At 41.2% G+C, this 109,500-nt stretch overlaps 8 protein-coding genes across 12 annotated transcripts; 5 read left to right on the forward strand and 3 right to left on the reverse strand.

Moving 5' to 3' along the window:
* Positions 1-4,178: 4,178 nt before the first annotated feature.
* On the forward strand, positions 4,179-13,777 carry rap1aa (RAP1A, member of RAS oncogene family a). Its single transcript, XM_080030521.1, has 9 exons — positions 4,179-4,205; positions 5,793-5,940; positions 8,344-8,431; positions 8,951-9,019; positions 9,127-9,183; positions 9,274-9,414; positions 10,207-10,350; positions 11,032-11,151; positions 13,046-13,777. The coding sequence occupies exons 3-8, from the start codon at positions 8,375-8,377 to the stop codon at positions 11,119-11,121; spliced, it is 558 nt and encodes a 185-aa protein (XP_079886647.1). The 5' UTR covers positions 4,179-4,205; positions 5,793-5,940; positions 8,344-8,374; the 3' UTR covers positions 11,122-11,151; positions 13,046-13,777.
* A 1,613-nt stretch (positions 13,778-15,390) lies between these two features.
* xkr7a (XK related 7a) lies at positions 15,391-19,966 on the forward strand (the record flags this gene model as incomplete). The annotated part of the gene is made up of 3 exons (XM_080030963.1): positions 15,391-15,978; positions 18,306-18,505; positions 19,014-19,966. Exons 1-3 carry the CDS (start codon positions 15,443-15,445, stop codon positions 19,964-19,966), a joined length of 1,689 nt encoding a protein of 562 aa, XP_079887089.1. The 5' UTR covers positions 15,391-15,442.
* Positions 19,967-23,400: 3,434 nt separating this feature from the next.
* Positions 23,401-40,680, forward strand: cables2a (Cdk5 and Abl enzyme substrate 2a; the record flags this gene model as incomplete). Of its 2 annotated transcripts, XM_080030839.1 has the most annotated exons (9): positions 23,401-23,939; positions 24,395-24,487; positions 35,086-35,163; positions 35,330-35,429; positions 35,610-35,784; positions 35,943-36,043; positions 36,971-37,077; positions 37,563-37,767; positions 39,052-40,680. In XM_080030839.1, the coding sequence occupies 9 exons, from the start codon at positions 23,401-23,403 to the stop codon at positions 39,190-39,192; spliced, it is 1,539 nt and encodes a 512-aa protein (XP_079886965.1). In that variant the 3' UTR covers positions 39,193-40,680. The 2 variants fall into 2 exon arrangements, with proteins under 2 accessions (XP_079886965.1, XP_079886966.1); XM_080030840.1 differs by lacking the exon at positions 35,086-35,163.
* Positions 40,681-40,880: 200 nt separating this feature from the next.
* LOC307253394 (proteasomal ubiquitin receptor ADRM1-B-like) lies at positions 40,881-46,183 on the reverse strand. Its single transcript, XM_080031420.1, has 10 exons — positions 46,156-46,183; positions 44,981-45,230; positions 44,507-44,623; positions 44,193-44,316; positions 43,964-44,050; positions 43,614-43,713; positions 43,104-43,345; positions 42,315-42,472; positions 41,790-41,892; positions 40,881-41,194 (listed from the first exon to the last, which is right to left on the reverse strand). The coding sequence occupies exons 2-10, from the start codon at positions 45,188-45,190 to the stop codon at positions 41,091-41,093; spliced, it is 1,245 nt and encodes a 414-aa protein (XP_079887546.1). The 5' UTR covers positions 45,191-45,230; positions 46,156-46,183; the 3' UTR covers positions 40,881-41,090.
* Positions 46,184-46,770: 587 nt separating this feature from the next.
* Positions 46,771-56,196, reverse strand: LOC307252998 (oxysterol-binding protein-related protein 2-like). Of its 4 annotated transcripts, XM_080030829.1 has the most exons (15): positions 56,119-56,196; positions 55,669-55,811; positions 54,454-54,565; positions 54,079-54,154; positions 52,153-52,287; positions 51,558-51,655; positions 51,289-51,471; positions 50,953-51,060; positions 50,768-50,857; positions 50,546-50,660; positions 49,953-50,072; positions 49,388-49,511; positions 49,177-49,267; positions 48,854-48,909; positions 46,771-47,310 (listed from the first exon to the last, which is right to left on the reverse strand). In XM_080030829.1, the coding sequence occupies exons 2-15, from the start codon at positions 55,712-55,714 to the stop codon at positions 47,288-47,290; spliced, it is 1,377 nt and encodes a 458-aa protein (XP_079886955.1). In that variant the 5' UTR covers positions 55,715-55,811; positions 56,119-56,196; the 3' UTR covers positions 46,771-47,287. The 4 variants fall into 4 exon arrangements, with proteins under 4 accessions (XP_079886955.1, XP_079886954.1, XP_079886952.1 ...); XM_080030828.1 differs by having other exon boundaries at positions 46,771-48,909; positions 55,678-55,811; XM_080030826.1 differs by having other exon boundaries at positions 46,771-48,909.
* Positions 56,197-57,576: 1,380 nt separating this feature from the next.
* LOC307253581 (uncharacterized protein) lies at positions 57,577-67,340 on the forward strand (the record flags this gene model as incomplete). Its single annotated transcript, XM_080031691.1, has 10 exons — positions 57,577-58,200; positions 58,970-59,194; positions 60,508-60,666; positions 62,800-62,871; positions 62,994-64,118; positions 64,381-64,500; positions 65,409-65,458; positions 65,569-66,082; positions 66,184-66,876; positions 67,160-67,340. 10 exons carry the CDS (start codon positions 57,577-57,579, stop codon positions 67,304-67,306), a joined length of 3,729 nt encoding a protein of 1,242 aa, XP_079887817.1. The 3' UTR covers positions 67,307-67,340.
* Positions 67,341-68,841: 1,501 nt separating this feature from the next.
* On the forward strand, positions 68,842-69,833 carry LOC307253424 (uncharacterized protein). The gene is made up of 2 exons (XM_080031458.1): positions 68,842-69,031; positions 69,472-69,833. Exons 1-2 carry the CDS (start codon positions 68,895-68,897, stop codon positions 69,791-69,793), a joined length of 459 nt encoding a protein of 152 aa, XP_079887584.1. The 5' UTR covers positions 68,842-68,894; the 3' UTR covers positions 69,794-69,833.
* A 5,638-nt stretch (positions 69,834-75,471) lies between these two features.
* On the reverse strand, positions 75,472-90,692 carry dnmt3ba (DNA (cytosine-5-)-methyltransferase 3 beta, duplicate a; the record flags this gene model as incomplete). Its single annotated transcript, XM_080031692.1, has 24 exons — positions 75,472-75,613; positions 75,845-75,963; positions 76,145-76,214; positions 76,323-76,408; positions 76,520-76,668; positions 76,834-76,924; positions 77,153-77,298; positions 77,986-78,070; positions 78,487-78,670; positions 82,974-83,086; positions 83,220-83,299; positions 83,391-83,435; positions 83,880-83,996; positions 84,145-84,298; positions 84,660-84,767; positions 84,857-85,006; positions 85,129-85,191; positions 85,597-85,746; positions 86,029-86,069; positions 86,350-86,470; positions 86,620-88,334; positions 88,455-88,620; positions 90,071-90,216; positions 90,569-90,692. 24 exons carry the CDS (start codon positions 90,690-90,692, stop codon positions 75,472-75,474), a joined length of 4,365 nt encoding a protein of 1,454 aa, XP_079887818.1.
* Positions 90,693-109,500: the final 18,808 nt, after the last annotated feature.

The following is a 109,500-nucleotide window of genomic DNA, read 5'->3' on the forward strand; positions in this document are numbered from 1 at the left end:
AATCATCAGTTTTACATGCTGTTACAGGCATTAAAATCAACAAAACCACAAGGGTACCCATATTTTTGCACAGCCAGTTTTTCACATTTTATTTTATTTCATACAACCAAATACTGCTTTTCAAAAAATCTTTGTTTGGAAAACATCCCAGTACTTAGCTGTTCCTGGTAAATTAAAGACATACCACTTTTATATTTTTTTTGTGAAAGCAGAGTCAATTATAATGCCGGCTGAGAGGGGTTCCCAAACTTTTTCATATGATTGTATTTTGTGTTGCCTGTTCATTTGTGTCACAAGCCAAATGTAATTTTAAAGGATCCTATAAAATGTCAACCAAACATTGAAATAATTCTCCATTATTTGCAATTATATATAACAGTAGAAACAATTAAAAAATCATAAAAAAATGTGTAGGCCCAAAAATGATACGATATATTGCTTATTTTCAAAACTGAATCAGTCTATGAGTCTTTGTCATTGACTTTCGGAGAGAGTAGCTGCATAAAAATAGTATTTTAGATATTCCGCAAAACCTTGTGGAGTATCCTCTTGTCTCTTACTGTATGTTACTGTTGACATCTCTTGATGTTTTACTGAAGCTCAGTCACCAGTCTAGCATTGAACTGATGAATAAGAACAAACAGGTGTGTGTGATTGTGTGTGTGTGTGTGTGTGTGCGTGCGTGCGTGCGTGCGTGCGTGCGTGCGTGCGTGCGTTTGTGTCTGTTTATGGTCTGATATCGTTTGTATAATGAGTGCAAATGGCAAAGTGTCGGCCTACAAAGGGTCTATTTGCATATGAGGATACTGTGTATATATTTACTCTGCTCCCAATTCTGTTTCAAGGCTGTCATTTATTAGGTCTCCAGCTCATGGCCGTGTGGTTATAACTCTTCAATTAGTTTGTTTTAAACAAGGGCGGAGTCATTTTTGTTTTAGTAACATGGCAACACTGTCCCTGGTACACAGAGCATCAAATGATATTTGCAATAGTCATATGATGGACTGGAGCACGGCCTCTTGTCTGTCATGAACTCCATATTTAGCCAAAGCAATGAGGAAGAAATGGGGCTTCAGTCACCAGGCCGTCACTAGCACGGTGTCGTTCATTTGTGTTTTTTGTGCCAAATGTCCCAGAGACAATGACATAGGAAATATAAAAATATGAACGGGATGATGAACGGAGACACTGTCAATAATGTGACACACCTATGTCAATTACATGGGTCCTAGGAACAAAATTACTGTTTACCAACCAAGTTCTTGTGCAAACTCACTGTAATATGTTAATTTCCCAAATTGTTGAACTGTTAGTTTGATTAAATGTAAAGGCATTTCTTAAACCAGGATTAATTAAGTCGAATCACTTTAGCTCAGGGTTACATTTTAATATCAATCCATCCAAACATGGTTCTGTTTATAAGCTTAAAGGTGGAGTCAGCAAATCTGGAGAACTCTAGTTGTCAAAATCCCTATTTATAAAAATCAGTCAATATATCATCGCAATCCGCCACTTGCCCATGCCGTGTGTTAAAAAAATCCAGTGTTACAGCCTAGGCCCTGTAAACTGGTATGTGAACAAAGGGTGTATAAACAATGGGGGCCCACTGTAGCTTGCAACATGCCAGGCGCTAAAGAAGATGTCTTGTGATCACCAAAATATCCCTTATGCCAATCCATCCAATACATGATGACAAATTGTATGTTTTTAACTTGGCAAATACAAAACTTAATCTGCAGATGGCACTGGAGGAAACACCAGTGGTGAACCTGAATGGTGTCAGCTATTCAGGACAGCGCTTGTTGTCAAAATCAGTGAATATCTCCTCATGATCCGCTACCTGTCCTTACCGTGTGTGCACTGTAAATAAATCTGGTGCTAATACACAGCCTAGGCTCTGTAAATGGGTATGTAAACAAAGTGTGTAAATAAACGGGGCCCACCTTAGCCAGCAATATAACCGTTTACAGAGCCTAGGCTGCGTTTTAACAGTACATTTTATGTCAGCACACACAAAGTTGGTATAGGTAGTAGATTATGAGGAGATATTCACCGATTTTGACAAAAAGTGATTTCGAAAACAAGGATTCTCTAGAATCACTGACTAAACCTTTAAATGCATTTACAGACCTTCAAGGTGATCCACTCAGTTTTTTCTTGTCTACATTCAAACATCAACCCCCCCCCCCCTTTTGTCTCTGTGTGCCCTTCAATGACTGAATTATATATAGATTATTGTTCTTCAAGGTCTGAGCTGTTTACACTTTAACCTCTCTCTGGAGTGCACTGGAAGAGAAAGGTAATATGGAAAGTGACTCAACTCTTCCTCTGCAGTTTGTTGCTTATCAGACACGCGATCACCAAAACACTGGCCAGACGGATGTGTCATGACTCACATGTGCTGCTGCTGGATTACCACATCACCTCTGTGTCCACTGACTACTGCAACAAGCTCAAAGGACAATAGCACATTATTGCACCTTGTTTAGTGGGCACATTCCCTATAAGGTGCAGCTGTGATCTTTCACAGTGTGTATTTGTGCATTTTGTCTTTCATATCCACAAATCCACAGACAAAACATTAAATTTCTTTAATTTTAAAGCTTCTAAGCCACAGTTTACAAGTTAAAAATACAATGAAAAGGGAACAGAACAAGCTAAAACGAGTGTATGGATGCCAGAAAACATCCTTGCAGTTTGTGTGTTGTAGTATAGACAGAACAAAAAATGCCAAACGTGAAGTCACACGGGATGCATCAAAGCAATTTTTTTGGAATCAACTTCAAACTTCAGCTCGAAAACTCACCTGCCAAACAGCAGCTCTCAGGGCAGCTGTGTTACTTTTCATAATCCATGCACCTCCTCCCTGCAGTGTATTCTACTGCTTCTTGCACAAAATGTAAATCTTGAGAAGTTTTGAGAGACAAACAGGGAATTCAAATAGTGTGTGAATCCTAAATATTCCTAAAAATGTACAATCTTTAGATCTTTGAAAGGATAATATTTTATAGGAAAAGATGAAATAATGTATCACTCAGTAGGATTACGATTTTCATATTTCTTCTTCGTGGTGCTATGACTTTGACTCGATGTTGGTTTGTGTATGTCTTCAGAACTGGAACCTTATCAAGCAAATTAAGCTTGGAGCAGATCGGAGATTACAGTCAAATTACAACAGCTTCCTGTTTCAGGGCTTAACAAGCAAATTCACTCTTACATCCAAAAATAACACTTGGCTGCACTAACAATGACAGAATGAATGTAAAAGAACCTAAACCAGTTAATATTAAAATCAATGTCTTGGAGAACACCCAGTTTTGTCTTTATATCCCAATTTACTGAGAAATATGGCTTCGTAAATTTGCCATTTATGTTAAAATACCACCATCAATTCCAAACTGGCATCTAGAGTTGCAACGATTAATCGACGAATCGATTATTAATCGATTATTAAAATAATCGCCAAATATTTTGATAATCGTTTCGAGTAATTTTTTATTAAATTCTCTGATTTCAGCTTCTCAAATGTGCATATTTTCTGGTTTCTTTAATCCTATTATGACAATAAACTGAAATATCTGTGTGTTTTGGACATAACAATACATTTTAGGATGTCAACATGGGCTTTGGAAAATTGATCAACATTTTTCACCATTTTCTGACATTTTACGGCCCAAAACACTAATCGATTAATAATCGGTTAACCGAGAAAATAATCGACAGATTAATCAATTATCAAAATAATCTTTAGTTGCAGCCCTACTGGCATCCACCATGCAGCAGCACATAAGTACATAACACATGGCTGCTGAAATATGAAAAAACAATTAGAGCACTTTCTTAAAGCCACCTTCAAATGTCATTTATTTAAAGTGCAGTGCTGCCAAGTCCATAAGAATAGCTTGTGAAAATACTTCCTTCTTGGCCTTCCTCATATATACAAATAAATAAAATAGGTATTATACAATGGTATATGGAAATGTGGAAGTAACTATTCTTTGTATTGGCGTTGTATAATTATGCAAGAGTGGTCAGAATGAAATGAAAATACAAAGTGTTTCTGAAGTAAAGAGGTTTAAATTGTGCCTCGGCCTGGAAGGCTGTGATTGGCTGACCCTCCTCCAATCAGCAGTCTCTGTCCCTCCCAACGCTTCCGCACGTTCGCTCACTGCTCAGTGATTTAGTGCACGCACCGCGGACACACGGTGAGTCTGAAGCTTAACATCTGGGTAAAAAAAACAAAAAAACAAAAACAATTTAAGGCATGTTTATCCAGCGGTGGGCTTCGTTGTTTGAATTATTAGTCATTTAATAGTTAGTTGACTTCGTTAGGAAACTAAAATTACTTCTGGTTCTCTTCTTGTGGGCAAAAATAGCGTAGCTCGCGAGCTATTGATGAGCTAACTTCAGCTAATGACAAAATAACAAGTTGTCGATTATTATCAAGTAATTTAAGGTCAAACTCTTTCCCATTCGTGTTGGAATATACAATTGTTTTGTCAACACATTAATGGAAACCTAACTTAGCGTCTTGGAGCTATAACGTAAAATGAAACTTTTAAGATATTTGATAGTTCAGCCTGAAGCTAAGTGGCTAACTAACTTATTAGCCCGTCTAGCTAAAACAGTTTTACTTAAAATGGAGTTTAATGTTTGTCAGACAATAAGTTACGTTAGACTGTGAGCTCGGCTTTTGTTTTTAGTTAGTTACTATAGTGTTTGTCCCGCAAAGCTCGCCGTATCTTCTACAGGCTAACACCCAATAACGTTAGCTGGCGTTTAGCTAAATGCTAACACTAACTCGTAATTGAGCTACTTTTTATGCTATCCGCTACGTCCATTCACACTAAATGTTTATTCCATCTTCAAGTGATGTTTACCTGTAAATACCGCCGACTTTGTATTAGCCATTTTTAAACGTTCTACCATTCACAGTCTGCTGCATTGGGAAACTCATAGCCACACCCTTCCTCTCGAAACCAGCTACGCTACAAGTTGTCGTGTTAATAAGTTTATTTTAGCTTAACTTCGTGTTCATTTTCTACTTGTTTAACTCCTAAACTGACAGACAAAAATAGACCCTTTAGAAGTTGTATTAAAGGACGTCAACCAGATGTTTGTTTCTGCTTTTCTGCTAAGTTAAAGTGCTTTTACCCTTTTGGCTTTGGCAGACATTACTTTCTATATGTTGACTTTAACTGAAGAGAAGCTTGACAATAAAATAGCTTTATGATGCATGTCTTTCTTTACTTTTCGTGTGCAACAGGTGTTCAAGGTGTAAGTTAGTTTTGTTGTATAACTTTAAACCTCTTGCCTCCATAAAGTACAGGGTTAAAGGGCATTGAATTAAAATTATTTTGTATTCTAACGTTGCAAAATGTGTAGCATCTATCTTTTTATATTTACCATTGCCACTTGCTTAATTATTACACAGGTCGTCAGCATGTTACATATGGTCGTGTTAATTTTGCTTTCTAGTTTCAGTTTTAGTTTTGCTTTTAAAGTTTTGAAGTGGATCTTCTTACTTTTTCACTGGACCAAAGAAACAATGTTTTATGCAGAGATGTCTAGATATGTCAAAGTTATTGATGTTTTTTTTCATTATAGTATTTGTTATTGTAAAATGGGGTTTAAATTTCATTCTGATTGGCATTTAAAAAAAAGTCTTAACTCTATCCTGCAATATGATGTTGGAACCCTGTTCTAAACGGATTCAAAACATTGAGTTTTGTAGAGAGTTAATGCAGTTTTATCAACCTCCTGTAAACACCTCAATATCTTGTTTAATTCAGGACCATCCTCCTGCCTGAACAGTGTGGTGTAGCCTTGCTCTCCGGCTCCCATCACCTGCCCGCTGACATCAGTGCACCTGAGGATCCGCCGCCCCACCCTCCTCCCCAGATGTAGAGGGAGTTGTCATCTGTAGCTGCCGTTTACACAGTAGGTTAAAAGTGCCAGATACACTTGTGTGTTTGTTAGTGAGGCTGGATGTTTACTTTCTCCTTTTGATCATCAATGTGGGGATTAAGTGTTCGTCAGCTGTTAACATTGCGGCCTATATCAACTAGGGCTGCACGACATCAGGAAAACTTGCCATATACAGTAACATTGTTCAATATTGTGAAGACAATGTTACTTGCGGTAGATAAACATGGAATAGGCTATCGTGTATTGCAGTTCAAGCAGTCTTTGCAATACATATGTCTCTATCAACATTCGTGAAAACGATACATTTTCGATATATTGTTGTGCCGCCCTAGTCCCAACAAGGAGGCCCTCGTCGTCAGTAAAGCCAGTGGAAATTCATGAGTAGGATTGGTGAAGGTTGTTGGCTCAAGTGTTTGATACTTGTGTATGTTTTGGTTCTTATCTAATCACGGAACGGCTTAGTTTTTTAAAATCTGATGTAAAAAATACGGAACAGGTTCTGTTAGATCCACATACATTTAAAACGGAGTGGTTTGCCTTGATGTACATTTTTAGGCTAACAAATGCATCAGGCCCATGTTGGCGTTGGCCTTAGTTTCACCCCCTCGCCCTGGCAATGATTTCAGAGCAGCAGTGGTCATGCATGCACCCTCTGAACTCCATTTCTGTTTGTATGGCGTACTTGAGTAGAGGAGGGTCATTACAATGGCTCTTTGTAGACGGCCTCGTGTGCCTGTCTCTCACTGTGGGTTTCTGGTGCTGCTTCATACGTTGTATTTAGAATTGCAAATGCGGCTCGAGTGTGACAGAGTGTTTTTTGTATTGTCCGTCGCAGCATTTGACAAATGTCCCACAGACCTGATTAGTAGCTCAGTAGAATCAAAGAGCTTTTTAAATTAGATTTTCCTGTGCATCACTCCCTCTTTGACATTTATACAACAAATGAAGATGACATTTGCATTTTATAATAGCATTTAAAACATCGAGCGAACACACTTTTCAACATGTGTGCCTCTGAACATGGTTGTTTGAGGTTTGTAATATCATTGACAGCCCTCGGATATGTATTTTTGTTCCTCCACTAATTGTTTTTGAATTCCAACCTTTTTAACATCAGAATTCATTTGCTAAGTGCTTATCAAGATTTAAGGACACTGCAAAAAAAATGCACACCTATTAAAATTCTCTGAGATTTTGCTTACGAAACGTCCAACAAATGACCATTTTTGATAATCTATTTGAGGAAGTGATTTTCCCAGTTTTTAAGAGGAAATGTCTTCACCCTAAACATTTTTCTTACCCGAGAAGACTCCTCTTGACTGCCAGTAGTTTCTAGGCCATATACGCTGTCTAAACTGTGTCAGGCTGATGGAGTTGATGATAGGTCATTCTCCGTGGCCTTTCTCCTCCATATCATAATGAGATAAAGTTATTCGTGGCACGGGAACTGTCATTTTTAGGATCTATTGCACTTTTTCCTCAGCTCAGCGCGGCATCGTATGGGTCTGATTTAGCTAGTTTTTACTATAAAGGAACTTCAATAATCTCCATCTAGGCTAAACGCTGATTTTCTGTAGTTAGGACATCTATGGTTTCCTTCAGTTCTACTTAAATTAGTTTTTGTTGTATTCTTTTTTTTTAAGGCGACGCCCCTATTGTCATGACAGCTGAAGTCCCATGGTAGTGGGTGGGAACGAGAGCTCATTTTTTTGGCAGAGGAACGGCGTTTCAATCTGCTGATGTCGGCAGTGAATTTTCATTGTTGTAGATACTGTACTGACTGGGTGTTCACACTGACATCAGCTTAGTCGATAGCTTTACTGCTTTAGTTTCTGTGCTTTGTGAGTGACAAAGTCTGCTGTTGTAAATAGACCACGCTTCCAGTAAGCGGCTATTTGTGTCGATACGTCTAGAAGCACTGTAAGGGGGATTTTACAGTAAGAGTTTTGCATAACATTTTAATTTAAAGGTGGAGTCTGGAGAAGGCTTGTTGTCAGGCGAGTTGCTAGCGACGCTGGGTCTCTTTGTTGACATACCCTTTGTAATCATAGCGGTTCACGGAGCCTAGGCTGTGCATTAACACATTTTTTTTCCAGCTCACATACATTGCGTAAAGGTAGTGGATTTTGAGGAGGTACTGATTTTAACAAAGTGATTTTGACAACAAACGTTCTCCAGATCGCTTACTCCACTTTTAAACAAGTGATCATTGAAATAGTTTGACTAAAGGTGTGGTGTTAAATTGATTCCAGCCAAGTTATTGAAATTATCCTTTGATATTTTACTCAGTACGGTAACTCAGTAGGGTCATTTAGATAAAGTCCAAGCTTGCTTAAATGTATCTAGTGCCTTTTTCCACAGCTGAAACACACACACAAAGATCCTCTGTCTCATTCCTCCTCTGTCCTTTCACAGACCCTTGCGCTGTCCAGTGAAGTTGCCCACCATGCGTGAGTACAAGCTAGTGGTGCTGGGATCAGGAGGCGTGGGAAAATCTGCACTGGTGAGTGAGGGTGGCACTCTGCAGCACCGACAACTGAGTCAATCTTAATTACCGTTTTGTAGTCATATAGAGTGTAGGATTACACTACAATTAAAATAAATTGGGAGAGATTCATATTAGCAAATTATTAAAAAAAACTTTATATGGATTCTGTAAAATTGTGTTGCAAAAACTTCATTGCGACAGTGCTTTGTTCTACCGATGAAATATTTAGGGATGTAATCTTTCAAGAGGCCACAATAAATAAAAGCGAGTAGGAGGCAAAAATAAATCTGAGTCATGAGCTGGGCAGCCTCGGGAATATAAATGATCCTTTTTAGGCAATTAAACTGGCATCTAGTCAGATGAATGTTGATGTTGAATCATAGTTTTTGAATCTATTTAAGTGCATTTATTTTGGGACATAGATTTAAGATAAAGTTCAAACTACTTCATAACTGGCAACTTTGCCAGTTTTGTGATCATGTTTTTTTTTTATATATGTGTAATGTTTTCCATATGCTTCATTTTCCATTTCAGACAGTCCAATTTGTGCAAGGCATTTTTGTGGAGAAGTATGACCCCACAATAGAAGACTCCTACAGAAAGGTCAGACCAGAAACACCTTTTGACATCCTGAACTTTGCCAGAGCAGCTTAATGACGGGCTGTTTAAAGTTCTCCACTTTGTCCTCATTTTTTTTTTGTCTCTTACAGCAAGTCGAGGTGGATGGGCAGCAATGTATGCTTGAAATCCTCGACACGGCCGGAACAGTAAGTAGATTCAAACACTGTTATCAGATCTTATAATGTGGATGAAACGGTCTACTGATGGCTGCTCTCCTCTGTGTAATGGTTCTATAGGAACAGTTCACGGCTATGAGGGACCTGTACATGAAGAACGGCCAAGGCTTTGCTTTGGTTTACTCCATTACCGCACAGTCGACGTTTAACGACTTGCAGGACCTCCGGGAACAGATCCTGCGAGTAAAGGACACAGAGGATGTAAGTGCTGTACTCCTTCCACATTTTATATGTATATGTTGATTGTCTAGGACACAAACATGCACATACATCAATTAAAGATGTATAACCGCCAACACAATTTCATCAAAAAAATATGATGCAAGTTTTAATTATTGATAATCGACATGGAATGTAAACGAGATTATTTAGAAGAAAAAATAAAGAACAGTTTATCATTGACTTGATGTAATCCAATACGGACTTCATGGTTGTCATCAGACAGCTCGTACTGCATGTATGAATATTACAATGTTTCATTGCTTATTGTATCACACCCTCTTGTACTTGTATTAGACGCCACCTCAGTGTGTGTGGAGTCTTTCTGCAGCGGTAACCTTTGGTGTGTCTGTGTATAATCTGTGTGTGTCGCCTCCTGGTCTCATCCCTCCCTCATTAGATTGGTCTCTGTGGGGGGGGACCACAGCGGAGGGGGGGGGGCAGGAACTTTGTGACACGGTGCAAATGTCAGAGCTGTGTTAGAAGCTATCTGCCACGTTCGGTCCTGGCCTCTTCATGTCTTAATTTAGAGAGAGGATGTACAGCATGCTGAGAGCACCCTTTATTTATTCATAGCAGGTCGGTCTGGGTTTCTTGGTTAAGGTCTCACTTCGCTGAAACATTTAGCTGTTGAGTGTGTGTGCATCTGCTGGTCAGATCATGATGAAAACACATGTTGTGTTCGGGGCGATGTAAACACAAGAGAATCATTGATATCCGGCTTTGTGAAAATTAAAATGTAGTTCATGTGGTACATTTCTGTTAATCCGTCAGGTTCCAATGATTCTGGTGGGGAACAAATGTGACCTGGAGGACGAGCGTGTGGTTGGAAAGGAGCAGGGTCAAAACCTGGCTCGTCAGTGGAGCAACTGTGCCTTTTTAGAGACGTCAGCTAAATCAAAGATCAACGTAAATGAGGTAAGTACAACGACTACAATACAAACGGCATGTACAGACTGAAAATATGGGCTATTAAGATAATTTAAAGAAGAAAAACCATGTTGGCTCTAAGTAACACATTTAAAAAAAAATCCCAAATAATTTGCCATATGATCTTTTGATCAATTGATTGATTATTCAACCATTTGTGCAGCTCTGGCTCTCATACATTCCTGCTTTAATAGTGACAATAAACAAAGCATAATTACATAACATAACCTCAATATTTCCCTTATATACCCTACTTCCTATTTATGTGGAAATAGCTGAAATAAAAATAGTGAAATTGCTCATCATCATTTCCCAAATGTTGTCTTTTTTTTCAACTAACAGTCCAAACTCCAAATATATTCAGTTCTTTGCCATAGAAAACCAGGAACTCTTAAAATAATCACATGCGTGAAGCAAGCAACATATTTTCAACCATTTGTGCAGCTCTATGTCTTTCTCATACATTTCTGCTTTGGCAGTGACAAGAAAAAAGCATAATTACATAACATAACCTCAGTATTTCCCATAAGATACTTCCTATTTATGTGGAAATAGCTGAAATGGCATCAGGGACTTCACTTTTCACCCCAAGATGTTATTTCTGTGTTCTCTACCGAGGCAAAATGCTGAGCCTCTTTCTTTTTTCTTTTCTTTTTTCCCCCGCTGTAGATTTTCTATGATCTGGTGCGACAGATCAACAGAAAAACGCCGATGGAAAAGAAGAAGACAAAAAAGAAGTCGAGTTGCACGCTGCTCTAAAAACGGCCTCCCACAGAAGCTCCGGGCCAGGTGAGTGGGAGCTGAAGCTGAAGCTGAAATATATTCCAGACATATCCATGTTCCAGGCTCCCACTGCTCTCCACAGCTCTGAATTGTCACTTAACATTTAGAGGCTTATTGTTGTAAAGTAATAAGTTCATTAATGTTTGATGGCAGGTGAGCACATATTGTGTTGCAGTAACAGTATACACTCACTGCCTGATGAATCATCACTCATGTCCTTCAAACAACCACGAACTCAGGATGTACCTTTTCTAGTTTTCACCTTTTGGGAAGGACATTTATATAAATTTGATCTATTTTTATATTTTCATTTGTCACGTTGTTATCCTGGCATGAATGTTGTGGCGCCACCTGCTGTTGGAGCATTGTAACTGTAGTTGAAATTTGGTCTAGCACTCTGATTGATTGACCTGGCACCAAAGGTCTCTTTAGAAACCTGTAAAAATCGCTCACATACAGCTCAGAAAGTTTCAACACAGGTGGAGAGATTTAGTTTTACGACTTCCCGTCTCCTCTGCAAAAAGTAAATAGTAGCTTTCTAAGGTAGCTTTATAATAATCACTTTATAAACTGAAGAGCAGTGGGACCGGTACAAGAGAGGGAGGAAGGGACTGTTGCTCAGTTTCCATTAGGGCTGCTCGATTATGGCAAAAATGATAATCACGATTATTTTGATTGATATTGTAATCACGGTTATTAAAGACGATTATTCATTGTAGGGATGCACCAAAATGAAAATTCAGACAATTATTTCAACATTACATAAACAAAACTCCCAATTGTGCTCCTCAAACATAGCCTACAACTAAAAAGCCACACAAAATAAATAATCAGTAAAACCTTCGAATCTAAGAGTAAAATTAATATTTTACTAGGGATGTGATTGTGAACCATTCATTGATTTGTACTTCGACTTATAAGAGGAGGTAGGCTATGAATCTACAAACAGATCGACTTATTGCCTTCTTTTTTTTTTGCAGTGCACGTTGAGTTGCTGTAAAAAAAACTACACCACAGCTGACACCGTAATGTTCAGACTTCAGAATTTGCATCAGAGCGCTGATCATAAGAATTAGACGCTTTATTTAAACGAAGTCCATGCTTAGGTGCTGGTTGTAACTTTTCGTCTGTAGACTGAAACTAACGGAGGGGGTGCGTCTCACTGTATATTTGCTCTTTAGTATAGTATAGTAATATAGTATAGTTTGCCGACATGGCACAATATATTCAGGCTCGAGAAATGCAATCGGAAGCCTTTCCCCTCAACAACGTTAACGTGCAGGAATCCCCGACTATCATTTTACCCGTAAAGCCACAGAGCTTTTCTGCGCGGCGGCTCACACCGGCAAGTTCTCACAGTGAATGACACTGTTACCCACCGCCATCACAGTGTCTCACTCGCACCATGTTTCACCCAGTGAAACGCTGCTTCAATCGCGCAAGGCTTTTGTGTTTTCGGTGTAACATCCTGGACGAGCGTTTTAACTTTATGCTGAATAAACAATTGCACTGGAATCGCTGAAAGCGACAGTGTTCGGGCGGGGCGGAGCGCAGGTGGAGACAGAAGGGTGCGCTGCATTTACTACACATGACCCTGCGTGCCGCACAATAACCGTTTTATTACGATTATCTTGTTTTCATGATCAATGGAAGCCAAAATTGTAACCGAAATCGAAATTCAATTAATCACCCAGCCCTAGTTTCCATGTGTTCATAGTCAATGTATATTGATGGAATTGGATTTAGATTTTTATATGGATTTGTTCCAATGGCACCCGTGGGAGAGACCGACCCAGCCACTGGCTCCGAGGTCATTTGAGCTTGAGGCCTCTGCTCTCTCTGCTCTGCAAACACAATATTTAACATGTAATGACGTTGTTGTTGTTTTTCTTGCTTGCAGAAACTTGTAATGAATAACTGTTTCCCAGTGGATGGTGCCAGCATTCCTAGTCCTCTCCAGAGCATTTTAAAAGGCCACAGAGAACTTCACCACTCGCAAAATGGCAGGAGACGGCACATACTTTCAAGATACTCTTCTCTTCTTTTTAATGGCAAAGAAAATCCACCTCTTTTTGTATTGTCAGCCTGATGTCTGATTTTATTTTATTTTTAAAGTTTTTATTTTTCTTCTTCAAGGTGTCTTTCTTATGGAAACTTATCTGTGTAAAGGAAGAGACCGTGAGTTTTAATCCATATATGGGAACTAAAATGTTTTATTATAAGTAACATCGTTTTTTTGGCATATTGTGACAATAAGTTTGCAAAAGAAAACATGTGAAATGTTTGCCTTCTCATACATTTCTGCACTAACATTGCCAACCAAGATGCATCATTGTCCATAAGTTACTCTCTCCTACTTAACAAGGATGTGTGTTGATGATATAACATCTTTCCTAAGTGACTTTGTTTTATATTGAAAGCTGCAAGCCTTCCATATTTCCCATAATATATTCTACTTCCATTTTTGCATAATAAAGCTAAGGAAATTAGTATTTTATAGACTGACGGGGGGAATGGTTCTGATTTCGCGTCTTGAGGCTGAAAATATATTGTACTAAACCAACTCTAATATTGCTGTCTCAGATGATTTTCCAGCTTTTATGAATGATTAAATTTTAGTAAATTTTCATTACTTTGGGTCTTGTTTCTTTTTGTTCCTAATTGAAAGTGTTTTGAAATGCATTATGAAATGTAATTCTAGATATTTTATTTTGTGTTTGTTTATTGTTTGTTGGATCCCCATTAGTTGTCACCATTGTGACAACTATTCTTCCTGGGGTCCCTAAAAAGCAAAACAATTCCTATACAGTTTTCCCAAAATAGGAATCACATACACAAAAAAAATCTGAAACAAGCAATTACATTTTTCTCATAAAAAAGAAGAAACTCAAATCATAGCCTACATCATACCGTGTGCATACACACACCCGCTTACCCACATTAGATGCCTAAAGGTTCATATTGTAAGCATACAGAATACATTTGCATGCACCATACATACACACTACAAGTATACATTCAGAGATCATTTCATTAAGAGCTGTCCCTATATATAAGTTTAAACTAAGAATTCAAAATAAGGCACTCTGCAGCTTTACAAACACTGGTTGACTGAATTTAACCTGATTTCTTTGCTCAAAACAGCTTTTTTCAATTCCCTTCTAAATCCTATTTTTTTACTCTTAAGAATGAGGCAGTACGGAAGTCCGTTCCAATATGCGATAGCTGTGTGAGCTACAGGGTGTGAACAAACCTCATTTCGATGTGTTTCCCCCCACAAGAGACAGGAGCTGAAGTTGATCTAATATATTGCTCAGTCAGGAGTCAGGACACACAGTAGTGGGAGGATCAATACTTCGGAGACAGCTTTGACAAGCTAAAAGTGTAACTACAGTGTCTCCTTTTGGCAGCCTGAGAGCTTTATCAGAGGCGTTGACTCTGCAGCTGACCTGCAGTGTGAGAGATGGAGCAGGGAGAGAGGAGAACACTTTCCTACGGGCAAAAGATAAAATAATAATGATATGTTATTACGTGGTCGACTTCAGCACCTGAAGGCAGCAGAGATTCATCTGCTCCACCTCAGTGTGACTGTCACAAACATTCTTTTGGCTGTTACAACATCTGAATGCAGATATAACACGATAAAATATCTGGCAGTATTAAATGAATTGATGGAAAGTTAGTGTTGTACTTAATAGTGAGGTACTAGCATTGAAACAAGTTAATTTAATAGGAATAGATATAATTTATTTTATGAAGTATTAAAACTGTCTCAACCCCCACCTTCTGCAACAGCAAAATTATCCTTACATCTTTCACATATTCATCTAATTTATAATAATAGGCTTCATCAGTGGCGGAGGCCATCTATGCCAAATGTCTAGTCTAATTTCTTTTACGTTTTACACTTCAATTACTTGGAATGCATTACTTTTTAACTGTATTTCTTGGATTGTTGATCCTAAAGGATCTGAGTGCTTCAGGACCCCTGTTGGACTCGTCCCTTTACCTGTGTTGTGTATGAGTATGATCGATGATCACCAGCTGGCAGCTGTAATCAAACACTTTGATGCAAATAAATCCTCTTCGTGAAATCATTTATAATAGACCTGCTGCAGCCTTTATGTCGCCGCTATTAAAATCTTATTTCTCTATATAATCAGCGCTGATTGATGAGCAGCGGCGGTTCCTCCCCATCTGGCCCTCCTCCTTTCCCCTCCCTCTCTCCTACACGCGACCCCCCTCCCCCCTTCCATCATTTTACCATCTCTTACTCACTCTCTCCCCTACAACAAACATGGCCGCGAAATCTGACGGTGCGGCCGTCTCTCTACGAAACGAAATCCATCCACCCGAGTGTCCCTCCAGGTCGGACCCCCGGCCCGTCCAGCAGCGGCCCGCCGAGCACCGCTACTCGCTGCCGGACTGCTGCTGGACGCTGTGCGCCCTCTTGGTCTTCTTCTCGGACGGGGCCTCAGACCTGTGGCTGACGGCGGACTACTACCTACGGAGGGAGTACTGGTTCTTTGCGCTCACGCTGGTCTTTGTCATAGTCCCGTCCGTGGTCGTGCAGGTGTTGAGCTTCCGATGGTTCGCTTACGATTTCTCGGAGACCGTCGAGAGCGACACGGCAGCGGCTGCGGTGGTGGCAGCGTCGGGAGTGGAGGAGAGCGACTTCAGCACCAAGGACAGCGGCGGCGGCGAGCGGGGCGCTGGCCGCACTGGGGCGCTGCCTGGGCCGGGGACCGGGGGAGGAGCCCGGGGCTGCTGCAGAGCCTTCATCTGGGTCTTACAGGCCATCATTCACATCTTTCAGCTGGCTCAGGTCTGGAGGTAAGTCTGAGTATCATAACGTGATACTACTACACATTCTGCCGCTGCCTTTGTGTGTGTGTGTGTGTGTGTGTGTGTGTGTGTGTGTGTGTGTGTGTGTGTGTGTGTGTAGGGCATCTGTGTGCACATGCAGTCTCCAAAGCCCACCATCCCTCACTGGAGCTGAACGTGTATGAAGAGCGTTATCATTCAGGGAAGACTGTCTGTTCCCCTAATAAATGCCAGAATGTATTTTTGTATTGTTTAACGTTCTCCCCCAGCTTTGAAAAGGGAGAGTTAGACTCCACCCACTTCTCCGTCTCCCCCCTCTCTGCCCCCACCCCTTGACGCGCTTTTAGGTCAATCATCTCCCGGGAAAAATCATCAACTCATCCACACCAATCGCCTTATATAGAAAAAAAAATCCCTTTGTCTTTTTGGTGGTTTGGGCGAGACAGAAAATGAATAGTCATAAATGTCATGAGAGTTGCTTCCTATATTTACAGTGTGCACCCCCGCCTCCACATCACTGTGTATTTTCAGTTTCTTAGCTCGAGGCTGTCTCTCTTATGTTTGTAAAATCCATAGTCTCAAATCTCACAGCAGCTCTCTGTCTGCTCCTCTGAGCTGAGAGCACAAACATGTTTAATTATATCAGGCGCGACCTGAGACCAAAAACAAACCAGTGTCCACTTTGACATTACTCTCACTTGGATGGCAGTAGGCCTTGTAGGTCTGTGGGTCAGTCAGTGGCGGTAAGGCGCTGCTCAAGCCTCTGCTGCTCTGATGGGTTTTGACAGTCCTTGAACTGGTGCCAGGCCTTAAGCTGAATGGTGGTGGGTGGGTGGGAGGAAAGGTTAGACTAAAAGAAGTGAATGATGATGATAATGTTCAAAGACATTTTATAGACACACAGAAAGACAAATGAGGTGTAATGAATGATGAAATCAAATGCAAATCAATTGTTTGATTCATCCGTAGGACTCCATCTGTGTCTATCTTTGTGGTCTCTCTCTCTCCCTTACTTCCTGCCTCTTTAGACAGCCCTATGGGTAATACGTATTGATTCCTTATTTCCTCCTGGAGACTTGTGTGTGTGTGTGTGTGTGTGTGTGTGTGTGTGTGTGTGTGTGTGTGTGTGTGTGTGTGTGTGTGTGTGTGTGTGTGTGTGTGTGTGTGTGTGTGTGTGTGTGTGTGTGTGTGTGTGTGTGTGAGCGTGTCCAGGAGAGGAGAGCACATTAAAACATTGTGGCGGGCGGCTCAGAATTACCGGTAATGCCATTAAAGGCGTCTGTATGCGCTCCATTCATCGCCTCTGTTCTCAGTCCATCCTGTTTGCACATTAAGAGGATTACCGCTGTGTGTTTTACCCTCAGCTGTTAACTCAGGAATGATCCGTCACTGATACACACACAGCTAGTACTCAGGTGAACCGGGGATCAATTTGTGCCTTGGCTGGCTTTACCAGAATGAAATGGCAGCGTGCAAGAGATTGGATGTGGGGTTGTGTTACTGAAATAGTGTACGGCATGGAGCTGTAACTGTATGTGTGTGTGTGTGTGTGTGTGTGTGTGTGTGTGACTTTGACCCTCATTACTGCACGTATGCTCTATTTGTTCAGTGTGTTACATCCCAAGGCACACGCTTTGTGCAGCAGGAAACAGAACAAAAAGAGGGTAACACTAACTCCCTCTTGGTTCAGTGGGCTTGTTGACATAGGATCTCCTCTGACCCGTCTCCCCGAGGCAATTACCGAGACATTTATAGCTCCAGCCCTCTGTGGCAACCACTAGTCCCCCTTTTTCAAACAGCCAGGTGCTCTGTGATGATAAAGGTAATGCTTTGCACGTTGTGTATTTGCATAGCACAAATAGATAAAAGCGTGTCAACACATTTGTGCAGAAATGTGTTTGCACAGTGAGCTTGTGTGTCTACAAAAATGATGTGAGTTAGTCATTATTACAAGGTCATAATATAATAAGAAGCTGAGACGGAGTGGGACTACAGAACAACCCCCTCTCCTCTTTTCTCTACGCAGACATTCATATTCAGCCCTTTCTGCATTTTTTTCTGACTGGTTCTATGTGAAGACAGGCTCCACATTTAGTGCTAAAATTAAAACTACAGAGCTCCTTAGTTCAGTTTCAGTGGAATCCTAAAGGAGCAAGAAACCAGCTTTTTGGCAAGAACTACTGACGGCTCTCAAAGTTTGGAATAATGAGCTGTGACTTCTGGGAGTCTGTTTGATGTTCAAGTGTTTTTGAAGCAAAATATTCCGACCTAAAATTATTTTTTCAACAAAATGTATAAAAAACGTGCTGAAGAACGTGTCTGCCTCTGATACACAGGTATGTCCATGCCCTGTATTTGGGCGTGCAGAGCCGCTGGCATGTAGACCCCAAGCGCCGCCACTACTACTGGCGCATGATGTTCGAGAGCGCCGATATCAGCATGCTGCGTCTGCTGGAGTCCTTCCTGAAGAGCGCCCCTCAGCTGGTGCTGCAGCTCAGCATCATGATCCAGACCCGGCAGGTGCTGCCCCTACAGGGTGAGTGGACACCAAATGACCAATCACAATATCAATCCAAACCAATCAAGTGTCTTGCAGCCCACACTGTGTGTTTCATGAGTCACAAAATCTCATATCCCAATATAGTTCATTTCATATTGTGATACAACGATACACATCACAATATTGCACATGTTCTACATTTTGAATGATATACTCGACAAATAAAAAGTGATTACTCATATTTAACAATTTTCTCCTTTTATTCAAAGTATTTTCAAGCATGTAACAAAATAGAAAACAGTAATATAATATAATTGATAAGGAAGCATTTTTCAACTGTATGAGTCTGTAAAGGGGACCATTCTGCGGCACAATTAACATAATACAGTTTTCTTTCTTTATTGAGTTCACTGCCAACATAGACCCCAGACAGAAAGAAAACAAATGCATCATTTCACTTCCAACAACATTTCTTTGTTTGGTTTTGTTATCTATTATTTATTGATCACAGAACACCCCTGTCTTTCCCTCCGTCCCCTCTCAGGCCTCTCAGCTTCTGCCTCTCTGATCTCCCTGGCCTGGATGGTTGCCTCCTATCAGAAGGTCCTGAGGGATTCCCGTGACGATAAGCTCCCTATGTCCTACAAGGCCGTCATAGTCCAGATCCTTTGGCACCTGTTCACCATCGGGGCCCGCACTCTGGCCTTCGCGCTGTTCGCCTCCGTGTTCCAGCTTTATTTTGGTATCTTCATCGTGGCCCACTGGTGCATCATGACCTTCTGGATCATCCAAGGCGAGACAGACTTCTGCATGTCCAAATGGGAGGAGATCATCTACAACATGATGGTGGGCATTGTGTATGTGTTCTGCTGGTTCAGCGTGAGAGAGGGGCGCACTCGCTGCCGGATGCTCATCTACAGCGTGACTGTGTTGGTGGAGAACGTGGCGCTCACCACTGCCTGGTACCTATACGGCACTCGCACCGCAGACTTCTACGCCGTCGTCATGGTGTGCATCGTGGCCAGCAGCTACGCTCTGGGCACCTTCTTCATGGTTGTGTATTATTGTCTGCTGCACCCGGATGGCCCGGTCTCGGGGTGGGGTTATATTGTGGAGAAGGAGGTGCCTGTTGAGTCGCTGGCCTCACCGGCTTGCAGCCTCCCTCCTGACGTGGTGAGCAGCCCCCCCAGGACCCTCCAGAGAACTAAAGGCTTAGATAGAGAGCAGGGGCTTGGGGTAGACGCTGACGTGTTTCAGGTACGTACGCTGCGGAGAGCTCAGGCCGTGGTGCCCAACCTCACACCCAGAACAGAGGGGCCTGTCATCCGAATAGACCTGCCCAGGAAGAAGTACCCTGCCTGGGATGCTCACTTTATCGACCGCCGGCTACGTAAGACCATCCTGGTGCTCGAATGCACCGCACCAGTCACGCCAAGGATTCAGTACCGCTGCCTGGGAACCCCCAAAGAAGTGATGGAGTATGAGACCACCGTGTGATGTGATGAAGGTGCTGTGACTGTCAGCTCGCGGCTGTGTGATGGACGCCCTGCCTTAAACTAAAACGGGCAGGTAGACAACTCTAAACGAGGGGTCTGATTACGCTCCACGACTTCTTGATTGCCTTCTGTGCGTTCAGGCAGTGGAGACAAACAGGGGCAAAGAAATGGGATGGAATGGGGTGTCTTTACTTTTTACAAAGGCAAAGTGCTGTTGTGTTGTTCAATGACGATGGTGCATATTTCAGTTTCTGTATCATTTCTCAGGTTAGGGTTTGGTACAGCAAGAGGGACGACGTATAGCAGCAAACCTCGCCTTCCAGGGAATTTAAAGAGAAGCACATGTGAGCCGAGGGAGGAGTGGATCTGCGCGATTATCAATCAGAGGCAGACAGTGAAGTGAAGGCGCTTCAGCACAACCTCTCAAGACGGTCGAGTCGGAGAGACAAGCCTTCAACATGCATGATTATTTATGGCAGCTAGAATTCATACACACATCCCCAAAAAAGACGTTGAAGAGCGCAAGAAGGCATTTAAAGATGGCGATCTCCCACTGTCATTGTTCAACACAATCTACAATAAATACGGCACAGGCATTGATATTCATAACCATCACTTTCCATAGCTATTCACTCATGTTGAAGGTGTCTCTGATAATGCTGCTGCAAATCTGAAGGACGGTTCAAAAGCAACATTTGAGTTGAATGTAAAAACTGTTGAAAATGTGATTATTTGTGAAAAGGCTTTGAGAATTTTAATTCCGTTAGTGGGATTTACAACATTCCTGTGGTACTATGTTTGTTTATCTGAGGTAAATTAGAAGAAGAAAAAAAGCAATTTGTGTGTGTTTGCAAGCAATTTGTTGTTTTTGGGCCATCACTATTATTCTAATGCGATGCACCTTCTTTCAGAAAGTGTATGTACTGAACAATAACTTCATACTGATTTCCATTTTCAGGGTGTATTCTACTCTCAACTGCTGTATTTTCATACAGCATCCATCCTACAACGCAACAGGGAACAGGACAGACATTATTTCTATGTAAATTAAGCCGTACATTGAAGAGGAAGCCATGGAGGGACAGCAGCACTGTCTGTAATTGTGCTGTATCCATAATTTGTCTGAAAAATGTTTAAAAAAATAAGAAAAAACAAAAAGTAAGGGAAAAAAGATTTAAAAAAAGTAAACCGCGGACTCTTAAGAGAATAGCTTTGATATTATTGGTGGTGCAGGCATGTGGTACTTTTGGTAAATCTTTATTTTACAGGTCCCATTGTTCCTATTATTTTCCTTTGATCTTTATTTGATTCAAGCTTGTGGATTTCCAGAAAAAAATCCTTTAAAATAAATATTCACCACTCTTTATTTTTCACATAGGCCTATGTTGAATTGCATTCTTGCCTATGGACAAATTACATATTTCTACAGTGCACAGATGACCTCCCACTGGCTGAAAGATGCAAGGTCACGCTAGCTTAGCATCTAATTGGATTTGGTTATTTGGTAGTTCACCAATTCTCTGTGTTTGAACTATAATTAGTGTGAAATTGCAAAGTTCAAAGGAAATTATTAAGAAAGTATGGGCCTGTAAATAAAAGCGTTATCATAGTTTCTTTTATCAGGGTTGTTTTTCTATAGAAATAGTCACAAGAGAGATGTGTGTGTTTTGCGTGTATGTGTGTGTCAGCTCAGATACCACCATGTCGACGGGTGTATGTGGGGGAGGAAAGGAAAGGGCGGAGTCCTGCCATGTGCATTTCAGTTAATTTGATATTGTGTCCCTGAGATATGACAGTTTTGTTGTAAACACTGTCCAGTCAGCTCGTTTTTTGTCCCCAAGATGACACTGAAATAAATGAATAGCCCGCAGAGCACCTTTACCACCGCTGTTGGAGTAACAAAGCCAGAGAGGCTTTTAATAAATGGTGCTAACTGTTCAAAATCCATCACGTAACAACCACACGGTGTACCAAGAAATGGGCTTGTTGTGGCAGGAGTCGGAATGGGGCTGTACCTCAAACACAAAGCTAGAATCAAAAAGCCTTAACCTGGTCGTGCCAGACTATTGCTGTTCATAGCAAAGAAAGAAAAAAAAGATTAACAAGAGGTGAAGACAATTTCATTATGTTGTTGTTGCTAAAATAAAGAGCAATGTGTTTACCTGACGTCTGCTGTATGAGCCTTTTTACGCAGAAACAAGACAGATAGATAGATAGATAGATAGATAGATAGATAGATAGATAGATAGATAGATAGATAGATAGATAGATAGATAGATAGATAGATAGATAGATAGATAGATAGATAGATAGATAGATAGATAGATAGATAGATAGATAGATAGATAGATAGATAGATAGATAGATGTGTATACAGTATATCCAAGGTGGCAGATTTTTCTGATAAAGTGAATCAGTGGATTACCGTAACTGAATTTGTCCCCAATACTTTTTACATATCCACAAAGGTCAGTGATCTCTCAACAGATGACCCTATTTTCGAAAACAATCATTTGCATTGTAGTTCCTTTAAACTGTGATAAATGCCATCAGTCTATTATATTGATCACTCCCACTCAGGAGATAGAAAAGCTTTCTACTTCAGCTTCAAAGAAAAAGACTCTAGAGTCATCTTTTGCAAGTCAATAAGGAGTTAAACCAATATCCAAATCCTGAGCTAACTCTCCCATTGACTCCTTTTGATGCAGTGAAATGAGAGCAAAAGCAGCTGTGCTGTTTGCCGGAGGCTTGTCTTTGATCTCACTATCACAGCTTCACATTCAACTGACTCTTTGACAAATGCTTAATAGATAGCTGGTGCCATTATTGGAAAAGACAACTTGTTTCGATACCACTGACCTGCCTGGGAAGACGCTTTAAAGGTACTATTAGACCACTTGTTGGGTAATAGTACAGCAAACTGGATGGATTGCTTTAAAAAAAATACTGAACTACATAAATTATCCATGTAACTATGACACAGGCTTGATGGTTGAATATAACAGTTATCAATAGATTAACAAAATGTTGAATTGCATTATTACCAATATGAGGGACTTTCTGCTTTTAGACCTTGATTTCAATTATGAAAAATGTACAGAGATTTTTTTTGTGTAGGCCTACATATTTTGTATTGTTATTTTTTTTTTCAATCTATTATAGATAAATAGATAGAAATCAATTAAGCCTAATTGACATGCCATTTAATTGATTTGGTGAATTAATTCCCATTTTCTTTGTCTCGTGCGTACCTCCCCCACTGTTATACTACATCCAATCTACTACGAGCAACGTGCATAGGTCTCTCATCCAATCACCTACGAGTAACACTTCGCGTAATTACCCTACAGCCAATCAGCATGAAGAGGGGCGGGGCCGTCGCTCCAGTACCACTCACTCGTTGCCTTTTCGACCAACGCCACATTTCAAACTAGAATGGCGACCGCTGTCTGCGGTTTGCAGACCACCGGTAGCAAACCAGCGAAGACCCTCCGAGAGCAACGGAGGAAAGTGAAGGATTCTAGAAGAAGACAGGCGGCTCTGTTGTTTCTTAATAACATCTCACTCGACGGACGGCCCCAGGGTCAGCTAAACAATGGAAATACCGGCCAAAAACCCTCCGCGGAGCACCGTCTCTCGGTCCGAGACGTGCCACCGCCGTCTGATCGCCCCGGTCCGGTCTCCCAGGTGACAGAACCAACCGCTAGCGCCAACAGCTCGTCGTCCAGTTTTCCGTTGGTTGTCAGCCCAGCCCGACCTTCTTTAGTCACGTATTTTTCGGTACCTGCCGCCGATAGTGCTGTGTGGTCCAACGAGGTATTTTTAGAGGGTGGCGGCGCGGCCGAGACGCTAACCCCTGATACCCCTCTGTCTCCATTGCCCAACGGACACCAGCCCTGCTCCAGAGCCAGGTCCACGCCCGCCGCCTTGAGCCCGGGCCCAGCAGCCGGGAATCCCCTGGATTCACGACAAAGGTGAGCGTTGTAGTGGTCGGTGTCTCACGAGGGGCCTTTAAAATGCATACCAACTTCCGCATAAAACAACCCCGACCAGAATTGACTTTCATTATCATTTAACTGTCGTAGTAGCCTATTTTTAACTACAAACTATGTTTCTATATAGTATAAAGATGTGGAATGTGCAATTACAATAGGGAAGTCTCACTGTATCATATGCTTGGTGTCCTGTATTATTTGTATAGTGTCAACTGTCTGCTTTAAAACGACACATAACTCCTAGTATCAGGTTTGTGATATCGGTTGTTGCTTTGACAAATAGACCACCTTATAAATTGTGTTGGGTTGGATTTTACCTCCCCATCTGTGTTGTAAAGCGATTAAATCTTCAAAAGACGGAGTCGTGGGTAACGGTTGGTGTTGTACCAGCATTAACAAAGTGGTCTTTTGTGTCTTTGCTGATCTGTTCCCAGGTTGAGGAATGTGTCTGGTTCTCCGGGACCCAAGGCGCCAAAGAAAGTCCACTTTATCAAGAGTATGAGGCAGTATGATACCAGAGGCTGCAGGTGAGTAACCACAAACAGTCATATATACACATAGGCCACATTAACATACAATAGGGTAGCTCACAAGCAATTCTTCTCTACACTATTGCCTCGTTTCCACCGAGTAGAGCGGGTCAGATCGGGTAGTTTGGCTTTTCATTTGCCAAAAGTTGGGTAGGGTACGGTTTAAGCGCACCTAACCGCTCTGAGCTGCTCCTAATCTCAGTACTTCTCCGTTGGGGTACTAGCCAGCCTCGTTTCCACCGAGTAGAGCGGGTCGGATCGGAGCGGCTCAGAGCGGGACAGCTCACTTTTAAGAATCTCGGTGTTGTTTCCACCGCCGACCCTACCCTTACTGGTAGGGCGGGGTTTAGGCTGGACTACGATAGCCGCCGCCAGAATGTGGATCAAACTATCGGGCTGTGGAACAACTGTGGTCAAGCCAGCGGTCTCTTGTTTTTGCTTGGTCAAACCAGCCGCTTCTTTATTTATTCCCCCCGTGTTGTGAGCACAGAGACGGCTCGGTGCAACTGATAGAGACAGTGAGCGAACAGCGCTGGCTGCGGCAGCTACGTGATATCGTAGCAGTGGGACACAGTGTAGCCAACTGATTCATTTAATGACGAGGAAAAACACCACACAATAAACAGTGCCGCGCTCACATTTTCGGCAAACCGGTGCTGTATGACGGCAGCTCGGGAATAGAAGACGTGGGGAGAGTAAACCAGGAGAATGGACTTCCTGGTTAATTCAGTGAATATGTGCGGCTGTGCTTTAGCCGATAAAACAAGTTAGCGCCGTATAGCATTAGTTAACTCACCCGGTTGTGTGTGGGCGGCTAGCGCCTCATATTATGAACCCAAACATGACGACTATGTCCGGGGGACTTTCACAACAAGTACCTACAGCGAAGCACCGGTGTTGATCTACGCCAGCCACGGTGGCGTGGTGAAATTGGTTTCATATTCGACATTCGTCTATTTTCCGGGGTTGTAACTGTAATAGCGTCACGAAAACAACACAAATTTCCTCCAGAATGGTATTATTATGTACAGAAGACTAAGACTGACATTTCACAGGCTCGACCAACTCACCAAAATCAGCGAGTCTCGCGAAAGATCAAAGAAACCGCGCCGAATATAGTGTTTAGTGCCACACGGCAGCGGACTGCTTAGGGACCGTCGCAAAAGTGCAACGTCTTTTTTCTATTCTTAATAACTCACTGGAAATTCATCCTATCAACACCAAACCACTTCTGTTGTGTTTATGAACTCATTTTGTAGTTACCACAACCCTTTGTTTTAAAGAAAAGCCTTTGATTTTTTTTTTAAAAGGGAAAATTATTCAGTGCGTACATATTGCATGGATATTTAAGGCAATTTTTTCAATTGCTCACAGTTTTTTATAGCTATCAACACCAAACCAACTCTGATGTGTTCAAGAACTCACTGTGGAGTTCCCACAGCCCTTAATTTTCAAGAAAAAACTTTTAATTTTTTTTTGAAAGGCAAAATAAGTCACATCATATATTTAATCCATATTTAAGGCTCTTTTTTTCAATAGCTCACTGGTCTTTATAGCTATCAACACCAAACCAACTCTGGTGTGTTCATGGACTCACTGTGGAGTTCCCACAGCCCTTAATTTTCAAGAAAAAACTTTTAATTTTTTTTTGAAAGGCAAAATAAGTCACATCATATATTTAATCCATATTTAAGGCTCTTTTTTCAATAGCTCACTGGTTGTTATAGCTATCAACACCAAACCAACTCTGGTGTGTTTATGGACTCACTGTGGAGTTCCCACAGCCCTTAATTTTCAAGAAAAAACTTTAAAAATGTTTTGAAAGGCAAAAGAAGTCAGATCATATATTTAATCCATATTTAAGGCTCTTTTTTTCAATAGCTCACTGGTTGTTATAGCTATCAACACCAAACCAACTCTGGTGTATTCATGGACTCACTGTGGAGTTCCCACAGCCCTTAATTTTCAAGAAAAAACTTTTAATTTTTTTTTGAAAGGCAAAATAAGTCACATCATATATTTAATCCATATTTAAGGCTCTTTTTTCAATAGCTCACTGGTTGTTATAGCTATCAACACCAAACCAACTCTGGTGTGTTTATGGACTCACTGTGGAGTTCCCACAGCCCTTAATTTTCAAGAAAAAACTTTAAAAATGTTTTGAAAGGCAAAAGAAGTCAGATCATATATTTAATCCATATTTAAGGCTCTTTTTTTCAATAGCTCACTGGTCTTTATAGCTATCAACACCAAACCAACTCTGGTGTGTTCATGGACTCACTGTGGAGTTCCCACAGCCCTTAATTTTCAAGAAAAAACTTTAAAAATGTTTTGAAAGGCAAAAGAAGTCAGATCATATATTTAATCCATATTTAAGGCTCTTTTTTTCAATAGCTCACTGGTCTTTATAGCTATCAACACCAAACCAACTCTGGTGTATTCATGGACTCACTGTGGAGTTCCCACAGCCCGTAATTTTCAAGAAAAAACTTTTAATTTGTTTTTGAAAGGCAAAATAAGTCACATCATATATTTAATCCATATTTAAGGCTCTTTTTTTCAATAGCTCACTGGTCTTTATAGCTATCAACACCAAACCAACTCTGGTGTGTTCATGGACTCACTGTGGAGTTCCCACAGCCCTTAATTTTCAAGAAAAAACTTTAAAAATGTTTTGAAAGGCAAAAGAAGTCAGATCATATATTTAATCCATATTTAAGGCTCTTTTTTTCAATAGCTCACTGGTTGTTATAGCTATCAACACCAAACCAACTCTGGTGTATTCATGGACTCACTGTGGAGTTCCCACAGCCCTTAATTTTCAAGAAAAAACTTTAAATTTTTTTTTGAAAGGCAAAATAAGTCACATCATATATTTAATCCATATTTAAGGCTCTTTTTTCAATAGCTCACTGGTTGTTATAGCTATCAACACCAAACCAACTCTGGTGTGTTTATGGACTCACTGTGGAGTTCCCACAGCCCTTAATTTTCAAGAAAAAACTTTAAAAATGTTTTGAAAGGCAAAAGAAGTCAGATCATATATTTAATCCATATTTAAGGCTCTTTTTTTCAATAGCTCACTGGTCTTTATAGCTATCAACACCAAACCAACTCTGGTGTGTTCATGGACTCACTGTGGAGTTTCCACAGCCCTTAATTTTCAAGAAAAAACTTTTAATTTTTTTTTGAAAGGCAAAAGAAGTCAGATCATATATTTAATCCATATTTAAGGCTCTTTTTTTCAATAGCTCACTGGTCTTTATAGCTATCAACACCAAACCAACTCTGGTGTGTTCATGGACTCACTGTGGAGTTCCCACAGCCCTTAATTTTCAAGAAAAAACTTTAAAAATGTTTTGAAAGGCAAAAGAAGTCAGATCATATATTTAATCCATATTTAAGGCTCTTTTTTTCAATAGCTCACTGGTCTTTATAGCTATCAACACCAAACCAACTCTGGTGTGTTCATGGACTCACTGTGGAGTTTCCACAGCCCTTAATTTTCAAGAAAAAACTTTCAATTTTTTTTTGAAAGGCAAAATAAGTCACATCATATATTTAATCCATATTTAAGGCTCTTTTTTCAATAGCTCACTGGTTGTTATAGCTAGCAACACCAAACCAACTCTGGTGTGTTTATGGACTCACTGTGGAGTTCCCACAGCCCTTAATTTTCAAGAAAAAACTTTATTTTTTTTTGAAAGGCAAAAGAAGTATTTAATCCATATTTAAGGCTCTTTTTTCAATAGCTCACTGGTTTTTATAGTTATCGACACCAAACCAACTCTGATGTGTTCATGAACTCACTGTGGAGTTCCCACCCTTTATTTTCAAGAAAAACCTTTTCAATTTTTTTTAAAGGTAAAAGTAGTCAGTGCGTATATTGGGTTCATATATAGGCTTTTATTTTTGTAATAGCTCCCTTGTTTTAGTAGATATCAACACCAAACTGCTTCTGATGTGTTCACAAAGTCATTGTAGAGTTCCCACAACCTTTTATTTAAAATAAAACATTTCAATTATTTTAAATGCATAAGTAGTCAGTGCATACTGTATATTGCATTCATCTTTAAGGCCTTTATTTTGTAATAGCTCACTGGTAATTATAGATATCAACACCAAACCACATTTGATGTGTTCATTAACTCATTGTGGAGTTCCCACAGCCCTTTATTTTCAAGAAAAACCTTTAAAAAAATGTAAGGCATCAGTAGTCAGTGCATATTTTGCATTCATATGTAAGGCTTTTATTTTTGAACAGCTCAATTGCTCAGTTTCCACACCTGTTTGGTGTTCAGAAAAACCTTTACAAGAGTTTTAAACGGAATAAGTAATCAGTTTGTAAATTTGATTCTTACTTAAGGTGTTTATTTTTTAATGACTCACTTGTATTTCAACATTTCAGCACCAAACCACTTATTGTGTGTTAATTGACTTTATTTCATTTGCACACATTCATTAAAATATACAACAATACATCATAAAATGTTATGGTTTGTCCTGTTGCGTGTTGGTGAGTCTCGTCTTCTGTGTTACCCATGTTACCTGTCTTTTGCCTTTTTGCCCTTTGCCTTTTGGCCGTCCTGAGTTTTTTTTGTATTTTTTGTGGAGCAATAAATTACCTTTTTTCTTTTTAACGTCTGCGTTTGGGTCCTACTTGCCTGCCTGCCTACCTCACCATAACAGAATGCACAGACCAAAATTGGACCCAGCAGACACTCTTTTTTGCCGTGAGTTGGAGGACATGCTATTTTTTATTATCAGTGCCATGGACGGCTGGGAGAACATTCTGTAATGAGAAAGTTAAGCAATAGTGATACGTTAATAGTAGCATTAGATTTTATTTAATCATACAGCAAGGATCTCCGCGGAGAGGCCACTAATCCAAAACACAGGGAATGTGTTTGCAAGAGTGAACCCCGTTTCGTAGGAGAGAGGGATATTTAAGCACATTGCTTCAGGCAGGCAGACAGACTAATTGTACATAACTTAACCATAGGAGGAGTTTAGCATAGGACAATAGAACAGACAGAGTAATTGTGCATAAATTAACCATAGGCGTGGCTGTCCATGCGATACTCTCAACCACACCCATAAGTCCATACAAACAATGGCCAAGTAAGCATTCTAACATCTGAGTCCAGAGATATATATATCATATGCAATATTTCCCACTACAATTCCCAGTAGGAAGGAGCAGGGGCATGTGCTGGGGCGTACATACAAGACTGTCGCTGCTAAGCCCGAGTTGGAGGACGCCTTACCCGAGTGGGCAGTCGAGCTTCTCAACCCCACCGTTTTTTGGCCTGAGAGCTACATGCCACTGCCACCGGACTTTTGCGACCGTCCCAAGCCTCCACGCTCCAGCCTCCAGCCACTGCCTCCGGTTTCCTGCTTCCAGCCACAGCCCCCGGGCCCCAGCTACCAGCCTCCTCCTGCCTTAAGGACTATCAGAGTGGGGGTGGTGAGTTTGGATTACCAGCAGTTTCCACAATGCTCTCCAGCTCCCGAGTTGTCTCCGGCCTCCAGCAGCAAGCTTCAGCCTCCGGCCTCCAGCAACAAGCTCCAGCAGCAAGCTCCAGCCCCAGGCTTCCAGCAGAAAGCTCCAGCCCCAGGCTTCCAGCAACAAGCTCCAGCCCCAGGCTTCCAGCAACAAGCTTCAGGTCCCGGGCCCCAGCAACCAGCACGCTAGACACCTGCCCCAGCACGCTAGCCACTAGCACGCTAGCACTGTCTAGTTCCTGAGCCCACTCCACGTTATCGTGAGGGGGCCCACCCTCCGGGCCTGCCAGGGGAGGCTTGCTGTCTTCGCCTTCCAGAGGGGGACCGGCCGCTTCGCCTTCCTGAGGGGGATCGCCCCCTGCTCCTGCCCGAGGGGGACCATCCTTCGCTCCTGCCCGAGGGGGACCGCCCTTCGCTCCTGCCCGAGGGGCCCAGCCCCCTGTTCCTGCCTGAGGGGTCTCGCCCCCTGCTCAAGGGGCCCAGCCCCCTGTTCCTGCCTGAGAGGTCTTACCCCCTGCTCGAGGGATCTTGCCCCCTGTTCCTGTCTGAGGGGGACCGCCCGTCGCTCCTGTCTGAGGGGGACCGCCCTTCGCTCCTGCCTGAGGGGGACCGCCCTCTGCCCTGCCTTCCTCCGGGGGCCTGCCTTCACCGTGGCCGGCCGCCTTAGTGGTTCTGCCTTCGCCGGTCTCCTGCGGAGGTCCGTCCTCGTCAATGCCGGCTACCTGTGGGCCTTCGCCGATGCCGGCTACCTGTGGGTCGTCGCCGCCGGCCTCCAGAAGGGGTTTGTTGCCTTCGCCTCTGCCGGCCTCCAGGAGGGTTCCATCGTCCTCTTCCTGGCCGAGGCCGGCCTCCAGAAATTAAATATATGATCGGACTCCTTTTGCCTTTAACTTTTTTTTAAAAGTTTTTTCTTGAAAATTAAGGGCTGTGGGAACTCCACAGTGAGTCCATGAATACACCAGAGTTGGTTTGGTGTTGATAGCTATAACAACCAGTGAGCTATTGAAAAAAAAGAGCCTTAAATATGGATTAAATATATGATCTGACTTCTTTTGCCTTTCAAAACATTTTTAAAGTTTTTTCTTGAAAATTAAGGGCTGTGGGAACTCCACAGTGAGTCCATAAACACACCAGAGTTGGTTTGGTGTTGATAGCTATAACAACCAGTGAGCTATTGAAAAAAGAGCCTTAAATATGGATTAAATATATGATGTGACTTATTTTGCCTTTCAAAAAAAAATTTAAAGTTTTTTCTTGAAAATTAAGGGCTGTGGGAACTCCACAGTGAGTTCTTGAACACATCAGAGTTGGTTTGGTGTTGATAGCTATAAAAAACTGTGAGCAATTGAAAAAATTGCCTTAAATATCCATGCAATATGTACGCACTGAATAATTTTCCCTTTTAAAAAAAAAATCAAAGGCTTTTCTTTAAAACAAAGGGTTGTGGTAACTACAAAATGAGTTCATAAACACAACAGAAGTGGTTTGGTGTTGATAGGATGAATTTCCAGTGAGTTATTAAGAATAGAAAAAAGACGTTGCACTTTTGCGACGGTCCCTAAGCAGTCCGCTGCCGTGTGGCACTAAACACTATATTCGGCGCGGTTTCTTTGATCTTTCGCGAGACTCGCTGATTTTGGTGAGTTGGTCGAGCCTGTGAAATGTCAGTCTTAGTCTTCTGTACATAATAATACCATTCTGGAGGAAATTTGTGTTGTTTTCGTGACGCTATTACAGTTACAACCCCGGAAAATAGACGAATGTCGAATATGAAACCAATCTCACCCCGGTAGCCACGGTCCCCTGTCACAGCCAGGTAGGGTAATGTTGCTACTTGCCTTTATGTTGTGCCGCCGTGCACCGATGCTGCTGTAACTGTGTTTGTTATGTAGCTGCCGTGAATATGCAATGCTGTTTTAATGCTAGGCTATTTGTGCTGTTCAGTTTGTCTTTTGGCACAGTTGTTGGCCGTGTTGTTGTTGTTTTTGTGCGGACATGCACGCTGTTGTGTCGGGTCGGGTCTGATCGCAGCCATGGTTGATTAGGGGAAATACAGTATCGGGAGGGAGACTAGGCACGTTACGCGCGTAGAACCATTTTTGACACAAAATGATCAAGCAACATTTTAGCTGCGTTACGCACGTAAATCCTACGCGGCTGACGCGTTTGGTGTGTTCGCACCTTAAAAGGCGGAGCTACACACTGCCGTCATTTGATTGGTCGAAAGAATCATTTCCGCCATGTGTAGTCTCGGCAAGAGTGTGTGGTGTTTTTCCTCGTCAATAAATTAATCAGTTGGTTACACTGTGTCCCACTGCTAGTCACGTAGCTGCCGCAGCCAGCACTGTTCGCTCACTGTCTCTGAGTTGCACCGAGCCGTCTCTGTGTGTTTACGCCATAGATAGTAGTAAATACACGCTCACAACAACACGGGGGGAATAAATAAAGAAGCGGCTGGTTTGACCAAGAAAAAACGAGAGACCGCTGGCTTGACCACAGTTGGTCGAAAGAATAATTTCCGCCGTGTGTAGCCACCTCGGCTAGAGTGAAGAGAGTCTTGTGTTTTGGCGAAAATGTGAGCGCAGCACTGTTTATTGTGTGGTGTTTTTCCTCGTCATTAAATGAATCAGTTGGCTACACTGTGTCCCACTGCTACGATGTCACGTAGCTGCCGCAGCTAGCGCTGTTCGCTCACTGTCTCTATCAGTTGCACCGAGCCGTCTCTGTGCTCACAACAACACGGGGGAATAAATAAAGAAGCGGCTGGTTTGACCAAGTAAAAACGAGAGACCGCTGGCTTGACCACAGTTGTTCCACAGACCGATAGTTTGACCCACATTCTGGCGGCGGCTATCGCAGGCCAGCCTAAACCCCGCCCTACCAGTAAGGGTAGGGTCGGCGGTCGAAACACCACCGAGATTCTTAAAAGTGAGCTGTCCCGCTCTGAGCCGCTCCGACCCGACCCGCTCTACTCGGTGGAAACAAGGCATATGTCTCCCGTTTTGGAGGCCAGTTTCTGTCGGTAAAAGTAAAAAATAAGATGAACTGCCTTGAGGATAAAAATCTCCATTAATTCATAATGAGAAAATTGTGAGATAAAAGCCGTAATTATGAATTTATTTCATAATTTCATTTTCAATGTTTTCAGCTATATTTTTTTAAATTATACTGACGGAAACAGCCTTCCATACCCATCAGAGAAATATAAAAATACATACTTTGAATTAGTAGATGAACTCACATCAGTGGTGTCCTTCTCCCACTAGTACCGTATTGTAATAAGCTGCTTAACTCTTGCACAAAGACTTAGTATTGTCTGCAGAGGAATAACATAAATAAATACATTCAGCTGCAGAGTGGTGATTGCTACAGTACATTTAATCAGGCTGAAGAGCTTTGCAGAATCCAAAAAAGGCTCGGTGTGGAAACGTAAAACCTTGTTGCAGCAACAGTTAGGTAACCTCCAGGACTTAACAGGACTGAAATATCACACTGTTGCTCGACTATTAAGCTGGTTGATTTATATTCATACTCTGTTTGCCCTGAAACAACATGTCATATAGTTTTATTTTATTTTTCCAGTAGTCAAAACCATTGTGTACTTTTAAACATTTCACTGCCAACATTTCATGCTGATTTAAACATGATAATATGCCATGGGTTTTCTGCTTGTGTGTGCAAAACAGTGTTGTTTTCTGTTTCATTTTGAGGCTGTAACACAGTGCATGTCACTCACTGAGCAGACGCAGCATTTCATATCATTAAATTAAGCTTATTAACACTTATTAAAAGTAGATTTTTGTGTTGTGATATTGTCCCTGCGCCTCAAGAAATGTGATAACTCCCCTTGAGACCCAGGGGCTGCTGACTGCATGTTATTCATTGGTGTAACTGTTTTGAGCTCTGGCCCCTGGTGTGTGTGCTTGGACAGATTTCTTATAGTTGTCAAAACAAAAGCGTTGTTGTTGCCTTCATTCACTGTTTGTGGTTTGTCGAGACATCGAGTGTTTTCTCCACTTTTTTAGAGTCCTAGTTGATGTTGAGTTGATAATGAAAAGAATTGTTAGTCTTGGTAGCTGGATATTACACATCTCCTTGCTCAGTTCATACAATTTCATTACAACGAAAATTTGAATTCTAGTGTAATATTTTAATATATTATGTACACCTTTTTTTTTCATAATACTTTTTATTTTCGTACAAAATATGAATTCATACTTTGCTAGTGGTTGGTGTAATTAGCAGAAATAGCAAGGGTAAATGTAAGTTCTGGTTACCTGGATAAGGAAATACAGTAACAATTGGAAATTATTTTATTATTGTGCATCCAGATTTTGAGGAGAGTCTTTGAGGAGCCAGTAAATACTCAGCAGTAGGTGTTGTTAACTGACCTCCTGGGTTGATTTGATTGATTTTCTTTAAGAAAAGCAGTTGCTTGTCTCGAGGGCTGCAGTCAATCATTGTTCTCTCATTATCGACCAAGCTGATGGTTGTTTTTCTCAGTTATTCAATTAAATTTTTAGGTCTTTCTGGTCAGAAAAAATGTAATAATGCCCATCCATTTCTCGACTCGTAGCCTGTGAATTTCTGCTTCAAAATCATCTTTACCATTAAAGGTCAGTGATTCTGGAGAATGCTGTCCGAACTCTGTGTGCGCTGAAAAAAGATCCTGTGTTAAAACCCAGCCTGGGCTCTGTAAATGAGATTTTGACAAGCAATCTCCAGAATCACTGACTCCACCTGTAATGGATTATCAGTATGGTTGTTGATTTACAATTTTCTGTCCACAGACCAATCGATGTATTGACTTATTGTATCGGCCTTACTTATCTCTATGGTGTGAGTGTAATATTGAAGCAGTAGAGGTTCAAACGCGGGTCTTTCCAACTCTCTGGTTCCCCTCCTCCTGTGTGGAGCTTTAGTTTCTTGGTGATAGCGTTTTGGCTTCCGTGGCGACGCAGATCAAGTGAAGAAGTGGCTCAGTGACGGGTTTCTATGTGTAGAGCAGCTGTTGAGTGAGCGCTAGCAGCCAGTTACTGTAGACTGACACACCATCTGTTTTGTCTGCCTGTGCTTGCTGTACCCTGCAGGATCGTGCTGATTTGCGCCAAGCGGTCGCTATACGCTGCTTTCTCAGTGCTGCCCTATGGAGAGAGTGCTCACCTCAGGTACTAAAGAAAGCACCATCCCAAAGCAGACAGCATGCCATCCATCGCTTTTATGTTTTCATCATCATCCTCCTCCTGCAGTTTGATCAATGTCATTCTCCGGGGTAGGGCGGTGTGCATATGTTTATAATGTGGTGATAACCCATATGTGACTCTTTCTGAACAGTGATTCTAAGCTGGAGGTCCAGAGACAAAGGCTTTCCTCGGTGGTGGCTGTCGACCTGCTTCCGTCGCTGGAAGGCGTGGAGCTGAGCCCCTATGGAAAGGTAAACGTGTGTCTGATATTGTCTTGAAATTGTGGATACTGTTTTCTATAATAGTCAGGCCAATAAAGCTCTCTTGTATTGTATTGATATACAGTATATCACGTTGTTATGAGAAAACAGGAAAAACACTACTGTTACTCTAATAAATCCTCTTCATCTGTTGGCTTGTTCCCTCCTCAGTCAGTGTCTTACGCTCAGCTGCTCTACCCGACCAACGCCTTGGTGAGACTGAAGAGCGGCAGCGCGCCAGAAACATGCACAGCTCCGACCCCTCAGTCCCGTTTCCGTGGCAACGGGCAGAAGAACTTCACCCCTGCTCGCCTGAACAACAGCATGGCAGTGGCACCGGACCAAAGTATGGCTGTAGTTCAACACACACACACACACACACACACACACACACACACACACACACACACACACACACACACACACACACACACACACATCAGCTTCTTTAATGTTCAACTGAGCTCATAAATTATAACGCACTGTGTTTTATGTGTCTTCAAGGTGCTGAGGAGGTGGTGGTGGAGTACGATCCCAACCTGCTCAGTGACCCGCAGTGGCCCTGTGGGAGGCACAAGAGGGTCCTGATATTTGCCTCATATGTGGTGAGTGATTGTTCTTTTAGTTCAGTGCTTTTATGTGCAGTTACAGTCCAAAACATCATGTTAACAAGGAAAAGGAGATTATAGCATATTGGTTTTTATCTTCAGGTAAACTACAGGTTTTCTAAAGGGCCTTTTACAAGTTCATGTGTGCATGACAAAGACTGCAGACATGGAAAATTACACAAAGCAGGTGGATGAAAGGAGATACAACTACTTGAAGCAATGCATCTTTTGATTTTAGATTATTTCATCCAAGTTCAACGAAAACTGAACCTCGAGGTAATATGTAGATCTAAAAAGTCTTAAATGCCTTTCCCAAAAAGTAATAGTTGGTTTTAAAATGTTTTTCTTTCACACACAACTGTATATTGTGCGTGCTCAGTCACCGCCATGTGACGTGTAGCAAACACTGTCATTACAATTACAGTAGTTGTGTAGCTGCTATTTGTGATATTGGGCTATACAAATAACACTGATTTGATTAAGCTTGAAGTCCATCAAGTCAAAATGGGCAAGGCGCGGTTTAAGCAAAGATGTGGCTGCTACACAGTTAAAATAAGATCATCATGCTGGTTTATTCAGTGCATGTCAGCGCACTGAATGTCTCGCATGAACTGAAATCAGGACAGTCGTTTAATATGACCTCTTTATTGCTCTAATATAGGCTGTAAAATGGAACCAGTCTCCACTTTTGAACCAGCCCGAGGCCCCATAAAAGGCTGAATACACACATTATGTCATGTTCATGTGATTTTATTGCTTCTTAGTGGATCATGTCACAAGACTGTAACCTCCAGTATGAGTGTGTGGAACGATCCATACAGAGACGCTTCATAAGCTAAACCATAACGCTTTTATCGTAGCTAATAATTCACACCGACACAAATCTTCCATACTGAAACACCACTTTGTTTTCCACCTCTGCAGACGACTGTTGTTGAATACGTGAAACCATCCGACCTGAAGAAGGACATGAATGAGACCTTCAAGGAGAAGTTTCCTCACATCAAGCTGACTCTGAGCAAGATAAGAAGGTACAGAGAGATTACATTGCCCCTTGGATTTTTAAATTCTCCTCTTAAGAAGCTTTTGAAAGTTAAAGTTGGAGTCAGCCATTCTGGAGAACGCTCGATGACAAAAGCTTTTTTTTTTGTCAAAATCGGTGAGTATCTCCTCACGATCCCCTACCTGTCCATACTGTTTGTGTGCTGAAAAAACGGCTTGCTAGCTAGGGTTGGCCCTAGCTCTGTTTACATACCAGTCTACTGAGCCTAGGCTGTGTATTATCACTGGATTTTTTTCAGCGTGCACACACAGTATGGACATTTAGCGGGTCGTGAAGAGAAATTCACTGATTTTGACAGTGATTTTGACAAACATTCTCCAGAATCGCAGACCCCACCTTCTTTAAACCTTGTTGTGTCCCCTCACATTTCCTTTTTTAAATTTGATTCTAACAACTCACAGTGCACCTTTTCTCAGAAACTAGTCGGTAACCACGTCTTCTCCTCTCCTCTAGCTTAAAGAGAGATATGCGTGCTGTGAGCGAGGAGTTTGGTCTGCAGCCAGTCACCACGGCGATGTCGTTTGTTTACTTTGAGAAGCTGGTGCTGCAGGGTCGACTCAACAAGCAGAACAGGAAGCTGGTGGCCGCAGCCTGCGTTCTACTGGCTGCTAAGATCAGCAGCGATCTGCGCAAGCCAGAAGTCAAACAGCTCATTGATGTGAGTTAAAGTTTAGTTTACACAGAAACAGGTTTCAGAGTGGAAACATGAAACAAAGCAGGAACTGTGCCAACAAGAGAAGGGTAAACAAAGCGCCTAGCTCAGTGTTGTTTACCAAACATTGTTAATTCAACGCCCCATTTAGTTCAAGTAACGGAACGTGCCCTTCACCATACAATAAAACACAAAGCTCTTTAGATAAATGCTCTGTTATTTAAACTGGTCAAACTGGTTAATTATTTTTAATACCAGACTAAGCTAAACTGAGCTGAGCAACTCAGCTGCTGCATTTCAAGTCAAGTCTATTGTCAACGTATCTATATGTGCCAGAAATACAGAGAAATTGAAAATAGGTTTCTCTGCGAACCGTGATTCAATGATTACAAAAGATTAAATGAATAAATCCATATTTACTGGTGCAAAAAGTAAGGCCAAACCAAGCAAAATAGACATTGAAAATGTGCAGTAAATACGACATAATAAAATATACAGTGTACATTGTTTACAATAAACATTGGTCACAGTTTTACACCGTACTTAAAGTCACCAGTCATAAGACAAAGGAACGGGAAGCTTTCAAATGATTGGAATTCAGCATCAAAAGCCTTGCAGATTAAAACGGGTTCCTCTTTCAGTGTCTGGTGTACAGTCATCTCTAGAACAATCTGGAACTAACAGCTGTGTTGCTTTATCAAATCTATTTTTAAGTTTATGATTGTTGACGTTATTGGAACTGACGGACATTTTCCTATTTCCTGTGATTCACTTCACAATAAAACACCCCAGCATTTTGCCAGCTAAATGCTTTTAATGTGAAATAGTTGATGTTAATGAGATGGAATTACAAATCTAAAGGTGTGTGTGTGTGTGTGTGTGTGTGTGTGTGTGTGTGTGTGTGTGTGTGTGTGTGTGTGTGTGTGTGTGTGTGTGTGTGTGTGTGTGTGTGTGTGTGTGTGTGTGTGTGTGTGTGTGTGTGTGTGTGTGTGTGAAGGCAATTTGAATTCCATGGGGGAATGGTGGACAGAGGGGGATATAACAGAATTAACAGCTCATCTCCAGTTTTGACAATTTTAACTTTGACACAATGCGATTCATAACTGTCTATTTATCACAAACCGTCATGGTCACTATCGACAAACTAAACATTTCTATTGTATGTATGAACACCATGAAACACAACCCACCTCAATACGTAAGCCTATATGCCTCTGTGCACTCTAATATCATAACGTTTTCCTTTTAACCATAAACCCTCTTGTTTTTCTTTTCTTTGCGTACGAGCAGCAACTGGAGGATTGTTTCCGTATAAACAGACGAGAGCTGATTCCTCTGGAGTTCCCGGTGCTGGTAGCCTTGGAGATGGGACTCTACCTCCCCGAGAGCAAGGTCATGCCGCACTATCGCAGACTGGTGCAGCAGGGTTAGACTGACAATACAGTTATGACATCAGCAAACGTGTGTGTAAGTGTGTCTGTGCGCGCGTTTGGTTAAGTTAAAAGGACTTGAGTGTGTGTGTGTGTGTGTCTGTTGGTGGATCAACCAGTTCATAAGCTGCGGTGTTTGAAAACGAATAATTGTGCTATGTATTCTCTGTCAGTCGTGGCTTGTCACTCACTGTCTATAAAGAAGAAAAACTAGTTCAAACTAGTTTACACTTGTTGATGAATATTCTAGACTTGATGGCATGTGCGTCTATATGAATGTGTCTTTAACCGTCTGTAAACGTGTGATGTTCTGATCTTGATCTGGTCATGGGCTCTATGTTAGAGATGTTCAATCAGCACATTAATTGTGCTTTTATTTTGTTTTTGGTACGTCCTGGTGTTTTAAACCTATTTAAACTAAATGTACGCTGTGATGTTTTGTATTTGTGGAAAACTCTTCTCCTGCACCTTTTTTCATTGCTATACACAGCCTGTATAGTATTTATTATAAATCACAAAGAACCATACTGTTGATTTCTTTTGACAATGCCTTTGAACCCACTGTGACACAGAAGCGTTATTAGCCATTAGACTGAAACATGACACTGTAGATCATGAGTGGAAAAACTAGATTTAAGTTTGAATCTGTTATTGGAGAAGGAAGTGGCCTTTCAGTTTTGTTGATATTATGTTTGTACTGAATGTCCCACAATACTCCAGCCACTTGTGTATTTATCTTGTTCTTGAATAGAAAGACAATAATACAATGATTCACACTTGTGTTATACTGTAAGGAAACAGCATCATGAAGGATTTTATTTATAGTAAATGTTTTATTTTAAATGTTATGCCGTTACCCAGGGATATGTTTTTGGAAAATGCACTGAAGCTTTTTTCTCAATAGTTTCACTAGTTGTCGTATATTTAAGTTCTCAGGAATCTTACTTTTGAATGGCTCATCGTCCACTCTATCCCAAAGAGACTTTTTTATTGTGGCCATATCACAGAATCACCTGGGTTCCACTGTAAATCACTGGCGAAGAAGGTAACGTTTTTTTTTTGCTTTGAAAGAACAGTAAAACCCGACTGCTGTGACAATATTAGTGTGTGAGTAGATGTAAGAGTTTCTTATACAAATTGCCAGACCGTGTTAACCTGACCACAGTACTCCTAGAGTGGAGAAACTCTTCAGAATTGGATGCCATTAGGATAAAAGTATGAAAAAAAAAGTGCCTGAAACTACAGTGGCTGAGAAATGGTTAACCCATCTTATAAGTGATATTTAACGTTGACATTTCTTTATGTTGCTGCTGTGGAGACCTTTAAATGTTAACTCTGTTCTCGTCTGGAAATGAATATTATTTATAACGTGTTAAAGCTGTGGACCCGGTGGTGAGTCAGTTCTTATGTCTGTCTCTCTGCAGTGGAGAAAAATGTATCACAATAAACGTCCAAATAGATGTGTATGTGTGTAAATGCAGAACTTTTATGGTTGGTGTCAAATGGGTAAAATATTCTTTGTTTTCATACTGTCAAATGAATGTTTTTGAAATATATTTTCAGAAAAATCATTGGTGTTTGTTTTTTTTGCCCCCAAGTAAACGGTCAATAATTCATATTGCATATGAGGCTGTTTTTTATGTCTTTGGGAACAAAACCATTTTGAACATAAACACACAGCAGACAACGTGTTTCTCAGCACTTTACTGTTCCCTTGTGTTTGCACAGATCAGTCACTGACATGCAGGTAGATAGTTTCACTCGGTTAAAGCAGAATATATTAACTCAACACACTGTCAGAGGATGAACACAGCATCATCACACTATATTAATTTACCATAACTTTCATCCTCAAAGTAGCAGCTTAATAAATAAATTAAATAATAGTGTTAAGAGTTCTTAGTCCAAACTCATGTCTTCATCGTCGTCCTTCTTGTCTTTAGACTCTCCTTCCTCGTCAGACTTTGTCTCTGTTTCCATGGCTTTGGCAAAAGCCTCCACGTCTGCAGTGGAAGAAATGTCAGGAAATTAGGGCTGAAAATAATTGTTTTCATAATCTACGAGAACCCCCCTTCATGATCTATTTCTAAATTAATTTATTGATTGATTCATTGTTTAGTATAATACCAGTACAATATAGACAGGATTTGTTTATATAAACACAAATTCAATAAATAGGGCTAAATGCCCATTGAAATTTCCAAGAATGTAAGTTGACTTATTGAACAAACTGTTCAAAACTGTAAAAACATACAGTTTACAAACATATAAGCACAGAAAATGTTTAGGTTTGAACTTTTTTTCTAATTTTTGCTTGAAAAATTATTACACTTAGCAGACTTTCAAACTTGCTAAATATTATAAAAGACCTCAGGTAAAAGTATGTATGTAAGTATTAGCAGCTGAATGGAGTGTCATAAAGAGAGACTAAGTCAAAATTGTACTTGAGTAAATGTACAGTTATTTCAAAAATAACGTTTAATCAATCAATTCAAATCTCTGCGAACATGAACATTTGAATGAGTTTCCTAGCGATGAAACCATAGACTGTATTTGAAACGCACAGTAACGCTTCTGGCTGTGGGCGAAAACACTGACCTCCTTTGTTGGCCGCATCGACCGCCTCTGCAGGCAAACCGAACTGGTTCATTAAAGGCCCCAACTGCCCTGACGCCAAGGCACTGCTGAACATGCTCATAGCCTGGAGAGACACGATAAATACAAAGAGTAAAAGGACAGATAAGAAGCTAAATACCAACAATAGATAGACTCATTAAGACCAGACTACAGCATCTCTCTGCAAATGCTACTTATCCGCCCTTGGGACAGAAACATGTTGAAAGTCAAACTAAACCCAAAGATGGAAATAAGAGCCAAGAGCCACATGTACATTCTGAATCTGCTTCCACACAGGCCACACATGAAAAGATAATGATTGTTTTGAATTTAAACCACAAAAACAGTCTGTATCTAAACACAATAGAAGGCTGGTGTTAAAACGCAAATGATGAAAACGGAAGAACTTTAATATCAACTTTCCCAGAACGTAGGAATAAATATCCTGTTATCCCATTTTTTCCACATGATGTCAACGTAGCACTAATATACAATATAACACTGTACCTGCTGGAACTGTGGCGAGCTGAGTGTGGTCTGCAGCTCCTCTGCGCTCTGAGGCAGAGACTCTCCAGACGGGAGGTACGGCATCAGCCTCTCCTGCACCTCGGGGTTCACCAGGATGGGAGCCATCACCTCAGGGGTCAGGACGCTGGCAAGGTCCACTGTGAGTAAACAACAAACAAAAAACACCACAAATTAAAGGCTTGGTCTTAAAAACATATCATTTACGGTTTCTCACCCACAGCTGTTCCAGCACCTTTGGTCTGCCTGGCCTGCCGTCAATCTATTTATCTAAATTCGTGGGGAATCATACCCAGGCAAAGGCATAAATCAAAACTATATAAAATAGTGTTGTTACAGCTGATCGTTTCATTTCCTGTCATAGGAAAAATGATACAGTTTCCTAAAAATGTAAAGGTTCCTTGTAGGAGTTTGTTTTTGTTGCCCCTTTTCCGCTCTGAATACTACATTATTCTGTACATGTCTATGTGAGTCTTAGGGCCAGGTAGGGGTGATAAATAGTGTCCATGAGTTGTGTTCAATATAGTCTAGCAAAGTTTAAAAAATATCGAAACTGCGACAGATTGCAGTATGTACTGTATAGGAGCTCTCTGCTTCTGCAACCGACCGAAATTCATTAACTGAAAATGACACACTATTACCGCAACTGTTATGCTAATCAGTTGCCGCATACTTAGCTGAAATTACACTAATTAAGCTTGATTATATATATTTTTTCCTTGTGGGGATTATTTAAGTGTTTTCTTTTCAGTGTAAGCCAGGTTCCCTCACCTCCCTGTCCGCTGGCCGGTACGTTCATGGTTGCCAGGATGCTCTGCAAGTCTCTGAGCTGGATGGGCTGCGTGGGGTTGGCCGCGCCCGCCGTCACCGAGGGGACAGTGGGGGTGGAGGGGCTGGTGGCCGTGGGAGAGGCGGCGGAGGTGGCAGAGGGAGTGATGGGCGTGGTGGGAACCTGGGAGGAGCCCAGCCGCGGGGCCGCAGAGCTGGAGGTGGGGGTCACCGCTGTGGAAGGACTGAGAGGAGAGAGAGCGGGACTTTATAAGGTTATGTAAATATAAGGTTATAGACAACTAATCAAACAACGAGAGAACAAGTTACTCCAATCAGTCTCTTGGAACTACTGTGTACTTAAGTATGTTTCTCATCTTACAGATATATATATATATGATAATAAACTTAATATCTTTGAGTTTTGGACGGAAAAAAATCAGAACACAGGCCCCATAAATGCAGGGTAAACAAAACAAAAGGTTTTTTTGAGATGTTTGTTGGATGAGATACCTTGTGGAGGAGTTACTGGCTGCAGGAACGCTGCTGCTACTGCTGCTGCTGCTGCCCAGGAGGTTGGCCAACCCTGGACCGGCCAAAGCCCCCAGACCACCTGACATCCACAACAAAACAACCATGTTATTCTCCTGGAGTCATGAAACTGCATCGCCCAAGATGTCATCCTCTCTTTTCTTAAACAATTCTTCCTATTCTTTTTCGAATGTGCCTAGTATGGGCTATTTTGAAATTGGCTTTTTTGTTATTATTTTTGTCAAATTGTTCATAATAAAGATTGATTCATTCAAAGAGGTCTCAGGCCGTCAGCTCTGCAGCTTGAAGACTTTAGTGAAGACGGTACGTACCGATCCCGCCCAGTCCGGTCGGTCCAATGAGCTGCATGAGCTGGTTGTGGCTCATATTACCCAGAAGGCTTTGCAGTCCGCCCTCACCTTTACATGAAAAAAAAAGTAATAAGAGAGATCCAGAATCAGACATATGTAATTCTGTTTTGAGACGTTTACTAGCAGCATTTTTCAAGTCCTTCTACATAAGAGGAAAGAAATCAGTGTGATGTGAGCATGTGTGTGTTACCTCCCAGAGCCGACAGATCGTGTCCTCCGCTGCCGCCGCTACCGAGGGCTCCGGGCATCGGAGGGTTGTTCAGATACTCATTCACTTTACGACAGTTCTCCTCGTCCTTGTCGGTCTTTGGCTCCTGAGATCAGAAAAATAAAATTGTGTTTTTACTTTCATAATAAAGTTTTATCTCTCGTAAAAGTTACTTTATAATAATTGTATCTTTTATTAAGCAAATAACCAAAGCTTAATGACCACAGAGGTGTGTGTGTGTGTGTGTGTGTGTGTGTGTGTTGAGCAGAGCAGAGCAGTCCAGATGCATTAGATACCTGCATCCAGAAGAAAAGTCTCTTGGATCCGGCTTTGAACTTCAACACAAAAACCCGTCCGGTGGTGCATTGGTTCACCCGTTTGAACTCACAGTCATCGGGGAAGATGATCAGATCCTGTGTCGAGATAGGAAATGGAATAAAAAAAAAAAAACTTTAACCAGGTTATGACCCACTGAGATTAAGAATCTCTTCAAGAGAGACCAGGCCACGATAGGCAGCAGCAACTGTCAAACACTTCCAGACAACAAAAAGGAGAAAAAACATTACAGTAATCACACAAGCACATACAAAAAGATGTAGTAACAATAAAATCTACTAGAAAAAGTTTGAGTCAGTATCATTCGAAGACAGACATGTCATTTAACATTCGTTATTATTTGTAACATCAGAAATAATTTGGCAAATCTCTTTCCCACAATAGTCATGCCAATAAAGCTTTTTTAAATTGAATTGACAGACAGTGTCACCCACATCATCCACGTTGCCGGTGGTGCGATCCTTCCAGCAGAAGTGGATGAGAGAGTCGTCGGTCTGCTGGATGTAGACTTGGCCTTTGCGCTTGTCTGGCGTCACCGTGCTTCCCTTCATGGTCATCTTCCCGGCCCGGAACTCCACCAGGTATTTACTGGAGGAGCCGCGAGACCCTGACACCATGCTGGGGAACAACGCTCCAGACGCCATGATGAGGAGAGAGAGAGTGAGAGAGAGAGAGAGAGGGATGCTGCAGGGAAAGAGAGGAGGGTTAAAGAGACACACATGGATTTGTTTGTGTTTTTTTAATATTGAGGGAGGAAGGAGAGCAGATTTGGTCCCAGACGTTAGATGGCTGGAGACATGACATTGTCTTTTATATTTGAAACGGTATTTCATGTATTCATATTCCTTAGCAAGTTATTTACAGGATTCCCACAGCAAGTTAGATTTGAGACTTTTTGCTAATGCCACAACACAGATCATAATTTTTAAATGTTAATGATCTATCTACAGTATATCCATCTAGCCTTCTATCTATCTATCTATCTATCTATCTATCTATCTATCTATCTATCTATCTATCTATCTATCTATTCTACTTAGCAAACACATTCTTAAACATTTGAGATACATTTAAAAAAAAATTATTTGATGTGTCATCGTCGATGTGAGGCATGTTTTATTTAATTTTGAGGTTTTAAATAATTATTTATTTCGTATATCATTTCGTAGCATTTTTTTAGGCATTTGAAATATTAATTTAAGACATTTTGATTACAACAAAGGGCTTATTTAACCTATTAAGGATCAGTAGGAATCCTGTATTTTAATGAAAAGGTAAGATCATGTTATTGCCTCAGAGATAATAAAATAATATCTTTATTTTAAAGCTCTCCTACACTGACAGTAAAATGACAAACCGAACAGATGAAATGATAAACGCAGGACCTGAAATAACACTCATCAGTGCCATGGACCTGTTATGATCAGTGGTGCCACAGAGAAACATCTCCATGAGATGACTGTGCATCCTGCAGCTAAGCCGCTAAACGAGCCAACGACTGGGCCACAGATTTACATTTTTCCACACACGAGGACTCAATACACAGCTGGTTTATATGATACGAATTAAAAACGTATACAAATATATAAATGAAAACATAAATACTCACCGAATTATCTATCAGCCGGAGAACAGGCACACTGACAAAGATATACAGTGAAGATGATCGTGATTGGCAGATGGGCGACGGTGCCTCGCAGTGATTGGTCGAACCGTGCGTCAGTCACGGGGCTTTAAACGCCCAGCGCATGTTCGGTAGAGATAACACAACACAGCATGTTTATTAAAGCTGCAGGTTCACTTCCTTTTTAAAAAAAAAAATGTGTTTTATCTAAAAACGCACTAGGAATATTTGGTGCTACTTTTTAATAAATTGTAAATATCTTTATAAATGGTTAATTAACCTAGTATGTTATACATAAATCAATAATAAAAACAACTTTTGAAAAATCCCTTTAACTGATTGGACTGAATGAAAACTTATAGTATACTGTATGTATGGTTTATTCATTATTGTTTTGTTGTACTTCAACTACCATATTTATTTACAGGTCTGAAGAGGTCAAAGGTTTCCAGTATTATCTCAATAATCCTCCTGTGGTCCTTTAGCTGGGAGCCGCTGGTATAAATAACACACAACAAATAACAAATCTAATTGTTGAAACAATCACAGGACTAGTAGTTCCAATAGTTCATCATTTATTTCTCAAATATACGGTTGTGTTTGGATAAGAGTATGAGGAGGACAAAACACAGATAAACTAACATACGACGGATGTAAACATTTCTTTTAAAATAGAAGCAGAGACTAAACATGAGGTTAAAGAGTATGAGATCAGAAGGACCATCAGTCTGCACCTGCAGCGCTGAGTGTCTGCAAGCCTCACAAAGTGCTTTGAAGTTGGAGTAAAGTTTTAGAGCAACTGGAGGAAAAAACATTATGTGACATTTCATGACACAATATGTGCAATGGACACAATGGACTGTTAACGCTAAAATGTGCAGCTTATGCAAAGGTTAGTGCTTGGAAACAAAAAAAGTAACATATCTGTACTGTGTAACAACCACACAAGGCCTACTGTATGTATTTATGAATGTAACTATTATATTCTCAGCACACAACATTCATTATCCGCCACTGTAGTGTCTGAAGCACACAAGAGGAGTCAAGTGTTTTTTTTATATTTCACATTTCAGGAGGGCAGACTGGGGTGGGATCAGTTTGCATAGGTTAAGGATGGCTACAATGTCCCGTAGTATTCGCCTGTGAGAGGGAAAAAAACACAACTACGATCGATGGAAATAGGGCGTCAAAGAGGAAATTCTGTTGCTTGTGCATGTGGTAACCTGGTTAAATAAAAGTTATAATGTGTAAATACAAATGTTTAGTCAGCCTTTAAACCAGAGATTATTCTGACTATGAGGAGACAACTTTAGCCCTATCATACCTGCTCCTCCTGTGGAGTCGTAGCTCAGTTGTAAATATTTTAAACATTTTGTTCAGATTGATCAGGACTTGAACTTTGCGGGGATAACCTTATCTTGCAAATAAACACCTAAACGCCTATTACTGGTTACACCTCCTTAGAAATCAAGTATCCTACCATATCACTCCTTTTTTTTTACATTTTCTTCAGCATCTAAGTAAAAATCCAGTGATAGTTTTCTGCACATCCAGAGGTTCACTGCAAACAGGACTTGCTAACATCTAGGTCAGCATTGTTTCTATGGTTCCAGTTTGTTTCAAATGTAAACAAATATGAGCTCACATTGTAGCCAACAGCTAACTAACGGACTGACTCAATTAGACTTCCTGTTGACGTCCCATAAAGCCTCCAAATCATGGGATCTATAAAAAAAAAAGTATCGTTTTGACTGTATTATCAACATTTTCATGTCTCCTGCTTTAAACCAAATTGTGCCTCTGGATTCGTTTGCTTTGCCCTTTTTTATGTGAATGCCTTTTTTACATTATAATTATTATACTCAGTGCATAAAATGTTTTTTTATGGCTTTAACGTGTAGAATATCATCTTGGTGACCATGCATGCACCAATTATTATACAAATCATCTATGTTACAGTGGACAATCTTAAATTGTACAAACAACGTGTGTTCACTGTGCCAGTACATGTGTTTATAAGCAGCTTTTGTCTCTCTCCATTCACAGAAAAATGTCACACTTGTTAAATGTTTAGGGATGATCACAGCTAACTAAAATAGACATCTAATATTCAAATAGGTTAAGATATATATAAGATAATATATATGTTTTAAATAATCCCTGATATTTGAAACTGGGCTGGAGTGTATGGAAGTCTACAGGTTAGATTATGGATGAGTACCTGAACTAAAACGGAGAATATGAATATAGAAGTCAGAGCTCAGTGTCCTGCAGCAGCAATGTTACACACACACAATCTCGCTGTCACACAATCTCACACACACACAATCTCACACACGCACACAGGTAACTGGTTTAAAGCCCTCCTCGGGTGAGTAACATACACTATTATTGTCAAAAGTCATGATTAGCGCATGTTTGATGTCAACATTTACAGCAAGTAAACTCTAAAATTCTTCTTAAAATTACATTTCTGCTGTGGACGAGGTTCACAGTCATAATCTGATAACTACCTGATAACATTTCGATATCAGCTTTTCAAAAATTCGCACAAAAAGACACAGTACCAGCGAGTCTCTGCGCTGTCACAGACACACAAATCTGAGAGAGAATCTTCATTTTGAGCTCTCTCTCCATCAATAAATGTTGGGACAGTCAGAGTAATTCCTGTCAAAGTATCCACCTGTGTACAGCCAATCCTCGGCTCCCGTGTGAGGGTTTGTTCCCAGCTGAAACCACCTGGAAAGACAGAAGATATTTAACGTTAGGAAACATTACACAACATTTTGTTTTGTGTGAAAAACTGATTATGGTTTGGATTTTTTGTGACAGCATCAAACTCAACTGCTGACAAATACAGGTCACCAGGTCCAAGAGAGGATTGCTATTGAGACTTGTAAGTAAAAGTTTCAACACAAGACTGACATTTTGTACGCCACTACATTTATGTGACCACGGAGCGCACTACACCTGGTCAACTTATAAAACAACGTCAAAAACACACACCTGGTTGGCCAATGCTCCTCATCCTTGGAGCGTTCCCTTCTTGAAGCCCTTTGTTTCTCCTCTAGCTGCTCTTTCGCTGTACTTGCAGCATCTATAAAAACAAAAAAATTACAAAAGAAATAGCCTTTAGAGGAGTGGACAGTATGTGATATTCCAGTTGATTGTAATCATATGTCTCAACTTGTATGAAAGTCAAAGTGTTCACTGTTACCTATGTCTCCATTCTCCATGGCTCTGATGTCGGGCCTGAGCCGGCAGTCTGTCGGGGGCAGGAGTCTCTCTGCGCCGGGCTCCAGCTCGTTTAGTGTCATGGCAAAGCTGGTGAAGTTATACATCTGCAGCACATGGAAATACAGCAGAGCTTAGTGAGAATAAACATCTTCGTTCATTCACAGATTTGAGCACAGGTAAAAATGAGTAGTCAGGTAAAGTCCACCAGGTACATTTTAAAAGGTGGAGTCAGAGATTCTGGAGAATGCTTGTTGTCAAAATCACTTTTTCCCCACAATCTGCTCCCTGTCTGTACTGCATGTGTTCTGAAAAAAAAATTGTGGTGTTAATACACAGCCTAGGCTCTGTAAACTGGTATACAAACAAAGGATATGTAGACAAATGGGGCACACCGTAGCTAGAAACTTAACCATTTACAGAGCCTAGGCTGTGTAATAACAGTGGATTTTTTTTCAGCACACACAGATTACGGACAGGTAGTGGATCGTGAGGAGATGGCCACTATTGACTCCACCTTTAACTCTGTGTGGGTTTGTGTGACTGACCTGTGCTGAGTCGGCAGGTCGCGGCTTTATCCTCCACAGTAAGGCACTTCCTGGTATCACAGTCACAGTCTCTTGAACGTCTGGCATCTCATCAGCCTCCTCAGCTTCACAACTATGTTCCTACACACACACACACACACACACACACACACACACACACATAAATAAATAACATCATCACACATGCATTAACAAAGCTTACAGTACGTATAGTCCATGTGCAAACAGGTGATTCACAGAACTACAATTGCCACAGATTCAACACGTCTCTCAAGCAACAGTGCATATCATTGCAAGCCATTATGGATTAGTGCTGCTGGCAATGATCTAATCATACACTACAGATTGAACATAACTTGAACTAGACAACAGCAGTTGCACACTACAGATATCAAATACACTTTTACCTTACCTTCCACTAATGCCACTGCATGTTATTGTGAAAGGAAAAGAAGCCGATTGAGAAACAAATGTAGAGTGATGTGAGTTAAAGTTCACAGGTTACTTCACGTTGTAAGACAGGTAAAAACACGTCACAGGCAAATGTAAGCAGTAGCATGTCAGACGTCAGTTTGCGTGTAAGGATCGCTTACCTGTTTGAGCTTTTTAGAGTCGCCCCCTGCCTTCTTGTGCGCCTCGTACACCTTGGGGTCCACACTGTACATGCACTCCGTCCACTTCCCATAGATCACCCGCCGCTTCTTCTTACTGGTTACACAATAAAATTCAAATTTAAAAATTCAAATGTCAAATTCAATCCAGAGAAAAATGGAATTACAACAGCTGCCACCAATAGTTGTTGTTCATGCCCTTACCTTTTGTCTTGGATATGACCTTCTACTTTGTGCAGCTCTTTCCCGAACATGCCGCACGGTTTGAAGTTCAACACACACTTATCCCCCGTACTGATGAATTAAATGCAAAATAAAATGCGTCAATCAATAAGCAATGGTCCGATCAGTTATAAATCTTGCAGTTCTTCCAGAATTTGTCACGTTACCTGTGGTTGACTATCTCCACTGTTCCATATTGCTCAATCCAGAGTTTTCCCAAGATGATGTTGTGCACACAACACATTGGGTTTGTCCATGTGTACGCTTCTTTATGTCTAGAAGAAATTCACAGTCTTAAAGGAATAGTTTCACATTTGGGGGAAACATTTACTTTTTTTAATCCGTACAATTACAGTAATGTAGATTCATAGCTAATGATAGACAGATTTTGTTACCTTTGTATAAAAGCAGGTTAGCTGTTTCAATTATTTATGCTAAGCTAAGCTAAGCTAACTAGCCACTGCTTTTATTGTTACGTAAAAGAAGAACAATATGACAATCACTTGAGCAGCTCCAGCGTCATGGTGCCCTTGGGCTCGGCCTCCACACTTTTGCCCCAGAACTTGAGTTTGGGGTAGATGGAGCCGTGGAACTCGAACTCCTGCTTCAGGGCTTGAGCGTGGAAGGCACTGATGGGGGGATGGTGGCTCACCTGCTCTGAGATCAATCTGTAGCCCTCCTCCTCTCTGTAGTGTAAAAATAAATAAATTAAGTTAGTGTCTTTTCTATCATCAAACAAAACTGTTTTAGCTTCTATAGGATTATCCAATACCTCATGAGTTCATATGTCTCCCCCAGTAAAGGATTAAATGGCTTTCCAGTCCGTTCCCATTGAGATGCTACGGCCGAAACAGCAAACGCAGCAACAACCTGCAACAGAGACAGGAAACAATCTAATCTTTTTTAAACAGAAACACAAAACATTAACTGTCCAAGCACCTCAAATGTGATGATCTGCACATTTTCTTTGCATCGTTTGATCTTTGGATTTTGGACTGTTGGTCAAACAAAACAAGCTTTTGGAAGACGTCTCATTGGTTAGTTGGACATTTTACTGGTCATTTTGGCACCAAAACGTTAAAGTGGTAGATTAATTGTTAAAGAAAAAATGGTTAGTCGCAGCTGTTTTTTTTGTTTTGAACAGGAAACTTATTTCTACAAGAAATTCGACAAATAGTTACATATTTCACATATTCTTATTGTTAATATTTGTTAGCAGCTCAATCAATATTGCATACTGTGTATTTCTATTTACATACATTTCTATTTGAAAATATGAGCAATGTAACAAAACCAAATTTCCCTTGAAGATCAATAAGGCATTTCTAATTCTGATTCCCATTCTGTTAATAAGCCGTTATCTTTACCTGCATGCGGTCTATTGAGTCGGACAGACTGCAGGCTTTGTGGATGAGGTGAGTGTGTTCCATGTACTCTGAGATTCTCTGGAGGAAGCTCAGCGGCTCGTTGAACACGACCGGCATTGCTATTTTGGAAAGTTCCTGTAAAGCAAATATGAGAAGATCAAAGAACAGAACATGTCCGAGTAATCAAGTGACACTGACACAACTCAGCGGGATATTATTTAACTCTTATTCAACAGAAATCTTTTCCTTTTAATAGCAGGAGTGACAAAAACAAGTTAAAGCCACTACGAGTAACTTGGTCCCTTGGCGGCTCCTTTGGACAAAAGCGGTAGTATTTTTACAACGCCAGCTGTCGTGAAGCTGTTTTCTAGCTTGTGCTGGGCGTGCGAGACTCAAATGATCAGGAAGCAAAATAGTGCATGTCCGTGTGTTGAAAGTGTGAGGGCACCGGACTCTTTTCGGCTTTGTGAGAGTGGTTAGTGACACAGCATCAACTAATGCAAGTAAGTGCAACACACACTTGATTGCAATGAGTTGATGCAGTGTCACCGAAGTACTCTCACGGAGCTGAAAGACTCCGTGTCCTCACAGAAAGCGAATGAACAAGAGACGGCAGTTAGTATGGATCACGATGAGGTAATGTGTTTATGTTGTTGTAAATAATGACTATTTCAGATGAATAATGGTCGACTCATCTGATGATGGTGAGGCAAAGTAAACTTTGTTTTAGTAGGCTATCGCTCATTCATTTAGGAGTAAACACTGCAGTTCGCTCCCGTGAAATTGTGTATACGTTGCTTGGCAACGCCCTCCCGCTTGTCTACCACTCTCCCTTTTAGCTTTTCTTCATTGCATTTTCTTTTTTTTCTTTGATGGTTCAGCCCCGTTATCAGTCATTATGACGACAAATAACTGTCTCAAACGAAGCTTCCGCTCCCCTTCCCTCACCTGGAGGGATAGGCTTCTCAAATCGCGTTGTTGCGCCACACTGAAATCTGCGACCAATACGGATATGTGACCAAAGAGCCTGCACGCGTGAACCGAAAATCGGACTGGGTGTGCGACCAGACCAAACGTAGTAATAGAAACTATATAAAAACGTCTTTCTTTGCACTGATGGTCTCGTTTGCTGTTAAAGGTCATTTATGATTATCAGAGGAAACATGAGGCTGTTTAAAAGATATTTAAATGTTACTCAGAGCTGCTTCAAATATTGAATGTATTCTGATGTTCATTTAAGTTATTTTTAGTTCTTTCGGTTTTCAGATCTCTCAGCTGCAAGGAGCGAGCTAAGAAAAAAGCCAATAGTTCAGTCATGACTAATGCTGTGAATTACGTCACACTGACTATAGCTTATTTGACGGTCTGAATAGCTTTATTGAGTATAATATTTTCAAACAGGGCTTCTACAGCTTAAGGAACATTAGATCTAAGACTTTTTATGACTTATATAATAGCAGACGGAAATAAATTGGAGACCAATTTTACAAAAAACAAAGAGAGAAACGATATCAATTACTTTGGGATAAGAGTGATTTTGTAAAAAACATGACTTCTTACTCGTGCAAAATACAAAACTGAAGAAGCCAATTAAAATAATGTGTTACTTAAATGTCACAGGGTGACCATAACCGATCCTATCATGCTGATCAGCGTGATGTTATTTAGAGAGATTTGTACATTACTTAAAAAATAGATGCTACCAATTATTTTGCATTTTCAAATTGTAACATCATGACGAAAAAGATTAATAAAATCCTTATACCCATGTTTTAGCCTTTATTTTTATTAAGACATTTTAATTGCACTTTATTTCTTATGTTTATATCAACGTATTCAATGCCTTGAAAGACTTTTTAAGGATCTTAGGAACCCTGTACAAAGCTTTCTATTCTCAACTTTGGTTAGGAGGCATGTAGGACTTACCATGCCGATGCATTTCTTCAGTATACTCCATATGCTGAAGTCGTTTCTGGAGATCATTTCAGCAGGCAGCGTTTTCCTGGAGCACATTTTGGACAAAATACGATTAAAAATACAGAATATCAGACAAAACTTCAACAGCTGAGCACAAAAAAGTGACTGCAGTGCACACATGTAAACCCTGCTGCTTTTCAAAGTGTTAAGTCTTTGCAGACGAGGGGCTCACTAGTTAACAGCATAAAAATACGGGTTGCACTGGACTCGTCTGTGTTTCTACGTGTGAGTACATGCACAATGACACGGTTGAAAAACCCCTTCAACCAAACACACATGTGCTCATGTGGCAACATGAATACCAAACCGCCTGCACCCTCTCACCTGCGCTCCCAGACCCCGTTCTCCGAGGCCTTGCCATCTGTCACCTCCTGCTTGCCGTCAAACACCAGAGCATCTTTAAAACTGACCTCACCGGAATCATCTGACTCCAGCCCTGATAAAAACAGAGCGGGACAGAGAGAGAAAGTGAAAACTCATTCACTTGTGCACATCACATATATAAATGTTGGTTTGCGTGTTGCTCCTTTATCGATCTGATATAATGGAGGCCGTCACAGCCTTATTTTATATATTTTCCATAAGACACGCTACGGTTTAACCATTAAACAAAGAGGACATTCTTTTGAAGATTGGACTTCAGCACACTATTTTGTCAAGAACAGCTTACGGATACAGCGACTGTATCGGCTTTGAATCCTTTCTGTTGCTCGACTATTTGAACCAAATGTGACGGGCTCTTTGTATAACAGTTAAACCAAGAACACTTTTGTTTCTGGGTCAATTTTCTATTTCTGGTTTTGCTGTTAGTGGCTTCAAATTGTACTTGCAAAACTGAATCAGCCAACATGCTCAAGCATATTTAAAAAGTTAAAGAGAGAGAGTAAAAGAGGAAGAAAAAAGCAGAGCCTGTTTTTTTGGTAAATGTGTGTCAGTCTTCACGCAGTCCTCTTCATAAACAGTATTCCTGATGTTAAATTGTTTATATATGGACTGAAATAAATTATTACAACTGAACTACTATTACTAAATAAGAAAGTAAAAGAAAAGTGTACAAAGATCTAAAGTCACTGACTCTGAATATGAGTTACTTATCGATGGCATCATTCAAAGCTTTTTTTTAATAACTTTTCACTGAGATAAAACCTTTAAAAGACAAACCACTACCACAGCGCGAAACCCCCATAAAAACAAGATGAACAAGCAGTTTAGAAGGTGAAACTGCCCTTTTGTTATTCAATGAAAGTCAAACGTGTTAAACTACAACTCAAAGCTATCTATTTGGGCATTAACTTAGTGTTTAAGTGAATAGTGTTAAACTACTGGGTGGATACCCAAATAGATACTATATATGACAGATGGTATGTGAGGCGTCCTATAAACGTGTTAGAAGGACCGTCTCTATAAATAGGAAATTCGCCATATCCCTAGAGAGCATTGTTATAATTTTTTTTAACCGTCAACCAGAAGTTCAATAGTAAACATTAGAGGGCAAGTATACACACAACAAGATGCAAATGTATTAAACCTCCGTCTCACCTCTCTCACCTGTCTCGGCGTCGTAAAACTCCTCCTCGCTGTTCATACTGAGCACAGAAAGTAACTGAGCGCTACTCAGAAGTCATAATTGATTTCCCAACATCAGGCCCGTCCCTGCAGCCTCAGCCTCCAAGCATCACAACCTGCAACAGCACGGACTCGTTACACCAAGCAGGCCGTCTTTCTATGCACTTTAGAGCCAACAAACATCTAACGCACGCTTTGAAATAATATAAACCGCTTTATGTCTAACGTTAGCTCACTGTCAGTAGCTTTGTTTCCCTTTAAAGAGACTTAGTTAGCAGTTAGCTCTCCGGGCTAACTAGCAGTTAGCATCTTTGCTGCACTGATTTAAACTGTAAGTTTAAGGGCCAGAAAGCGGATAATAACTACTGTTAATTACTCGGACACTTAGACGAAGTTTTCAACAAACAAGTACATGTGATATACCTGTGAGTAAATGTCAAATTAATGCGCTAATAACGTAAACAATCGGAGGAGGGAACTGTATCTGTAGTAGGACGGAAGTAGGCGGCAAGGACACCGTGAATGGCAGGTCCTTCAGCCAATCAGATCGCAGCTCGCAGCGGACTCGAAATTGAAGGACAAGAGCAGAAATAGTTCAGCTGTTCAGCAGCTTTATTCACCACAGATTAAATAATAAACTATGACATTAAAAATATTTGTATAAAGGCTGGATGGACTTTGGGGCTGTAAATGTATCATAATAAACTTTACTAGCCTAGCCCTTTTCAAACAAAGTTACACACTGCTGGATGAAAACCTTTCAGGTCTGTAATAACGAAAATCAAATCAATGAATTAAAAATAAATAAGAGAGTTTAAAAAGGAACAATAAAATGGAACATAAAACAGTAAATATACTGTATGTTGGAAATAAACCAGTGGGCTCGCATTAAAATGCTATAAAACACAGGGTGCTGCATGAAGTTCGTCCACGAGGTGGCAGCTTTATAGGTAGCCTATACCTGAGATAAGTTTACAGTGGACTAAAATTTTTGAGATTCATTAAAAAAAAAACGAAATTAAAAATAACTTTTCAATTCCAGACGACAAACATCTAAAATCCAATCAGAATCAAAACTGAAGTGACAAATGTGAACATTCTCAGGATCCTTTGAACCGCAAAGAGTGAGAAAATAGTTTCAGACTATTTTCAAGTAAACATTTAAAAAAGCTGTTGATTTTGTTAATCGGATAAATACAAAGATTACTGTCATATTGTGTGTAAGATTTCAAAGAAGAAAGTGGAATAGTAGACCGGATAGAGTGGTGATATTCAAAATAAAAGCTGTAATAGTGTATTTACATAATGAGTAGGCCTAGGTAGTGTAGTGATGTAAAAGGTTGGTAAGAAATCAGGAAAAAAAAATCTGTTGCGTCCCATAATTGTGCTAAAGTATTACCATTTTAGCATTTTTATAATTTAGGGCTATTTTTTTATTTATTTTTTACAATCATTTGATATAAATAGATACGCTGTCTTTATAAAAATAGAGACTGTTTGGAAAAGAGTACTTCTCTCTGATGAAAATCAGAGAGAACGAGGAACTACAGAGGAGCATATTTTAGTTAATTAAATTGTTTTATTTTTAGAAATGATTTCCGGAAGTCGTTAACAGGCTGCAGTCAGCAGATTGTCAGACTGCCCTCCTTCTCTGAGAGGCAGTTTGGCAAAGTTTCAGTCTTCAGGATGGAGAGCCACCAGTGAGCTGACAGCTGCGGCTTAAATACTTCAACACGTTTCTGTAAACATTATGATCATCTGAAGCTAAAAAAAAATAAGAAGCTTTAGGCCTATTCACACTTTATTTTATTCATCTATTTTTATTTTATTTTTTTATTTGTTTGTTTGTTACACCTGAATGAGTGGCGCACTAGAGTCAGGATGAACAGGGAAGGAGACAAGAGCGCCAAGATTGCGCATCGGAGCCAGAAACAGCCCCGGGCGCAGCAGCAGGTTCCTGTGCAGAAGAAGAAGAAAGATTCGTCTCCTAAAGATTCCCAAAGTGTCTCCTCATTCTACAAAGTGTCACAGTCAGCTCAGTGCGACTCCGGGAAGGAGGTGAAAACAGCGGGACAACAGCAGGTGAAACGCCCGGGGAAAGGGTCACCTGGTGCGGCTGTGGAGAGGAAGCTGTCCGATGCGAGCAACGCGTCCGAAGATTTGAGCAAAGACTCCGGTTGTGTCTCCGGGAAACTCTCCTCTTCAGACACGAGCTTAGAAATATCCGACTGCCCCTCCGACGGCACCAACAAGCCGGACTCCCCGAGCGGCGACAATGATTTAAGCTGGATAGACGGCGGAGCTTATGTGGGGAAAGGCGAAGACAAAGCAGCGTGCGCAAAGGGAACAGCGAACGATTCGCGCGCTCTCCAGGCCGATGGTGCTGGAGCGGGCATCAGTTTGTTCAACTCCTCACGGTCGTTCATGGATCTCATGATGGGGGACACGACCGAGGACATTGTCCGGGAAGTGGAGGATTTGAGATCAGAGAACGAGTATTTAAAAGTGAGTTGAATTTAGCCTGGGCCTACTTTCAATCAAATGTTGTATAATTCAATTTAGTTTAATTACATTTTGTTGGTTTTCATATGAATGCCCACATATTTGTTTTGGTGTGTCGTGTCTCTCTCTTCTTATCTAGGCCCTCAGACTCTGTAATGCTCCTGTCAGTCTTCATTAGAGAAATCAGATCAAGTGCTCAAGAGTCACAAGTCAAGAGTCACTGTTGACATGAGTTATCTATGGCAGCAGCAGCAGCAGCAGCAGCAGCATTTTACATTGTATAAGAGAGTTCAAACTCAAAGCAGCAGACTCTGAGAAACCCTGACTTTCCAAAAACACAGAATTTATAATTTCCCACAATGCAAGTCCTACATCTTTATTAGGCCCTTGTTGCAGCCTAAATTCAAACTTCTTTCCCACACCAGCCTTGGTTACACAGATTTTTGTTTTAAATAGTTTATGATATCCTGTAATATCCTCAGCCATCAACAATGAATTAAATTACATACAAGAATCCTAGTATAATCTCCAGTGTTAATCGGGAGTAAAAGGGATTTCTGAACCAAACCATCCAGCAGGATCTGTTTTTTACTAAGGTATATATTCCTTCCTAAATGGTATCAAATGTGAGTGACAAAGTTTCTGGACTTTAATATTTTCTGGAGGGAGCTCGAGGTGCTTTGTATGTAGGCTACTTTGCTCATCCACACCCACAATTTTGAACATAGATTGTGTTCTTTAATATCTGTATTTCTGTGTTGTTTGTGTATAGGATGAGGTGGAGGAGCTCCGCTGTGAGATGCTGGAGATGCGCGACATGTTCCAGGAGGAGGAGGTGTACCAGCTGCAGGAGCTCCGGCTGCAGCTGGACCAGGCCAATAAAACCTGTCGCATTCTGCACTACCGCCTCCGCAAGGCCGAGAGACGCAGCATCAGAGTGGCCCAGACCGGGCAGGTGGACGGGGAGCTGGTCCGGAGCCTGGAGCACGATATTAAGGTCTGCTGATGTCTGACACTTTTCATTACAGCTTCTCCCCTCCCTCCCTCCCTCTATGTGTGTGTGTGTGAGAGAGAGAGTGTAAGTGTACTTGCACAGGCATCTTTGTTAGGACCAGTTTTACATTTTAACCATTGGAGTGAGGAAATTTTTGGAAAGTGAGGACATTATGTCAATAAATGTCCTCACAAGTAAAGCCATACAAATGGTGTGTGTGTGTGTGTGTGTGTGTGTGTGTTTTTGTGTGACTGACTGAGGGAAAGGGATTGTGAGTGTGTGTGTGTGTTCGCGCACACGTCTGTGTGTGCGTGTGGTCTTGTTAAAACTTACTCACTGCCAGCATCCAGTAAAAAGCTCCTTTTCCCCGCTCGGCTTTTGGCTGAATCACTGCATTTCCAGTTAACAACATCAAAATGAACATTTTCTCTCAGCCCCGCAAATATATTTCTTATTTCAGCTCACGGAACTAATCTAAACACTAAACAGTAATTGTGTTGCTCATACACGTTGGCGGACTGTAATCAGTTGACAGCAGGCTGAGTCACGACTGTTCGCCTGCTGTAAAACCTTTCATTAGTTTGAAATGTCTTCATCGTGCTTCCTGTTTATATTTTTGTCATACAATGGTGTAATTATGTGGTGAGTTGCTCTCCATGGGTAGGAAACATAAAAAAGCACAGTAATCTTTATCAGAATCACGGAAGGTCAACATATGAGAGTTTCTGTGAGTGTGTGCGTGGTATAGGATTCCCAACAGCCTCACCCCAAACACTTATTTACTCGTGAATTCCTGTCACATGCAGTTCACTGTAAAGTTTTCTTAAAACCACCTGCTGCAGAGAACTCACAAAATAATGTGCATAATATAACCAGGACCGAAAGATTTCCTTTAGAGCACTACCTGATTTGATTATTGGAAAGGTCTACCGGTACAGGTTCAGGAGCCCATGGAGTCAGAGGACCCATATGCCAGAGAGCCTTAGTTTGACGGTAACATTTCTTGATTGAAAGTTTGCAGATCAAACAAGTACAAAGAGACACAAAACGACTCACAATATGATCCTACAGACATACGCACACAGAATTACTGCAAAAAGACTAATTTGCCAAAAGAAATATAATTTTTTTTTTTTTTTAAAGACTAAGTTTTTTGTCTGTTCTTGGAGGTCTAGTGTCTAATGTGTTTCTCTTGCTCTTATTTCCACCTCATTTTGTTGGGTATTTTGCATGTCTGTGCCTACGGGCCCCCATTTGTCTCATAGTCCCTCCATGATTGGAGCTAGAATAACATAAAGTTGTCTTTTGCCCTACAGGTTGCAAAGAGCGTGTCCCTCCGGCTGTACAACGAGCTGGAGCTGGTGCAGAAGAAGAACTCCCAGTTGGAATGGGAAACTGAGGCGCTGCGCGAGAAGACACAGGAGCTGGAAGTAGCCAAGCAGGTGTTACAGGCCGAGGTGGAGAAAGCCAAAGAGGTGAGACATTACAGAATAATATTTTACATTCAAGAGACTGCAAGGAACTTTTAAATGTTCCTGAAAGAGTCTAATTTTTCCTCTGAAGATCATTAATGACCTATAACAGCAAACGAGACCATCAGTGAGAAGAACGCTAGTTATTATTAATGCATTTGCAAGGGTATACGATTCCACGCGAACATAGATAAATCGATTTACGGCAGGCAGACTGCAACATCCTGTGTCCTGGACGGTAGCAAATCAAAGTCTACTTTTCTTTACCATCGTCATATTACCATTAAAATACAGATACATACATTACCTCCTCATTGCACGCACTAGCAAAGATCTTTAGGACAGCATGTGGTAGAAACACTAGGCTACTTAATTTGTCCAAAGAGGCCGCTAAACTGATATTTCCTTGTAGTCACTGTAAAGGCGATAGGTAGGCCCAAGCTTAGTACGTTTTCTGGAAATACGTATCAGAAAATTGTTACTCAAAGAAGAGTATTTTTACACGTCTTAAAACTCGTTTGTAAGGGACCTTTTATAAAACTATATATTGGGTCTGGATATTGACAGAAACATTAGCTGACTCCATCCCTCTGCTCCGGAATCCTCCTGCTTCACAGCTGCACCCTTCTCAGCCAGTTGTCTCCCTCTTCCCTGTGTCATGATGTCGGGTGACACATGATCAATGATACGAGAGCGGGGCACGGCCGGCAGCTGCCCAGTGCCGGTATGCTGAGGCCTGAACTCCAGACACAGCTGATACACTCGGCCCAGTGGACATAGAAAAGAGCGAGTGGGTGGCAGGGGATTACAAAAATAGACTCTCCCCCTCTCTCTCTCTCTCTCTCTCTCTCTCTCTCTCTCTCTCGCTCTCGGTCTTTCTGCTTCTATTAAGCTAAGCTAAATCTGGATCAGCTTGTATTATGGCATTCGAAAAGGTGGGTGACTGTTTGTACGCCGACATACTGACCTACAACCGTCCGTGCACATGCTTTTTATCAAACGGTTGCTACAACTCCCCAACAGCGATCCAATTTCCACTCCCAACTTTTATTCTCTTGGTCCCGATGTCTCCTGTGATAACGACCGTGCACTTCACTGACACGCGTGGGGCTTTAATCCAGGATTCAGTGCTTTGGCATGAGCTCAGGCCGGCCCGCTAGTCCCCTTTGATCCCAGCAGGGAAATCCACTTAGATTACCTAATCTAGCGTCACAAAAACACAGTCTAGAAGTTTGTGAAGTAGGATCAACATTTCAGAGGCTGGCATTGCAACTGGACGCCCTGTGAACTTGTTTGAATGGAAACACAATACTGTCGGGTCACAATATGGCTGAACAATGATGAAACCATTAGTGAAGACATATTGAAAAAAGCAAAGAAATTGCACTTTAGTTTTGAAATGCAACACAAATTAGAACAATCTTCACTTTTTTTCACATTTACCTACACAACCTTTAGGTCCGCTGACCTTGAACGGAGAACTCTGTGACCTTTTCTTGAAGATTACTATTATTAACACAGTGACCTCCTGTCTACAGTAGTGTCTAGCAGCGAGACAGTGGTGCCAGTCATAAGCCTACATTCCTTTCGTGTTCCGAATGACAAATAAACTCAATAATGTAGAGTGGTAAAGGACTGGGACGTGAGAAGAAGATTTTTCCCATCTAAGGCATTTATAAAAGTAGCCCAAGAGCATGATAAACATTTTAAATGGTAAGGTATAATTAAGTGGTTCCTTTTTTAACAAGAGATGGATGAGAAAATTGATACCACTCTCATGTTTATTATGAAGCTGAGGTTGAGGCCAGCAGCGTATTAGTTTAGCACAAAGACTGTAAACAGGTTTAAATGCACTGGCTTAATGTAACAAAATCTATTTACCCGCAACTCTAATTAACAAATTTGAATAGAGAATAGTCCAGCACATAACCTTGGAAAAACTTGAATGAGTGTTTTAAACAAATGGGATTTAAAAAGTCTTAAATAGTGAATTCAGAGCTTTCGTAACCAAAGTAGCTTTTGCTCGAAAATTGTGACTTTGAAAAATACTTTATCCTTTTCAAAATGGCAAATTGGATCTGCTTTTGTTTGTATTACATCCTTGATTAGCGTATTTGCTGTGTTTTTATTCCCCAGAGCTCTGTGAAGAGGAGAAGCCTCCGATCCACTGCCAGTAAGGCCGAAAGGAGGCTGTCACAACCGATAGAGGTTTGATATGTTTTAAATTGTCTTGATTTCAAATGTGGCTGCCACGATACAGATTGCACGTTGTATTTACTTATTTATCGTCGGCATCAGAGTGATACTCATTGTTGTGTGTTTGCCAATAGGACGACAGCACCGATCTCAGGTGCCAGCTGCATTTCGCCAAAGAGGAATTATCTCTAATGTGCAAGAAGCTCACTAAGTTGGTTTCCGATAACGAGGCCATGCGCGAGGAGCTAGCCAAATACCACTCGGCTTACGGCGACATAGACATCACCCAATCGCCTGAAGGCAAACAAAACTCCGCCCACGCCAGGGAGGCAGAGGTCAAGGTTCACCTGAAGCTGGTGGAAGAGGAGGCCACACTGTTGAGCCGGCGCATCGTGGAACTAGAGGTGGAGAACCGCGGGCTGCGGGCGGAAATGGGCGACTTGAGGGAGAAGATAGGAAGTGGAGGAGAAGAGGAAGAAGAAGAGAAGCAGGAAGTGTCCGAAGACCAGTCAACACAGGTTAAGGACGGAGAGGGAAGGCGGCAAAGTATAAAAACAGTTTGCATAATGGAAGAAGAGGCCGGAAAAGGTCAAAGTGATGTTGAGATGTCTTCTCTGAACAACCAATCACAGACTTGTCACATCACCCGAGAAGGTCCCGTGGGTGGCGAGTGGGACCCTGCAGACACTCCTGAGGGTGACAACAACAGCAGCAAAACACCTGACAAAAGTCTCAATGGAATGACGGTGAAAGACTATGAATCTCTCCTAGCGCTCAGGGATCATTGCTGCATTCTGAGTTCAGCCATCCAGCTACTGACAGGGCCACCAAGAAATGGACACTGCACCTCTCCCGCTTGTGAGTTCCCCTCTCCGACAGACGTGGGGCTAAACGGACAAGCAGAGAGTATATCACTGCCGGGGCCTCTGAACGAGGCACTGGAGCTTCTACAGGCCATGTTGTTGGCTTTCAACGGGAGGGTTGAGACACTTCTGACGGGAGAAGATTCAGGCAAAGTGAACAAGGATGGTCGTGTGTGGGATTCAAACACGTTCCCCGTTCACTCTGGAGACGAGTGTGTAGAAGACTTAGGAAACACTGATGTCAAGAAGAGAGAAAAACAAGCGAGACAAGCAACTTCCTTCCAATGGGACCTGATCCACAGCTGCAGGGACCCCAAGATGCGTCTTTCCTTGCAGGTTCTGTGGATCGTCAGTCAGTGGTGTCAAGTTAAAGGAGCTGGGCCGGAGGCAAAAGAGGTAAAGTGAAAGAAAATAGTCTGTTTTTTACATATGGTAGAGTGTGTAGAACTGATTAGCATTTTTTTCAGAACTGACGTTTATAATCGCTTACAACTTAAAATGATCAATAAATCCTCCGAAAGAGATCTCATAATAAGTCCATGAAAGGGAGGAGTTATCAAGAGAGCGTTGCAATCTAGAATCTCACCACTATAGAAGCAAAACTGATATTACAAACTGAACCTTTCAATATATATTTATTTTCTTTTTTTGGACCCAGGGTAAAGACAACACCATGTCTGTTCTTCGGGGATTGTTGCAGGAGCTTGGTACAGAGCTCCAGAATGAAAGGAGTGAATTAAACAGCGAGGTCAAGGTTGCAAAGTGCAAGACAGCTGAGGTGAGGACAGTGTTTTTACTTCTTCAGCCATGTGTCCCCCCCACTGTCTGATAAAGCAGGAAGTCCTGTCAATGATCTGTCTCCCTGGCAACACGTCATCCTGCAATTCGGTTCAACAGGCATGACGAACTCATGCCAGAGTATTTAGGCTAATCTCTTGTAGCGACGGTAGCCAAATGGGACAGAGATGTTCAAATCTGCTGCATGAAAACACTCTAGACGTGGTGCACAAATGTAAATTCTTCAAATGCACAGCTCCTTAACTATTGTTTCCACTTTCTTGGTCAAATGCAAATAGAAAGACAGTTTTAGCAAAAGTCTGATAAAACGATGTAATCTAACTTTTGAATTGCTGCCACTAAACTGTTGAGTCGCAAAGCCTGACTCAAGATCTGCTTTTGGGATTCGGATTTATTTATTTAATAGTTGTTTTTACTTCTTAGTTTACTGACTAAACAGTAATCCCTCCTTTCCTCACCGGCACATCTAGTAGACCATGAAAAAAATAACAAGACATAACGTCTAAAGCCATGCTAGCACCTCCGTGAGGCTGACACAGCGATGCTCTGAGCTAAATGCTAATGTTGACACACCAACATGCAGATGTGGCATTCATGTTGTACAGGATTTTTTTCGTGATTATAAGTTTCTGAGTGTCATTTGTTTAGCTGGTATTTGGCCATACAAAAAGACTATTAGATGATTAAACGATTCATCCATTAATGTGTGTTTAATTTGGATATGAGATGTTTCACTTAAAGCAACAGATGTACACCTCATGCAACCTTGAATGCCTGGCCTAAATAATATATTAAGTCCATCCAATAGTTTTCGATCAGCAGGCTGAATTACACTGTATTAAACCATTATTGGACTAATATATGTTTTTCTATACTCTCTTTGCTCAGGCCGCCCTCAGTCGCATCTTCCCTGATGATCGCCACTATGAAGCTGAAAGGTCAGTGTTTTCTGAATGAATGAGCGGCTAAAATCTAATAAAGTGCAATATAAGTGAAAGTAAAGCCACTTTACCATTTTCATTTCACTAACTTGTTCCTGTCTTTAAAGACGTTGCAGCTCACAGGGGAGAAGACTTCGCCGAGTGTTTTCTCCGCGCGGCGACTGCGGGAGAAAGAACTGGTGCTATCTGAGCCCAGAGGCTGTCCAGCTGGACCGAGAAGACCCCGTTAAGACCTGGGACCATCTCATCATGCCTCTTAACTTCCCTGATCTGGACTTTGAGCAGATGTCCCTGGACAGGAGCCACACCGCCCCAGAGAAGTCGACTTTCCGCATCTACTACAGCCCGCCGTCTGCTCGCAGGGTCCAGCTGGCTCAACTGAAGCAAAGCCCCGTCGCCTTGGATGGAGATTCTGTAACCACGGCGTCTCCATGGTGCACGCCCCCCACCTCCTTCTCCCCGCTCTGTCTGAGCTCGTCCGCCAATTTGAGCGACGATATGAAGGAAATGACGGCCGGCTGGAGGCAGGCGGTTCACGGCGGTTCACAGGAGAAGAGAGGGAGAGGGTTACAGGCACGGTGTGTGGATGTGGCCTGCTCGGGAACTCAGACCAAGCCACAGGTGTGTATGTTATACCTTTTACCATACATTAGCCGCACCGATAAGTCTTTTTAACTTCTTTCAACCAGAGTGCCTTGGTGTTTAAACTGTTTTTGTCACAGATGGTGAGTGTTGGTCTTCAGACCGATGGGACAGTGTCTATGAGAAGAGGCAGTCCATCCCGAGTCCTCCTGAGCCCCTCCCTGGCCTCTGCACGCTCTCACAACATGTCTGTCTCACTGGACGGGGTCCCGACCAGAGTACTGAGGTCCAGAAGCTCCACCTCTTCGCCCAAATTCTACCGGAGACACTCTACGTCTGGTGTGTCCTCTCTCACTAACCCATCATCCAACAGTTTGAACTCCTCAACATCATCTTCATCCAACGCTAAAGATCGAGCGCTGTGGAACCTCAATCGCCAGAGCCACCCAGGCCTCGCGTTGACTCGTCAGACCAATAACAGAGCGTCTACAGTACAGAATCACAGCAATCTGAACAGTTCTAAGCCTCCCACCAAACCAGCCGGCGCCAACCGTTATGGGATGGTGACTGAGTTCCTGCGCAGGGTGAGCGGCCGGGCGGACAAAGAGAAAGTGGTTCCGGAGCCTGGACCCAAGGTGAAGGGCCCGGGCCTGAAGAACCTGGAGCGAGTCCCGACCACGAGGCCTCCGCTGAGGAACGACAGCGTGACGCGCATCGTCAACCAGCGGTTCATGAAGCAGAGAGAGGAGGGCACTAGGACCCCCAGGGAGGAGAAAGGGGACAACGGTCTGAACCAAGTCATCAGACACAGCCCGAGCACCATCACAACAGAGGTGAGTGTAGGGAACTACAGGAGGTCTGCTCAAATCCCTTCTATTAAACTACTGTAAACACTTCAAGATTAGTGTTTCATTTTCAAACTTCAGACCAAATTGAAGCTGACTCGAGTGGCCTCACATTTAGTAGCTTTTTTCAAGACTTCTTCTCATATAGACAAGGATAATAAGTGTTAGTTATAGACCTAATGAGCTTAAACAATGTGGTGTGCCACTGTAAAGAATTTCTATCATTTCATCAACTCTGTGTATGTGTCTCCTCTTCCTTTTCTTGGATCAGGATGCAAACTACGACTGCAGCTCCAGCAGCAGCACGTTGACCTTCTGCTTCGCTCGCCCGTCTCGCCCCGCGCAAACATCAAACCAGAGCAAAGTCCTGCGACACAGATACTCTCCTCCGGGGAGAGCCGCCGCAGACTGTGAGTGAAACAGCAGCAACACTGATACGTCTGGACAGCTGAGAGCGCCCCGAGCCCCGGGGGAGGAATTTAAAACGTATAATCTTTATATGGTTGAACTGGGAGAACTGGTTGACTGTATGTGGGATGTTTAGCAAGAATGTGAGCACTTTTTTTTAATAGCTCAGTGTTTTCTTTCGGTGCAATTCCTAACTCATTTGCTTTTAGAGATGAGTTAACCTTTAACTTGACTTAAAATATTAAAAACGACAATCGTTCATATTTACAATTTTTAAACCAAAAAAATAAACTTATTTTGCTCTTATATCTTGAACTGTTCATTGATTTTATATTATCTGTGTTGTAAATGTAGAAAATAAAGTCTTGTTTTACTGAATAAACTTCTAAGATCTGACAAATAGGCCTTAGTGGAATTTTATTTATCTTGATGTCTGTCTCTACAGCCAGTGGTCAGTCTATAGTTTATTTTATTTTAGCATCTTTTTTAGCTCCTGCGGCAGTGTCAGGGGGCGACACCAGTTTGTAAACGCTGCCATACTGAGAAATACAGAGAAAGTTTTGTATGCCTAATCAACCTTGTGCGATGGCTTGAATGTAACCAACATTCATTGATATGAAAAAAAGTTACGCACTATAGCTTTAACTGCCATAAATGTGTGTACTCCGCAGTGATCACCCGTTTCAGGCTTCAGGGAGGGGTTGCTAGGGATCACGTCAGATGCTCAAAAAAGAAAAAGTGACTGCTAAGTCGTTAATTGGATAAGATTTCCTCGCCTGTCAGGGGCACGATCCCTCTCCCTCTTACAATGATTGTCTTGACTTTCTCTATCAATGGAAAAACTGCAACCAGCAAAGTGAAAAGTGTTCTGATAACTTTGTAAAAACCCTGGGCGTTTAATTCATAGTGGGTTAGGGTTAGATAGATGGAAGCTCAGATTTTCTTGTTGGAAATGCTTTTGTCTCATGATGTCGCTGGCAGCTGCTGGTCAAGGGCAGAGCGACAGGGGGATCACGAGTCATACAATCACACAGTGTCACGTTTCTGCTCGCCACACGCTTTCATCCACTGTGACACACTCACACACACTTACACGCGCACACACACACACACACACACACACACACACACACACACACACACACACACACACACACACACACACACACACACAGCAATGTGGGTTTACTCCTGGTGGAGTGTGTTCAATTCAACATCACCCAGTTTCACAGGATTCGTGTGAAGGTAGCAGAAAACACAGTGAAGAAAATACTTAAAATTATCTGACAAAAAGATCAAATTCATCAATAATTCATAAAATATAAAACATTTAATAACTAGAACCATTTCTCACCAACTGTCCGCTCCTTTAAAAATATTCTGGTAGCCTTGTGAATAAACCTTTTCCCCAGTAAAATAATAAAATGTAGTACCGGATGGTACCTGAGGGGGCACTGTAGCTGTAGCTCGGCTCTTTAAGTCAGCTGTGTTTCTTCTTGAGCGACTTTGTTGATGCCAAATTAAAAAAAATCGGAACTGCTCCTGTATGTATGATTATTTCTGTCTTTTTGTTAAATGAAATCATTGTTTTAATGTAAATGGAGCCTGTTTTCCGGAGGTTTGACTCGTTTGACTTCGAGGCGGATGACCGGTTCCAGGAAGGTTTAAAAACCCTTAACTTACAGGAGACAGACGAGGCCAAACATCTGGACATGAAGCTTTTCTTCTATAACAGGTTTGTGAGTCTGTATTTAATTGCATAATAAAGGTTTGGTGCAGCTTTTGTGTATTTACACATTCCTGTTACATTGTATTAGCTAGTACTTTGATGGTCCAATAGAATCACCCATTAAAACTATTTGTTTTTGCATCTTGATGTTGTCTTACTATAGGCTACTGCCCTAAAAAGTATATACTTTGCAATTAGAACATACTATTTAGTCAAAACATTGCGCCATTGTGTACTTACAACTCTTGTGCCTACAACTCTTCCCTCAGAGTGTCACACACTGACACTTTGGACTTTAAGCCATAATTAACCCATTCACACATGAAATACAAACGTCAAGTCCTGTGTGTCAAACCAATGAATACAATGATATACTATGTCAAAACTATAAAATACACAACTTTACTAAAATATTGTCTCCCTCCCTACCTCTCCCACATCTCCAGGTTTGTGGAGCCCATAGACCGGAGCGGCTACAAACAGTGGAGCATTGACCAGCGTCATCGGAGGACAAGCCCAGGTTCACACTCTGATATCAGAGAAAAGCAACAGACAGGGGAACACACACCTACAGACACAGACAAACCTACAGACACAGACACTGAGGTGGTGCAGCTTTCCTTTGCGGAGGTGATGCGTCTGGTTCAGGAGGGGAAGGAAGTTCCCGGGACGACTACACTGGAGGTAAAAGCCACAAACCAAAGTCCCACTCCTTCTCAGATGGACAGAAAACTCAAACCGTGGGAATTATCACCAATATCCAACTGACCTCTTGCTCTCTTTGAGCCACTGTGAACTTGAGAATCCATAAGCGTTTAATAAAGAAACATTCCAAATACACCATATGCTATTATTATTCCTGGGGTTTGAAAGCAGTTCACAGTTTGGAAAGGATGAGTACAGGGTCGGGGAAGAATATGCATGTTTACACCATCTAACTCTAAATATGTACATACTTAAGTTTAAATAGTTCAGCTGCACTCAAGTACAAATTCAAGATACTTGTACTTGTACTAAGAATTTACATTTCTATTCTGATCACAACCATTCAGAGGGAAATATTGGACTTTTTTCTCCACTTTTTACTTTGCAAATCCAGATTCAAAATAATAATTAAAAATGAACTGCTAAAAACTACTAACAAACACTGACCTCTTGTGGTGAAATATCGGGCTGCTTTCAGTTGTAACATTTGAAAAATTTGATGTAAAATAAGGAGCAGTGACGGATATGATGTTTCAGAACCAATGAGCTTCAGGCATTATGCAATATAATTTCCCGATTATCTGCATTAAGTTGGACTAAACTTCATAAACATGAAATAAATAAATAAGGGTCCTTAATTTGTCTTTAATAAGTTGTGGCAAGGCAATAAAACAAATACAAAACAGATCAGAAAATGGCATTTCTAGGGTAAATTTCTCAGGACCTGATACAAATGAGTAAAAAAAAAAAAAAAAAAAAAAAAACATTTCGGCCCCTTTAAAGACAACACTTGCCCAAGTCCCACATTGACTTTTATACATTGTGTTCTGACCATAGACTGTAGAAAATGTACGGAAGCTGAGAGCAGCCGTGCTTGTGTATTTTTTTATTCTATTATCTTGTTATCTCTGGAAAACAACACTTGTTTTCTAGTGATAACGAGATAATTAACACATATTTGAAGTCATGAGTAGAAAGAGCTGCTATCTTGTGATCATGGGTTAGAAAAAAAACAAACACATATAAGCATGGCCCTTCGTGGTTTCCATAGAAATTAGCTAAACATCACAATAATATTTTTCTACGTAACTTTTTAATTTCATTTCATTTTAACAATCACACAATGAACCAATCAACACGCAACGTTACAACAGCCAACAAGAAAAGTTCACTTTGAACTGGTTTCAATTAAAGGAAAACAAACCAAATAAAAAATAACAAAACTGAACTGAACTTTACATGCAAAGTTAGCACCGTTAGCATAGCACCATCAGAAATTACACTTCCCAAATAAACAATCAATGAGGTCAAGGTTTTGAAGAAGAAAGTTCATGTGATCAATTTGAACAATAAAAACACAGGTGTGCATACGATCGTTACCTTAGGGACACCTGAACAGTACTGTTGATGTTTTAAGAGAGTTACAAAAGATGTAATGAATAAAAAAACTAACAGAACATTTAGAAAAACATATATCTATGACACACCCATCGGTGGTGTGTCAGTATGATGTTAAGGACCATACCGGTGGTTTTGCATTAATGCGTATAAATAAACATTGCTACTGAACATTTACTTCACCTAACACAATTTTACAGGTCCTTCTCATATAATTAGCATATTGTGATAAAGTTGATTATTTTCCATAATGTAATGATAATAATTGAACTTTCATATATTTTAGATTCATTGCACACCAACTGAAATATTTCAGGTCTTTTGTTGTTTTAATACTGATGATTTTGGCATACAGCTCATGAAAACCCCAAATTCCTATCTCAAAAAATTAGCATATCATGAAAAGGTACTCTAAACGAGCTCTTAACCTAATCATCTGAATCAACTAATTAACTCTAAACACCTGCAAAAGATTCCTGAGGCTTTTAAAAACTCCCAGCCTGGTTCATTACTCAAAACCGCAATCATGGGTAAGACTGCCGACCTGACTGCTGTCCAGAAGGCCATCATTGACACCCTCAAGCAAGAGGGTAAGACACAGAAAGAAATTTCTGAGCGAATAGGCTGTTCCCAGAGTGCTGTATCAAGGCACCTCAGTGGGAAGTCTGTGGGAAGGAAAAAGTGTGGCAGAAAACGCTGCACAACCAGAAGAGGTGACCGGACCCTGAGGAGGATTGTGGAGAAGGGCCGATTCCAGACCTTGGGGGACCTGCGGAAGCAGTGGACTGAGTCTGGAGTAGGGGTGTGAACGGTTACAAAAAATTGTAAACGGTTACACGACCCCTTTTTTTTCGTGTACACGGTTAACCGTGACGTCATTGTCCTCGTGCCCCCGCCGTCTTGTAGGCGCGCGCGCGCGCACACACACACACATACGCGTTCGTTCGCCTGTAAACACACAATTGACATGAACTACGCTCGTTTACACACCTCTTATAATAGGTCCATGGTACACACACACACACACACACACACGTTCGCCGTCATAATCGCGCTTCATTCATTTCCTGATTAATATAGCCTATCGCTTTCTACATGTCCACGTTAAATGCATGTTGAACAGGTGTTATAAAGTTCGGGCTACTTACGAGCGTAGTTCACGTCAACCGGGTAACTTTAATCTTTAGGTTATCTTTCATCACTCTTCCATGGCTGCGAGTCGAGTCCCAGCACGGCGACTCCCCGTGTGTGTGTGTGTGTGTGTGTGTGTGTGTGCGCCGATTCACACACTCACTCACACACACACACTCGCCGAGGGACAGACAGATTCTCGGCAGACTAGCTTTTATCCTCCCCAATTAGTTTATTAGTGATGTAAAAATCAATAAACGCGTGTCTCCAGAACATATTTAAAAACTTTAAAATTTGAAAAAAAAAAAAAAAAAAACGGTTTTCGTTTATTGATTTTTCCTAAACGGTTATGATTTACTAAACGGTTACACGTGTACACGTGTACACGTGCACACCCCTAGTCTGGAGTAGAAACATCCAGAGCCACCGTGCACAGGCGTGTGCAGGAAATGGGCTACAGGTGCCGCATTCCCCAGGTCAAGCCACTTTTGAACCAGAAACAGCGGCAGAAGCGCCTGACCTGGGCTACAGAGAAGCAGCACTGGACTGTTGCTCAGTGGTCCAAAGTACTTTTTTCGGATGAAAGCAAATTTTGCATGTCATTCGGAAATCAAGGTGCCAGAGTCTGGAGGAAGACTGGGGAGAAGGAAATGCCAAAATGCCTGAAGTCCAGTGTCAAGTACCCACAGTCAGTGATGGTCTGGGGTGCCATGTCAGCTGCTGGTGTTGGTCCACTGTGTTTTATCAAAGGCAGGGTCAATGCAGCTAGCTATCAGGAGATTTTGGAGCACTTCATGCTTCCATCTGCTGAAAAGCTTTATGGAGATGAAGATTTCATTTTTCAACAAGACCTGGCACCTGCTCAGTGCCAAAACCACTGGTAAATGGTTTACTGACCATGGTATTACTGTGCTCAATTGGCCTGCCAACTCTCCTGACCTGAACCCCATAGAGAATCTGTGGGATATTGTGAAGAGGAAGTTGAGAGACACCAGACCCAACACTGTGGATGAGCTTAAGGCCGCTATCGAAGCATTCTGGGCCTCCATAACACCTCAGCAGTGCCACAGGCTGATTGCCTCCATGCCACGCCGCATTGAAGCAGTCATTTCTGCGAAAGGATTCCCGACCAAGTATTGAGTGCATAACTGAATATAATTATTTGAAGGTTGACTTTTTTGTATTAAAAATACTTTTCTTTTATTGGTCGGATGAAATATGCTAATTTTTTGAGATAGGGATTTTTGGTTTTTCTTTACTTTTTTGCCAAAATCATCAATATTAAAACAATAAAAGGCTTGAACTACTTCAGTTGTGTGTAATGAATCTAAAATATATGAAAGTCTAATGTTTATCAGTACATTACAGAAAATATTGAACTTTATCACAATATGCTAATTATATGAGAAGGACCTGTATGTCAGGCCTGCAGATAACTGTGGCTCTCAGGACTGATTCATTTGCAAAATATTCATCGCATTATTTAATCAATTAATCTTTTCGCCCATAAAACAACACATAAATCACAACCGCCCCAAAATATAGGATGATGGCATCAAATAATTTTTTTTTGTAAATCAATTATTCTAACGATTATTTTTTCAATCCAAGACGAACTCCTCAAATTGTCTGCTACAAAGGGAACTAAAAAAAAATTCTTAAAATACTTAAAAAGTAGAATATCTAAATGTTATTTTTTTCAACATGCTTGCATTTCATTTTATTTTTTATTTTTTTCTATTTTTTATTGTCCTACTTAACAACTAAACAAAAACTCAACATTCAGAGGTTTGTTTCAATCAGTATTTTGTTCTAACATTATTCACCAGTTTTTTTTCAAGCTATGAGTTGTAGTTCGCTGAATCCTGTCAACACTTTGTCATTAATGGAAGGAAATGTGCAAAACCATTGTTATGATCCTTTACGTTACGCATCTCCTACGTTAGAGAAGACACTGTGCATTTTGTTTAGACCTCTGCTGTGTTTTTTCCACAGTAATGTTGAAGACACTCCAGTTTAAATATTGAAAAAACACTTTGAACTGTTGTTTCTCAATGAGAAGCCACATTATATTTTTGGTCTTGTATACTATAAATAGCCGTCCTTAAAAAAGATCAAATGTGCAAAACCAGAGTTATTTTGGACAAAGTCGCTGGTGCACCACAGTTAGATCAATGTAGTTTGGATAAAAACAAGTGTTAAAAAATGTTTTAAGAATTGGCTAGTCAACAAACTTAAAGGAAGTAAAAACAATGATTCACAGCTCATGATGAACATGATTGGATCAGACTTAAAATCCCAGGAAAGATCAAGTAGAAAGAAAACAAAGTGACATTTCTTTCATAATTATAAATTAAATACAGGATAAAAAAGTTTTTAACTGCAGATTTCTAACCAATAAATCAGTTTTGAGGTAGAGACTTGGCGCATGTATCAGGAAGCAAGATCAATGGGTCTTTGGGTCACCTGACTGCAGTCTAATGTGAGTGATCCTGAGGCTGGTTTTATATATAAAGGGAGGGCATGTAGGTTTCATTAAAAACTTTTTTCAACTTGATCAGTAATCTACAAAAGCGACATTCTGGCAGTTTTGTCAAATGATGAATAAACTATTGGATGGGTGATATAAAATATTCTTCCTGCTGGTGAAGCGGACAGGAAACGTTAAGACAGTCAAAAAAGACCATAAGTAAATAAATTAAACTTAAAATAACCGATTTAGATTATTTGGAGGCAGCACAAAATTATGATCCATTAAATATCTCTATCGAAACTTTAACGCTTCATTTTTAGGTTCAGTATTTCATGTGGGGATCCCGCAGGAGTCTCCTGAGCTGATTGGTCAGTGATGGAGCAGTGACCATGGCAATCTATTTAAAGTGAACCTGAGTTAAGCCCAAAGACAACCACCTAATCTCGCTTCCTGGTTCAGGCCCATGTTCTGAGCACCGTTATTGTTCGATCAAAGCACCATCATTTATCAAAGAAACCTGAAAATAACACTAACTGAAAAGTGTCAGTGCCTGCTGGTGATGACTGACAACTGGGAGGATCAAAAGAGCTCGCAAGGAAACACTTCTAAAAGTCCAAATAGTTCAATTGTACACTAGTTAAAAAGGAGTTTGAACTACCTAATAATGCCGGGCGGGATAAGGCAGTAGGTCGGCAGCTGCTGCTCCGATACCAGAGAGCCAAGGTTCTGTTCACCGTCGTTATTCACATTCGAAGTAATCTTTGAGTGGAGCGAAGAGGTGGCGAATAACCGGGACACTCCAGGAGCGACCCAGGACTCTCTGCCTCTGGCACCGGCCCATGTTGTTGACGTCTGTGTAATGTTTTGGGAAACCGAAAACCCTGAAAAAGTTGACCATGCAGAAAATGTTAGAAATAAATCTTATATCCTGATGTGTTCAAAGGAGTGTCCTGCTTTGTTGACATAGTGATGGAATTGTTTAATAAATCAAAAGGAAGAAAAATTGTAAAAGATTTTAGATAAAAAAAAAACATTACCACATGTATATAAACTTAAAATGGATTATAGCTATGATATTAACAGTATGTTTGAAGGATCAGATTTATGCTTACTGTTCCATTTCTGTGCACCACAGGTAGTCCTCCTTGCCGTTCATGTGGACAGGCAGTGGCCCCATCTTCCCCTGTCGTATAGAGTTCGACTTGGTTGTGATGGTGCGGACTTTGTCAAACTAAAAGAAGAAACCACAAATGAAAATCAGGGTGTAAACAAATGTTTTAAGAAACTGAATTTAGTGCTTTTTAAGACTGTTCATTCACTGCATATGTTACTGTTTCCTGGTTACATGGTTGCTTCAACAACAAAAAACAGAGTGACATCACTTCTACAGACAGCAAACTAAAAGCCTCTACCTGTGCCTCGCGTCCAACTTCCAAACAGTCCTGGAGAATAGTTTTGTCGCTTAGATGTGATGCTAGAGGTCTAAAGAGAAATGCAGACAGGCATGTGAAATTAAAGCATCTGTTTAAGGCATACGTTTTAGCCTTCCAGTTTTAGGAGTAAGTAATAGGATTGGTTATTAGTACGTACCTGTTCATTCCAGGGAGGTTTCCCCAAAAGTAGCGCGCTCTGTGAGCAGGACTGACTTTTACTGCGTCGATAAATATCGGATTACACTGAAAAACAAAGGGAGGATGTAAATAATGAGCAATGAAACTTGATGTAGTGTATTCCCTGCTATTGGGCTACAAGAGAAGACATTTTCACCGGTAATCAAATATAGTAACCTCAAGGAATCTGCAGATATCTGACTTGTCGTTTGCACTCATGAAGACCACGTTTTCAAAGAGCCAGAAGAATGGGCGATCTTCGTCCTCCCTCGGCTTCAACAGCGTCAGAATGCGGTAGAACTCAAAGAAGAGCCGCCCAGTGCCCTCTGTAGGACAAACAGAGAAATACAGAGAGAGTGTTACAAAAAAAAAAGAGTTTATGTGTGTAGAATATGCAGAAACCTATTGTGTTGTTATATTTTCTAGTATTTAATTAGTTTCATAGTTCAGCACACACAGTACAGGTCAATAGAAGCTTAAAAGCAGCATACCAAATAATCCTTTTCGAAGTGGGTTGACCATGGACAAGTCGTTGCAGGGACTGCCTCCAATCAGAAGATCAAATGGACCCCATTCAGCCAGCTGTGTAACACACAATTACAGAGCTTCAGTTCACTTCATATTATTATATTGTTTTTAGTTACTTTAAAGTGACACAAATTCACAGAAAGTAGTAAAACTTTTAACTTTTTCATGTATACTTTTTTACTCAAACTGAACTACTACTACAGTATTAAAGGTGAGTTCAGTTTGTTTCCAGTGGTTGTCGGACAGCAATAACAACATAATTTTACTCCAGATTGTACTCACATGTTTCCTGGTGATGGTACGAACATCGTTGACATATTCAATCTTTCCCTCGTGCTTGATCATCCCCACAGCGATCGAATCCTCACAAATCTCTGCCGCGATGTAGCGCTCAACCTTTAAGCCGAGTTCTTTGCACACCAGGTAGCCTGTCATGATGAAACAGTCATTTAAATCAGGCTATTGATATGAGGAATACACATTTTATGTATACTCTATGACAATTTTTTAATTCAAATTCTTCTTTTCAGTAGTATGTACAGACAAAACATCACAGAGACGGAACAAGTTTGTCTGAGTCTTCCAAAATGGTAACACTTTATAATAACTATCCGTTGTAACTCGTTAATAGATCATTAGTAAACTCTTAATTAATGATTATTAATGATTTGTTAAGTGTTTGTTCGCAGTTTGTTAAGGATTTATAACAATGGTAGATAGTTAATAGCTTAATAATTGAATCAGTTCATCTGGGAGGTAATCCGAGATACCGACGAGGCTGAAATAGGCTATAGACTATACACAGTGCATGGGCAACTGAGGGCAGCCCCATTTTCAAATATTTTTAAATAAACTCAATACACACTGTGCATGCCATGGACTTGAACGTGACGTGATCAGTTAATCTCGGATTACCTCCCAGATGAACTGATTCAATTATTAAGCTATTAACTATCTACCATTGTTATAAATCCTTAACAAACTGCTAACAAACACTTAACAAATCATTAATAATCATTAATTAAGAGTTTACTAATGATCTATTAACGAGTTACAACGGATAGTTATTATAAAGTGTTACCTTCAAAATAAGTCACATGATATGAGGAACCAACCTGTTGCAATGCCGTCAAAAAGCGAGAGCACCCTTATTGGTCTGCGCTGATCAGCGATTATTGAGGGGTAGATTCTGTGAGGTTCCTGTCGTAAAAAGGAAGCAGGTAATTTTCAGTATTTCTTTCAATCAGTTAAATGACAGCTTTTAAAGGTATGTGCTAACACGGTTTTGTCACTGGTATAAAAGTTACATCTGAACAAGAAGGCTTCACAGGGACCATTATCAACCATTGGCAGCAGATTTATTAGTATTTATAACTGACTCAATTTGTTAATTAATCAATTAGTCGATCACAATCCAATACATAAGTAATACCTTTGTAAAATGTGCTAACTTCTGCCGTAACTAGAGTAAAAGAGTACTGTATACATTCGGTAATATAACATTGCAACCTCACGTTAAAAAACCACGTCATCTAGCACAAAATTGAGGGTTCATTTTCAGCTTTACACACAAACAAGGCAACATATTCACTGGTAGAATGAAGTGTGGTACGTACAAACTCCAAGGCGCTGTTGTTGACAAAGAAGTCTTGAACCTTAACACTCCAGTCTGGTCTGAGTGTGAGGTTTCCGGCGCACTGAGACGGCTTGCAAAAGTAGCAGCTCCAGGGATCAATATCTTTCAGCTTGTCAAAGGTTCCCGGGCCGACCAGGATTTCCATACAGTCCTTACAGAAACATCTGGGAGGGAAAGAGAACATCCGAAGAACATGTAAGTGAATGAGAAAATGCAGGGTTCGACATAACCAATGGCCCGCTGGCCCGGGGTCAGTAAAATCATATGCAGGGCAAGTTGATTGGCCAGTAACGGCCAATCACAGTTCAGTATCTTTTTGTAGACTACATCATGGTTCATTGAAATGCGCATTGAGAGTCGTAATGAAAGCAGTGTTTATCAATATAATAAAAATAATATAAAATATATTTTTTAATGAAAGGCCAGTGGACAAACGATGTGTGGGCGTTTTGACAGGCGGAGCACTCTCGCTCCGTTGGCAGAGCTGCCTACCGTCCGGCTGCGAGTCGACAAATCAATCGACTACTTTGCCCCCTTTTTTTATTCCCACAGCAGAGGTTGAGGTGCAGAAAATTAAGTGATCACTGCGCTTTTCCTTTAGCTGCCGCCGTAATGTTACAGTATTTGCATCAAAGCCCCAATGGTAATACAAATGAGAGGCTTTATTTAAATATGCATCGCTGGTGATTGTAATTGTGTCGGCTGTAGACAGAAACAAACAGCGGGACTCAGCCATGGACTCAGCTCACTGGACAGTGCGCAGTTTGTCTGCAGACATGGCTCTGTGTTTTCAGGCTCTGATTGTATGTCTTCAAACACAATCAGATCGCGGAAGTCTTTCCCATTGAAATCGCTAACGGGGAGAATATCCCCGGTTATTATTTTAGCCACAAACCCCGGAGTTCTTCTGCGCGGCGGCTCACTCACTCACTGGCGATATCTCACGGTGAAACGCTGCTTTGCTCGGACGAAGGCATTCTGTGTTTCTAAGGTGATTTAACATCATAGTCTTAGACGAGCGTTAAACTTATGCTGCATATTTTGCACTGCATTGTTTTTTATCAATAGTTTGAACAAATGGTCCCACACCGAACTCTTATGTGAAGCTGACACTTCATGTAGAAGTGACGCTCCTGCAGCGCGCTCACGAGTCACGACCAGACGTGAAACAAGTGGAAAACCGGTCATTGGTTTGACACATTCACATCCCTAATGCATATGGAGAAAGTAATAAAAACAGCCTACCACACCACAAAGACTGATCAGGGGCCGTATTCACAAAACATTTTATCTTAGCGCTAAGAGTACTCCTAAGGAGCACTAAAAGTTCTTAGTAAGGAGTAATTTCTTAAAACCTATTCACAAAGCTGATAAGATCAACTTTTACTAAGGAATGGGAGGAACTCCTAAACTGAGAATAGAGGGCGGTGTTGACCCTGTTGCTATGGATGATGTCATGTTCATACCTTCTATGCCCACAGTGATTGGCTGAGAGGGAATGAGAGCTAAGAGTGAGTTTATGATAGAAACACTGTGGAGATATCCATATCGTGTCGCTGTATTAAAGTGAAGAGTTTTTATATACAATTAATGACAAGTGACACTGATTTAACATGAAACCAAGATACTGCAGGGTTTCCCACACATTCGTTCACAATTAACCTACAATAGCGCCACATAGGTCTATTAATTTAAAATGTTACAATGATTTGAATCGGAAAAAATATCCTCATTGAACAGCTGCACGCCATGCACTCTCACTGTATTTCCCTCAACGGTGGACTATGCCGCAATAGTCAGACAGCGGCAAACCAGGAAATTCGCAATTTAGAAACAACAACTGGCGAAATCGTAAAGTGCATGCGGAAGGAAAAAGGCGAGACACGCAACTATACAGTAGCGGACCTGTGGAATGGAGGAGTTGGAAGCGCCACATATGGGCCTACTCTAGTAACAAATTAAACCCAAACGTGACACCAACAGTAACTTTCAGTGCATCGTAAACCCAAAGCAACTGCAGGAAAAGGAACTTAATACATAATTTTTTATATAAATATAAATGTGTCTATACTTTCTAAACATAGCTTTACTAAGATCATTAAACCCTTACAGCTATTAAGGTACCTTTTGTAAAGCTCACTAGCATTAAATCTCTCCAAAATGCCATCAAATGAGTGTCTGTGATTTACTCTTAGTGACTTAGGAGTCCTCTCGAGGACTCCTAGCTTTTCATAGATTTAGGAGCTAGTTTTAGCGCTAAAATGCTTTGTGAATTACACTTATCTTAAAAAGTTAGGAGTCCTAAAATTAGGAGTGAAACGCCCCTTATTTTTGAGAGTTACTCCTAAATCAGCACGTTAGGACCTACTCTTAGCCTTAAAATGTTTTGTGAATACGGCCCCTGACCTTTATCTCTTGTTTTTTTTTAAAGTTTGAACATGATTTCTGCAAGTGAACTATTCATTAAACTGCCCAAAATTCAAGAATAAAAACAATCATCAAACTTCTGGGGCCTCATTTATAATGGTGTGCGTAGAAACCATCCTAAAACATTGCGTCCGCAGAAAGCCAAAAATGTGCTGCGCAAAAAAAAATTCAGATTTATAAAACTGTGCGGCGCAGTTTCACGCAAATTTCCCTTTATAAATACCCACCTGCGGTGAATTGTGCGCAGACGATCTCCACCCCGTGTCCTCCCACTTCACCTCCCAAATTCATCCCACATTCTACCATACATGGCGAATGCTAAATAGCTCCTGAATATGATGACGCACTTAATAAGCACGGAATTTTGACTGACATGAGGAAAAAAGGGAGGCAGTCGGCCGCAAAGAAAGCGACTGTGAAGGAAGAAAGCCCGTGACGTGCATGTGCTGCAGAAACTGACACACACACACACACACCCGCGCGCTTATCACATATCATGATTGGCACAGTCGTTGTAGTCTTTGTAAAGCAGTTTCGCCCAACTTTGTACTGTATGCAATATCACGTATTAGCGTAGGCCTACCTGTAGTACTATATGTAGGCCTATATAAAATATGGTGTGACAAGTGAAATAATGCCTATAGTCTATTCGAGAGAATTGTTTATCTCCCGTGAGATCAACACATTTCCAACAACGTCAGATTATAGTTTAATCTTCCAGAGGGGGAATTGTTATGGGAAAGAGATGCGTGTAATGATTTGCTAAATTCATAACATGATTTTATCTAACGAAATATACAATTTAATTAATATCTATTGGGCTTAACTTTGTACAAAACTACTTTTTACACACCTCTTAAAATTTGCTCTCCCGCTGGGCACTCACGGAAACACCTCCCGACGTATAGGATATTATTATAGAGTAGCGCTAAAAGATTCAATTTATAAAATAACCAAAACATGTAGACCTAGGCTACTTGATAAGTAATTCAACCTACATCACAACTGCATGCCATAGACTACAGTAGCCATATATTCGCAACTATAGGTAAGCTTATACATTTTATTGACTAAATATATTGGGTGCCAAGCATCATTTGTCTGTGTTTTTCTGATGACTGAGCTTTATTTCGTGGTGTTGCCATTGAGTGTCGCTGATTCCCCGAGTCAGGAAAACCTTGCGGTAGCTCTACGCATGGTCGAAAGTTGGCGTAGGAATACGCACACTTCTCCGCAAATAATGTTTTTATAAATACCAACGTTTGCCACCGCACATTTTCCCGCACATTTCTTTCCGTCTACGCAAGGTTTTTGTGCGCCGCAAGCTTTATAAATGAGGCCCCTGGACTTTAAAATACTGGCCCACCCCTTCCACATACTTTCAGTTGTAGGCTTCAAATTCAATATGTTTGCCTGGTTTTATATTATGTTTATGAGCAATATCAATATTTCATATCATTAACTAAAATAAAAATAACCAAATCTAAAGGGAATATCTATACTGTTACAGTATAGATATTCCCTTTAGATTTTTTTTTTTTTAAATTATTGACACTAAATTATGAAGAAAAGAAAAGTGTCTGCAGGGCCAGTGAACAAGGGGCCAGTAAAACTCGGATCCACTGGCCCGGCGGGCCAGTAGGAAAAAAAAGTTATGAAACCTGTGCAGACACAATGAGAACGCAAGCTATCCGAATGCAGTTTACGCTGAGAGAATAGCATCATGATCAATGCTCTTTCTTATGTTTCCTTTAGAAAGTTAAAATTCACGGACAAAAATAACTTTTTTGTGTTTAGGTAAAGCCAAATGCTACATTTTAATATCAGCTCAGTAAAAACCTGACCATAATCACATCGGACTGTTTGATGAGCGAAGCTCAAAGTTGAACCTCTTTAGCAGACTCTCTGAAGAAATCCGCCTTCATAGATGATGTGCAATGCTCATTTCAATTTTTGTATTCGAAATAAGGTGAAAGTAATGACACTAAACTTCATTATACTGCCCTGCCATGTAATAGATATAACTGGAGCAGTGTTTACCTGCAGCAGCTGGGAATGCCGCATAGAATGACTTCCGTGCCGGCACAGCACACAGTGCAGTACGACTGGTAGCCATCTTCATCGTAGCGATACAGAGTCTCTGTGAAGTTCCCCTGCAAAAACAGACAAGGTGGTTGTGGAGCGTTTGGGATGTTAATAGCAGCTGTGTTTCAAATGGAGGTTAGATGTAAACAAACTGGGCTGAGATGGAGAAAAGCCAAATGGATCATTGGGTTACTAGATTACCTTGCATCTTAGGCAAAGACCACCTTCAAACAACGGGTGCTGCACTTCAATCTCAGTCGATCCACAAGACAAACAAAAATCTGAAATAACAAACCATCAACTCCTTTAAGTTAAGAATTTTGAGTTTATATCAGAGACGATTTTGAATGACAAACTTCTTCCAACACCTACCTTTAATTGTTTTGCCTTTCTCTTTGACCTTTTCAATAATTGATTCTGTGTGAAGTAAAAAATATTAAAACAAATAAAAAATAGGGAAATACAATGATGATGTCACATACAACTTTTGTCTGAGGCCATGTCAACATGTAGACAGGTATTTTCACAACCGTATCTTTTATTGCGTGATTAGGCCATTTGTTCACACGCAAACATCACAACCGGAAGTGGAGATTTTGGAAAAGGCCTGTATTTCGCATGGCAAATGTTGTTTACATCCACCGATGCATGTGCCACCCTCGCTCACAATGTTTTTTGACGTGACACATGATCGTACCCTACTGGCCTTGCATGATTACTTCAGCATTTTCAATTGTATTTTGCGTTGTCATGTGTAAAGAGAGATATTCTTGGGAAAAAATGCAAAAAAATAATCTGTGTACATGTGGACATGGCATGAATATTCAAATTTCTTATCTCATGAGTTATGTTGTTGCGTACCTTTGTTGTAGCTTATGCCGATTGTATTTCCCTTATTCTTAAAAACATATTTCCTTTTTGCTGGAGGCTGGTAGTCAGACAGGGCCGTGTCGGACGATTCCTGATGTGCGGCAGAATCTTAAGAAAAGAGAAAATATATTTTTTAGAGGCATCTTTTGATATATCAATGATGAAAAACAAGTTCAAGTAATAATGACCACTTAAAGTGTGTTTCAGTCAGTCTAGTCATTATTGAATCAGATAAAGTTTATCTAAGTAAACCTACCGGTCGGTGTGAATCCTTCAGGTCCTGTGGGCAGAAACCCTTCAGAAGCCCAGTCCACCATCAGCTTCAGCTCTTTCTCTTTATCTTCTTCAGACTCTTTTTCTTTATCTCCTTCAGACTTGGAGAAAGACTTCCCACATCGCTGACCTGCTAACTGCACATTACCAGATATTCCTGGTGTTGAGTTACCGCAATTCGCCAAGAGCTTCCCATTGAAACTTTTTGAAAGGTAATTTATTATCATTGTGTTTTTTTCCCCATTATTTGTTAAATAACTATTCCTACACAAAACTTGCTTACAGTCTCAGTATGTTGTCATATGTATGTGCAGTATGTTTAGGAGCCATTTTAAGAACATTTTGATGATTGTGACACAGCATTTTCATACTACAAAGATACACACAAGGATGTGTAAGAAGAGTAACTGCACAACAAAGACAGCAGGTATTAAAACCAGTCTTGTAAAAGATGTGGTAAAGAAATGTTTTGATTTTGTGACAGTTTTAGTCTCTTACCTCAACGATCTGGAAGATGGCTTGCTTGTAGAGGGGCAAGCTGACAAAGGAGTTTTTGCAGAAGCATGTGGTGAAGTGACTAAATGCCATCAGACCCTCCGTATAGATCTACAACAGAAAGCAATCATGACTTTTAAATAAAAGTAAACAAATGTGAAGTATTGCTGCAGATCAATCAAATGCACTTCACTTCTAACCTCTGAGAACATCCCGTCTCCGAACCACTCCACCCTGCGCATCCCCGGGGGAGATGACTTGGTCTTCCAAGGCATCACCAATCCAGGCCACCAGGAAAATCCCTTCACTTTCCCCCAAATCAGCTCTCCTATCGGGAAGCCTTTCCCATCCTGCACACGTACGAAAAAGAACAACAACAAAAAGCATTTATGATTACAGAAGATATAAAATCTAAAACATTTTAACAGACTTTGAGAACAACTGTAGTGTGGGATTATTCCTGTTTTATTACCGTGTAGGCATGTTTCCGTCGTGGTCGTCCGGTTTTGGATTTACTGCCTGATGACTCTTCTGCCTGAAAGTTGAACAAAACAGAAATACATCGAAGGTAAACAAGTTATTAAGGTATTTGTGTATTTCTTCTAGAACAATTGTGACTATAACTGTAGTGTATGGTACATCTGTCTAAATGTACCACTAATCATCATTGTTTTTGATGTTTAATTTGAGGCTATAAGGAGGAGAAAAAATGCGAAGGAGGAGGAGAGCACTTAATCATGATCAGGATATTAACATTCGCTTTGTTCAAAGCAACATAACAAACTGAAATGTAATGACTACTCAAACTCGAGATATCCAATAACATAAAATAAATTGACGTTGTTCTCACTTGGTAAACCGTTTGAGTATTTATTTTATTCTCTAGTAGCATTTCAGAGGTCAGAGAGGGTATTCTGGTAGTAAACTTGAGTATACATACCACATCATCTTGGGAATCCGGACTCTTTTTGCTGTCGTTATCAAGATCAATTGGTTTGGACCACTTGTTAGCACCAGCCTGAAACACTGTACGGGCTTGTGGCTTCTGGCGCAAGCTGCTCTCCCAGCCAAAACTCCCCCTATAGGACCCCTAAGAGACAACAAACTCCTATTAAAACAAAAATAATGTGCACATGCAATTGTTCACAAAAACAAACAAACACGCCTTAATCTGAGGGGCAATCGGCACCTAGTCATACCAGTCATTATGTTGGTTAAAATAAAGAGGTAAGATAAATGCAAAAGGCTGAAGATTCACTTTACAAAAGTGGCAACTAATACATTTAAAAGAAGCCAAATAGGATGCAGTTTATTCCTTTTATATCTGTTATTGTGTCAGCTATCAAATATAGCGGTGTATATGGTAAATTACCTCTTTCCAGGTGCCATTCTCTTCAGCCACGTCAACCGATCCTTTAGAATGAAGGAGATTGTATCTTATTAATGACGAGATACACAAAAAAATTATCTAAAAAAAAAAAGTAGTTGTGCTTACCATTTATCTTTTTAAGACGGACTTGACACGGCTTGACTGCCATATTTTGGCCATTCAGTTCTAGAAAATTAGAAAAGTGTGTCAATAACATGATATCTAATGCATTGATTTTTTACACACTCTTTTACATGAAACCACACAAATCACTGTCATAATCCCCTGAAAGGTGGGTAACTTGCTTGTTTGGTTTCTTCCTACCTTCAGTGTTAAGTGGGAAGTCCTTGTTGTCAGGGAAAGAGCTGTCGGACATGGCTTCACACTCGCTCTCTGATAAGGGTTCACTGTCGGAGTACTGTGCTGCATCTCCTTTGTCTAGGGCCTGAAACAGGAAACACAACACAACATTTATTTTAATTTACAGGGACAGTGCAGAATTTCAAAACAATTGCACAAGAGTCCCACACCTGTATTTAACCCACATTTAAACAACAGACAAAAGATGTTGATGCAGCTTCTTTCTTTACAAACCTGAGTAAAAACCTGATGAGCATCGAGTGGAGGACAAGGAAGAGACAACAAGGTCAAAATAAGCTTTCTGAAGATTGATTTGGGCTTGGTGTCCTTCAGTACGCTGGCCCAGTGTTTCTCCATCGGAACCTCTGCTGAGCTGTCCGTCTCTTCCTCTTCAGCCAACTGATACAAAAGAAATTCATTCGTGAGCTGGTTGACCTCCTCCGGGGAGCTGCACACACCCAGTTTGGACCCAAGTTCCCCAACTGCTTTCCCTGGCATTTTCGACTTGTTCTGGGGGTTCAGCAGCTTCGCTAGGCTCTCTAGCACCCCCTGACGTAGAGGCAGCTTCTGTGCAATGCAACCTGTGAGTGCGATGTAGAAGGACAACACCTCTTCTTTAAACAGCGGCAGTGCCTCTGTAGCCTCAGACTCATTCAGGAAGTCTTCCACAGCTTTGCCACCCAGGCTGTGTTCAGGGCTCGTCAGGTGGAATTCTTTGTTCTTGAGGATTTGGGTATCACATTCTTCGAGGAAGTTAGCGGCAGCTTGAGGATTAAGGAAGTAGGAGGTGTGGGTGCACAGCAGGTTACTGGCTTCTTCTAGGATGGGCAGCATATCAGCTCGGCCCGCTCCCTTGTGTGTCTGCAAACGCTTTTGGAAACTGTGCAGAGGTTTCAGTGCCTGCTCCAGGAACATAAATGTTGCCCTGACTTTGGGATCCTGCAGCCGAGTGCAGATTAACTTGGCTTTGTCATCATCCTCGTCGCATGAGCTGAAGTAAGAGACGAGATCTGTCCATATCTCCAAGCTTTTTGTAACGTGCAACGTGCAAAACTTAAGGCAGCTGGTGTTGAGTTGAAATGATGAACTGTCTGCACTAATGTCTGTGCCAAAAAGCTCCTTGAGGTTTGCATTCTTGGTAGAGCAAGAGGAGTAGTGAGCGTGGATATCTACCATCAGCTCTTGAGGCTTATTGGAAAGCACTTTAACCCCGGCATGGCAGGCCGCATCTGCAATGGTGTACATCCCTCCTAAGGCTACGACATTTGGGTTAAGTTCCCTGAGATGCGAGCAGATCTGCTCTGAGGCAGCACCATCAGAATATAAAGCCACAAGATTATTCATGGGTAACTGGAATTTCTTCAAGGTCTTCACCACTGCTGCAGCCGTTTGATCTCCGTCATCACCCACTGACTGAAGAGCATCCAGAAATCGGATGCAGTGTTCTGAGGCTTTGACATCAAAAAACCCAACAAGGACCACAGAGACAGTTTCCTCCTCTCCCAGTGTTACCCCTCCGTAAATGTATGCAGAGTAAGGAGTGTTCTGGCACACAGATGTGATGTCTTCAGGGTACTTCAGTCCTAGCTTCTTTAGTGCAAAATGTCTTGACACCTGTTGACCTTCAGCAAAGCCAGTGCAACAGTGTTTATTAATAAACTGAAAGGCTGCATCACTACACGGCAGCGGTGGGACTTTCCGGACACTTCCCTTTCGTGTGAAAGCTCTTTTCTTGTGTCTCTTTGTCTCCACGTGTCGTTTGAGTTCGAGCAGGCCTCTACTGTGTGTACTCAGGTTCTTCTCACAAAAGCAGCAATAGGTGAAGGGCTCTCCAAGGGTGCTGCGTTCCGCCCAAACAAACATTTCTTTCCACCTTTCAGTGTAAGAGTATGTTGTCTTTTTCCAGGAAGTGACTTCCTCCAGGTCTGATTCCAATTTAAGTTTTCTCCCTGACAAAGCAAGAGAAGAAAGTGAAAACATGACCACTCCACAATTACTGTAAAAGTAATGCTAGAACAAAGTGCACTGGCTTGGTTTATTAACACAGTGGAAGAGACAGGTGCATTTACGTGATATGGATGATGTTATGACCGGGCTGATATCAAGGCTGTCCCGAGCTTTCACAGGGTCGTATTCTTCATTTTTCACGTTTGTGACGTAGAAAGCTTTGAACCACTTCAGGGTCTCAAAGCACATTCTAAAATCTCCGTTCATGAGGTCCTCAAATGGAATGGTCTAAATCAAGACAAAGAAGAGACAACAAAATGAATGCTGAACAATGAGGATACAGTACATCATAATACAATTTGTTTTCCTTAAAGAGGATATCCATCACATGGAAAAAAATCCACCAAAACTTGAATATACATAAAAGGAATCTGAAGGAAATAATACAAAGTGAATTTCCTTGTGAAAGTTTGAATTTTTTCATATCAAATTTTTCCAGTACATCTTTAAAGTTTTTATTCAGCAGAAACGGCTCCCTTCCAAACATGGACATATAAAGAAATGGACACCGGATTGAAACACGGCGCCCATTCATTCCTATGAAAGCTGCTCATTGGCGCAGAGAAGCAACAAGGAAGCATTAATGCGGAAATCCATGCGGCCCGGAAGCATGACGTAGCATGGACGTAGCGGCATTATGGACCTATCAAGTAAGAGGGCGGCAAGCGTAGCGGACTGGTAGCGGATGTAGAATAATTCTCGTTCTGTAGCATTGTAAGCTGAAGGTCTTAGCGAGCACAGTTGCATTGTTTACCGACCATAGGCGTATAAGTCACTAACCCCCCGATGATTCGCTATATGTGATCTTTAAACACTCCGTTTTTGTAAAGTAATACAGTGGTTAACAAGTTCTAAACGAAGATTCCTCCAGCCATCTACACCAAACTAGTGGGCGAGCGCTGTTTTGATAGCGTTTGTTACATCTTTATAGGTCCATGGTGCTTAAGTTAACTATTGAAATCAACCAAACAAAGTTTCAAATGCTTAAGTTAGCGGTTTAAAGTTTTCCTATAAGACCAATGTTGTAGCTGTGAACGCAATTGCCTTATCAGAATGAGTAAGTATTAGTTTTATTTTCCTGCCTTGAGGCCGGGCCGAAACCTTTGTTTCACTACGACTCTGTTCAGCTGCCCACCCCTCCTCCTCCCTCGAAAACAAACTGAAAGCCGTTAAAAGCCGTTGGGCTAATAAAACGCTTGACGTGGCGTTTTTAAATGAGAAAACTTCCATTTTACTAGTATATGGTCTAAAGATTAGTATGAGCCTATGATTGATATTCAGAATTTTTTTGCGGAGACACAATCGTGTTTGCCGCTTGTATTGTGTGGACGGGGAAATCTGCCTACGGACCGCATGAAAATAAGGTCCTCCCACAGCCCCATTCATAGCATGCAGTACCAAAGGCTTGGCCACATGGCCATGCTGGCTGCTCGTAGAAGGCACAGTCCTGGGGGCCTGCTTCCAAAGGGAATAATAGCTAGTGTTAACACGTTATTTCTTAGTTGGACACAAAGAGACGTGTCAGTTATGTGCTGGAATTGTAAATCACATAAGATCAGTGACCTTCTGGAGTCTTTCTGTGGTTGCCAGTTTTTTCTTTACAATAGATAGATTTGGAATGCAATGGAAAAATAAGAAATGTGAATTGTTATGCTACTTTTAGGAATAAAATACATACCTTGGTTATTCCGTTCTTGCTGAAAGCCTCATTGAGGAGTCTGAAGTTGTGCTTACAGTCAGTTTCATCTTGTACATCAAACTTCACCTTGGTCAGGTCAACAGAGCCAGGAATAACACTGTCCAAGATCTGACAGTAACATGCACCTGTAGGATCACACACACACACACACACACACACACACACACACACACACACACACACACACACACACACACACACACACACACACACACACACACACACACACACACACACACACACACACAAATAGGTAGTTCATAAAGTGTTGGGGATATTGTGCAGATCTGAGGAATGAAGGTAAACTCCAAACCAAAGACTCTTCAGTTACAAGCCATAAAAGTAGAGCTGAACACAGAAAAACCAAGGCAAAATGTGATTTTGACAACAAGCATTCTCCAGAACCACTGACTCCACCTTTAAAAAGGGATAAAACATGTGCATGGAAAAACTGTTTTAGTTCTACTGATGTATTACCTGAGCCCGTCTCCCGTACATCTTTGAAGTTTGTCTTCAGCAGGTTGTTGACCCAGGTCAACAAATAAAAGCGGCTGCATTTATCATGGACGGATTCTGGAGTCACCACCGGTGTACTTGCCATCTTGCAGTGCTCTAAGAAAGAAAAAAACAGAAATCACATGATTAGGAAATGAATGATTAGATTATCAAAAACATTAATATTAAAGTAAATCAATCTTCCTGTTTGTGTTTTTTATGCATTTACATCTATAGTACATTTATAAAGCTTTTGCTGGATCTTGTGTGGAGATGTGCATCCTATTTAAGTTTTCCAAGAGCCAACATACTGTCATCCCTTTATTTTTTTTCAACAATAATATTCATATAACACTGACATACTTACAAAGATCTACCTCATAGTTTTCTCTTAGTGAATTCCATTTACCTTTGCAAGACAGAAAAAGGGGCCTACATTTCTTCAGTATTGCCAAAGCTAGTGTTTACCCCTGACTAATGGCTGACTTGTCAGGGTGGGGGTGGGGTGGAGGGTGATACAGGGCCAGTGGGTGGGTTCTAATCCTCTATTGTCTAACTGTGGGTGGATAAAGGCTGAAGGCTATCACTCAAATATTTTACATCTGTCTGTTGGTTGTATTTGACCATTTCATTTGTACATAAAGAAACCGCTCTGTGTTTTAGCTGAGTACATCAGGCAGTTTCAGCCACACCGCTGCTGCTGCTGTCTCCTCCCCTTCCTCCTCAATGTATAGAAAGGGTAAATGAAATCTCGCGTTGTTTATTAATTGCCGCGAACGTCCCCCGTACACAACTTTCACTCGCTACTAAGGAAACTAGAGATGTGGCATAAGATCCAGTAACTTTACTTGAAGGAATACAAATACAATGCACCACGAGCGGTACAGTTACTACTATTTAGGCCAGCATGTTCTTTTCTATAGTCAGGGATTGTCTTCAGTCTTTCCCGATTACATGCCCGGTGCAGCGGCCACAGCCTGGTTTCACACGAGGGAAGCGATCTTTTTTGTTTTAACAGTACATTGAAGCGACTGAGAGATATGCATTCGTAACAGCGGTTTAATAAAGTGTAATTACAACTGACTATCTGCGCATGTGTATGCTAGTAACAACAACCGGCAAATAAAGGAAATAATTGAAGTCAATTGCAATCATTATTAGGAAGTCGAAGCCTCCCCGGCTCACGAGCCAATCTGCTGTTATCACCGTGGGTTTGTATGAGTCTTTGTGTTTTGAGCCTCCAGATGGCCGAATTGACAAAAAACACCAAGACAATAAAAACTGTAACAGCTGTGTCGTCTGTAAACCGCATCTAAATGAGAACACCTAAATATCACATCGATATTATGTTTTTGTCAATCGATTACAGTTGTAACTTACCTTGGAGGTTCCCCTATGGGTGCAGATGATCCTCCTCCTGACTGTACGTCCTAAAGCACGTTCCTCCTCGATAAGCAGACCGACCCAAGTGACGTCTGTAGTATCCGGCAATGATCCATTGGACAGCGTACATGGGAGGCTGTCCCGTAGCTAGTACCACCGCTAACCACGGGATCACGGTACCGCCCCCACTGCCTCAAAAATTAAAAGACACAATTGAAGTGCTAGCATCACACCGAAACACCGCTTCTCGATTTTTAGTTGGCCGACAAATACGGCTGATGTTTTTTCATTTCTGGGAAACCGAACAACAATTCGCAATATGCCCTGCTAAAAATATAGCTATCACCCCGACCCCACCAAAAAAAGAGCACAGACTGAGTCGAAACACAAGACGGATAAAAAGCTAGTGCCGCACCACAAACACAACCCCCAACGAAACTCACCGATTTTCTTTGTCGGCAAGTATGCTAACGGCATAGCTTATAACATTAAACATTAACTTCTACGTTTCCTTCGGTAAACGAACCCACGTACTACATTACACCTGTGCAGACTAACATAGATATCGTCGTCGAGCGCCAATGATTCCATATTAACAATATTATTACATATTTATATTAATATCCTATAAGTTAGGCCAATCATAGTAATGAAATGTTCTTACATGTAACGACTGCGGCCGCTCCCCATTGAGTTAAAGTTCGAACGGAACAAGATAGGCCTACTATTGCCACAGACTGCGATATAATTCATGTTTGACTGACATTATATATGATTTGTTTGGGTTATACTTTCTGTCTAATGGCCGACATGGTAACTATCGAAAAAATTAAATAAAATGGCTACCATTGCATGCGATATTTTCATACAAAGACACAATGATGGCGCCTGTGTCGTTAGATAACTAGGCCTGGTTTTTCTTCTTCTCCCCTAACAGCCTGTCTTCATCATGTTCCGTTGTAAATGTGTAATGGCGCTCTAAGCCAACAACAACTTGTGAGAGTGTTTTACACGGTCGTTCAGAATCGAATGATCTGCGAGACAAAGGTTTCACGGGGAAACTTGTCATCTGTCACTAAACCATGCTCTAAACGCGTTTTTGGCCACTGCCAACGCGCTGTTAAAAAGCATGCAGCCAATATGGCGCAGATGGTGGCCATTTCATGAAATCAACCGAAGACTAGCGGAGACGTTACACAATCTACACTAATGTGTTAGACAACCAAATGTTGCAGAAACCGAACATGTCTCTGTTTTGCAGTTTCAACAACAACAACAAAATCTTAGCCTTTGTTTTGTTGAGTTATTAGCCTTTATTAAAACCAAAACGCTGGCAAACTGGCCAATGACCGTAGATTGATCGAAACATAAACTGATCTGTATTTTTTTTCCACTCAAAAAATAGCAATGGAGTCAGTTGGTCAGAAGATCTTCAAATGCATTCTCCCATCAGATGGAGTTTTAAGTGAGTATCATCCACCCCCACGACTACATCACCTTCTAAATTTCATCTTGGTTTTAGTCATATTAGGGATAGGCTATTGTGAGAATAGTGTCTGTTCGATAAGTAAACCCCCATATTTTATTGTATTGTCTGAAGTCCTTATTTGTGCCATAATTAGTTTAACAGTCATTATTCTCGTTTCATTTTGAAGTAGATATTGTGCTCCATTTATCTTACACAGGCATACTGTATAATCATAGATAGTAAATTGTATAATGTAATGCATGTAATACCGCATTTCCGCCACAGGGTGGCTTTGACATATTGGTGCACTTTCTGTCCTGTGAAATCTAAACAGAGCAGTATTGAAACATGGCGGACGGAATGTGTCATAAACAAATGTGTACTGTACTGTGTATGTTTACAGGTAAGCAAACAATATAAGCGTCGTGAATGTACATAAGAATGAGCTGGGCAAGGGTTCAGACATGTGGGGAAGAGTTGGCTAGTTAACTCTGCCGTGAATGTTGTATTAAAATGTTAATTGCCATTACAAGCAACTTCTAAGCTAGCAGCTAAACTAATCTTCTCCGGTGCCATTAGGATCCGATGGCGGTACATTTATGTAGATTGTGTTTGTATACTTTGTATACCAAGGTTAAGAACTGAGCATACTATCAGGAGCCACAATGTGCTTTTATTTTATGTATTTCCATTGTTAGTAATTACCATGTGTATTAATGTGTGTTGTTGTGAATTGTGTAATACTCAGATAGCATGTAAATAGACAGAGTGAAATGTTGTTGAGCAGTATTGAAACATGGCGGACAGAACGTGTCTAAACAATTGTGTTCTATGTCTTTGTATGTTTACAAGACCCAGTAAAGAAACTATTCTTCAAGTCACTCTTGAGTTTAATTATTCAAGTGTGCTACACTCTGATAACAAAAAGGCTATCAAGATTTCTCTAAAACCAGGGTGTGAAAATTCTGGACCTGGTTAGGCTACTACACTCAACAAAAATATAAACGCAACACTTTTGTCTTTGCTCCCATTTTTCATGAGATGGACTTAAAGATCTAAAATTCATTCCAGATACACAATATTACCATTTCTCTCAAACATTGTTCACAAATCTGTCTAAATGTGTGATAGTGAGCACTTCTGCTTTGCTGAGATAATCCATCCCACCTCACAGGTGTGCCACATCAAGATGCTGATCTGACATCATGATTAGTGCACAGGTGTGCCTTAGACTGTCCACAATAAAAGGCCACCCTGAAATGTGCAGTTTTGTCTCACAGCAAAATGCCACAGATGCCACAAGCATTGAGGGAGCGTGCAATTGGCATGCTGACAGCAGGAATGTCAACCAGATCTGTTGCTCGTGCATTGAATGTTCATTTCTCCACCATAAGCCGTCTCCAAAGGCGTTTCAGAGAATATGGCAGTACATCCAACCGGCCTCACAACCGCAGCCCACGTGTAACCACACCAGCCCAGGACCTCCACATCCAGCAGGTTCACCTCCAAGATCGTCTGAGACCAGCCACTGAGACAGCTGCTGAAACAATTGGTTTGCATAACCAAACAATTTCTGCACAAACTGTCAGAAACCGTCTCAGGGAAGCTCAACTGCATGCTCGTCGTCCTCATCGGGGTCTTGACCTGACTCCAGCTCGTCGCCGTAACAGACTTGAGTGGGCAAATGCTCACATTCGATGGCGTCTGGCACGTTGGAGAGGTGTTCTCTTCACGGATGAATCTCGGTTTACATTGTTCAGGGCAGATGGCAGACAGCGTGTGTGGCGTCGTGTGGGTGAGCGCTTTGCTGATGTCAATGTTGTGGATCGAGTGGCCCATGGTGGTGGTGGGTTTATGGTATGGGCAGGCATCTGTTATGGACGAAGAACACAAGTGCATTTTATTGATGGCATTTTGAATGCACAGAGATACCGTGATGAGATCCTGAGGCCCATTGTTGTGCCATACATCCATGAACATCACCTCACGTTTCAGCAAGATAATGCACGGCCCCATGTTGCAAGGATCTGTACACAATTCTTGGAAGCTGAAAATGTCCCAGTTCTTGCATGTCCAGCATACTCACCGGACATGTCACCCATTGAGCATGTTTGGGATGTGCTTGACCGGCGTATACGACAGCGTGCACCACTTCCCACTAATATCCAGCAACTTCGCACAGCCATTGAAGAGGAGTGGACCAACATTCCACTGGCCACAATTGACAATCTGATAAACTCTATGCGAAGAAGATGTGTTGCACTGCATGAGGCAAATGGTGGTCACACCAGATACTGACTGGTTCTGAGTCCCCAGACCCCCAATAAAGCAAAAAAAATTCACATTTCAGAGTGGCCTTTTATTGTGGACAGTCACCTGTGCACTAATCATGATGTCAGATCAGCATCTTGATGTGGCACACCTGTGAGGTGGGATGGATTATCTCAGCAAAGCAGAAGTGCTCACTATCACACATTTAGACAGATTTGTGAACAATGTTTGAGAGAAATGGTAATATTGTGTATCTGGAATGAATTTTAGATCTTTAAGTCCATCTCATGAAAAATGGGAGCAAAAACAAAAGTGTTGCGTTTATATTTTTGTTGAGTGTAGAAAAAACATCCCCAGCCAGGCAGGCTGCAAGTGTGCTGTAAAGGTGCCAACACACTGCACACCGCGGCGCGGCGGTTTGCCGCGCGAATCGCAGGTTCCGCGCCGCGTGATCATTTTGGCTCATTTGTGTCCGCCGCCGCCCGATGACTCATTGAATGTGCACGCCCAGTTTCTTCCCGCTGGGCGAGTGACGTCGGGAGGAGCTCAACGCTGATTGGCTATCGCGGCGCGGCCGGCAGCGAAAAGTTCAATATTTTCAACTTCTGCAGCAGCGCCCCTGGCCGCGCCGCCGCGGATAGGGCGGCGCGGCCGTCCCAGAAGTTGAAAATATTGAAGTTTTTGCCGCCGGCCGCGCCACGATAGCCAATCAGCGTTGAGCTCCTCCCGACGTCACTCGCTTCGGGACGACTGACAGAGGAAATTAAGATGGATGAAAACATAATAGTCACAGTTTGCTCCCATAAGTTCTGTGAATAGCCTCTGTGTCCAGCTATCAGTTTTGCTTTATGAACCAAGTTAGCACCGGTTAGCTTGGGTAAAGCACCATCAGCACAACAGACTGGTGCTCTCAGCACCGGTTAGCACCAGCGCCAGCGCCAGCATATCCCCAGAGCCCCAGAGTAGGAGAAGGCTACTCTGGTCGGGCGGCGGGCGGCGGACGGCGGACACAATATGACCCAATATGATCACGCGGCGCGGAACCTGCGATTCGCGCGGCCAACCGCCGCGCCGCGGAGTGCAGTGTGTTCGTACCTTAAACATGTTGACTGAGCAGATCACGTTTAAATTCTGCCATTTATATTGAATCAATTAACAATTGGATAAAAGTGTCTAACACAATTTAAATGTTGATTAAAAACGTATGACATAATTCTTAATGTCTATGCTAGGCTACTAGCCTACTCCTTAAGCAGTGTTTTGTTTAGGTTTTTGCGTATTTTTGGAAAAGTAAATTTTGTTCTTCTATAATAAATAGGGGTATCTACCCAAATATGCCACATTATTGAGTTGGACTTATCTCGTATAAATGTTTTGCCTCCAGGTCCATGGTCACCATGCAGGAGGCCGTATCTCACTGGGCTGTGAATGTTAGCGACAAGTTGGAGACCGCATTTGCGAGGGAGTCTCTAAACTGTCTTGAAACGTTCGCGGGGGTCTCAATTTCCTCGCATGAGTCGCAGAGCCTTGCAGTCCTGTCGCTTGAATTTTGAACATGTTCAAAAAATGTGTGCGACAAATTTTCTCTCCAAGTAGTCAGAGTGGTCCTAGGTGTCACTGTGTCGCACGCGTCACAAACCCTTCTCAATTTAGTCTCCGCGAGTCAGAAAGTGCGAGAAGTGTGAGACAACTTTGAGAGGGTTTGGCGACATATGAAACTAAATTGCGACTGATTTGAGACACAAATTGACATTATGTTCGTGCGACACACGCCAGACGTTCGCACGACATAAATGCGAGTTCCCGGCAAGGACATTCGCAAACGTGTCGTAAGTACCAACTCAGTGAGGCTGCAAGTGAAAATTGTCGCTAATTCGCACATTTTCTTCCTGCATGAGGGAAAATGTTAGCCTGGAAATCCAGACCCTGATATCTTGAACGATAGAGGGTCTGGCGACGATCAATTGTAATTTCCAACTCAAGGGGCGGCTCCTACTCGTGCATTTCAAATGCCACTGCACGCAGTTGGATAGCACTACAACCAATCAGAGCGATGCACAAGGCGACGTAAGCCCCTTTCGTTTAGCGAACAGCTGTTAAACTGTTAAATTAAACGTTTGCCGTTGTCGGTCGGCAAAATAGAACATTCCACTTACTTGCTAATGAAAGATTTGAGTGCCGTCTTCCAAATCGTTAAGGGTCGAGGCCAAAGCAGTCTCAAACTCACACAACATATCCGCAGCCATCTCTGATGTTTACTATCACGGCTTCGACGTCGCATGCACGTCACTGTCGTCATCCGGTTACGTCCTCCCCAGAGTACCATATAAGGGGCTCTGGCGCGCCCGCCAGATTTCTGGCTTTCTTGATAAGCTTCAACGGAGTGTGTCCAGACCAACACGCGCAGCAAATTTAATTTGCCAGCGCCTAGTGGCAGGTATGGGAATGCCAGGCTAGGAAAATGTCTCTTTGACAGTCTACTTTTTGTGAAAATGTTTAGGTTAGACATCGTGGTGTTTGTATTCAACAAAATGGTCCTAAAAGAAGTGTAACATGTTGTTGTATAGCCTAACTATGAAGGGCCCAAATGACATTTTGCATCATTGGAACTTGGTTTGAGTGGCTGAAAATGAATTAAAGCATCTTTTGTGTTATATGTTCATTAGAGATTCACTGAGGAGGTCCAGGGGTTAATGTGTGTGTCAGAATTTATGTCCACGCTCGGCCTCGGGAACGGGGACCACAAGGGCTGAACCCTGAAGGCTGTGTGTCCACGGGGGAGCTGACATTCCTGGTGCAGTATAGGCTGACACCATGGTGTACAACCGCTAATGTGAAAATGCTCTCACATAGTGAAATATTGTTTTAATACTTTAAACAACAAATTGTCCTCAAATGTATTTTTATGATGTCATTATGAAGATAACTCTGGGACTTTTTGACACCATCTTTGCTGATTGTAGCCAATCCAGTGGTTGCTTACAGCGGGGTCGTAGGGGTCAGGGTAGGCTTTGTAGACCCCCTCTCCGCCAGCCCACTCCCGAAGGACAGGGTAATCAAAGGATAGAGAAAGAAAGAAACAAAAGGCCTTAAATGATCACTTTTATTTTCTCGTGGCTGATGCTCAGTGATGGTTAAATGGTGGAAGAATGTGTGAATGTGTGTGTTTCTTATATAAAAAAAAAGTTAATACGACCAACAAGAGATTGATAAAATAGTTTTCTGTATCACGTGCTGGTATTAGAGGTCAGACAAAGGAATTCAATAGTCTCTAGCTTACAAAAGGAAAAAGAAAACCCACCATAAATTCCATTGGTCAAAAGGTTGAATAACTGATCCAACAAAGTCTGTGTGTCAAGAAAGCACTTTATTTAAGTGTTAAAGAACACTTCTGCCAGCCTGTCTTAAGGTTTGTATTTATTAATTAGAAAATAGTTAATTAAAGGTGAAGTGAGCGAAATATTTATGTTCATATACGTGTTAAATCGCTCTATATCCATACAGTGATCACTTATAGAGAGTGCATGCTTCATTACACAGGTCTCTCAGTTACCCGCTCTGCATGTAATCGGCAAATAAACGTTTTGAGTATCCCACAAGCTGATATCCGATCAGAAGAGAGAAAACTACAAACAGGCGTGTCTCAGTGCCGGTGCACGCGCAGAGAGCGACAGAGGGGGGATGTTTATGTGCCTACAATGGCGGAGCAGGTGGTAAAAGACCTTCCCAACGTCTGTTTTGATGGTTTTTATCATAATTTATCGTGGATGTGAGATGATGCTAAATGACTCGCAGCAGGAAGATAGCTAAAAGTAGGCCTACCATTTCGCTTACTGAACCTTTAATCTTGTCATAGATAGTAGCTAATCTATCTATCTATCTATCTATCTATCTATCTATCTATCTATCTATCTATCTATCTATCTATCTATCTATCTATCTATCTATCTATCTATCTATCTATCTATCTATCTATCTATCTATCTATCTATCTATCTATCTATCTATCTATCTATCTATCTATCTATCTATCATTGACAGTAATTTCATGCCAGCCTTATGCTTTAAATTGTACAATTACAATTTAATTCAATAGCTCTTAACTACACCACTTTCTAGTGAGTGCCATGCGGGTGCCATGCGGTATGGACGGGAACGGAGAAAATAACATGTGCTCAGCGAACAAGGAAGAAAAGACAGAAAAAGGGAAGAAAACAGAGGCAAAGGTCAGAGGGTGCATTCAGGGGATAAGGCTTAGCGGACAGAGCCTGACAGGTGCAATCAGATGCGGCACACAGCCGTGGCAAAGTGGATGTCAGTGCAGCTGTGGGGGGGCCACTACAAGCATGTCACAGCCAATCAGGACCCTAGAATAAGAGCTGTGGAGGGTTTTGTCAGCAGGGAGTGTTTGTGTGTCTCCACAGTGAGCCCATTACAGCTGTCGATGCGAGTAGTATTGGCTTGATACGAGGCCACAAACACAGGTGGCCCTGACAGATCCTGAGCATGTTAGAGGAAATTATTGAACAGTATTGTACAGTATAAGCTACATGCTAATCAGCTCTTTGTGAATGAATGGTTTTCTGTGGTCGTGTTTTCTGATAATAGCAGTTGGCTTTCTGACAACCTGGACTGGTTTATGACTAGACTGGTGGAATTTGTAGCCACTTGACTTTGTGGCTGCCAGTTTAATAAGCAGATGTTGTGTCAAAGATAAAGCTGTAGTTATGAGCAGTGGTTAGGTCACCGGGGTCACAAATACAATCTGCCTTTGTGTCGAGGTAACAGGCTTCCTCTGGGCCCCTCTGACGCCTCTCAGACCGCAGGGGGGTCAAGAGACAGACATGCAGTTTCTATAGGTGTGTGAAAAACACTGAGGTTCTGTGCATTAACTTGAATATGTTTATCTCATCGAATTCAGTTCTGGGATAATTACTCTACAGAAATATCTTTACAAATGACATACTTTTTAAACTTTACAAACCACTATCTTTACCTTTATTCTGTCACGTTTTCAATAAATCCAGTGGTTTTGGTTGATGTCAGTTTGGTATGAGAATAAACTTGCAGAGACATGAACTTTGCTTGAGACGCCAGAGGCAATTCACAACAGTGAGCTTTAAATTACCTTTTTATTTTTTTGATTCCTACATTATTGAGGGCTGTTACTGTTGTAAACTTGTGTCTTGTTGCTACTTGACATTTAAGAGGTTGCTGCTTAAGAGTTTTGTTTTGAGGAAAAATGATGAGAAACAATAATCAAATACGGATAGCGATGGATGTAAAAAAGTTGTTGTGCAGTTGATAGCGGTTGACTCTTGAACCAAGAATAATGTTGTCAAAACAGTCCCTGATTTCATCTTCATTACTATGCAACAATGGCTGTAAACATGATTATAACAACATTTAAGCTATAATTATTATAATTATCTCAGCCAAGTTTCATGTCTCTACAAGTTGATTTTCAAACTATATTGGTAGAAACTAAAACAAATGGCATCCTGGATAGTAGTATATCAAAATAAAATAAAAAAAGTTTTTTGGGCAGATTTGTTATTAGTTTTTAATGGTTTAAAACATTAAGAACTGCTGCTATGATCCTTTAAAACTGCTTTTTTGTTTGTTGTTGTTTCTTTTTTGGCCACTAGGGTAACAAGCTGTGAGAACGTTACTGACATATCATCACCTTTAAGTTCATGTGTGTTAACAAACTGTTGCTTATTTACTTACAGAGTGACTGGAGCCTTGATTTTCACCTGATCAATGTAAGTCTCATATTTTCTTTCCCTTTTGGCTCTGTTTTGGTCTCCACCATGTCCTGGGGAATTTTTGGGGATCTTTAGCTGTTAAAAGCTCGACAACTAGGTGCTTACTCCGTATAATATATATCCCATTTCGAGTATGCACTGAAACACACTATAAACCTTAGTACAGCCAAGAGCAGCTGCATTGGCGACACATTGACACCGTTCACATTATCAGAATGTAAATTATTTAACTCATTGTCATTGTAAAAATATTGATCTTAGCGGCTTTAATATCAACACACAGATACAAATCAAAAGCTCTGGCTTCACTCCAGCTCGTTTCAAATCAAATCAAATTAGTTTTAATTTATTTAGCCCAATATCACAAATACCCATTTTCATCAGTGAGCTTCACAATCCGTAGGCTACACAATATGACACCCTCTGCCTTTAGACCCTATAGCTTGCCTGAGGAGGCGTATGATGCAGTTTCATTCTCGGGACTCTCCACTCATTGTGTTTGTCCCCTGCCTGTTAGTTGTGTTCATGTACACCCCCTCATGGATTTACAGAGAAATTGATGGTGAAAGCAGGGTGTAGGCCGCCTCTCCAGCGCACACTGACACTAATCCAGTGTCAATCGAGTGCACGTGTGTAGGGAATGAGCTCCCACTATGGAGGAGAAACAGGACTGTGGGCCCTTATCTCCCTGACATTGTCCCTCCCTTCTCTCTCTCTCTCTCTCTGCAACCCCCCTCTCTCTTCATGATTAACCAGACTCGTCGCCCGGCCCTCTATGGTCCGTCGTTTCCTGTTACTTAGTTACCATTTGCCACGATTTGCCTGGGCCGCTTGTGTTTCCATGGCGACTGTGCCCATTCTGTCGTCTCCTGGCTGCCTCTTGGCTGCGCTGTCCTGATGGCCTGTAGCCACCCCAGGCCCTGACCCACAGCTCTCTGCCCCCCCCCCCCCCTCCTCCCCACCTCACGGTCCCATAAGGCTGTCAGTGTGTGTTCAAGTCGCAGTGCAGACCCTCACCATGCCAGACTGGTAACAGCAACTTCTGGCTGGTCTGTGCAGTGTGGCTGACTGAGCAGACAAAGAGAGAGTTGATATAGGCTAATAAAGACACTAATCTGCAGTCAGCATGCTCCGGCTCTCCTTTACACAGTTACATCTCAACATCAGTGTGAAGACATAAAAACACTGTCTGAATAGGCCATTCCGCCCCAAAAATTACAAAAGTCCTCCAGGATTTAGAATATTTTCAGGCTTTACCCTTTATAAAACGATTTGCTCATTGCTTAAATGATACGTACTGTATGTTAATTTATTTTTCACAATAAAATGACAATATTTATTTTCCACAATCAGATTGGAATAAAATACAATGACCAATACAAATATCTTAACCTATTCATACAATGAAATGACACTGTAAATCCTGGGCTGTTTTTTAAATTGCTATCCAATTTAATAACAAATATATTTTCTCATTGTTACCTATAGAGATATGTGGATGTGCCCTGTGTTGGAACAAGCACACCTTGGAAAGAGAAATTGCTGGTGAGTCTTTTTGTTATTTTTTAATGCCAAAAGTACCAACAATTACTAAAATATAATTTAAATTGATAACAATTCCATTCTCTTTTATTGTATTCAGGGTGCAGCAAGTGGCTGATATTTAAAAATTTCAGCAAATGAGGGGATTTGCATGACTACATACGACTAGTGGTAAGTGGGAACACTTTTATGTGATTTGGGTGTACTGAACCTTTAATCTACACAAAGCCAAATTATAATATTCACACATAGTATCCGTGGATATTTTAGTCCAAATTAAAAAGACACAGACCAACAAACCATGCAGTTAAGAAGATGTGTTGGTCTTGTGTAGGACAGGTCCGGTCCAGGATTGGAGGGGAGGGGGGCACACACAAAGCAGTTGCAGTTTTCAGCTCAGCCATTAGGAGGCAGTAGTAATCAAATTGTCACTCAGATTTTATCAGACTGGGAGATCAACACTGAGCGAGCAGGGTAAACTTGTCAGCTGAACTGAGGCTGATTCACCACCGCCCCCCTTCACAGTGTGTCTGCCTCTCATACTCTTCCTCAGTCTAACACTTACAGCTCTGTGTCACTGTCTGTTACTCTGTTTACCCTCTATGTCTCCCCTTAAACTCTGCCGAGGTTGTCGCACCCTCCTCCAACACAGATTTTGTTTGTTTACACTGCAACTAAACGAGATTTGTCTTTACAGTTCAATCTGCAGACATCCTCTTTGTTAGCAGTGTAAATACCCCCGAATAAATACTTTGCTGAGCACTCAAAGTGATACCATCATGGTGGGATTAGAGTAGTATTGCTGTATTATGCAATTTCAAATATTATTCTTATTTGTTTCACTCCTGACAGATTCTGCAGATTAAGATGTTACACACAGAATATATGAGAAGCTTACAAAATATGATGCATTATTTTTTAGTATAAACCAGCATAAAGTTAAAAAACTAAGCTTATCCATGACCAGTTGCAACTTTAAAATGCTTTATAAATCTTACATTTATAGTATTTTAATATACAATTAAAAACAATATAAGAATATATGTAAATTAATTAAAACAAGCATTTGTAAAAATTGACATGAAATACAGACATGGAGCCGATTAAAAAAAAGTAACATCTTGAATAACAGTTTGCCCAATAAACAAGTAATGTAATCAATTACAATGTAAACCTCTGACAGCTAATTTAGCATAATGAGGAAACTTGTTAAATTACATATATTAAGTGAAACTTTTATCCAAATCAACATACAATACATGCATACAACCATGTTGATACAACCCAAAACTTGCAAGGACCATGCAAGTACATCACACTTAATTAAACATGCAGAATGGCTTCAAGTTTTATGATAGTGAATCTTGAGTCTGTGACAGGAGATGTGTAGAGCTGTAACATACGTAGTTCTTAATGTTAAGGGAGATGTCATGGACCGGAGAGGCCCCCCCTGCAAGGAAGAGTAGCTCACTCTGGGCTTTATAAAGCTTGCGGCGCACAAAAACCTTGCGTAGACGGGTAGAAATGTGCAGGAAAATGTGCGGTGGCAAACGTTGGTATTTATAAAAACATTCTTTGCGGAGAAGTGTGCGTATTCCCACGCCAACTTTCGACCATGCGTAGAGCTACCGCAAGGTTTTCCTGACTCGGGGAATCAGCGACACTCAATGGCAACACCACAAAATAAAGCTCAGTCATCAGAAAAACACAGACAAATGACTGTGAAATGCTTGGCACCCAATATATTTAGTCAATAAAATGTATAAGCTTACTTTTAGTTGCGAATATATGGCTACTGTAGTCTATGGCATGCAGTTGTGATGTAAGTTCTAGGTCTACATGTTTTGGTTATATTTTATAAGTTGAATCTTATAGCGCTACTCTATAATAATATCCTATACGTCGGGAGCTGTTTCCGTGAGTGGCCAGCGGGAGAGCAAATTTTAAGAGGTGTGTAAAAAGTAGTTTTGTACATAGTTAAGCCCAACAGATATTAATTATTGTTATGAATTAACAATTATGAATTTAGCAAATCATTACACGCATCTCTTTCCCATAACAATTCACCCTGGAAGATTAAACTATAATATGACGTTGTTGGAAATGTGTGGATCTCACGGGAGATAAATAATGCTCTCGAATAGACTATAGGCCTAGGCATTATTTCACTTTTCACACCATATTTTATATAGGCCTACATATAGTACTACAGGTAGCCTACGCTAATACGTGATATTGCATACAGTAGGCTACAAAGTTGAGCGAAACTACTTTACAAAGACTAACGACTGTGCCAATCATGATATGTGATCAGCGCGCGTGTGTGTTTGTGTTACGGCAGCACATCGTCACAGGCTTTCTTCTTTCACAGTCGCTTTCTTTGCGGCCAGTTGCCTCCCTTTTTCCCTCATGTCAGTCAAAATTCCGTGCTTATTAAGAGTGTCACCATATTCAGGAGCTATTTAGCATTCGCCATGTATGGTAGATTGTGGGATGAAACTGGGAGGTGAAGTGGGAGGACACAGGGTGGAGATCGTCTGCGCACAATTCACCACAGGTGGGTATTTTTTTTTGCGCAGCACATTTTTGGCTTTGTGCGGATGCAATGTTTTAAGATGGTTTCTACGCACACCGTTATAAATGAGGCCCCAGGTGTTTTTAGAAAGTCACTGAGATGATATCCAGGTTCTCAGAGGTTTGTGCTGTCATGTGGGTTTCAGACTGGGGAAAAGACAGGATCAGTTGAGCATCATCTGCATAGCTGTGAATAACAGTGTGAATTGTTATAGAGAGAAAAGAAGAGCGGCCTCGGAGCAGAACCCTGAGTGATGCCAAGGTTCAGACACAGATTCTCTCCAAGTTACTGTAAGTGCTGAGTCCTTGAGGTGAGATGTGACATCCAGTTCTTGGAGGTGATCTAGTTGTTCAGCACTTCAACTACTGCTGAAAAGTACAGTAGGACACTCCGCTTGCTGTTTGGAGAGCACTCAAATCAGTGGAGAGCTGCTGCATAGTGGATGCTGGATGCCATGTACACTAGAACATGTTCAGGCTGTTTGTAAGAAGACACATGTAATTTGTGTGATGGAGACAACACTGTATGTGGACAGGGTGGATGATACAATACTCTGGAGGTTAGTGGGGTGCGGGTCAGGGTGTAAACAATGGGTGAGAAGGCGATGTCATCAGGCTGCGTTTTTAAGTAAAGGGGTTTCTCAGTGTGTGACAGCCCTCGCTGTGGCCCTCCAGGACAGGAGTTGTCCACCTCACGGAGAAAGGAATACGCTCAGTGGGGGATTGTGAGCGTAATTACAGCAGTTTTGCCTCATTAGGAGTGAGGAGGCGTGACCCTGCCTGCAGGTCTGACAGCTGAACCGCAATGGCTCTGAGAGATGGCCTCCACTAAGAGAATGAGGGGGTTCTGTGTATTACAGGAAAGCCACCTGGATCGTGTTACATGTGTGTGTATGTTTTGTCCAGTGGCAGAAGGAGTATTGTGATCAGTAAAGTGGTGATGCTACAGTAAAAAAAAAATACTTAGCCTGGCATTCAAAATCTCACCTTATAGTACAGAAACAGATTATAAGTATAGGGGAGAACGGGGTAATTTGTCACATGGGTTGGATGTCACATTCGTTATATCTCGCCACCAGAGCGCGCTAGCTCTGAAATGTTGATATAAAAAAGGTCCAGAATTGGGATCAGAGGTCACATACATAGACTTCCTTGGAGTTAGACTGCTGCATTTCAGGTGAGAGGATGTTTTGTGTTTTTCATGTCAAATTCCAAATATTTTGCTTCTCAGTATTTTTCTTCTAGGCTTTTACACAATGGGTTTATAACAAAACACTTGTTACCCTCAGAAAGTGTGAAGGGTAAACTATAGTTTAGATTGTGGTTAGCAAGCTAATTAGTTGTCAGATGGTTGTTGGCCTTGATGCTAGCAAGAAATTCAAGTTGGGGTTGGTCGTCAAATTTTTTGGGGGGTTGGTTGTCACATGTTATCTCAAGGCTGCAGCCAGAAAAGGAACCCAATAACGAAAGAAATTGTCAAGCTGTATCCTCACTGACACCCCAGAGAAGGAAATAATAGAGCAGGAAAAGGCAGCTAGCAAGCAAAAGAAAAAAGGGCAACAAAATCAAAACAACCCAGTGCATCCCAAACTAGACCAGCTGCCAAGGCTACAGAACGTTATGTAGGCCTATTTGTCAACTTGACAATGCAATTAAACATTCAAATTTGGTCCTGCCTCCTTGCCTTCTTTTTAAGATTTTTCCCATTAAGATAACATTGTGACAAACAACCCCATAGTGTGTGACAACCGACCCCTTGATGGGGTTGGTTGTCACAATGTGTCAGAGTGTCTTTGATGGTAAATTACTTCTTCATTACAATAAGTTGGAAAAAAAGAGAGACACACATTTTTAGCCAACACCTTAAGCTTCAATTTAATGTAGGAATGGCTATTGACAGATGTTTTGGTGATGAGCAATTCTCACTAGAGTAAAAAGTGTGCCTACTTACCCCGTTCTCCCCTACTGTTCTTGAAGCACCAAAAGTTAAATAACTCATTAGGCAGAAAATAGCCCCTATTAGTGTTGATTGAGTGTGATTATATAATATTTAATGATTATTAGTACTCAGGGAGCATTTTAATGTTGTGGCTCAGTGGGGGTCGGGATCCCACAAGTGGTCCTAGGATAATTCTGAGGTTAGAAACAAAAACAGTCAAATAAGAAAATCACACTTACACTGCATCTTATTTGGTTTCCTAGATACCATTGTTGCCTGTAGAGTGCTCCAAATTAGAATTTTTCCATATTCTCTTGGGTAGTTTAATCTATATTGTTTTGTATGCAAAATCTGCATCTGCAAATTAACAAGTAACTAAATATGTCATATAAATGATGTTTATTAAAAAGTCTGATTTGTCTTTCTGAAATCTAGTGGAGTACAAGAACAAGTACCTCAAAAAGGTAGTTTAGTAAGACACAAGTACAAATAATAATTTGCGAATAATTTTTGAGATCACAACAAATGGGAGATTAATGTCTAAAACTAAGAGCAGTGTTTAGATGTTTCCCTGTGGGACGGATGGATGGGTGTGAGCAGGCCAGTCCTGATGAAGAACCAACACATGACCAAATGATGAAATGAAAGGAAATAGCTTGCAAAGACCTAAGCCATTTACCTCATACACACAAACACACACATAAGAACAAACAAACAAACGTGGGTCCAGTTAGAGTGTGGAGCTGCTCACTCTGGGTGGGGCCTTTTACTTTCTTTTCTTTATTGTTCCCTCTGTCCAGTATGCCTTGTGTTTCACTCCTTGTGAGTCAGGATGGAGAGATGAGGACGGGGCATCCCACTCACCCTCTGCACGGCCTGAGACACTGCTGCGCTGCTGTCATGGCAACAGCAGCAGTCACCACCGCCAGCATGGGCCTATAATGCACAGGCCAGGAGGAGTCACACACACACACACACACACACACACACACACACACACACACACACACACACACTCAATCGAGCACGACACCACATAGGCAGAAAACTACACAAGGGAGACTAATATAGATCCTAAATGTGTGCAGTCTGTGCACTGGACGGTTATTTGAATGCAATATTATTTCCCTCCCCTTGTCCAAACACATTAAAAGTAAAATATTACAGTGTTTCAATGTTTAAAATTCTTCATTGTATTGGTATTGTTTGTCTTAATGGGGCATATGTTGCAAATTGCAATGTTGAGTATTTAAATCAACTTAAGTTTCTAAAGACAAACTTATTGTGTCAAATTATTACAAAACATATTTATTTTATCCAAATTTCCATTGACACAGTAGAGTTACAAAATCATCCCAACAGCACAACAAAAAAAATCCCAAACTGTAAATCACAATTTGAACTTGAATGGAATTTTTACATGAGGATATTATCTGTTTGATTCATGGCTGTAACTATGTTATTCACATTTTATCATCACTGGCCAAATAAATGTTTCCTGTTTTAAAGGAAATTGTGTTAACAGTGTTTTTGTATCATATTCTTCAGACAGTATCAGACAGATTCTGCCCCCACCCACTCCCTCTCTTAGCCTACTGCACCTTCCGCGTCTCCAAATCGGACATTTTCTCTCTGCGTCTGGGCAACCCAACCGCAGGCAGTGCTGCAAATTAACTCAGTTACCAGTGTGATGCAGATATTACTGTGTGTATTTATTTATTTATTTTTTACGGGACAGAAAGAGTAGACAGCACTCGCGAATCACATTCAAACAGGTGTGAGGAGCTGAAACAATCCCAGGTGGCGCATGTTGATCGGATATGTGGCCATGTAAGAGCACATTGTGAGCATCTTAGGGTTGAGCAACCCGCATCCGAAAATAGTGTTGGCTGTTAGAAAGTAGGTCGATAGGAACTGAGAGCGACGTCTGTTTCCACGCTTTTGTCTGTGTTCTTTGTTGTTTAGCGAG

This window comes from Ammodytes marinus (assembly GCF_949987685.1).
Source record: "Ammodytes marinus genome assembly, chromosome: 7".
Lineage (NCBI taxonomy): Eukaryota > Metazoa > Chordata > Actinopteri > Uranoscopiformes > Ammodytidae > Ammodytes > Ammodytes marinus.

What these genes read in the sequence shown, in the direction of transcription:
- LOC307252998 (XM_080030826.1), bottom strand. Translation starts at nt 55,714, where the DNA reads ATGAACAGCGAGGAGGAGTTTTACGACGCCGAGACAGGTGAGAGAG. An exon ending in CGCCGAGACAGGTGAGAGAG is followed by an intron (nt 54,566 to 55,668) that starts GTGAGACGGAGG and finishes TGTTTTTATCAG; the next exon opens with GGCTGGAGTCAGATGATTCC. An exon ending in GGTCATATCCAAGACAAAAG is followed by an intron (nt 50,661 to 50,767) that starts GTAAGGGCATGA and finishes TTGTGTAACCAG; the next exon opens with TAAGAAGAAGCGGCGGGTGA.
- LOC307253394 (XM_080031420.1), bottom strand. Translation starts at nt 45,190, where the DNA reads ATGGCGTCTGGAGCGTTGTTCCCCAGCATGGTGTCAGGGTCTCGCGGC. An exon ending in GACTTTTCTTCTGGATGCAG is followed by an intron (nt 44,317 to 44,506) that starts GTATCTAATGCA and finishes TTCTGATCTCAG; the next exon opens with GAGCCAAAGACCGACAAGGA. An exon ending in GCCAGTAACTCCTCCACAAG is followed by an intron (nt 43,346 to 43,613) that starts GTATCTCATCCA and finishes CTCTCCTCTCAG; the next exon opens with TCCTTCCACAGCGGTGACCC.
- LOC307253424 (XM_080031458.1), top strand. Translation starts at nt 68,895, where the DNA reads ATGGAGCCTGTTTTCCGGAGGTTTGACTCGTTTGACTTCGAGGCGGAT. An exon ending in AAGCTTTTCTTCTATAACAG is followed by an intron (nt 69,032 to 69,471) that starts GTTTGTGAGTCT and finishes CCACATCTCCAG; the next exon opens with GTTTGTGGAGCCCATAGACC.
- rap1aa (XM_080030521.1), top strand. Translation starts at nt 8,375, where the DNA reads ATGCGTGAGTACAAGCTAGTGGTGCTGGGATCAGGAGGCGTGGGAAAA. An exon ending in GCGTGGGAAAATCTGCACTG is followed by an intron (nt 8,432 to 8,950) that starts GTGAGTGAGGGT and finishes TTTCCATTTCAG; the next exon opens with ACAGTCCAATTTGTGCAAGG. An exon ending in TAGAAGACTCCTACAGAAAG is followed by an intron (nt 9,020 to 9,126) that starts GTCAGACCAGAA and finishes TGTCTCTTACAG; the next exon opens with CAAGTCGAGGTGGATGGGCA.